Below are 144179 nucleotides of genomic sequence, written 5' to 3'. Positions count from 1 at the left end.
TTATATAAATTTTCTGACGTGACTTTATTTAAAAAAATTAAAATGCTGACATGGCATTTAAATATGCCAAATAATCTTTTTTAATAATATTTAAATAGCCACGTCAGCACCACGTCAGCAAACAGGACATTCCGTTAGCCACGTAGGATTTCTCCGTTTCTAGCCTGACGGAAAGGACCATTTTAAAAACGATTTTCTTTTTTTAGGGATGACATTAGCAAAGAAATCAATTTTGGGACCAAAATGGGAATTGACCCAAAATGTAGGGACCAAAAGTGCATTTTCGCCTTCTAATTATTTTACCCCCACAATTAGAAATGGGGAAATTTAATCCAACACTCTTATCACGTGTGGGTCTTAATTTCTCTTATTAAATGAGACTATATTTGTGGGAAATTTTTAAATGGGAGGTAAGATGAGAAAATTTTTAGGTGCTTTTGGAACACAGACAAACAATACTTCTTCTTCTTACATTCATGGTGGGTCTCATTATGAATTTAATAAATGAATCACACCATGAATGTGAGAGGAAAAAATATCATTTTCCATATTTCAAAAGTATCTAAGAATTATTCGGTAAGATGGAGATAAGGTTTTAACCCAAGATCTCACACTTTAACTTATACTATTATAAACTGCCGTTTGCTTCAAAAACTTAAATTATTAGAAAATTGTGAATTTTTAATCATTTAATATAAATATATAAATAACCTTATAATGTTTTATATGATACAGAAATCATATACTATATAATAAAAGTTGGGCTCAGAAGTCATGGTTGCACCAAGTGGTTTCACCAAATTACAGATTTTTTTTTAGATTTTAATAAATATATATATATAATTTTTATTCTCTTATAATTTCTAAGTTGATAAAAATCTTAATTTGATTACAATCCAAATTCTAGATATAAAAAAAAAAAAATTCCCTCTTTTCATGTGTATATATAAAGTTCATTTTTTATAAGATAACTTTGTAACTATCCTAAAGGACCTAAACTACATTAAAAAAAACCTCTAAAAAACCTACATTAAAAAAAATTTAAAATTAAACGTACAATATAAGAGGGAAGGCATAAGTTTGAATTTAAGTTAAATTCTATCAACTAAAAAATTGCAATAATTCTTTTAAATAGAAACATCACAACCTATTTTTTTTTCCCTCTTTTCACGTGTATATATATAGTTTTTTTTTTTTTATGTGATAGTTTTGTAACTATCCTAAAGGACCTAAACTACATTAAAAGAAACCCCTAAAAAAACTACATAACTTAAATAATAATAAAAAATTAAACGTACAATATGAGAGGGAAGGCATTAGTTTAAGTTTAAGTTAAACTCTATCAACTAAAAAATTCTTGTCATTTTTTTAGATAGAAACAATACAACCTAATTGTTCTTTTTAACTTTCTCAACAAAAAAAGAAGTTATTCTTATCAAATTTTTCTCTATTGTTTTGTTAATTTTTTAGATAAATACAAAAGCTTAATTGTGGATATGAAATTTTCTTAGAAATAATGAAGTAACACTACTACCACAAATATATAACACTACTACCACAAATATAATTTTATTAGGAAAAAAAATGTAATTACATAAATAGTGTTTTATATGTAATAGGTTTTTCTTTATTTTTATCTTCTCCTTCTATAATATATCCTCTTCTTCCATATTCTTGGTGGAATAAAAATCACACCAAATTGTGAATCCTCAAATCCCTAATGAAACATCTCTTCTTCTAGCTGCAAAGGTATGTATTTCTTTTCTTTTCCTTTCCATTTTTTTCACAAAGCTAAATTTTAATTCATGAGTAAGGAGCAATAAATTCAATGATAATAATAAATAGAGTCTTTAGGTAAATTTATAAATGTTATTTTCTACTAGTGTCCGTCTTTGGTATGTGTATGCATATATATTGCATCTTATATTGTTTATAGGACCTTTTGCTTTCTATACTTTGTGTTATCTTACTCTTATTATGAGCTAGAAGCCTAGAACTTGCATTTTATGAATTTGGAATATATATATATATATATATAGAGAGAGAGAGAGAGAGAGAGAGAGAGAGAGAGAGAGAGAGAGAGAGAGAGAGAGAGAGAGAGAGAGATACACACATGTTGTGGTGGTTATCTAATGATGTACAATATATTTTATTCAAACACACTACATATATTATGTAATAGGATAATTAATTTAGAGTTTCAAGTTTGTCACTACTTAATTAGTATAGTATTTCATAAATAAACCCCCTTTTTTACATTCAATTCTAATTAAATAATTTTTTATTTTTTATAATCTATATTTAACATCAAAATATATTTTTTAATTTATATATGATTTTTTATCAAGGCATTTAACTTACATATGATTCGTTTACTAAGCCGTGAATTGCACGGGCATAATACTAATATAACGTAATATAATACTCGATCATTTGACAACAAATTACATGATCGAAGATATATTAAAACAAAAAAATTCTGATAAATAAATATAATAATTTAAAGTAAATAAAGTTTTTTTATGTTAAAGCCTTTTAGTAACAATAGAGTTGTAAATAGAGTAGCTTTTTAAATTTCTTAGAACTTTAACAATCAAGTTTCAAGCAGAGAAAGTTGATATGAGTTAGGGTTGTAAATGAGCCAAGCTTTACCGAGTAGTGTGTGTTTGAGTTTGGCTTGTCAAATAAAAATCAAATGTTCAAGCTTGGCTTGAGCTTGAGACAAACCTAAAAACAATGTTTGAACTCGAGCTTCTAAGAATGCCAAAAAGCTTGAGATTGGCTTGGCTTGGCTTGGCTTGGCTTGATTAATTAATCAAGTCAAACTCGAGCTTAATATCAAGCTCAAACTCGAGTTCAAGTCAAGCTTTTTAGCTTGGGATCCAAAAAAATTGCATCATCGAATGCTTATATCACCAAAAATCAAGTAAACAAATATACATACATACATATATAAATATATATATATATATATATAATATAATATACTCCTTTTATCGTGCTTTTAACGCCCGTGATTAGAATTTGTTCAAACTACAACTTTACAGAATTAAATTCATCCCTCATCATTTATTGTCTATAGCTTGAGTAATTATTCAAAATACAATTTTTACATCTACATTTGTCATTCGTACAACTATAATTTTCACAAATCCAAATAAATTAACATTCCAAAACATATATGAATAAACTAGCTATAAATTAACATTCCAAAACATATGTATAATGTCATAATAATAAGTTTATTTAGTAAACATATATCAAGTTATGAACGAGGTTAAGCTCGGCATGTTTTGTATCAAGCCCTATTGTTTACTAGCTTGTTCACAAACAAATTTTTTTTCCTTGAGCTCAGCTTGTTTATCAAACAAATCTAAAACTAAGGCTCAAGCTTGGCTTATTTGTAAACAAACGAACATGAACAAGCTTTTTATCGAGCCGAGCCAAATTGTTTATGAACGACTTGGTTCGTTTATAGCCCTAATATTAGTCAATTTAATAATTTATAATGAGCCACATGCTGCAGAAACCATACTCTATAATGTATAATGCTCACATTGAATTACATGACTTACGCATATACAAAAATGTAAATTAATAAAAATAAAGAAATTTTTTCCCTAATATCGTCAAAATTGAACAACAAAATCGATAGTTAAAAAAAAAAAATCCGAAAATTACGTGACATAAGCACATGTTATGAAACCAAATTTGTATCAAAACTAAAATTCATAGTAGATTAAGATAATTAAAAAATAATAATGTATTGAGTTACCTGGCATATATATATATATATATAGTGGTAAAATAATAAGATTTTTTTTTTCTTTTGTCTTTTTAGCTGAAGATGATATAAAATAAGATAATATTTATAAGGTTTCTTTTTTTTTTTGGAGTCAATATTTCTAAGTTCAAGACTCCTCATCTTTGGCCCCAATGTATATCGGGATCTGAGTAGCACGACTACTAATTATTGGTTTCGATGTGCTCAACAAATCTCATCCATTTTGAAACTTAGGTTAATTTAATTTATAAAAAAAAAAAAACATCATTTTAAACTTTGAGATAACTGCTGGATTATAAAATTTCTTCTTGGTGTCAATGTGGTTCTTAAATAACGACATATATAAACATATCTTAAACTAATTTAATTAAATATATTAGATACGACTCTGAAAGTGTTTATATTATATGGGGGTGGCTAGTTAGTTACTCAAGAGCTATTATCCTACACGAGATAAAATATCATAGATCCTTTTCCTACTGACCTATATAAATATTGGTTGCAAAATTATTAAATTATTGAAAACATGGTGGCCTTTGTTGGTAATTGAAGTCAATGCATACAAATTTATGATGTCATGGACTTAATTTGATCCATGGTGAGGATTAAGGAGTTGTTAACCCCAAAAATTTTAACCTAAGTTAAAAATTTAATCGAGGCACCTCTTGGGAATTTTCAGATATATTGTAGTTTAGGTGTCTCATATATAAATATGAAGTGATTATTTTGTTTTTTTACTTACTTCCTTGGGGTTAATTTTTTTTTTTCTTAACAAAGTGGTCTTTCTCTAGTCTTCAAGTTGTAATGGTCAATGATAATACATAGAATAACAGTCTTCACCTCTGAGAGAAGACTAGATGACAGAGATGAAGAGGCGTGTCTTTGCACTACTTTCCATTAATTAAAAAAAAAAAATTATAGACCTATTTATAGTTTTAATCTATATATGATCTCATGTTCCAAGACTTCTGCCAAGGCAAGCTTGAACTTACTTCTGGCACTTGCATCATTAAACTCTTAATTAAATGATTAGCACTATAATATTTGGAGAGAGAGAGAGAAAGTTCTGGGACTAAAGGTGGTCCAATTGCATACCATTATGAAATTTTTTTTTTTTTTTTTGAAAAAAACTCTCGCTAGTTGCAACAGGAGACCTTCAAAGCCAAATTGTGGTTATTTTATTGAGTTAAGGTCAATAGACTGGATTAGCCATTGAAAATGGTATTTAAATATTAGACATGGGTTGTATATCCTTGTTTCATTGTCTGAGCAGTTGGACACAATTGAAACTTGCTTTATTTATAATTTAAAAAAAAAAGGGGTTTGAAAAATAAAAAAGAAAGAGGAGGGCTGCTAGGAAATAGACCTAAGTGAATAGTTAATGGTATCAGAGTCTTGGTTCATGTAAGGTTTATATTTAAAATCCCAGCCATTATTTATTCTAGTAAACTTTAGTGGAGACTGGAGACATGGATAATAAGTTGTAAATATCTATTTCTTTAGATTGAAATGACCAGTGGCCTAGTTGCATAGTCGGTCAGTATTTCAAAAATTAATACTATGAATACACACAAGTTTTACATATGATTTTATATCATGCTAAAATAATTTATTATGAGTAGTGAAGAAAAAATGGTGAATCTCATGTAATAAATAGTGGACAGAAAGTATTTACCATTCACAGTCGATTACTTCATAGACTGTCAATATTTCAACAATAGTATGAACACAATATTCTAAGGTTACAATATATTGAAGTGGTCGATTGTGAGTGATTGACAAAAAATGATAGAATCCATATAAAAAGTAGTGGATAGAAAGTGTCAATCATTCACAGTTGGCCACTTTAACTTGTTTGAAATTTAGTACATCCCTAGATTTAGTTTACTGGGTTCATTATAATATAATACATAGAGCTTAATAGTACTCATTAAGGCTTTTTTTACTATGGATATAACCTTTAATGTTAAACTACATTAATTTTTTACATTTTATGTCTTTCTCTTTATGCCTTCTTTATTTGTTCCTCATATTTTCTCACATATATCATAACTATGTCTTACCTTTTCTAACACATTATCAAAGTCATGTTTCATATATATATATATCATAATATGGTATCAAAGTCAGGTTTCTATGGCTTCAATTGATCCGTATAGTTAATCAGTAAATCGAAGTTACTTCTCCCTCCACCGTTGACAATCACTCTCCAAACTCATCCGCGGCGTTGGATATACCTTTTAGTAATATTTCATGTAATCCATGAAATAGTTCAATTTCAAAACGGAGATGACTGTTTTCCAAGCACAAAATGATAAAATGTATTTTTTTTTTCATTTATTATCATTGTTGTCAATGATGTTCATACGAGAAAAGCAGTGCACTTAACACTTATTTGTGCTACCCCTTTCCTAGTTCAATTGATGCCATATCTATCCATAAAATGCACTTACTTTGAGAATTATGTACTAACAAAATAAATAGAGTATTTAAGTGCTTAATCTAGAGTAATTTTTAGGTACTTTTGAAGTATGAATAATGATATTCTCTTATCTCACATTTATAGTAGGGTCCACATGAACGTGAAATGAGGAAACACCATTTTTTCATACTTCGAAAGTACTTAAGAATTTTTCAGTAATTTTTGTGAGTATTGTGCACAGACTTTAATGAGAATCAAATAATCTTGGCAAGAAAACAATTTAAAAAGTTGCCCAGAGCCTTGCACCAAAGTAGCATAGAATAGACTCTTTTATTAAAAGATCTATATTTCGAATCTCCCCTCCCCAAAGCATTAGCTCTCCCTGAAAAGGAGGTGATCCAGCGTTCAGCGTTTTCCTTTCTTCTTCTTCTTCTTTTTTTTTTTTTTTTCAACTGCCCACATTTGTCCTTTAGGAGACAAAAGTCACTGTGCGTGCACAGTGCTCGCACTGTTTACGTACTGTGCGCGCACTGTTCATGTACTTTTTAGCAATTTTTTAATTAAAAGTGGGTCCCACGGTACTATTTACACATTTAAAAATTATTTTGCTACAGTGTTTTTAGTTTTCAGTTTTCAATTTAGATTCATCAAAATTCTTCTTGTTCTTATGAAGATAGGCCGGGCTTTTTTATAGGTATCTTTGATGACTTTGCTAGTTCTTACTCTAATAATATATATAGTAAAATATGCTCATCCTATCACACTAAAAAATCAGCACTTTTTTTATTTTCCATTTCCAATATTTAATCGGCATAAATTGAAAGGGAATTTAAAGAAGCCAAGATATTAAATATTCACTAATTTGTTTATTTACTTGAATTACTTCAACTTTGAAGTCTTATTAAATCTTATCAATCATAATCATTTAATCTCTTTTATAAGGAGAATTAGGGTTTAAATCTCCCTCCTCATGTGTAACTATTGAATTATTTATAAATAATTTTTTTTTTAAAGAAATCACCATCAAATAGCTTGTGTAAAGGCAACAGTGAAAGCCTACCCAGCATTCACTACAAATGTGCTTTAAGTCCTAATGCAAGTCCACAAGACTACAAGCATAATTGAGTCATAATTAGGCTATATAAACGTTTAAGTTTCAGCTAGGTCGATTAATAAAGTATTTTATTCTCAAATAAGGGGTTTGAGTTTGAATACCATCTACAGGATAAATTAATTGGTACATTGACTTAATAATAAAGAGAATTCATAAATATAAATCCTATCATATTTATTAAAACAAAAACAAAAAGGGGGAGGGTTATGAAACATAAATTTGCAATGAAACATGCACATTTAAATATAAATTATTGTATGAATTCATTTAGATAGTCTTTTATTTTGGGGGGTTTGGGGGAGACAATGTAGATTTTCAAAGAACCTGATCATTTATTCCAAAAAAAAAAAACACGATCACTTGAGCAGTGGGCTTCAGCACTTTTGACCCATTAATCATTCATTGGGCCTAGGAAGAGGGGTTCCACTTGGACAGGAAGGAAATAGCGTAAGGGCCTGTGAAGGAGATGTGAATTCTCATGGGCTGGCAACCCTAATAGCTGCATATGTGAGATACCTCGCATTCTTACCATCTTTTATATTCATTCAACCCACAAAACCTTATGAACCCAGCCTACTTGGGTTAGTTTTTCATGAATTGATGGGTTTGGTTGGGTCTTAATTAATATATACTGTATGTATATAGTTTAGGTTCGGTTGGATTCGAGTTGGCAAATTTTTTAACTCAAGTAACCCAACCCAACCCATGCTATGAATATTTTGAAATATGTATATTTGTATTTAAAATTTCATTTAAATATGTTAGTTTGATGTATTTGGGTTTTTTAAGGCATAGTTTTAAAGAAGTTGGAATATTGGGTTCAATCGTATAAATTGTAATCATTTAGTGAATAATAGGTTTCAAAATTTGAATTATAAAAATCCAATATTTTTATTAAGCCTAACGAAAAATTTCAACATAAGGAACAACCCAATCTAGAGGTTGATTTGAGCTACAATGGGCTGGATTGGGAATTTCTCGATTTGGAAATGTTAGGTTGGGTTGAAAACACCCCAAGCCCAACTTATCCTAATTCAAGCACACTCATATAATCTTATTGTATTAAATAAATAAATAAAGTTAAGATCAAATTCTAATTTCTACGTTCACTATAACGTTCACTATATTTGAAGTTTTTTAAGTTAAGATGAGCAATTTCCAAAGTGCTATTGGCCTACCAACTTCCAAACTAATGATTGAAAATATGAGCAGTTTTGACTTGATAGGTATTTTAATTATTCAAGTAAATTGACTTTAACTAATTGAATTAATTGGAATATAATTAATCATTCAAATTTAAGATGTATAAATAAGATTATTATTATTATTTTTCCTCTCTTTTGGTCCACTTAAGACCATTTAAAAAAAAAAATCAATAGTTGGGGGAGAGGGTGATTTGAATCCTGGGTGTCTCTGTTAAAAATATTAAGATGTGTCAACTAGTGAACTTAATTTAAGATAATTATGTCCTAACAAAATAAATAAAGTAACCAATTTATCTATTTTGTGATTGGGTATGGACCTTAACGGCTCAAATAAACTAGCATTAAAAAGGGTTTGAGGAATAATTTCATCCAAGCACACTTGAAAGAAATCAACATTTTTCATTTTCACTTTCATTTTTCAATAATTGATCTTGAGTTCAAAGGGAATTGCTAGAAGCTAAGGTATTACTAAATTTCTTTATTTGGTCTAACTCTAAATTGGGCTTTATAGCCTTTAGGAAACATCAAATTGCAATAAAACATTCAGAGTAAAACAAAAATGACTACTACAAGACTTAATGTTTTTTTTTTCTTGAGAAGAAACTTGAATATTTCATTGAAAAAACTCAACAATAATTAGCTAAAAGTACATTATTTAAGTGTGGAAGAACATCCTTCATCAATATAGATAAACTGCAAACATGTCTCGCATGTTTAGTAAGGTTGTAAGTCACAAAGTTAGGGTATGAGAAAAACTAAAATTAGTAAAGGTTATGATCACTTGAGATTGTACTTTATTATAGATTTTCTAAGAACACTTATTTGAGAAATGGGCTTGAGCACTTTTGACCCATTAATCAAGCACTGAACCTAGGAAGAGGAGTTCCACTTAGAAGGGAACGAAACAATGTAAGGGACTGTGAAGGAGATGTGAATGGAACTTCATGGGCTGCACCCCTAACCGTTTCATATGTGAGAAATGTCACATTCTTCCGATCTTTTAAGCCACCAAATGATTGAGACCATCCACCCACCTGCAATTACATTTCACATTTCATTAAATTTCTGTCATTGATTGAGCAATTACTTCATTCTTTGTGGCCCTGCCAAACAGTGCTTACTTCACCAAAGGCCTCAATTTTGTGATTTTGTTTAAATCTGTTAGTTTGATGTGTTTGAGTATTTTAAGGCTTAGTTTAACAAAGTCGGAATATCTAGTTCAATATTACAAATTGTAGTAGGTTTCAACAGTTGAATGAAATTTCAATATTTTTATTAAGCCTAACAAATGACTTTAACCCAATTAATCAACCCAACACAAGTTGGGTTGGGTTGAATTTTTGAGCTGCAATAGGTTGAATTGAGAATTTCTCGATCTGAAGAAGCTAGGTTGGGTTGAAAATACCCCTAACCCAATTCAAGCACGCACCTACATATAATCTAATTATGTTAATAAAAAATTGTTAAGATCAATCTACCTTCACTATATTTGAAGCTTTTTAAGATAAGAAAGCTAGAGCCATTGTGTTTGTCCAACCTTTTAAAATAAAAGAAAGAGTACTGAGAGAATCACAGAATTATATGTATACCTGCTTCTTGTCATACCAAGTACCATATTTTGTAAAAGGTGGTAGCTTCAAATCCATCGCCAGCTTGTTAGCAATTATTCTTGTTTGAGTGAGAGGAATTTTTGAATCTTGGTCACCATTGTTTGATGTAAATATACTCGTAAAATTTTCAAGAAAATGTCAAGGAGAACTGGAAAACTGCTCAAGTGTTCGACTTCCAATTTTGTAGTTTTGGATGTCAATAAAATGTAAAGAGAAAAATCAATACTTAGAAGTTAATTGTGATGTTTTAGAACCTGTAAAGCATGATCGGAATGCCAGCCCTTATAAGGTCTGAGATAAGGGGTATGAGGTTCCTGTCCAAGTTATCTTCTTGATATTCAAGAGGCCTGCAATTTTTACATGTTTTGATTAACTAATCAATAAATCAACTTGTAAGTAAACTACAAAGTAAACCACTAGAGAGTTTCTTTCAACTCCACACACACACTGAAAGTGAAAAAAATAGACCCTAAACAAAACTCCCAATTGAAGGGCAGGTGCGTTGTGTTGGCATGCATTGCCTTCTGAACTTGAGGGTTGTTTAGATAGGTCAATACCCTGCCAACAAGGCATGGATCCCCTCCGGTCGCCCTGCCAGCAACCTGTCCAGGGCCACAAAGACTCCTCATTATATATGTGTTTGGTTTAGCTTTTATCTAGAGCTTGTTTAGTTTATTTGTTTATACAACATCTTTTTACAGCCTCATTTTTCTTGGTACATTTGTACTTTTACCTACTTTCAGTGAATAAGCCAATCCAAGTATCCAACTATGTGCTTATAATGCACAATTCAAACTCAATGTTATTAAACATCATAAACCATTGTGCATACCATTGCATGAATCTTCCCATGCTTCCCCTTGGGCCAAAATTGCTCAGCTGAGCTTGATGACAAGCAATTTGGCAAGAGGAGGTCATCATAAGCAACACATCTTAAGCTAATTTCATCTGAAGCTCTATTGAACACATCTTTGCATTCTTGAGACAATTTCCAGTGGACGTATTCATGAAGATATTTTGAGTCATTGCAGACAGTCTTCCTCAACATTAGTGTTTCATCAGATATTGCTTCATATGACCACAAGTAATCGCCAGCCAGCACGCTAGTGTCTAGGTCCAAAAGTGGATTTCCAAGCTACAAACAACAATAAGAGTAAACTTATTGTTTTTATCGACAACATTGTAATCCAGAAAGTAACTTTGTGCTCTCACTAATATTGGTCATTACAGCAATGGCTCTCAGCTTGATTGGTTTGATGTTAGGATTCTTGTTGTACTCCATCAACAAGGCTGCAAGCTGTGGGATGTAGTGGCCTGTAACCAAAGATGTCAATATTGAGATAGCTGAGTTTAATGATCATATCTAGAAGTTTTATTGTTTTAATGATTGTTTAGGTGCACAAAATCTTAAGCTTAGAGTTTATACCTATAAAGTTTCATCTACTTTCTTCTTCTTAAAACTAATTAGCAAAAGAAATCCCAAATTCTAAAAATCTTGGAGCTCTTTTACAAGTGTTGACCTTACACGTAGAATTTTAACTGTTTAAACGGGAGATAAAGTGGAGACTGAGTTCAAACTCAGGATTGCTTGCTTTGATATCATGAAAAATTGTCAATTTTCTCAAATGTTTAAGCTCTTAGGAATAGGTCAATTTAATTATTTAACCACTACTCTAACAATTTTCAATAATCATAATCATGAAATTTGAAGGATAGCAAAAACAAATCATATTTACCTGCATAGCTTTCACCAGTTAAAAACAACTCGGAGTCTTTGTAGTTTGGGAATTCTTCCAGCCAGTTTATTAAAAATCTCAAATTAACTTTGGCTGTTAACCAAAAAATAAATGATTATGTATTGAAAAGTTTGAGAAATATTAACAAGTGCAGAACACAGAAGTAAAACTACCAATAGTAAAATTCATATATACCCGTCTGAGTATCATTCCACCTTAAGTAATCCGAGCTTGTGTTTGAATAGGAAAATCCAACCCCAATAGGTGACTCAACATATAGCATGTTAGAAATACTGAATTCAATAGTATTGTATTTCTCACTAAAAAAATATACATGAGTGTCTTTATATATAGGAGGCATATGAGTGCAGTACGAGTAAATATGAGTGTAGTACAAGTAAGAGTGCTATACAAGTAAACTAGTTGGGCCTAAAGCCCACAACATTATACATGTTAACAGCCCCCCTCAAACTCAAGGTGGATGTGAGACCAACTTGAGGTTGTCAACCAAAGTACGAAGGCGTCCCTTAGGATGTAACTTGGTGAAAATATCTGCAAGTTGATCTATAGAGGAGACTGAGATTAGCTTGAGAGCACCATGGACAAGATGATAACGGATAAAATGACAATCGATCTCGATGTGTTTAGTCCATTCATGGAAGACATCATTGTGAGCAATATAAATGGCACTCTTGTTGTCATAATAAAGAGGAGTAGCAGAGGATGTAGACACACCTAAGTTTTTGAGAAGCCATCGTAGCCAAAGAAGCTTAGATGTGGTATCAGCAAGGGCACGATATTCTGCTTCAGTACTAGAACAGGCCACATGAGTTTGTTTCTTGCTTCGCCAAGAAATTAGAGAAGAACCAAGAAGAAAGCAATAACCAGTGGTGGACACAACGATCGGTGGGATCTCTGCCCAATCGACGGCATCGGAAAAATGCACGGAGAACAAGAGGAGGCGAGCGAGTAGAAAAGACCATGGAAGAGTGCCCTTTAGGTACCGAAGAATGCGTAGAACGACGGCATAGTGAGTCGATCGTGGAGCGAGACGGATACTCGGCTCACACAGTGAACAACATAGGAAATGTACGGGCGACTAACGGTAAGATAAACTAGGCTGCCAACTAAGCGTACGTAAAGAGAGGGATTAGACAATGGTTTCCCCTAAGGGAGTCAAATGCGCATTAAGCTCGGCGGAGTGTCAACGGTCTTGCTATCGGTGAGTCCGGCTCTAGACAAGAGTTCGGAGAGGCATACTTGGCTTGAGTAATGTAAAGTCCATCTATAGAATGAGTGATTTCAAGACCCGAAGTAGGCCGAGATGTCCAAGATCTTTCATCTCAAGCTGGCCGGCGAGAAAATCCTTGAGTTCTTGAATGCCACTAAGGTCATCACCAGTTATGATCATATCATCCACATACAAGAGAAGTAAAATAGTGCCTTTGTCAGTGCGACGAAGAAATAAGGCAGAATCATAATGACTGGCCATGTAACCCAAACGAGATATGGTAGAGCTGAATTTGGCAAACCAAGCACGTGGAGCTTGTTTAAGGCCATAAAGTGCACGTCGAAGGTGACAAACCTTGTTTGATTCAACAGAAAGGCCAGGAGGAGGTTACATATAAACTTCTTCACTTAAATCCCCATTAAGGAATGCATTTTTGACATCCATCTGGAAAAGATCCCATTTACTGGCAGTAGCAACAGCTAAGAGGGCACGAACAGAAGAGATACGAGCAACCAGAGCAAAGGTCTCTTCATAATCAATCCCATACTCTTGTGTAAAACCTTTTGCAACAAGACGAGCTTTGTAGCGCTCAATGGACCCATCAGAGGGAGTCTTAATCTTGTAGATCCACTTACAACCAACCACAGATTTCCCAGGGGGGAGAGTGACCAAGTCCCAAGTATGGTTTTTAGATAATGCATCAAGTTCCTCTTTCATTGCAATCTACCATAAAAGGTCAGTGGAAGGCTCACGATAGGTGTGAGGCTCGTGTAGTGTAGCAAGGGCAGTGTAACAATGATAGTCAAGTAAATGTGCAGGAATGGACCTTACCCGAGTTGAGTGACGAGGTGGAATGTCTTGTGCATGATCTTCAGGCGGAGCAGGAGCAGGGGAACCAAGATCAGGGTTGGGTAGCTCGTCTTCGATCTGTTCATCTTCCACCTGTTCATTAAAGGGGGAACTAGGAAAGGGATCAATGATTTCTGGTGGTTGGGCAGAGAAGTCAATAGGAGAATCAGGAGCAACTACAGGAGGATTAGGATCAGCTATATGAGGGTCAGGAGCAGCTACAGAAGGAATATGTGTCTCATCTGGAAATAGATCTAAGACAGAAGAGGAAGATAAAGAAGCACGGAAGTGAGAGAGCTCCACAAAGAGGCGATGTTCCCAAAAGACAACATTGCGGGAGATACGAAGACGATGAGAAATAGGATCATAACACCGATACCCCTTTTGAGTTTCGCCATAGCCAAGAAAATAACAAAGTCTTGACCTAGACTCAAGTTTGTTATGCTCATGTGATTGAAGAAGAATGAAACAAGCAGTGCCGAATGAGCGTAGGTGGTGATAATCTCGAGGTGACCCAAAAAGGCGCTCATATGGAGTTTGATTTTGGATGACAGGACTGGGAATGCGATTAATAGTATGAACAGCATGAAGAGCAGCTTCACCCCAAAAAGGAGCAGGAACTTTGGCAGAGAGAAGAAGAGTACGAACAGTGTCAAGAATGTGACGAAGTTTTCGTTCGGCTCTACCATTTTGCTGAGAGGTACCTAGACAAGTTAGTTAATGAACAGTGCCATAGGAATGCAAAACAGATTGGAAAGCATATTGAGTGTACTCAAGAGCATTATCAGATCGAAAAATTTTGATACGTTTAGAAAATTGAGTTTCAACCATTTTTGCAAAATTAGAATACACTTGCAATAATTCAGAACAATGTTTCATATTAAAGATCCAGCTATAGCGAGAGTAATCATCAACAAAGACAACAAAATATCGAGATCCACCAATACTAGAGATAGAGGAAGGTCCCCAAACATCAGAATGAATAAGGTCAAAGATATCAGTGGATATAGATTCACTAGAATTGAAAGGCAAAGCTGGTTATTTTCCTAACTGACATGAAACACAATCAAAATTTTCGGTAGACATTGAACCTAACAAACCTCTAGAAACCAATTGTTGTACACGGGAAGAAGATGCATGACCAAGTCGAGCATGCCAAAGAGCAAGAGAAGGAATAGAAGAAACTGCAGCAGCTGCGGCAATAGAAACAAGAGCAACAAGTGGAAGACGAAGGTTGTCCACGGGAAACATACGCCCAACTCTGGGACCGGTCCCTAGCTCCTATCCCGTCCTTGGATCCTGCACAATACACCCAGAATAATCAAATATAATTCGATAACCCAACTCAGCTAATTGTCCCACAGAAAACAAATTGTAAGAAAGGTCAAGAACATTAAAGACCCCAGAAACGAAGAGGTTAGAGGTTGAAACGGAACCTATATTATGACCAGACATTGTGGAACCATTTGCTGTGCGAATAGTAAGAGGGTGTGGTGCAGGTTTAAGTTCAGAAAATAAGGACGAGTGAGGTGTCATGTGATTGCAACAAGCAGAATCCATAAGCCAAGAGGAAGGAGACATACCAAATAAAGCTGAGAGAAAAGAGGAATAAGATGCATTACCAACCATACGAATGACATTGGCGATGATGTTTTTAAGGTCACCTGTGGTCATGGTGAAAGTGCGACCTGAAGACTTAGACTGTGCAGAGACGGGAGCCATTGGTTGGACACTCTCAATGTTAGCAATAGTGGCAGCAGAAATTGAAACAGCTGATTTATTGCGCTGAAAGCAAGTCTCAATATTATGGCCAAAACATTTGCAAAAATTGCAAAAATTGTAAAAACGTTTGCTGGATTGTCGGCAACGATTGTTGCAAAAGGAAGAAGACCTATCCTTATACTTCATTTAGAAGCAAAATATGCAAAAATGGATTGCAAAAAAGAAATCTACGCGAAAAACTGAGTAAGGAGAACCTGGACTACAAAAAGTCAACTCCAAAAAAAGTCAACGGTCAACGGTCAAAGACAATGGTCAACAGTGACGTGGCGGGTGACGTCAGCAGCGCGCTGGAGGATGACGTCAGCGATGATGTGGTAGTGATGACGTGGCAGTGATGACATGGCTGGGCTGATGTGGCTAGGGCTGACGTCAGCAGGAGCAGTCTGGCGCGTGGCGGCGCGTGAGCAAGCGGTTCGGCGCGTGGCGGCGCGTAGGCGCGTGATCTTCAGTGCAGAAGCTTTGGGCAGCGCGTAAGGGCGCGTGGAGCCTTCGATGACTGTGAGGTTTTCACGAAAAGGTAGATCGGAGAAAGACGATCTTCGTGGTACCTTCGGAAAATTTTTCGGAGCAATATTCACGGTGGTGCTGAAAAAGGCAATGGTCTTTGCAGTGTTTGAACTCCTCAACAGTGGCTGCTACAGGTCCGGAACCTGAGGACGATGTCTGGAAGACTCGAAGGTTCAACGGCGAAAGGCTGTGGCAGTTGTTGTGACAGCGGAAGCAATATTGAGAATGGAGTTACACCAATAAAGACAAGACTGCTAAGAAAAGGTCAGAGCAGTGGCTCTGATACCATGTTAGAAATACTGAATTCAATAGTATTGTATTTCTCACTAAAAGAATATACATGAGTGCCTTTATATATAGGAGGCATATGAGTGCAATACGAGTAAATATGAGTGTAGTACAAGTAAGAGTACTATACAAGTAAGAGTGCTACACAAGTAAATTAGTTGGGACTAAAGCCCACAACATTATACATGTTAACAAAATAATTATGTATTGAAAAGTTTGAGAAATATTAACAAGTGCAGAACACAGAAGTAAAACTACCAATAGTAAAATTCATATATACCCGTCTGAGTATCATTCCACCTTAAGTAATCCGAGCTTGTGTTTGAATAGGAAAATCCAACCCCAATAAGTGACTCAACATATAGCATGTTTGATTCTATCCAAATATATCATTATGAAGTCAGTATAGCATGGCAAACATTTTTTCATAAAAGAAATATAATAATAATAATAAATAAATAAAACTTGCTAGATAATGAACTGGTATAAACACATTTACCCAAGTTCCATGAATATCCGTTCTTGACAAGAAGTCCATTATCCCCAGGTTGGAAAGGACCATGTTCCATAAATGCACCAGAACCAAGGGAAGAACATCCCGGGCCTAGAATCAAGCATAAAACAACATGAAGTGTCATAACATATGAGCAATGCCAGATATACAAAAATTTCACAAATTTTTGCACAACTTGTTGGGATGGTAAGTTGTGATTGGTTAAGCGATACTTTCACATGGGCTTATCAGTGTTGGGTGCACTGCACCTTGAGGCCAGCCCACTTGTAATAGGCATGCTCATTTAATGAGCTTGTCTTTAATGTTTTTATCTTTTCTTCATCATGTACAAAAGTCAACATGGGTTATTAGAGTTGGTTGGCTTAGGTGTGTTGGACACGTTGAGGAGAAAAAGATGAAAAGAGGGGTTGATGCATTAAATGCCATTCGGCCAAGAGAGCTGAAGAAATAGACTTTTTGATTGAAGCAAAGTCAAGGTAAGTGGCTTGCATTTATTGTGACTAGATGTGAACAGTGTGAAAGAGAGAAAAGAAGGAAAAGATGAAGAAATATAAGGAGAGGCCATTCGGCCATTTGAAGAGGAAAGAAAAGAAGTGAAGTCTCAAAGTGTGAGGACTGGTGTAGTCTTGAAGAACTGTATGAATGAGAGCAAGCAAAAGAGAAGAGAAAAATAGAGAGGATAAGAGAAAATTGTGAAAGATACATAATGAGAAAGAGAGCAGTGAGTAAAAAGAAAAAAAGAATTTTTCTTTGATCAAGTCGTATTTCTAAGTGTTGTAATCTCTATTTAATATAGTGAAATAATTCGAAGTTTGTTCCGTGATTTTTCCCTTCAAAGAGAAAGGGTTTTCACGTAAATCTTTGTGTTGTACTTCTGTTGTACTTGTTGAAATTTATTCACAGTTATATAAAATTTTTCCCAAAAGTGACACCACTTTTATTGTACAATAATCACAAAATCTCACTTCAAAAGTTGTGAAAAAAGTTGCAAAATTTATTGTATGAGTAGAGCTCGGCCATGCTGAGGATTTGTAGTAATGTAACCAGAAAACTGTTTGAAAGAAACATTGGTTGGCTGTCCAGGGAGGCTGTTATCACCTCTGCAAAAGACTTGTAATAGGAAGGGTGTTCTTTTTGGTGAAACTTTAGACTTGAACACTTTGTGCAAATGTTGTTCTAGCCATACAACACTTGTTGGGTTGTTGTATCCTAGGGGAGACAAGTCAAAGACGGTCTGCACCAGTTACAAAGTTTAGTCAACCAAGGGCTTGAATCTCCTTAAAGAGAGCGAGTGTCGCACCTCAATCCAAATAGTGTTGTATAATCCATTTCTTTAAATTAATAAAAATTCAGAAGTATTATTCAGTTTCTCTTTGTGTTATTTCCATTATCACTGTGTTTGCACCAACACAAGTTTTTATGCATAATCTTGTATTTGTTCCCTAGTCCATCCATATAAGATGAAAAGTTCTTCTAATTTAACTTTCTCTGAGCTTTGCCAATTAATATATATATATATATATATATATAAAATATTAAGTTTTTGTGATGGAGAATCATAAGTGAAAGTTAAAAGGTATTAAATATTTCATTTTAATATTTTTCTTTTAAATAAAGTCAACTTGTATACAAATATAAATAAAAATTCAGAATCAACTTGAATTTGTACATGCAGCTTGCAGCATACTCCATGCTCAGTCATAGATTGCTCATAGCTTGCATGCTGTGAGCAACCTATCACGACCCACATCCACGGAATATAAATTTAGATGCATGATTAACTTGTTAATCTTACATAACTCAATAAATATAATAAATTTAAAATTTAAATAAAACTCCAAATAAACAATGCTTTTAATAAACCTCGTACAATATCTAAAACCCACAATTTATAAATAATCTCCAAATACTATAAAATTTAAAGCGGAATAAAAATAACTAAAAATCCTTTAAGGCTTCAAGCATTATTGATGTTGCCTAAAAACTCTCACACTCTACCACGTACCTTACGTAATAATTCAAAAGTTCTGTTTTCCGATTAAACTTTAATCTGAAAATTGTAATTGATGGGGTGAGCCACACATCTAGTAAGCAATTATACACAATACCCAACAGAATGGAGTCAAGCAAAACACGAGTATTTTGATTCCACAAATTCACTCAATGATATCCAATATGGTTTTCCAAAACATATAATGAACCACTTAATACATAAGTAATCAAATCTTAAAATCATTCAAAAACACATACAAATAATTGATTAGGGCACAGTGTCACATATACACATATTACATATTCTCACATACAATCCTGTGAGCGGATACCAACATCTAACCCTTGCTGGTAAGGGATCAACACTTATTCTCACGTACAATCCTGTGAGCGAGCTTACACATATATTTGATCAATTCTATAAACACTTATTTTGAATCACATATCATAAAAGCAAAGTTTATACAAATTAGAATAATTTACTTGATATTAACAATTATTCCAAATATAGAGGCATATTGAAGATCACAATATCAAATTGAACATAAATCATAGGATGCTTGACTCTCCTAGGGAATGAATAAGAACTGAGGAGTTTATATAAATATTTTACAATTCTTGAGTAAGTTTGAAAGCTCAATTTGCTAAAAGTAACATTTTAAATACCATTTGAAAAAATAGGAATATGACTTAGAAATCACTTGGTTTTAAACAAAATTTAATAAACAAGAACTTTTTTAGAAAACTTACTTTGAAACTCAGCTATTTTCTGAAAATAGTTTAGTTTAGCAATCATCTTTTAAATGAGATGCAGACATTCAAAACGTTATTTACAATTTGAAGTTTCTCATTAAAACATTATTTCAAAGTCAAAGTTTCTCTTTCAATGATGTAAAAATGTTTTTCATAAATTTTAAAAAATCTATGCTTAAAAAAACATAACTTTTGAAAAACCTTTGACTTCTAGGAACCTAATAAACAAAATTGTGCATATTATGCATAATTACTTACCTTTCTTACTAATATATCTGAACATAGCCGAGCACTTTTAGTCTTCTATAAGCTCTAAATAGAAAATTACTTTAATCAATAAGCATGAAATTTCATGATCATAAACTACTTCCTAAAAACACTATAATCCTCCACAACCTTTCTTTTTCCTAGAGTCATAATATAAGCAAAACTATTTCCCATACATAGAAACATCAAATCCGAATATACTTATTAGTTATTCTAAAACAATCGATCAATATATCAAACATCAAATTAAACCAACTACAAGACTTCATGTTATTATTGAATGCCACCTTGTGAAGATTCTCTTTAAGGTCAATCCTAAACTAGTAATAATCAAAGTATTCAAAGTCTAGTCTAGTCCTTCAAACTAAAATCCTTCATGCTCCAAAGTCTAATAATCAAAATAAATCATGACAGCAAAACACTTAAACAGATTTTCTGTTAATCTTTAATCACAGGCCAATATTATATGAAAATAGTTCTAATAAAAATAATAGATCTGCCCTTGCCAAGACTAGGGAGTGATTACCTGATGAGAGATCAAGCTTTGAGCGCTAACTATAGTCTATAGATGATGCCTCTAGTCGTCCTTGCACTTTTCTTTTTCTTTTCTTTTTCTTCAACTTTTGGTTAACGCATAAAATGAAGAAACTCTAGAGCCATCCACGATTTCATAGCTTCTAATTAACCTCAATTTAAGGTATTATTAACTACTGACCTACTTAAGTAAGCTGGAACTCCAAGGGATTCCAATAACTCTTAGACTTCTTATCCAAATAGATTTTTTTTTTCTCTCATCCTTTTTCTTAATTGATAAGGAGACTAAATGTTTTAATTCCTTAATCTTTTTGTAACTGAAACAAAACCAAATGAGGACTACAAGTTACCTAATTGTGCAGTCTATTGTTTCATCACTTACTTTGGGTAGTAATCTTTGTTTGGCCACCAAAAAATTACACCTCACATGTAGCATATCCAAAAACGAACTATATAAATAATCCTTTCATAACACTACGTGTTTATCTACATCACCACTCAAAGCTAAAATAATAATATTAATAATGATGATAAAATCAGGGCATTACACTCTTCCCCCCATAAAGAATTCAGTCCCCTGAAGTCAACATACCTTAGTCCTTGAATAGAGAGAGATATTAGTCAACCAAAATAGCATCACTAAAAACTCAGTACTGTCCATAACATGCATGAATGGAAATCTTAAGAATATCTTCCTTCTTAACTTTGAGTCGATGTTAACTTGATTCAAGGACAATTTTTTTTTAAAGGACAATCTTGGGTAATCAATATTTTTTCCTCACAATCATCCTATTCAATGACCTATTGTTAGTGAATAAAATATCTTTTCCACAGGGCAATACATTGTTGAATATAACTCCTATTTAGAACTCAAAAATATCATCATAACTAATCCACATTATATCATATCAAAATCTCGAATCTTAAAGAGAATTAAGTCAAACATTACTTCCTTGTCTACTATCATAACCACACAGTACTTGCATAAACTCAGCAATCATTGTTTCACTTAATAAGAGAAAATAAGGAAATGGTACCTGACTTAGTTTCCTTAGAACTTTGCCCAGTAATGGCAAACACCCGTCCTTAAGGATTTTTGGCCTTTGATTCCCATCATTAGGCTTAACCATCGGCTCACTCTACAAAGCTGGGCAATCTTTGATAGGATGACCCATTTGTCCACACTTAAAACATGCCCCACTTTCATGATTGCAAACACTGTTATGCTTTTTACCACACTTCGAACAATTCTCTATTACCTGTTGCACCACACTAGGCTCTACTTCTATTGTAGTCTTCTTTTTGAAGGGTTTGTCATTTTCATTTTCTTTTTGAGATTCTTTAGGCTTGGATCTCTTTTTATTTTGATCTCAAATTTTCTGATAGTCTTCACATTCCTTCTCAACAACTTTTGCCATCTCCACTACCTTAGAATAAGCCTTCAATCGTAAGGCTGCCATCCTAGTTTTGATACTCAGTCATAGTCCCCTTTGAAATTTCTTAGCCTTCCTAACATCATTAGACACTACATGAGGGGCAAATCGAGCTAACACCGTAAATTTTTTCTTATACTATAACACTGTTTTATTCCCTTGAATGAGCTTCATAAACTCCACTTCTTTCTCATCCTGCACACTTTCTGGAAAATATTTCTCATAAAAAGTATCAAGGAGAATAGTCCAAGTCAATATCTTATCTTCCTCAAGTGGCAAAGTCTTTTTAGTGGATCTCCACCAATGTTCTGCTTCCACTTTTAGCATAAACGAAGCAAAAAAGACTTTGTGCACCTCCATACAACCAACCACATCAAATAGTTTCTCCATTTGCATTATCCAAGTCTTTGCTTTTGTAGGATCAGGGTTTCCCAAAAATTAAGGAGGACCCATTTAGCTGAATTGCTCAATGGTACATCCTTTAATCTCAGCATCTTTGGACTTTACTGTTCCACTAGTACTAACATGTTTTTCCACCACCTCAGCAAGACTTCTAATAGCACTTAAAACACTGTCAAGGTTTTTAGGTTTTGGCTCAGAACTAGAAGGGGTAGAATTGTGGGGTGGCAATTTCCTATAACCAAACAAACAACACTTTAGAGTCGGATAATCTCAAGGAAAAACTGTAGTATACAAGAGATACTAAAGCTTTTACAATTCTTATGATCCTAAGCATATAGGCACACAACTTCTAACAATTATCAAACCCATAAAATACCCATTGAGAATCCAATGATTCAAGTCTATTCTTCCACATCCTATACAAAGCATCAGAAGTCCTAATTGTCTACAAAATCATAACCTAGAGCTCTGATACCAACACTTTACGACCCACATCCATGGAACATAAATTTAGATGCATGACTAACTTTCTGATCTTACATAACTCAATAAATATAATTAATTTAAAATTTAAATAAAACTCCAAATAAACAATACCCTTAATAAACCTCTTACGATATCTAAAATTCACAATTTAGAAATAATCTCCAAATACTATAAAATCTAAAGCGGCATAAAAATAACTAAAAATCCTTTAAGGCTTCAAGCATTATTGACATCGCCTAAAAATTCCCACTCTCTACCTTGCACCTTTCGTAGTAATCCAAAGGTTCTATTTCCCAACTAAACTTTAATATGAAAATTGTAATTGATGGGGTGAACCACACATCTAGTAAGCAATTATACACAATACCCAACAGAATGGAGTCAAACAAAACACGAGTATTTTGATTCCACAAATTCACTCAATGATATCCAATATGGTTTTCCAAAACATATAATGAACCACTTAATACATAAGTAATCAAATCTTAAAATCATTCAAAAACACATACAAATAATTGATCATAGCACAATGTCACATATACACATATCACATATTCTCACATACAATCCTGTTAACGGATACCAACATCTAACCCATGCTGGTAAGGGATCAACACTTATTCTCACATACAACCCTATGAGTAGGCTTACACATATACCTAATCAATTCTAAAAACACTTAGGCTATGTTTGGTAACAATTTTTGTTTTCTATTTTTGAAAACTTGTTTTTGGGAATAAAAAGAAAAAATAATTTTCTTGTATTTTTTAAATTAAAAACATGTTTGGTTAGTTGAAATTAAAAAAAATAATTTTTTGAATAAAAAAAATAAAAAAATACTAAAATATGTTGTTATTAGGATTTGAACTCTAATGCTAACTCATTAAATGAGACAGATATATTAAATCAAATATGTGTTTTTTTTTTACGTTTGAAAACTAGAAACTAAAAATAGCATTTTTTATGTTTTCAATTTCTTTCATAAATTGAGTTTTGAAAACAGTTTCTATTTTCTGTCTATTTTGAGTTGCCAAACAAGTTTTTTAATTTCAAAAATAGAAAATTGTTTTTGAAAACAACAAATAAGGGCGGAAAATAGTTATCAAACACACCCTTATTTTGAGTCACATATCATAAAAGCAAAGTTTATACAAAATAGAATAATTTACTTGATATTAACAATTACTCCAAATACAGAGTCATATCGAAGATCACAATATCGGATTGAACATAAATCAAAGGATGCTTGACACTCTTAGGGAATGAATAAGAACTGAGGAGTTTATAAATATTTTACAATTCTTGAGTAAATCTGAAAGCTCAATTTGCTAACAGAAATGTTTTAAATAAAATTTGGAAAAACATGAATATGACATTGAAATCAATTGGTTTTAAACAAAATTTTATGAACAAGAACCTTTTTAGAAAACTTGCTTTGAACCTCAATTATTTTCTGAAAATAGTTTAGTTTAGAAATCATCTTTTAAGTGAGATCCAGGCATTCAAAACGTTATTTACAATTTGAAGTTTCTCTTTTATTTAAACGTCAAAATTTCTCTTTCAATGATGTAAAAATGATTTTCATAAATTTTAAAAAATGCATCCTAAAAAAAACATAACTTTTGAAAAACCTTTGACTTCTAGGAACCTAATAAATAAAATTGTGCATATTATACATAATTACTTACCTCTCTTGCTAATATATCCGAACACAGCCAAGCACTTTTAGTCTTTCGTAAGCTCTAAACAAAAAATTACTTTAATCAATAAGCATGAAATTTCATGATCATAAACTACTTCCTAAAAACAGTATAATCCTCCACAAGCTTCTCTTTTTCCTAGAGTCATAATATAGGCAGAACTATTTCCTATACATAGAAACATCAAATTGGAATCTACCTATTAGTTATTCTAAAACAATCGACCAATATATCAAATATCAAATTAAAACAACTACAAGACTTCATGTTATTATTGAACACCACCTTGTGAAGATTCTCTTTAGGGTCAATCCTAAACTAGTAATATAATCAAAGTATTCAAAGTCTAGCCTAGTCCTTCAAACCAAATTCTTTCACGCTCCAAAGTCTAATAACCAAATGAAATCATGGTAGCGATACACTTCAACAGAAATTATGTTAATCTTTAATCACAGGTCAATATTATATGACAATAGTTGTAACAAAAATTATAGATCTGCCCTTGCCAAGACTAGGGAGTGATTACCTGATGAGAGATCAAGCTTTGAGCGCTAACTATAGTCTATAGATGATGCATCCAGCTGTCCCTGCACTTTTCTTTTTTCTTTTTTCTTTTTTAATTTCTTCAACTTTTGGTTAACGCGTATAATGAAGAAACCCTAGAGCCTACCAAGATTTTATAGCTTCCAGTTAACCTCATTACCGCGCACCCTTGGTGCGATAGTCACTCCACAAGTATAAGTGCTTGTGGAGTGTAGGGGCAAAGGCCGAGTTTCAAGTCTCTAGGAGGGAGTTTCACACACATATACACTTAGATTAGGCTAGAGTAGAATTCTATCTTGTATCAAAAAAAATTAACCTCGATTTAAGGTATTATTAACTACTAAACTATTTAGGTAAGCTGGAACTCTAAGGGATTCCAATAACTCTTAGACTTCTTATTCAAATTGCTTTTTATTCTCTAATCCTTTTCCTTAACTAATAAGGAGACTAAATGTTTTAATTCCTTAATCTTTCTGTAACTAAAACAAAAATAAATGAGGACTACATGTTACCTAATTTTGTAGTCTATTGTTTCATCTCTTACTTTGGGTAGTAATCTTTGTTTGGCCACAAAATTACACCTCACATATAGCATATCCAAAAACTAACTAAATAATCCTATCATGACAATATGTGTTTATCCACATCATCTCTTAAAGCCAAAATAATAATATTAATAATGATGATAAAATTGGGGTATTACACATAAATGGTGTTATAGATGGTGTAAATAGCATATTTCCTGTGTGTGTGTATTTGTTTGGGAATAACACTGATTTCAACATATTATGCACTTCTATTTTCTTTTCTTGTTTTCCTTTTGGTCAAACAAGTTTTTATGCATATTCTTGTATTTGTTCCCTAGTCCATCCATATAAGATGAAAAGTTCTTCTAATTTAACTAACGCTTTGTTTGTTTCAACATTAATGTTTTCTAGAAAATTGGTCATTTTTCAGAGAACATTTTTCGGAAAACGATCTTATTTTCTGGTGTTTGGTAACGACCTTGAAAATGGACTTGAGAATGTTTTCTAATGTTTGGTATGTACAAACATTTTTTGGAAAACTATCTCATTTTTTTGGAAAACTATCTCATTGCAGCTATACCACTGCAATTTTTGTGGCTCTAGAACTCTAAGCATCAATACCAAGTGAACAAAAATACGCATAGTGGCAAGAAGTGCTTAAGTTTTACCATCCTGAACCTTTGTAGCAAATAGTTTTCTCAGCTTCCTGTCATGATTGAGCATGGCACTTACACTCTCAACCACCAAAATTATGCAATCAATATCCACTAGTAACAATGGCAAACCAATCATTCCATATCTATATATATCTAAAAGCTGAGACGTAGAATTTAATGTTGTTATACTCTTGTTAAGCCACCACATCAGCCACGTCATACTTTTTTTTTTAATTCCTTTATTATTTTTCTATTTTATTTTATATAAAATAATTAAATACAGTTCATGGTTAATACACTCCATTATTATTCAACATTTTACTATTCATTCGTTTTAAATGCTAATATTTGACTATTCAGTTACCCAAATTGATTTTAACTTTTCATTTTCTTCTTTCTAATTTCAAATAATTATTAAAATTTAATAATTCATTATCTTTTTAGTGGATATATGCACATGTTTGACTATTTATTACAAACGTTACTATTCATCTATATTTATATATATCTAAAAGCTGAGACATAGAATTTAATATTGTTATACTCCTGTTGAGCCACCTCATCATCCACGTCATACTTTAGAAAAAAAATTCATTTATTATTTTTCTATTTTATTTTATATAAAATAATTAAATATAGTTTATGGTTAATACACTCCATTATTATTCAACATGTTACTATTCATTTGTTTTAAATGCAAATATTTGACTATTCAGTTACCCAAATTGATTTCAACTTTTTATTTTCTTCTTTCTAATTTCAAGTAATTGCTAAAATAGAATAATTCATTATCTTTTTAGTGGATATATGGACATGTTTGATTATTCATTACAAACGTTACTATTCTTTAGATGCAAATGTTTGATTATATTCATCTATCCAAATTGATTCAACTTTTCATTTTCTTCTTTTAATTTCAAGTAATTTTAAAATTGAATAATTCATTATCTTCTTAGTGGATATTTGCATATGTTTGATTATTCATTACAAACATTACTATTCATTAGATGCAAATGTTTGACTATATTCATCTACCCAAATTGATTTCAACTTTTCTTTTTCTTCTTTCTAATTTCAAGTAATTATTAAAATTGAATATTTAAACTTTTCATCTTCCTATTCTATAAATAAATAAATAAAAACTCTTCTTCTTTTCCTCCAGCTAGGGGTGTCCAACAGCAACCGAGACCCGACCCACCCGACCAACCCATCCCGAGATCCGGCTGACCCAACCCTGGTGACAGTTGGCGGCAAGTCTCTGACTCCAGAACTCGAAAACAGCGGGTCGGTTGGTGGGTTTTCTCCCCAAAACCCGAAGAAACATGACCAAACCAAGATATAGAGCAATTTCCAGCAAATTCTCAGCCATTTCCGGTGAGATCTCAGCTAGATTCATGGAATCTCCACTGGATTTGGTGAGATCTCACTAGATCTGGCGAGATCTTGTTGAATCTGGTGAAATTTCGCCAAATTTGGGTGAAAATATCACCTAAATCTTGCAAATTTCGCTGTAAACTCATCAGATTTTGGCCAATTTTGAGATCTCCAACTCCGACTGAACTGACCGCCATCTGTTGAAGGTCGGATCCGCCCGATCCAATCAACCACTCCGGTCGGCAGCGGGTTAAAATCAAGGTGGTCGATACCGTACCGGTACCGGCTGGTACATACCGTACCGGTCAATGCACCGGTACCGGTACACTTCTATTTTGTACCGGAAAAAATACCGGCCATACCGGCCAATTTCGGGCAATACCGGGCGTATCGGCCGGTACAGGAAATTTTTTTTTTTTTTTTTTGTAATTTTTGAATTTTTGTAAGGGCATAATGGTAACTTATTTACATTAACTTACTAGTATTATTTGTTTTCTTAGTATGCAATGAACAACTAAGCTTTCTATTTTTTATATTGTGTTTTTTTTTTCCTTTTAATTGATACTAAAGTCTAAAACTATGAATAATTTGTTCTGAATTGAGGTAATGTTTTATGATAAAGTTTTATATTTACTATAATAAAAGTGAAATATTATATGCTTATAAACATGGTTCTAGAGATTTTGGTGTGTGTGTGTGTGTGTGTGTGTGTGTGTATATATAAAATAGCGGTAAACCCGAAATGGTACACTAGTATTGACCGGTATCCGAAATATATCGTACCGGTGGCCAAACCGGTACAGCCTCCGGTACGGTATTGACTTTCTTGGTTAAAATTTTGACCATCCAATCTGGTCGGGTTGGGCAGATACCTGACCCGAACCGACCCGTGGACAGGCCTACCTCCAACCTTTCTCCTCCTTCTTTGTCTCCTTATCTCCCTACTACTCTTTGCTTTACTATTAAACTTCCTTCATTATTTCCTCTTTCTTATATTTTTACTCTTCTTCTCCCCATCTTATTTTGTATAAATTTGATATAATTTATTCCATTCCATCCATATTTTTTTCCATACAAATTTGTGAGTACTCTCTCTCTCTTTCTCTCGCTTGATTTTTGTTCTTTCTTATAACTCTAATTTAGGTTATAGTTTTTTTATTTAATTTTTTTGTTGTATTATTAAAATTTTCCCATAACAAATCACTCTTATAGCTTTGGTTGAATTTTAGTTTGGGTTAATACATAGTTTTTTTTTCCTTTTTTTAAATAGAAATTTGAGTTTATATCAAAACAAAATATACATGGCTACGAATTTGAATGCGCCTACCAATGGACTTCCATTGAACGGAGATGTATTTACAATATTTTTAGCATCATATACTTCTTTGGTAATGTGAATTTGAAAAAGAGAAAAGGGTACGCAAAGGATATATGGTCTTTCATAATTCTCTATGTCTTGAAAAAATTGGAGGGCCTATTAGTCTCCCTTCTACTGGAATTTTGTATAGAAAGATTTTTGCTATAAGTTCCTTGACTTTTTGTTATTTTATAATGAAATGGGACTAAAAGTCCCTTGATCATATTAGTGTTAGAAAGCTCAACTTAGGTGTAATATTACACAAATCTCATTGTTGCAATACTAACTACTTAGATTTTCTCATTATTGCATTGTGTTTTTATGCATATCTCACTTTATATAACACCTAACTACAAAATATATTTTGTTACACTACGAAAATCTTCTAATTTAAAACATAATTTCAAATAACACATATTGAACTCTTCACAAAAAAATTACACATGTTGAATTTTTAAAAATATACAATCTAATATATTAATTCAATAATTATCCAATAAAAAATAATCATATCAAATTTTTCCACGCATCGCGTGGGTCTGCGACTAGTTAAAATAATTTTTACCCAACAAAAAGACTAAAAGTTGCAAACCAATGCCCATTAAAATGATCAAGAAACCTACAAACCAAATGCCAAATAGTTTGATAAATACCAAAATGCCAAATTGTCCAGATAGAAACACAAAAATTCAATAAAAATGCACCTAAATAATCAAAATTGGCTTAAATAGTTGTCAATGAAGTTCTACAACCACCGTCTATGGAGCTTGTCATTTTTCAACATAAATGACCTTGCTTGTTTTTCAACCCCATTCAAATAGTCAAATGCAAATGCAAGCATATTTTCTTTAAACCCATCCATTTTCATAACTTCTTCATAAAGACTACCAAAATTTAGTTGATTTTTAGTAATCTTTTCTATTGCAAAAGCAACCTTACCAAGTTGTATAGACAAATCTTGGTAAACAACATCTTCAATCATAGTAGCATGACTTCATTTCCTGTGACACCTTGTTTCATTTGAGGCCACATGTGAGGGATCAACTTGCTTCTTTTTGGATATGTCATCAACATCAGCATCAACAAGCGAAGGCAAGTAATCCAATGCTTCTACACCTATATCACCAACTCCCTTGGAAAAACCTCCTATAGCCATATCCTTACCCACAACCAAAGCCATCTCATAAAAAATCTCAATTTTCTTGTTTAGAAATTGTGCATGATTGGGATGTGCCTGTGTAAAGACAGGAAAAGAAACAAAATTTTTTTTTTAAAGAAAAAGAAAGGAAAAGAGTCAAAAACTAATACGAGAGCAATAAGAATAATGAAAAAAAATTAAACTTTACAATGATAAAAACTAAAACTAAAAAGTTTCTACCTATAAAATAAAAATAATAGAAGTTTCATACCTCGATTTCTTCATCATACACTGTACTATCATAGGTGATCATTTTCAAATCATTATTCCATCCAAACCCACCTTCCTTATTATGAAGTAATGCAATTGTATTCCAACTGGTTTTGAGTGTTTCAAAGCAATGTTCCTCATGCTTCGGAGTACATTCAGTCATAAATTTCTCAATAATTGCTTCAGCTACTTTAGCATATGATGCATGTTTAAATGTATTGGATTTCTAATTTCCATGAAGAGCCTCATCTACAAGTATCTCAAGTACTAAATTCTGCATTGGTTGTGACCACTTGAAGTTGGTCTTGGTGTCCTTGACTTTCTGACTATCCTTTTTATTTCCCATTGCAATTCTATTCCAATGATATTCACAAGAAAAATGAGACAAAATGAAAGAAGAATATAAATAATATTCAATACAAAATATGAATTGGGGGTGTCCATGACAAACAAAAATAATTGTAACACAGAAGTCTTGAAAATATGAAACCAAAAAAATCCATTACACATCCATCTAATATAAAGAGTATGAAATCACTCCATAGCATTATAATTCTCCCACATTTTACAACAAATATCATCCTATTTTGAACCCATTCTCTATTTTCTTCTTGGACTTCCCTTCGTGATTGTTGGACTCTTCTACTTGTACTTTCATTTGCAAGTGGACTACCACGAAGCCCATTGCTCATAATTGAGTCAAATGGGTCAAATCCTATTATATGATTGTGAATTATGCAACAAGCTAAGACTATATCCACTTGTATTGGGACTGACCAAAAAGGTTCTGCATCTAACACACGAAAATGTTTCTTCAAAACCCCAAAACAACACTCAATGCTAGTGCGTAAAGAAGAATGGCGAAGATTGAATAATTCTTTGTCATTTCTTGGCGGGTTATCACTAAACTCTTTCAAATGGTAATGAACACCACAATAAGGGGATATAATTCCTTTCCGAACTCCATAACCAACATCACCAAGATAAAATTCTTTCAAATGGTAACGAACACCACACTAAGGGGAAATAATTCCTTTCCGAACTCTATAACCAACATCACCAAGATAATATTTACCTACAAGTTCATGGTCTAAAGGAAAAGAAATCACTCCAAAAGCTATTATCCATAATAAAATCACTTTCTATCCCTATAATACCTTCAAGAATTTTTAATCCCTTTTGCCTAGAGAGTGCGTCATTTAAGACACGTGAATCATGTGCACTTCCTTCCCAACCATCTAATACATAAGTGAATTTTAAGTCAAAGGTAGCAGTAACGAGGACATTTTGTGTTGTTCCATCATTTCAGCTGTGAAACCTTCCTTGTATTTGAATTGGAATAGATGCATGAACATGAGTTCCATCAATAGCTTCCACACAGTCCTAATTACGACCAATATAAGTTACATTTATCTTATATCCTTATACGTGTAAAGGAAAATGAAAGCCTTTGAAATTTACATTGAAATAGGAGTTAAACTTGCTATTATTTCTTATCTCCAAGGGTGTATCTTTGTTAGGCTTTCTAATCATGAGTTTGTATAATTGCGAAACTGCTCTAAGGACATGCCTAAAGTATCGGTGCACTATCTCAACTAATCTACAAAACCTCCCACCAACATCTTGAAGCCTCACAAGAAGGACAACCAAAAAAAAAAACAAATCTTTAATAATTTTAATTCCCCAGACATTGAGACAAGATTCTAATATTACAAATAGAGCACTACACAATCTGGATAATTCATAGTGAGAAAAAAAAAAAGCAATCTCAAAATAATGCAGTAGTCCAAACAGGAATTCATCAAATCGGGAAGAAATAAAATCAAGTATACTGAAACACACATGAACAAGAACCAGCCATGCAAATCTTAGGAGACTAAATTGTGAATAGAGTAGGCAGAACAACAAATTGTATCATGGAAAACAAAATGCACAACAGAAATTCTTTATAAAATTTTATTACAAATAATAAGCTGTAAACCAATCATGAATTTGGTGTGCAGAAAAAACGTATCTACTTTGAATTGTACCAAGTAAATAACAATAATCACTAGATCAAAGCAAACGTTTTCCCATAAGTGTGTAAGATTGTACGTAAATTCAAACTCAAAATCCGGCACAATCTTCAATAGCAAACTTTCTTCATAATGATAAAAAAATAACTATTGACAATTCTGTATTACTTGGCATCAACAGTGTTGTAGTTTATCAATTAGAATTATGGATGTCTGAACATGCCTACATGCCTAACTGTCGAAATCATCAGACACAAACATCAAAAACCAAATAAAACACCTAAACTGTAGTCTATTTGTTCTCATACAAATTTTCTACTCAAACTACCCCCCGCCCCACAACAAATGCCAAAGGTTATAAAATTTAATATTAAAAAAATTTCAAACATGGGAATGCTGTAATTGAAATCAAGAAACTTATCTTATAAAAACATGAAATTACTATATATATCGTCAGCAACAAAGAAAGCAAACTATAGAATTGGGGTTTTGATAGAAAGGAATGAAATAATTACCGATGCAAGGAAGAGTTGTAGACCATGAGAGACAGACAGAGAGAGATCTGTGAAAAGAGGAGAGACCAAAGGGGGAGAGACAGTGAGAATATGAGAGGAGAGAAAAAGCAAAGGGAAGGGAGAAAACTAAGAGAGCTTATCGTGAGACTATGAGATAGAGTAGGTGCCAAAATAAGTTGTTTCTTGCGGCTATAGAGGATAAAATAAAAGATAATATTTATAGGAGATGTGATGCGTGAGAGAGAGATTGTTTTCCAAAAAAAATAATTTGGAAAACATCCAACAAAAAATAAGCCTTATTTTTATTAGGGTTTTCCATTAACTAAAGATAGTTTTCCATTAACTATATTTTTTTTCTTTTTTTTGTGCTACCAAACATTGGAAAATGTGAAAAACTATCTATGTAGATAGTTTTCCAGTGAAACAAACAAAACTTAAGTGAAAGTTAAGAGGTATTAAATATTTCATTTTATTATTTTTTCTTTTAAATAAAGTCAAACTGTATACAAATATAAATAAAAATTCACAGTCAACTTGAATTTTACATGCAACTTGTGGCATGCTCCTTGCTCAGTCATAGATTGCTCCTAGCTTGCACGCTGCGAGGAACCTGCTTACAATTATTCATCCAAAGTAAAAACAAATAAAAGTTTTTCCATATAAATATAAAGGGTTAAGTTCATCTACAAGTATAGCCTTCGATTTAAGATACAGATTCAACACTAGTAGTAGAGACAACGGAAAGTCGATCCTCTCCATTTCCCTTTGAAATGGACAAAATCTTTTTGAAAAAGTATCAAGGGTCTTAGATGTGCCACCTCAATTAAAATTTAACAACTTAACCCAATAAATTTAACTATGGTTAAACACACGGTTAACCTAGCAAGATCTCTCTCACGAAACCCATCTGAGAATTTCAAAAAACAATCTCCAACGCTTCGCTTTCCTCTCTCAACCTTGCTGTCGTTGCTGCCACCACCACCACCCTCGCACCAAGCCATCATTAGCATGAAGTCCTCACACCAACCCAGCATCACCGGAACAGCCACTGCACAATAAGTCCTCTCTGATTTTTTCAATAAGATCGGTTCAGTTGCTAGAAAAAAAAAATAGAAGGAAACATAGTATGATACAGTTATTTTTTTATGGATTATTTGGTACTAATTTGGTTTTTTTGCTGTGGTTTTTTTTAGTTGTTGGTTTTGAGTTTAGGGTTTAAAATCAACTGGTGGGTGTTTTAACATTGTGGAATATGAGTAGTTTTGATTTGGTAGGTACTTTAATTATTCAAGTAAAATGACTTTTACTAATTGAGTTATTGGATTTTTATTTTTGAGAAACAAGTTAATTGGAATCTAACTAATCATTCAGATTTAAGATATATAAATAAGAATTTTTTTTTCCCTCTCTTTTGGTCCACTTAAGGCCAATTTTGTTTTTACAAATAATTCAATATTTGGGGGAGATGGTAATTTGAATCCTGGATGTCTCTGTTGAAAACACTAAGACGTGCCAACTAGTGAACTTAATTTAAGATAATTATGTCCTAAAAAAATAAACAAAGTAACCAATTTATCTATTTTGTGATTGGGTATAGACCTTAACGGGATCAAATAAACTAACACTTAAAAGGGTTTGAGGAATAATTTCTTCCAAACTGAAAGAAATCGGCACTTTTCATTTTCATTTTTGAATAATTAATCTTAAGTTCAAAGGGAATTGCAATACACCAGGGTATTACTAAATTTCTCTATTTAGTCTAACTCCAAATTGGGTGTAGCCTATAAGAAACATCAAATTACAATAAAATATTAAGAGCGAAACAAAAATTACTACAATAACACTTAATGTAATTTTTTATTTTTTTAGAAGAAACTTGAATATTTCATTGAAAAAAAACACAGTAATAATCAACTAAAAGTACAATATTTAAGTATGGAAAAATATCCTTCATCCACACAGATCAACCACTAACATATCTTAAATGTCTAACAAAATTTTAAGTTACAGACTTAAGTTGTCTACATATATGAGAAAAACTAAAACCGCTAAAGGATATGATCATTTGAGATTGTATTTTGATGTGGATTTTCGAAGAATATGATCATTTGAGCAATGGGCTTCAGCACTTTTGACCCATTAGTGATGGGACTATGAAAAGGAGTTCCACTTAGAAAGGAACAAAATAGTGTAAGGCCTGTGAAGGAGATGTGAATGGAACCTCATGGGCTGCACCCCAAACTAATGCATATGTGAGAAATGTCACATTCTTCCCCTCTTTTAAGCCACCAAATGATTGAGACCATCCACCCACTTGCAATTATAATTCACATTTCATTAAATTTCTGTGACTGAATGAGCAATTACCACATTCTTTGTGGCTCTGCCAAATAGTGTTTAGTCACCAAATGCCTCAGTTTGAGACTTTGTTTAAATCTGTGTAGGTTCTTGTTTTGTACAACACCCAGATCCGAATGATGATAAGGATCCTAGGCCTCCCAAGATAACAATATATTCTGGTTGGGGTACTAAGTTTGGTTCACCGCAGTTGTATTAGGCTGATTACAAACCAATTTGTGCACAAAACATGGGCCCTACAACATATATGCATTCATACATGCAAACATATATATATATATATATATATATATATTGTAAAATAAGTGGCAAAGGAACTGTAAAAGAATTATTAAGAAAATGCAAGCAAGAACGTCAGGGATCCTTAGAAAATAGAGTGATATGTCATCATATTAAGTTTTAAAGTACATTGGACCCTATTTCTCACTAGGATATGCCATGAGGTTCAAATAAGTTCAAAAGTCACAAATTTGGATAGCTCTTTGTAGGCTTCCAAGACTTGTGAGGTTTGAATCCTCTTAAATCCACGTGTATCCTCAAGCACTTATTGCAAGATCCTTCACAATGCCTTTCTTTTCTCTCTATTTTTTTGAAGCCTAGTAAGTCTCTCTAATGCTCTTTATGCTTTGATTAATAGTTGTCAAATGCCCTTTGTTGATGCTTTAATCCTCCTTTTATATTACCATTCTATGGTTTTTGGCATGCCATTGATCCCCTCCTTTTGCTACCCTAGGTACCAGAACCAATGTTGTGTCAGCAACATTGGTGGCTGTTGACACCCCCATTTTCTAACTCGCATTTAACCTCACATGGAGGGTAAAAGGATAATTTCGCCTTGAAAATATGCATCTTGATTCTGGTCATTAGATCCTTAATCTCATTTCACCAAAATGATCTTGATGTTGTAACAATCAAATCAACTAGTCATAAGCCCTAATCGAACCATCAGATTGAAATTGATCATCAAATCAAGTTTTAATAGTCGAGATGCACTATCACAATTGAGTCTGACTATATGTGATTATGAATAATTGATTCCAATTGGTTATAATTATAATTAATTTGAGATTAATGACGTGTCATAATTTGATTGGTTAGGAGTACATTTTACGGTAAGGTTGCACACACCTAATTAATTAGATAATTAAATATTAATTATTCAATGAGTAATTTGTGCAATTATCTTTTAATTAGAGTAAATTTGGAACCAATTAAGGCTGAAATGAGAGTGATTGGAGCCATTTAATGTTAGTTGGGAGCTAATTTGGGACCTATTAATGTTAATTGTGTTGAAACCATTTTCTAACAAATGACCTCTGCTCACCATCTTATCGATATCTCTTAAAATATTTTGAATTCATGAATGAGGTTAATTTTCCCAGAAACTAGACATCTGGGGCTTCAATTTGAGTACAAGAACGAGACAATTACGATCAGAATTGAGGCAAATGTGATTTTTCGAAATTGGCTCTACAGTCTGTTACAGCAGCTACGGGAAAACCGAATTTTGGCTTGCTCCTCACTCCCATCAATCTCTGCATTTAATGTACCAGATTTCCCCAAAAGCTAAAATGAAGCCTAGGTTCATGATTCTTTGTCAACCCTCATTAAATGGTCTTTCATTCATATTTCCTCAACCACTACTATATAAACCCCCCCCCCCCCCTCTCCTCCATTCCAAGACACAGAAAAACCCCTTATCTTTTCCTCTCTTGAGTTCTAGGAAGTTGAGTAGTCTTGTCATATTTTGGCCTTCTTGAGACTCAAGGTATTGAGTGAGACTCAGTCTTCTTCTCCTAACTCTTCTTTTCCTCCATTCTAGGACCTCCCTCAAGAGTCTCCTCATCCACCATATGGATCTTGCATGAAGGTATAATTCATTTCCCTAATTGTTTTTTTTTTTTTTTTTTTTTTTTGTTGCCATGATGAGAGTTTAAGATTAAAACATGATAATAATCATTTAAATTCCTTTGAATATGTTTGAATGTTCTTAATTGTTATTATATGTTCTTCACATGTTCTTGGTTGTTCGTCACATGTTCATGCATAACACTAGTTTCAATCTTAAATCCACATCAAAAACATGAAAAATATGTTTGTTTAATAATTCTTTTAAATTCTTGAATCTAGAATATAACCATCCATACACATTCACTAAAATTTATTTTTCAATCCAAATGAAATGCTTAATAAATTGAATTAGGGTTTATCACATTCACATACTTTAAATTCAACATGCAAATTGATTAATAATATATTGGATGATGTGATATGAATATTGGTCACCATAGTCTAGAAAACCGGTTTTATTGAGCAAGGGGGGTGCCTAACACCTTCCCACCTTGTAACATAGCCTCCAAACTTAGATCAAGGGTTGATAAACCAATGTTTATCCTTGTAATTTTCAATTTTTAGATTGTAACTAGGAAACAAAGCTATGTACTTTATCTTAGATTGTATCTAGGACCAAAGCCATGTAATTTTCCTATGATCAATGTAAATTCAATTGAAAAATAATAAAATGAGGAATTTTTCAATCTTGGTTTTCTTATTTATCCCAATAATTAAATATGTAATGACTCTATTGTAAAGCCCTTAATCTAAAGGGGAAAATATAACTAGTCGAACCTCCATTTTGAGAGGCAATAACACGACTCCACTCATTCACGTGGGTTTGGCCCAACATTCCATAAACAACGGGCCGATGGCGCAATCTCTCACAGTGGCTGGTCATTTTCTTATTCCTTCATTGCATTCTTCTTTTGAGATTTGCCTTCCAAAAGTTCCCCCCCTGACTTTTCTCTTTTGGGAGATCCTAATGAGGCAAGTTCAAATGTCTTTCCTAAGTTAAGGTTTCCAATCCTTTTCCCAAAGCTTCTAAAAGACTTTTCAGAGCCTTTTGGCTGTCTCACCCTCTGTCTCTTTCCTTCAAATAGGCAAATTCCTTCTTGACATGTTGAAAGACTCCCATCCACCTTCCTTCTTAGTTCCCCTTCTTGCTTTTCCAAAGGTACTAGGCTCCATTCATTAGGTACTAGGTCACCATCTGTTTCCAAAGCTTTTCTTCTGAGTTGTGGGCGGCTGATAGAACATGACTTTTTTCGTTCCTTATGCCCATGGCATGCCTTCTTAAGCTGTCCAAATCCCAACTGGTTCTTTCCTGCACTTCCCAATGATCCCCCTTGACTCTGACAGTTCTAAGGTATCCTGGTCTAGTCCTTTCCTTCTCCCTAGATTCCCTAAGGGCCCCTTTTACATAAGGCTGTGCAAAACTTCCTTTGTGTTTCTCTTTCTTCTCCAAGGCCCAAGGGTTACCCATTCTTGAGCTTGGGCTTCTTTTTTGCCTATTCTTAATGAGCCTTGGCTCACGGAATGGGCCTTTCTTATTTTTGAGGGCCCACTTGCTTTGAATCTTGATACTTGTAACATTTTGAACGTCAACAATTTGTTAGTTTGATGTATTTGAGTATTTTAAGGCTTAGTTTTAACACAAAGTTGTAATATCAAGTTCAATATTACAAATTTTAATAGGTCAACAGTTGAATGAAATTCCAATATATTTATTAAACCTAACAAATGACTTTAACCCAATGAATTAATCCAACACAAGTTGGGTTGGGTTGAATTTTTGAGTTGCAATAGGTTGGATTGGGTATTTCTCAATCTAAAGAAGTTAGGTTGGGTTGAAAATACCCCTTACCCAATTCAAGCATGCCCCTGCATATAATGACTATAATCTAATTATGTTAATTGAAAATTGTCAAGATCAATCTACCTTCACTATATTTGAAGCTATTTAAGATAAGAAAGCTAGTGCCATTGTGTTTGTCCACCCTTGTAAAATAAAAGAAAGAAGAACTAAGAGAATTACAGAATTATATGCATACTGCTTCTTGTCATACCAAGTACCATATTTTGTAAAAGGTGATAGCAATTATTCTTGTTTGAGTGAGAGGAATTTTGGAATCTTGGTCACCACTGTTTGATGTAAAACTTTTCAAGAAAATGTCAACGAGAACTGGAAAAATACTCAAGTGTTCAACTTCCAATTTTGTAGTTTTGGATGTCAATAAAATGTAAAGAGACAAGTTATCACTACTTAGAAGTTAATTGTGATGTTTTAGAACCTGTAAAGAACGATAGGAATGCCAGCCTCTATAAGGTCTGAGATGAGGGGTATGAGGTTCATGTCCAAGTTATCTTCTTGATATTCAAGAGGCCTGCAATTTTACACGTTTTGATTAACTAATCTATAAATCAACTTGAAAGTAAACTACATAGTAACCACTAGAGAATTTCTTTTTCCTTCACACACACACTGAAAGAGAAAGAAATAGACCTTATACAGAAGTTCCAATGGGAGGGCAAGTGAGTTATGTTGGCATGCATTGCCTTCTGAACTTGAGGTTTGTTTAGATAGGTGAACACCCTTCCATCAAGGCATGGATCCCCTCTGGTTCCCCTGCTAACAAGCTGTCCAGGGCCATAAAGACTCCTCATTACATATGTGTTTGGTTTAGCTTTTATCTAGAGCTTATTTAGTTTATTTGTTTAGACTACATCTTTTTATAGCCTCATTTTTCTTGGTACATTTGTACTTTTACCTACTTTCAATGAATAAGCCAATCCAAGTATCCAACTATATGCTTATAATGTACAATTCAAACTCAATGTTATTAAACATCATAAACCATTGTGTATACCATTGCATGGATCTTCCCATGCTTCCCCTTGGGCCTAAATTGCTCAGCTAAGCTTGATGACAAGCAATTTGGCAAGAGGAGGTCATCATGAGCAACATCTGCGATAAATTCAGTTGAAGCTCTATTAAACACATCTTTGCATCCTTGAGACAATATCCCATGGATGTCTTCATGAAGATATTCTGAGTCATTGCAAATAGAATTTGTAACATCTCAGCCCAATTGCATTACTAATTTTATAAGTTTATATACTTGGTATTATCTTAATTAATTTAAGTGCATAAGGCGTTAATATTTTGATGTTATAAAACATATTTGCTCTTTTAACGTTATGTAAAGAAGCTTATAAAGGGAAGGGTTTATATGTAAATTTGTTTTATTATTTGGGCCTATCTAGAATATAAGGTTATGGAGGGGTGGTTAGTAAATTTTGAAAAGTGGTAAAGGTGAGTCATCAGCTCACTTTCTCCTTTGCAATACACATGCCCCACCTAAAACTTTCTCCCTAACGTCCTTGTTGCTGCACTGAAGTCATTCTTTTGTTTCTCTATTCTTCTTTCATCTTCCTTTGTTCTTACACGGCAGCACCATCTCACACACTAATAGCCCTCCCTCTCTCACCGAAACCATATATTCTCTCTAAAGAAGAAGTTAAAAGATTAGCCCTAAAGTTTTAGCTTCAAAGTTGGTGGGTAAGTAAATAAAAACCTCATCTTATTTTGGGTATTTTGATGGTGTAATTGTTTTGTTTAATTTCCCTTCTTTATTCTCTAATCTGATTGTTAGAAGCTGAAATTTGAGGTTCTGTGTTAGTATTTTGAAATATTGAAGATATTATGGTCAATTGGATGCCTATTCATGTATTCTAACTTGTATAGTATAGGTATAAAAATACCCAAATGAAATGAAGGCCAATTTCATTTATTTGATGATTTTGGGAGAGGATATGTTAAAGTTGTCATTGTGACAAATTTGATGTTTACAAGAAGAAAAATCTTGATTAAATCATATTCTATGATTTAGGATGCTAGAAGTAGTTCTTATGAATGTTAAGACACATATGGTTGAAATGCATTTGGACTAATATAAAAATAATGGTTTAATTTCTAAGTTGCATGAAATCCTGTCAGGACAAATTTGAGCATGTTGTCTTGTATGATTTTTAATAAATCATGATTTTATGCTTTGACTTTGAAATTGATATGGTATTTACTAGAAATCCAGAAGAGTAGCTTTGTAAAATGTCATGAAAATTGGATGTGTTTGGATAGCCCATTTGTATTTTACAAATGAGGCATATGCTGCTGAAATGAGCAATAACAGCTAAACGATACACCTAACTTTGATGATTTAATTCTAAAGTTAGGGTGAATGTTTTTGAGCTATAAATACTCATCTTTTGGTATGTCTAGATCATAAATAAATTTTTTTATGCCTTGATTTCTCTATGGTTTGGTACATAACGTGCTTGATGAATGTATCTTATATTTGGGGAACCTTTGTGTGATGAGAATTTAGATTTTCTTGAGTTTGAGAGTTAGGTTGTGATTGATATATAAGTTTATATATTTAGGAAGAGTTGTTAGTAATAAGTTTTGGTCTTTCATTTAGGTGAGGAGAACGAGAACGAGAACGTGGACACTTGAGCTCCTCTTATACAAATCTCTCACATCTTCTGTTTTCAAGTAAGGGATATATGACATGTGCGTTTGATAAGTATAAGGATTATTTAGAAATTTTATTATGCATAAAAACCTTTTAATTAGAGATATTACATATAAACATGATTTAAGTAAAATACATGTTCATGAGTTGTTCAATCTTATATACATGATAATTTTAGCATATTGATGCTATTACTTATATCACGAACATAATATTTAAAAATGTAATGAATATGCTACTGTTATGAAATATCCATGCAAAAGCATAGTTATCAGAAAAATTATAGTTTTCGGTTATTCCATTGTTATGATTTGAACTCAGCCAGTAGGGGTTATAGTACTGGTATTTCCATAGAGATTTTAATTGTTCATTATAAGTTGTGAGGACTCTGTTGTACCCGCCCTTGTTGGGAACGGCCAACTTGTGGAGGATGTCAATTGACCCCCATGGTTGATGATATGATCACACTGAAAGGGGTGATACTTTCTGATATGATCCTGGGATTACCTAGCATTGTGGAGAATGCTCGATACCTAGCACATTGTGCTGGAAGCCTCCCAAAGTTGTGACAGACTTACAATTGGACTGACTATTATGTATTATAAATGAGCTATTAAGCTATTTGGAAATTATAAGAAAAGTATGTCGAATGTGTTATAAGTCTGATGGAAAGTTTATGATAAAGTATTTTATAGTCTATTTAAAGATAAGGTTACTGAATTATGTTAAAGTTCCTTATTATGCCTTTTATTATTATATGAAAGAAAAATGATGTATATTCATCTGAAATTCATAAGTTAGTTTAAGAAGGGTATGAGTACTATTGAAGGCTATTTATAAGAACTGACCTATCCATAAAAGATGTGATTACATGCATTCTTATTAAATGCTCATGGAGCCTAAAACCTTACTGGGCTTCACAGCTCACCCTATTATATTTCAGTGCACAAGTTCTTTCCTGGAAGCAGCGAGAGTATTAGAGGTGGCAAGAAATCCGTGATTCTCATTTGTTAGAATGTATATAGTTTTTGTTATATAGTAGTTTAGCTCTTTTGTTGTATAGGAGAAATCAAGATATACTTGATCCTTTTAAGCACAGATGTAATTTAAAACCTTAGTTTGTTTTAAACCCCAATTTTATGTCTTTAGGATTAGGTTTGTAAATAAAAGTTTTGCTAAAAGTTTAGTTATGTAATAATTACTTGAATACTTTAAGATTCAGCCAAGTTGTAATCTTGCAACTTTGAAATGAAATGAAGTTTCAAAGTTTTGACCAATTTGTATATTATGATTTTTATGCAAGAAAATAAACAGGAATACAAAAAACGATTTTTGATAAGCACCTTAAGCTTAAGTTGGTTCGTGTTAGTATTGAGGTAAGCTTGATATTAACATACCAGGCATGCTCTAAATTCTGAAGTAGAGGTTTGGGTCGTGATAGAATTCTTCAACATTAGTGTTTCATTAGATATTGCTTCATGTAACCACAAGTAGTCGCCAGCCTGCACGCTAATGTCTAGGTCCAAAAGTGGATTTCCAAGCTACAAACAACAATGAAAGTAAAGTCATTGTTATTGTTAAGAACATTGTAATCCAGAAAGTAACTTTTTAGCTCTCACTAATATTGATCATTACAACAATGGCTCTCAGCTTGATTGGTTTGATATTTGGATTCTTGTTGTACTCTATCAACAAGCCTGCAAGCTGTGGGATGTAGTGGCCTGCAACCAAAGATGTCAATATTGAGATATCTAAATTTAATGATCATATCCAGAAGTTTTAATGATTGTTTAGGTACACAAAATCTTAAGCTTAGAGCTTATACCTATGAAGTTTCATCTACTTTCCTCTTCTTAAAACTAATTAGCAAAAGAAATCCCAAATCCTAAAAAGTTTGGAGCTTTTTAACAAGTGTGGACTCAACATTTATGATTTTAACTGTTTAAATGGAAGATAAAGTGGAGATAGAGTTCCAATTTAGGATTACTTGCTTTCATATCATGAAATATTGTCACTTTTTTTAGAAGTTTAAGCTCTTAGGAATAGGTGAATTTAATTATTTAACCATTACCCTAACAATTTTCAAAAATCATAATCATGAAATTTGAGGGATAGCAAAAAAAAATCATAATTACCTGCATAGCTTTCACCAGTTAAAAACAAATCGAAGTCTTTGTAGTTTGGGAATTCTTCCAGCCAGTTTATTAAAAATATCAAATTGTATTTGGCTGTTAACCAAAAAAAAAAAGATTATGTATTGAAAAGTTTGAGAAATATTAACAAATGCAGAACACAGAAGTGATACTACCAATAGTAAAACGCATATATACCCATCTGAGTATCATTCCACCTTAAGTAATCTGATCTTGTGTTTGATCAGGAAAATCCAACCCCAATAGGTGACACAACATATAACATGTTTGATTCTATCCAAAATTTCATTATGAAGTCAGTATAGCATGGCATGTTGGTGCTAAAGGCCTTGTAGCTAAATTGACACCTCCTTATACACAAAATGCTTGGGGGTCTAGGGGGAAAAGGTTCGAGTTGCGAGGTTAGTAGCATGTTGTAATTATCTCTAAAAAAAAAGGGTTTGGTTAATGTATGCCCTTAGGGCATACATTAATCATCCATTTTGGAAACGTTTTTATGGAAAATTGAAAAGGTTGTCAAAACAGTAAGTTATTTTTTCATTTTTCCATAAAAAAATTCCTCAAATGGTTTACTAATGCATGCCTTAAGGGCACATGTTTGTAAAGCCTATTAAGGAACTGATATAAACACATTTACCCAAGAACCATGAATATTGATTGTTGACAAGAAGTCCATTATCCCCAAGTTAAATGCACCATAACCAATGGAAGAACATCCAAGGCCTAGAATCAAGCATAAAACAACACTAAGTGTCATAATATATGAGCAAAGCAATGATATACAAAAATTTCACAACATTTTTCATGACTTGTTAAAATGCTAGTTGTGATTGGTTAAGCATTACATTCACAAAAGCTTATCAGTAACACTACTTTTATTATACACGAATCACAAAATGTCACTTCAACAATTGTGAAAAAAAGTTACAAAATTTATTGTATTAGTAGACTTATTGATATATAGTGACCATATAACAAGAAAGATGATTAAATAACTCAGATATCAACCTCCATTGAGCCACAAGGTCAAGGGTCTTGAAAGTGGGCTCGCTGATTTTGCTTCAACAAAGTAATAGAATAGAGTTCTGCCATGCTGAGTATCTGTAGTAATGTAACTAGAAAATTGTTTGAAAGAAACATTGGTTGGCTGTCTAGGGAGGGCTGTTAATATGGTTGTCAAAATCGCGATCTAGGTCGTAGGATCACATAATTTTACGATCTCACCTCACCAAAACGTTTAGGATCCCATTAGGATCGTAAAAATGGTTGGATCGTATATAGGATCATGTAGGATCGTATAGGATCGTATGAGATCCTACCGATTCTATAGATCCTACCAAAACATCAGTTTTTGGTTTTTTTATAAGATAAATTTTTGGTTTTGTTGAAATTTTAAGGGTTTTTATTTTTCTATGTTTTGATGGTATGACTTTTTTTATATATAATTATGTTAACCTAAACAAATGATTTCTAGTTTCTAGTTCACTTGTAATCAAAACGAAGGAATGCTTCATCATTTCTAAATGAAGAATTTATATTGGCTTTGCTACCTTTTTAGCTATAATATTGTTAAATTTGTTTGATCAATATACTAATTTGTGTTCTAATATTACTAAATATTTTTTTATATATATATACTTTTATTAGTATGCTTGTATTTGTATATTGATTGATTGATTTTTTTTTATCATGCTTTGTAATTGTTGCTAAGTGGTATAATTTGAATGGTTAAGTGTGAAGTTGTGTTGAGATTCAAAAATCACAATAGGATTCCAAGGCCCAAAAAACAACTCAAAGGATCGAAATCTACGAAAGTAAAAGAACATTTGGGCTCTCAATAAAGGAAAAGGAGGAGAGGCCTGAACCCGATAAAGGTCCATGGGGAGGAAACCAAACCCATGAATAGGCAAGCTTCGAACTTCATGAAAACAAAAAGAAAAAGCCCAGCCCAGCCTTCAAATGTCAGAAAATCACTGGGGAGCCCAGGAAAAGAACTGGACCAGGATACCTGCAAGAGCCTGGGATCCTCGGGACATGCAGCAAAGCCAAGGTGGGATTTAGACAGGTCAAGAGGGGCATGCCAAGAAACACAAAGAAAAAGAACAGTTGTGTCCTTATCAGCCACCCAAGGGTGCAGAAAAGGGATCAATTGGGAACCAACAACCCATGAGCAAGGGCCTAGTACCTTGGGGAACCTAGGAAGAAGAACCATGAAGGAAGGTGGCTAAGGATCTTTTAGTCTGGCAGGAAGGAATCAGCTCACTTGGGAAAAATGACAAAGGGGAAGGCAGCTAAAAGATGGGTATGAAAAGTGAAGTCTAGAAACCTTGGAAAAAGAAAAACCAAAGGTTAGCACTTTAGGACCCCCCAGAATGGGAAAGTCAGCTGGGGTCTTTTAAAAAGAGAACCTCAGGAAGAGTAAATAATGAAGAATGAGGAAGGAACCAGCTACCAATGTTGCTGACACAACATTGGTTCTAGTACCCAGAGGAACAAATAGAGGGAATCAATGGTACCCCAAAAACCCTAGTATGGCACTATAAAAAGGAGAAGTAGCAAACAATGAAGGGCATTCAGCCACAGTGAATTGGACTAAAAAGATACTTGAGAAAACTTTGTGAGAATTCAAAAAGAGAGAAAATGGAGGGAAAACATCATCCAGGATCCTCAAAATAGCCACTAGAGAACCCAGACTTGGATTCAAAGGGATTCAAATTTTGCAAATCTAAGAGGCCTGAAGAGCCATCTAAGTCTGTGATTTTTAAGCTTATTTGGACCTTGTAACATGTCCTAGTGAGCATAATGTATTACATAATTAAGAAAATAATGAAGCATTTTACTTTATTTTAATGATCCCTAACATCCTATTTTATTTCCTTTCCCTTATTATTTTTTTCCTTGCTGTTCCCTGCTATTCAATACATATATTCTCTGTATGTTAGTATGTATGTGTTATAGGATTCATGCCATGTGCACCACTTGGTTCGAAATCAGCCTCATTTAGCTGTAGTGAACCAAGCCCAGTCCCTTAAAGTATAAAGTATCAGGCCGAGGATCATCGCTGTCTTACTTGGGCTTGTGTGCTACTTTCTTAAAAAAAAAGAACCCACACAAGTTGTATCTTGATCTCTTTTGCAACTCTACTATACAAATATACAATGTCTATATAGATGATGAAATGGATGATGATGATTTGGATGGTGGTTATAAGAACCCTAAAATGGGAATAATTAAATGTTTACTTCACATTAATATTCATTTTGCTTTTGAATTTCATATTTTAGTTAGCTTATTTTCATTTGATAACTTATTTTGGATTTTAAACTTGGAACTTAGAACTTAGAACATGGAAAATATTTTCATATGTATTGATAAATATTTTTTTTATTTGGTTGTTAATTAAACATATATTGAATTTTTTAGATACATTGTGTCAAAACTTAATATATTTATTTCGTTAATATAGACGTAACGATGTATGACATGCAAATTGCATCATATGATGCAAATCTTTGTTTTTTATGGATAAATTCACAATTTACGTGATTATTCAACATACAAAGTTATTATCAATATGTTTTTTGCTTTAAATCTAAAAATATGTAAAATCTTACGATCCACGATCTGATCCTATGATTCACAATCCCACCTACCTCTTACGATCCTACATAGGATCCCGATTTTGACAACCTTACCTGTTATCACCTCTGCAAAAGACTTGGAATAGAAGGAAAAGATCAACACAAAGAACCAAAAAGCCATATTTTTTAAATCAAGTCAAATTATATACAAATATATATATATATATATATATTAATAGACAAAATTGGGAGAAAATTCAATTAGATTTCAATTGAATTTTAATTATTATCTAATTTTGCACCATATGTCTCCTTTAAGTTTATTAATATATTTGTCAATTGAGTTATTAAGTTCAAAAGTCGAGGAGTTTATCACGCAAATTTATGACATTGTTTGGCTAAAAAGATATTTGTAGTTTCCCTATACATGTACGTAAGCTAAAAATACAATTAGTCGCCTTGATTAATGATTGATTTTTGACCAACTGCTTGAATAACCCTCTTTCTAGAGCAAGTTCAAAGCCCTGAACAGTCGTCCTAGATGAAAGGCATGCATACTACTATAATGTCTGTGTAGGCATTATGGAGAGGCTTCGATGTTAACTTTGATATGAGATTGCTCTATTGTAAATGAGTGCTTAAAGTTGATGTAGAACGCTATAGGGATCTTTGATTTGGTATAAAATTTATCCTTTTTCTCTCTATCTCTCTCTGTTTATTATATTTTTTAAATTATCATTCTCTTTGTTCACTTCTAAATCTTGATCTATGGTTTATTCCTATGCAAATGTGAATGATTTATTATTCATTTGCATTGTTTTAGGACCCAGGAAATATATCAAGCCTACAATCAAATACTACCAAATACAAGAACAAGAGCTCCAGGAGATTGCAAAGATTTCACTTCCTTATCCTTTCTCATAAACATCGCTAAGCCAAAGCCAAAACTGAGCGACGATTTAGCCTCACCAACTAGGGATGGCAATGGGGCGGGACGGGGCTGAAAAATGGGGTTTTCGTTCCCACCACGCATGGTTTTGTCTTGCCCCATCCCCGCCCCGCTCCGCATGACGGGAAAAACTTTCTAACCCCATCCCTGCCCCTTGGGGCCCCGCCCTACCCCGTAAAACTCTACTTTTTGTTAATTTGCCCTACAACTAGTACAATTTTTTTAATGAAACCTATTTCATTAAGAAAAATATACTTGAAATTACAACTAAATTTATCCCATCAAATCAAATCAATTTTTAGAAAAAAAAAATTGAATAATATATCCAAGCGTTTAACAAGATAATTACAACAACAAAAAAAAATCTCATAATATAACACATAACAAAATAAAGGCAAAGAAACACATTGGGTAGAATAAAATAAGTTAATATTGATATGTTTGTTTAAATAGTAAGGTTTTAGGGTATGAAAAATTTACAATTATAACTTTTAGCAACGTAGGGTAGGGCGAGTCTAAAAAGTCTAAACCCATCCTCACTACCTTTGCGGGGCAGGGAAAACCCGCGTGGGACGAAGTGGGGAGGGGCGGGTTAAGCGAGGCGGGGCAAAATTGCCATCCCTACCACCAACTTCTTCGTTTCTTATGGTGTATGGGAAAATTATTGAATATTTCGAGAGTACCATAAATACATACTCTCCCCTTTCACATGAATTGTGGATCCCATCATAAATTTAATTAGTGGAACTCACAGTTATGTGAGAGGGGGGAGTACGCATTTATGATACTCCGGGAGTACCTAATAATTACCCTGGTGTATGTTGTTTTCGTATTCTATTACCTTATTTATTTATTTATTTATTTATTTATTATTATCAATATATTATATCCTATGTTTTTCAGTGTTTGGCTCAATTAGTTTGATTTCAATATTGAAATTGGTTATCTTAGTAGGAGATAGAAGAATATGCAAACATCTTTATATTTATACTAATTGCTTCCACTTTCCTAGGAAGATCGATAATTCTGATTCCTTTTAAGGGTTTTCAATTTTGGAAAATTATATTATTTGGTTTCCTAACCCTAAAAAATTGGTTTTTTTTTTTTTTTGGCTTCTCAATTTGTGTTCGAGAAAATGCTTGAATGTGGTGGAACCCAAATACCCAATTATTTATTATAAGCTTGGTTGTCTATTGATTACTTTATTTTGTTGAATTATTTGGGTTGTGCTTGATTTCATCTTTTTTTTTAGAAGGAATCCTTATGATTTTATTAACTTAAGTCAACTACATCCGATTGTAACATAGAAACAATATGTGATGGGACATCTTCCATCCATACTTGAAAATCTGGTATGTGTATAGCATGTTTCGCCAGACGATAAGCTACACCATTGTCATTTCTCTTGGTATGAGAATACAATAATCATACAAAAAATTTTGCAAACACCTTCACATCCTCTACCAGTAGTCCCACTGGGGACAGAGAATGCTCCTCTGACTTCAATACTTGAATCAGACCAAGAGAGTCACCTTTGAGAATAACGCTTCAAAAACCAAGTTCATGCGCAAACGATAGAGCTTTTAGTGCTGCCAAAGCTTCTATCTCTTCGGCTTTGTATGCTTTGTTTATTTTTCCTGAACCTTCCACAGTTATATTTATGGACGCTCTCCAATAGAGAACTAATCCACCACTCCTTCCCACTCTTGGCACGACCCAACGATGATCAAAACCAATACTCCTTTGAACAAAATCTAGCCTTGCATCATCTGTAAGTGTCTCAGCTAAAAACACCACAGTGAGATCTTTTGCCTGTATGATATCTACGAGCTCTCTACCTATACGTAGGTTCCCAAGCTTACGACAGTTCCATGCTAAACAACTCATTGCTGTTGGCAAGGCTGAACACCAGCTCCCACCACTACAAAAGGTGTTTTTCCTTCACTGAGAGAGGCCTGAAACCGTTTTTCCAGTACTTTGCTGTGGTCTACCTCTACACCTAAAATTCTTTTTTTTCCTGAAATTTGAGAACTTCCATCGTTTTGTCCCTAGACTTATTTCTCTCTCTACGGATCCAGTTTGGAGATGCACAAATAGTTTTTTTTCTGTGAACCCTAGCTTCATGAGGAGCACGTGACTTATTAAGTTATGGCTTCTCACTTAAGCAGTCACGTGCTCTAGTGTTTTTGAGAGTACTCTTACCCAAACCCAATAACCTAGCCGCACCAAACTCCTCTGCCAAGCTTATCTCCTCATTATTTGCTTTCAAACTTGTTTCAGTTTCAGTAAGAGTCTTTATTTCCTCAATGATTATCCCATCAGTTTGGTTTTGGAAAACCGTATCCTCCCTAATAACTGCGCCCACATCAGTACGCATTGATGAGGAAAAAATTTCGGCTTCAATGCTATCATCACTACTAGCCGTTACACTTTGAGATTGCTCTGATGCTTTTCCTTTTCCGAAAACATCTTTCCGGCATGGCTCATGATGAACCGGTGTACTTGAGCTCATCTTCTTCTTTGCGGCATAGAATCCAGGGACCTTGATTACACTCTTTCTTATAGCAACAAAAGGAGGTGCTCTAAGATTTGGTCCAAACTCACGCTGTTCTGGTGTGAGTGTGCCTTCACTGTCAATCCACAGCTTACAGTAGCATAAATTAGGCAATCTCTCGTACTTAAAGGAATTCCACACCTGCTTTCCTTCACCCACCGATATTAGTCTTCCACAACACAGAGGCAAGGACAGGTCGATGGATACCTGAACCCGTATGAAGTGACCCCCATCATATAGTTTTGGATCCATCGGAGTGAAGACCTCCCCCAATACACTACAAATTTTCTTCGTCGCCTCAATTGTCATATATTTAATCGGAATTCCATGAACCTGAACCCATAGCTTTGTCTTATCAAATTTTATATCTTGGAGCAAGAAGTCATTCTCATATCGACTCATTACCACCAGATGTTTGTCAAAACTCCATGGTTTGCCTTCTAAATTCCTATCCACATCCTCCCTATTGTCGAAGGTGAAAAGGATTTTATGGTCTCCGAAATGTTGAATCTTGAAACCGTTTCTGGCTCTCCATAGCGGGGGTAAAGGTCTTGGTTTTTCTATTAAATAAGCAATGTCACACTCAAAAGTTGTTAGTTTGTAAGTGAAGCGTTAATTTGAGGGCCAATTTTAATATTTTGCATATCAAGTTTTTTTTTGTATTATGTGCTAATGTAGGTTTTTTATTTTGTGTAGGGTGCATATAATTTGTAGGAATTTTAATGGTTTTTGGTGTTTTAGCTGCTCTTAGGAGGACTAATTTTGATATTGTCAAGTCACTGTGGCATTATTTATGTTGTTGTATCATGACACTGTAGCAATTTCTTAATTAATGGTTTTTGCCTTTTCGAGGTTTTTTTTTTTTTTTTTGGAGTTTAAAGAAATTAAGACATCATTATTGAACTGGAAAGAATTAATCAATTTCTATTTTCCTTTTAGCTACCTTTTTATAAAAATAAAAATAAAAATTTATTGCTACTTGATTAGAAAGATACCCTGTTCGAATTTCACCTTATTATGACTTATGAGTAAATGAGGTGTCTACAAAGGTGCCTCAATTTTATGACTTATCCAACTTTTCTTCAATGTTCACAATGTGCATTTTACATTTTGTAACTCCCTTAATTTTATACAAGCTTGTATATATAATTTGACATGATTGTAAAGCATGCCTAATATGTGTGTAATTCTTTAAGTGAGTGAAAATTAATCTCCCTTCCCTGGTTTTCATGGGCTATCTCATTTTAAATGAATCAACACAAAATTATGGGCCCTCAAAGTTATGTTCCCCCATAGTGCTTCTTCCCTAGAACTTGGTTGCAACATTAAGGGCATGTTCGGTCGACTATAATAAACATTGTAATGTAATAGTTATTTCTATGTTTTAGCTATTCTTTAGTTTGGTTATATTTTTATTACAAAGAATAGTCATTTCTTATGAATAGCTATTCTTCAAAATGAGGAATAATTATTCCTCTTTGAAATTGTTGTATTAGCTATTTTTTAGTATGTGCAATAATTTCAAAAGTTAATACATTTCCAAATAAACAAACTTTCCATATACATCTAACAATTATATGATGTCAAAAGAAAAACATTAATAAAAATAAATTTAAAAAAATCATAAAAAATAACACATATCTCCCTTAAGTTTAAAAAATAACAATTTTTAAAGAGATATAATTGTATGAGTGAGATATTTCTTAAAATAAATCTTAAGTTTTATTCTAATTTTATAACTTACAAGCAAACTTATTAATATGTTTAGTTATTACATTACAACACATTTTATTCCTAATAATAAAGATTATAATTCCTATCGTAATCCTCATTCAGTGTACCAAACATACCCTAAAACCACACCTTTTAATTATATTTTGATTTGAGAGATGCTACGTCCACGACATTTTTACAATATATTCATAACAAATCATAAGTGGTTAGTTATTATTGGTTCAAATTTGAATCTAACATGAAGATTACTTTTTTGCCCCAACAATAACAACCAGTAACAATCTGCTACTTAGGATTTGTTGTAAAAATATTGTGAAAATGTTGTAGACATATCATTTCTCTATTTAAAATCCAAGTCCATTTCATTATTTTCTTCTATGCTTGCAGGTATTAATGAAATTTGACAAGTTTTAAGAAATCCACTGCAACGAGTTCGTACGATTTAATGGAAACAATTGCTTATCTAGCACACATTGTGAGTTGTCCTATTATTGCTCTATTAAGTTTCATATACTACTATTAAAGAACAATAAGGATTCTACTTACAGAACACAATTTGATTTTCAATTCCATGTCCTTTACTTTAGTTTTTCTAATTACACAAATTTTGGCTTCATTTTTGCAACGTTATTGCACAATATATTACTAGATATAATAGTCAAACAAAAATGGAATTGTAATAAACTTAATTATGATTGAAGATTAAAAAATGTGGCTGGAAACACGTAAAGTAGAACAAAGTGTGAGTTTATAAATTTGTCTTTAGGTATGTGAGTTTTGTGAGATGCAAACTTACATTTAAAAAAAATACTTGGATAGTATCTTCAAGAATTCTTTTCTACTTATTGTACTTTTTTGAAGGTTTTTCATATATCCCTAATAATTTTTATTTTCCATTCCAGAGAAACCATGTTTGACCCATGATTGTCATTACTTTGCTCTTCAAGAATTCTTTTCTACTTATTGTACTTTTTTGAAGGTTTTTCATATATCCCTAATAATTTTTATTTTCCATTCCAGAGAAACCATGTTTGACCCATGATCGTCATTACTTTGCTCTTTAGAATCAAAACTAAGAGAAAATTCAATTAGATTTGAAATTAGATGTCTAATTTTGTGTCATATGTCCTATCTAAGTTTTCAATTTTTGTGTTAAGTTATTGAAGGTAAGATACAAGGGAATTGAATTTTTTTTTTTTTAATTTCACTAAAAGAATTTTATACACGTTACGCAAAAGCCGAGGGTGAATGAGAAAAAAAAAATCTGCATAATTTGAATGGACCACATTTGTAATGCTCAATGTGAAAACCGAGTCGACCATCTTATCATTATTACTATTAAATGTTTTCGTGCCGTTCATAAGCATGAGTTACATGCTAATATAAATAAAATAAATAAAAATTCACAGTCAGCTAGAATTTGTACGTGCAGCTTGCAGCTTGCTCTGCTCTGTCATAGATTGCTCCTAGCCTGCACGGTGTGAGCATCCTGGTCACAGTTATTCATCCAACGTAAAAACAAATAAAAGTTTTTCCTTGTTCATATTGAGGGTTAAGTTCATCTACACACAACCTTCTATTTAAGCATTAAGGTAAAGATTCAGCACCAGTAGACACAACGGACAGTCGCACTAATTCTATGCACAAGCGTAGAAATATACAAGGTTTTTTTTTTTTTAATGAACGCAATAAACAAGGTTTATACTTTATAGTACCATCAGTCACCCTATAAAACATTAATGCACAGTACATTTCTGCTACTGCCCCACCAAAATCTTATCTGACAACAGACTCCAGAATATTTTTATATCCAATAACTGTGGTAATTGCTGCTGCCTGCAGAATCAACCCCTAGTTTAACTTATGTTTAACTTCTGTATGGCACTGCCAACTTTTTTCCAGACAATCACTACAGTGTAAATTTCGCTAACTCGTCAACTTGCATGGGAAAGTCCTATCTGATGGAAATGAAGTCAAAAGAAAGCTGCACCACACACCATTTCATTTCAAGCCGTCTCCAGGGAATCAAACATTCCATCATGGGGAAGAGAGAGACACCCCCCCCCCCCCCTAGCCCCATCAGTTCACTATCAAGTATCAAAGAACAGAACAGAACGGATATTAAGAAACCTTGGTCTCCTAAGAGAAGCCCTTTTATAGTTTTGTCTCTCCTGGAGGTACCAAACAAGTAATCAAACTATTTGTGGACCTATACACCTCCCTAGCTAGGTACCATAGCTATAGCTCTAATTATACATAAATCTTTTTTGCTCTCAATGGAAGCAACAGGTACACATTGCTTATCATGTAAAAGAAGGGAAGGAAGAAAAATTTTGGTGCCACGAAACTAGTGCACAATTTTGTGCACAACTCCGAGTCGGTAGAGGGGGTGACCCATCATCACTTTTCCACCAAACACAACTTGCACCGTGCACAAGTTTGTAGCACCCGATGAACTCGGAAAGCAATAGTCTCAGACACCCAGTAGAATAGAGATGATGCTGACAATTAACTCAATTCACTTTCATGCTCAATTTTCCAGTGAACTTCTCTATGTTTCTTTCTTTTTTTTTCTTTTTTTTCTTTTTTTGTTCAGAGTATGTACATAAACTGTAGAGAGAAAAAAAGGATCTAGTCCATCATGTCCCACAGGAAAAAAGTTTTTTAAGGGGAAAAAAAAGGATGAAGGAAAAGAACGGCAAGAACAAGATACAAAATGAAACAAAAGTTTGGGTGCTGCAAGACTGGACATCATCAGCCAGTGTCAACATAGGTGAGATCATTGATCCACAATTTTTGGGCCTTTGTAAGGTGCTCCATCTACAGTCAAGTCCTCAGGTTTCTCCCTCTCTTGAAGCCATGCATAACCTTCCCTCTCCTCTTCAGGCACTGAGACCCCATCAACTGAAATTTCAAAGAGAAAAAAGTAATTAAGATTTTGTATAAGTAAAAGGCATTCCCCCCCACCATTTGAGTAACAAAGAGAGTTAATAGTAAAATGAAGAGGCAATGTGCTACCTGCAAAATTGGTGAATGGAAATTCAAGGTAGTATGTGCAATGCCGGCCATCAGGATCAGAATATGGAGGGCCAAGCACATCCAGCACTGCACACGCTGTCACTGCTGTGAAGCAATGCATATTGCCTCCATCAGCTGGGTAAAGGATGGAGGTGTCACAAGGAGCAGTAATGTCTGAGTCGACCTTAACCTTAGCCAAACGAGCAGCAGGTGCAGTGACTGCATCAACAAAAGCATGTCAAATAATGTCAAAGAAGGAAAAGCATTGAAAGTAAAATTTGTGACCGAAAGGTGAAAACTTGGATCAAACTGCTAGCCATTATCTGATCCATCAAACTTCTTTGACTAAAAAAAAAAAATAAAAAATAAAAAAAAAAGATGGATTTCTACAACATCAGCAAGGACATAAAGTATAGCCCCTACAAAACAGCAATAAGAAAAAAGGATGCGTTTGCCATACCAGAACATTTCTTGAACCATCAAGATGTAAGGTGCCATAGACACATAAATGGATAAAGTTTTCCTTTAACCCATTATGACAATTTTCCTCCAACCCATTATCTTGGGATTCATAAGACCATATACGTATATTAAATCACATGATTTAATGATTTAATAAATCATTTATACGAGTCACATGACTATTAATTAAGTAGTGGTGAAAATTTTTTTTAAGTTGAAATGTTGAGGATTGGAGGAACTTTCCCCCCAAACTGATCCGGAGGAAAATTCTATCTCATACAAAAATATCATATTTTCTTTAATCTCCCACTAGACACCTTCATAAGGCCCTTTCTTATATCATTATTCCTTCCCTCGTTCTTTAAGGAGCCTAATTTTTGCAACGTATGTTAACACCAAATGGAAAAGCAAAAGTTACACTAAATGCTTTGGCATCTGCAAGCGTATAGTGGTAATTGAAACTGTGCTTGACATCTACAGAAACATATAAACGATGCCATCTGTGTATATGAAAAACTGTGGGATGGTAAAACCTTAAAGGAAAGACCTACTTTCTGACAGATCCACATCAGCAGATGCGTTGCTAGGGGCATCGGGGGCATCGGCCACCCAATCATATGATTTGATGTGCATTGTCCCAAAGAGCAGTTTACTGAAAACTGTCATTCCGGGGTGATTGTGAAGTGGAAGAACGCCTGATGGTGGCAAGCAAAAGATCCCCATCTGCAATGATTGAAAAGATTTGAGAACCACATCTATCATAAGGTACTAATTTTGTCTCATCACTGCGTGACAGCACCTCAGAGAAGCCTACATACCGAGAATTTGTCACTCTCATAGAGGTGCAAGTATGTAATTTTCGGGGTTCTCCGAGCCGACTGTGTTCCGAAATACAGCATCTCAGGAGTGAGGCCAACATCCTTCGGCTTCAATTCATCTGCAAGCATGAAGTTGGGCTTGTAAGCATCAAGGACAAACAGGCAAAGGTTCATGTCAGTAATGAACAATTACAGGTCCTATGCTATTACAATTTAAGACATACGTTTCGAATTTCCCAAATATCGTTAATCACAAAAGACAAAAATGGAATCTTGTCTACAGCAGCAAAGACATTCAAGGGAAGCGTGGGTGGCCCCTTGTATAAGCCAATGTCACATTTGAGACCAAGACAAAAAGAAAACATTATTTTCCTGAAATCCTGTGCTGGCCTTAAAAATAAAGCCAAGTAGTCCCACTCCCTATGCTACTAGAAAAATGGAGAACTTAAAAGCAGTGTAAAAGGAAACAAACCAGAGTGGTCTGATACCCAGATGCTCCCACCAGATTGTGCTAATAGAAACTACCAATTGAAGACAATTCAATTCAATTGTGGATCTTTATTGCATAACCATTTTGCACAAACTTTTCATTTTCTCAAGTTCCAACATCCCCCAATCTAGAGACACAAACCTCGCACAGTATAGAAATACATGCTTACTGGATGCATTTTTTTAATGCTCGTAGCATATAATGCGCATCTATATATCCTCAAAAAACAGAAATAAATGTAGAGAATCCTTGCACCACACAAATTCATAAGATAAGGAAAAGCATAAGAAATCCCTATTGAAGCTTGGTGTAAAAAAAATTACAGCCAAAAACAAACTCAACACGCAAGTTGAGAATTGACACTATTGTAAGAGCAATGGTATCAGTTATATAGATCCTACTTAAATGATATTGCATTCTAAGTCGAAATTCATAAACTAAACATCTCCAAAAACAGCAAATAGCCCTCAAACATTCACATATTCAGATAATATTATCATTAAAGTGAAATTATAAACCTCAACCACTTAAAAACCCGAATATTATCAAAATTTCAAAGAAAAACATATACCAGTTAATGTAAAACCCATCAGAAAGCTTGAATTCGACCAAATTTTAATACCCTTAAGCACAACCATATGAATATCTCACATTTGACCATGAAATTCAATTCAAAAACAATTAAGGAAAAAAAAAAGCATACCCAAAACAGCTCTTAGCCGTTCGATATCTTCAGAACAAGGCACAATCCCAGTCCCACCATTGGCGAACACTTCCTTACAAATCTCAAATAGCTTCTGAACCGGCAACATCTTCTTCTGACCTGGCAAGATCTTCTTTGGGCGTCGCCGGCTCCTCTTAGGCCTGGAATTCGGACTCGTGTTCGTGTCCGTAGGCAATTCACGAAATTCCTTACCTTTACGATCAGCCCGAGTCGTCTCAATCCCCATTCAACCTCAAAATTCTCACCCACCACATAAAAAATGCAAAATTGCGATCTGGGTATTGACCCAAACACGAATTGAAGAACTGGGTATTGCTCAAAACACCAAAAAACTATCTGGGTATCGACCAAAGTTCCAAACTTTCAAAGAAATGGCTAGAAACCAGAGAAAACAGAGTACGGAAAACAGAGCAATATATTTTATACCTATTACTAATGATGTTTCTACAACAGTAGTATTGTTGTACGGAGAAGTTAAGGGTAAAAAGAGTTGAGAGATGTGAGAATTGGCATCATCTTCTCTGTAGTTGTTGTTGTAGAAGGAGATGGTTGGTGAAGATCGAAGAGAGAATATAAAGGGGGAAAAGAAGAGGAAGGCTTTTAGGGTTAGATGAAAGGGAGAGAAACAGTCGGTTTTTGAAGAAGAGAAAAAACCAGGGGCCATGGTTTGGCTTTCCAGTGGGCTATTCCAACAGCGGATTTTTATCTATATACCTCTCTCTCTCTCTCTCTCTCTCTCTCTCTTTTTTCCTTTCCTGAATTTTAGTCCTTTTCTTTTTTCTTTTTTTTTGTCCTTCTTATATTCATTTTTCACAGTCTACTTCTCACTTTAAACGAGGAAATATTCCAATATTAAAATGTTTTGGATAAAATAAGGAAAGCCCTTTTTCTTTTTTTATTTAATATTTTTTAAACATCGTCAGTATATGAGTATCTTCTTGTAATTTCATACCCGACCATACGTACTTGGGAAAATTCAAAATCTGGCTATGTTTTTTTAATATGTTACATAAAGTTATTAGAGGTAAAAATCTTGTTACACATTCATTCAATGTTAGACACACATTCCGTACACATCATATCTTGAATTGCGTACGTAATATCCACAATAAAACATGAACTATGATGATACGTATGAATGATATACACTAATAAGTATATAATAATCACTACTTTTCTTAAAATACCATCTACTAATTTAGTATTTATTTATTTTGTTGATGTCATGGTAAGATCCAACCACTCATTTCAAAATGAATGGATGTGATTTTTAGAACTCCACGATAGAGTTGTCCTAACAATTCTAAATAATCTTCTTCTTCTTTACCTAAATGACTTGTTTCTCAAAACAAAAACCAAAAACAAAAAAAAGTCCTTAATTTAAACTTTCTTCCCTTGCCAAAAATCTTGTGGGTTCAATTTTAGTGTTTCCACATATAGTTTACAAATGCCACTTCTCTTATTGTAACTATCATATTATTAAAATATATATATATATATATATATATATATATATATATATATATTCCCTTAGTATCTTCTCTCTTTTTTTGGCAAATTACTTTTTTTTTAACTTGAAAATGACATATTAGAACATATATTTATGGATGGTTTCAAATTAAACCCTAATGTTTTAAAATTTTCAAATTAAAATATGAAGTTTAAGATTATTACCTTCTCAAAAGAAAAAAGATTAAGATTATTACAAATTAAACCTTATAATTTCATTAAATAAAAATCAAACCCTAATCCTTTCATATATAATAAAGTTTACCTTGTAACAGTCTTAAATTATAAGGTATACTTTGAATTTTTTTAAAACTTTATGATTTAATTTGAAACTACCCCTACAATATGGGTTTAAAATATAATTTCTTTATCTTTTTAATCTTAGGCCACACCATTTTAAGGAAGGGAACTATCACTAAACTATAGAGCTAATAGCTACTAAAATGGATCTAATCTCTACTAATAACTAAATCTTTATACTAAATTAAGCTGCAAGTGGATGCATGAATAGTACTTTTATGATGATTACAATTATAAACAGATCACAAATATGATATACCTATACATCGATCATACACGCTTTTAAATAATCTTACTTTATTTTTTCTATTTTCAAACCATCAACGGAAATAGTGAAAGAATCTTGTTCCCCACTTACAGTTGTAACTTGTAAGTGAGGATTGATATTTCTTATAGTGGAGGGTTCTCTTATGACAACTAATCTTGTTTGTTACTATTTCACTATTTGTTTTGATTTTTCTCAAATTGGATGGTTAGGTTAGAAAGTAGAAATTACAAGATAATTCGCTTATTAATTGTTGCGCAATTTCTTAGAAGGTGATAGATAAGTTGACATTTTCTTTTTCTTTTTCTTTTTTTAACCTCAAACTCAATGACACATTACAAATTCACTTAACAAGCCATAGTATTACTACTTGAATTACTTCAATTCTAGAACCTTATTTATCGTATTTTTAGAGAGCATTGACCCTATACCGACGGGAGTACCTTGGTGTTAGATTTATTGGTTCGGGGACGTAAACTTAAATGTCCAAGGTCAATTTATCATACTATCAGTTCATTGGAATTTTACTTTTTGCGATGTCTTCTCAAACTATACTATACCTTATCTATATAAAAAAGAACATATCATTAACCTCCATCTATATAAATAACCATAATAATTCTCAAAATAATAATAATATTAACTTGTAAGCTTGGCCCATACTAAACTAAATAGTATGTAATCAAAATTTACCTTACATGGTTAGTTCCAGTTAGCTCAACTGGTAAAGTTTCTGATGGTTGAATAAGAGAACTGGAGTTCAATCCCGGCCTATACCAAAATTCAATTGGTGTCTTAGTTTGATAATAAAGAGTTATTATTAGGAGCGGACGCCATAAATTGAAACTCTCTAAAAAAAATTTACCTTATATATGGGTTCCAGTTAACGACGTCATAGGTTGAAACTCTCTAAAAAAATTACCTTATATTTGTAAAAGAAGAATTACTATATATAATTGCATATACTTTATATCTACTAAATGCATGTAGTAAATAAAGAAACGTATAAAAAAAAAAAAGAGACATGCACAACTCACCAAACTACTACCACGTATAGATCATGCAGGTAGATGGTAGAGTGGTTTCCTTATATAGTGAATTAAAAATCTGGTTCGTGCTCATCTATAATTCCAGATCACAAATATCAAATTAAGAAGCTAATTGCCAAATTTGGATATTATTGAAACAAAAATACTGCATTCTATATATACTTTACATTTACAAACATAGACCGACTCTCTTTGACTCTTTCTACTATATTCTATATATTTTTATTTTTGCACCCTCATAATAAATTTTTTTTGATACATATTATCTTTATTGTGTCATCATTTTCATCTAGACACGCTTCCCAATATGACACATTAAGCATGATTTGATATTTTGAATAGTAGGTTCTTTGGCCTAAATTCCAAACTTTAATCATACTAAACTTGATTAATTTCCTTAATCATGTTGAATAATTCTATCACGTGTAAATCCTTCAATAAAACCCTCTTAATCTCTCACTTTCAACTTTGAAAACATGTAAGCAGCTATCAAACATGGGCACAATATGCTTCCATATATATATATATATATATATATATATATCCCTTCTAGCATGAAATTAATAGATGAAATTCATCATACATTAGCATACAGTTTGATGTGAAATTATGATTCTATAATTACACTTACAAACATATATGGACAAAAGTAGTACAATAAAAATGTCCTTCTGTAAATAATTCTTTGTTTTATAGACAAAAAAAAAAAAAAGATCTAAGATGAAAAGCAAACTAAAAAGAAATATATTGGAGTTTTAATCTAAAAATAAAGGGTAATAATCATAACACAGATCCCATAATTTCAAATCTTATCATATTAATTTATTAAAAAGAAAAAAAACAACAACAACAACAAGGTGGCTAGCTTTGCTAATTAGGTTATTTAAGAATTAAGATACAACTATTATTTATAGCAGTTCTCGTTGAATGACCCTCCTCTTCTATTGGTCTTTCTTTGTTTTTTATGGGTCCTCTTCTATTGGTCTGATAGGTGATGCTAACAACCCATTAATTACGAAAGCAAATATGATAATAGCAAACTGACTAGATATGTAAACAATTGTGACAACTAGTCTATATACTATACTCTTCAATATTGTCTGCCTATCGAATACGCATGATGATTGACTAAATATTGCCAATTAACGATATTATATGTTTACTTAAGTCGATAAAATGGTTAAACTAATCAAATCATGTTGAAAGGAAAAATAGAGAAAAAAAAAGTAAAAAGATAGTGGATATAAAATTATAAATGAGTTATGAAGGGCCTACTTATAAGCTCAAATGATTTTTGTTTTTTTTTTTTGAACCTGCTCAAATGATTTAAAGCAAAAGGAATAAATAATATATATACACTATGTTACATATAGTTTGAGAAAAATCTTAGGGCATATAAATAATGCATCTACCATTAAAACATTCTTTATGTGCAAAAGACAGGTTGCTCAAGCATTGGATTTCATGATCAATATAAGACAATTAGGTTGATTTTTAGCATGTAAAAAAGAAAAGAAATGGACTGAACAGACTCACCAACTACCTGAAGTGACCCATGAATTATTGTTAGAGGGGTTTTTAGCCTTGAAAGTTAAAAAGTGCTTGAAGAAATTTCTTCCTTTTTCATTCTACCATTGGATGCTTCTCCGAAAATGTAGAATGTGTCAATCTTTTTCTTTGACGTTAGCAGGGGGTAAGAAAACGAATATATTTAGCTCCTTACAATGCATATTATTATTCCCACCTCAATCGAGTGACTTTTTAAACTGCAGTTGTTTAAATTAGTATTAATATCAAGAACTATACAATCAAAGTTTAATTTCATTTTGATAGGAATCAAAGTTGAAATTGATTGCCAAACTACTTGCATTCTTACTTAAAATTGAGAACTATATCTATATATATAAGCAATATACATGAATAAAAATATGTTTCACCTTTGAATAACTCTAAACATTCACTTACCTTGCTTAGTAGACAATTTGAAAGCATTTTGATTCATAAAAACAGCTTATGGATCTTTTAGGGAAAAAAAAAAATGGTAAACACAGATGATGGATCGAAAACTGATATATTCCATCCTCACTTCATAGATGATTGATCCCTGCAATAAAATGCTATGAGAATTCTTCTATTTAAAGATCTCATCCTTTAGCATTATCGGTTACAAGGTGAGGCAACAATGAACGTTAAGATTCGATTTAGAAATACGAAACGAAAGAATGGAAATTTAAATATATATAAATAATAAAAAAAGGTAACTAGATAACATATCGACACGTGGTAATCATGCTTGAATTGGAACAAAAATTGTTGCACTGGACAGTTTTTAGCATTAATAGAATGATTCACATGTTCTCACACATGCTACTTCATTATATGTCTCAATTTATTCATGTATTTTTGGAGAGATAATTGAAATAAAAGCACAAATAAATCTATTCTAATACTTGTATCCATACTTGGTTTAATTTTCCATTTTCTAGTTGTAGTTCATGCTTTTCCAAGTGAATCTTTCATAAAATTAAGTACAATTCAAAGCTACAATTAAAAGAAATACCAATAATGTAAGTGATGTACCAGCATTCCTTTTAGAACTCAAATGTACGAGTGCATTTTCTTTCTTTGCTTGAAACAAGTATGATGGTATGAGATTTTTAGTGCTTCCCTTTGATATATAATAAAAATTTTGTGAAGAAGAATGCACATAAACTTCTTTCAATTTGTTTTAGATTTAACATTTGGGAAATCTTACACACTTAGGTACTTAATTTATGTTACTTATCCCCAAGTTGCAAGTAATCTATTTCATAATAAGAGAATCATTTAGGTGTTTTATTTTTTCCAACAAATAATGGGAAATAATTTAAACTCAAGTTCTCTTTCATAGGAAAATTGAATAATTAATGTCATTGAGTTTGAATAATTCATGTCATTGAGTTACAAGGCTTTTGAAAATAGCCATTTAAGTTTAGGTTCCTTCAATGTGCCCCTTTGTAAAGTCTCAATCACTTCGTGCCTCATCCATCCAACCTATAACCAATCCCAATCCCTTTAGGGAACTATGCATGTAACAAAATAATTAAAATTCAAAATTTTCATATAATATATCACATCTATACTATTGTTTAGTATAGGCTAATGATGGAGTAAAATCAAATTTTATGATAAAATAATGACACCTCACCCCCTCCATCTCTCTCTAATGAATGGGGGAAAATGGCCGGTGGAAAAAAAAATAGAGCTTCACGCATTGAGTATTGTGGTTTGATTGTTTATTCCAAAATTAAGTACTCTTGACAAAGAAGGTAAATAGCCCAAGAAAAAGTAAAACAGAGAAGGAATGTTAAGAACCATATATATATATATATTCTAGGTTGAGTGGTTTAGACTCATTTTTGTTCTTTTTTTCCCCGTTGAGTACAGGAGGAAATTTCAATACTAAAGTAGAACATGGCCTCTCAGTTATCCATCTATTATAATATTTCCACTAGCTATACCAGCTTAATTAGTTGTTCATTGAAAAGTTCTATCAGTTGCGTTCATTGTATATATAATTTGCAAAAATATATATATAAATGTTTTTCTAAGATTTTTTTGGATAATATTTTAATAGAATAATGGGTCAATCACCTAATTGTTCATATTTGAGTAGGGGGATACAAAATAATTACAACTTTCTTGGTCTGGTCATCAATGTGCAAAATAACAAAAAGGACAAGGTGTATATATGCAAATAGCCAAATAATATAAACATATTTCACGACTATAAGAAAATATCTGATCACGTACAAACAAACAATGACAAAATAAATCTCATAATTAATTTTATTTTATGAGAAATTAGGTTAAATATATCAAGGACAAAACAGGAAGACCAAAGTTCTTCAAGTTCGAAATTACCAGCTGGATTTTTTCTTTGCTTGTTTTTCTTTTTGTATGATGAAGGTTAGTCCAGTATGACAAATTCTATATCCAAGTGTTCAATAAGAGTACGGTTTTACTTGCAGTTAGGTCAACATATAGTATAAAATTGTTTGGCCAAGTAACGTAAGCTTTGTAAAAAGAGGATGGGTTGGTGGGGTTGAATTGTTTTTGTCGTAAAAGAAAAGAAGTATGCCACAGAAAAAAAAAAAAAAAAAAAAGAAGAAGATTAAAAATGGTTAAAAAAACACACACTGTTTTGGTTTCAAATCCACCAACTTAACCTTCATCTATGGTAGGGTAGCTGTGGGGAGTAAGAGGGCCCAAATGGGCATATGGGCCTTTGGGCTGTAACATGGAGGGCCGACCTGCTCCAGAATTAAACTCTATGAGTCGGTCCATACGCTGAGGGTCCGAGGATACAGCCGATGACTAGTTTCTCCTCGGAAAAGGCCCTAGAGAATTCAAAATTTCATTATGAAGGTCAAAACACAACTCTGGAGAGACCAGTGGTTAAAATGGGACATCCTGAATCTTCTAGATGCACCAGTATTAAAGAAAATATCAAGAATAAAGGCTGCCACCTCCGCATTAAAGGCTCTGCACCTACCTCCCTAGCCGCATTAATGGGGAGGTGACCCCTGAACAGTGAGGTGGAAACTTCTAGTCACTGTTTAAAAAGTATTAGGGAAGGAAGTATAAAAGGGGGGTAAAGGCCAAAGAAAATGGGGATCGGGAAACTAAGAAAGAAATTAAGAACTTGTAATTTTGAAGGAAGAAAGAGAAATAATAAAGAAATAGTCCTCGGCTCGAGTCCGAGGAGATCCATTTGTCATTATCGTTCTTTATTTACTTGTGTTTGCTTATAAAAGCCTGTTATCAAGCTCCCAACATTTCTAACCTAGGTTTAAAGCACACACTCTACAAATCTTATTGTTTAAGGCTCATTGGGCCTGAGCCCGTGATTGTCTTTGGGTCCAGGTGCAATTGTGCCCTTACAGTAGCTAACTTGAACGCGTACCCTTCTGAGCTTGCAAGGTGGTGGCCCTCGTGTAAGACTTTTCCCGGGTATTAATTGATTCTGCAGAACCAATTTGGCATTAGGTTACATCTAATGAGAAACGCAAATTAAATGTCTTGTAATTCAATGGTATTATCTAGTTCTCGTGTAGACAAAAATACAGATTTAATTAGATCTCCTAAACAAGACCCAAAAAAAAAATTTTGAGAAAGGCAAGCATAGTAAATATAAGACTTTTCCTCTGAAAGACTATCCATGCTGTGTGATATGAATTATATTAAATCAGGCCTTGATTAGCCAGACTAATTGGTTTATTAGATTAGCGGTTTTAGTGGTTGAGTCATTGGTTTGGTCAAATCCTAAGGTACACACTTAAACGAGTTAAGGTGTAAGTATTTTCTTATGCAAAAGAAAAACCAGACCGAGGGAGAGTGAGAGAGGTCAATAAGTGTATTATATATGATGACGATATTCATCGAAAAAATTAAATTGTATGATGATGGTTTAAAATGCTATTTTTCACATGAACCTCAATATATCATCAGTAGGGTAAATTTTAATCTGGCGGAGCTAAGAATTTATTTTTGGAACGCCATATATATATATTTTTTTTTTATGAAATCTAAAATAATAATGTACAATACAGTTAATACTTCATAACTTAATATGTATTATAAACAACAACTAAATACATGTTAATTTTTTTTGAAGTGTTAAATATATGTTAATATAATAGCATATACTGTATATTTTAATCAAATTAATCAAGTATATTTATAAATTATAATGTCATACGGCATATAATATATTGATTATTATAATAACAAATAATATATTATAAGGAAAATAAAAAAGAAAACAAATGAAAAGTAAAGTAAAGAAAGCAAATAAAAAGTAAAGTAACACAGGAGCACTGTACAAGGTTGAGAGGCCTACGGAAACTTCAAGCTTGTCTTTTACTCTTTCTTGTCTAGTTTAGTCATACAGAACTTCTATTTTTATATTGTAAATACAAAACTATGGCAGCAGTGGGAAAATGAAAGAACTAAAAAGAAAAAAGAAGGCAAATGCCAACACAGAGAGAGAGAGAGAGAGAGAGAGAGAGAGAGAGAGAGAGAGAGAGAGAGAGAGAGAGAGAGAGAGAGAGAGAGAGAGAGAGAGAGAGAGAGAGAGAGAGAGAGAGAGAGAGAGTCAGTTTTTAGAGCACTATGAGCAAAATTTTCTGCAATTGTGTGGGGGTCTTGGTGGTGCGGTGAATCAACAAAACTGCTAAACTTTCGATTTTTTTATTCCTACGGTACAAGTAAGCATTAGATGTATTGGGATGAAAATTAGAATTTTTTTCTTTTATTTGTTAAGGGAATTGTTAAAATACCTGTGTTCCTTTAAAAGATGCTAAATGTTTAATTATTGTAAATTTTTTGACATATATATTTATGGATTGTATTCTATTTTACAATATTTTTACAAAATATTAATGTGGCCAATCTCTTATTAGTTTTCATCTAAATCCACCATTAATATCACTTTTTCATTTACCAATAATCATTCACCACATCAACAATTTGTAATATTTTTGTAAAATGATTTGTATCTCTAGCATTATTCTTATATTTAAATGAAAAATATGTTTATTTTTAGAATTTCTTGAATATATATGTATATTATCGGGTATGGGAGGCCAAAAAATTTGGGGGGTGGGGGGTGGGGGAGGGAAGGCTCCAAGGTTGATGGTCCGCTTATCCTGGTTAATTATGGATAAAAAAAATGACCATGACCATGGCAACATGCATGCTTTAGTTATTGTCACTTTCTTTTGAAGGAGAAAGGATTAATTTTTGAGAAAATTTTCTATAAGCCCTTCACAACCTAGTGTAGTGCATGTGTGTACTTTTGTAAAAGGTTTATAGCTCGCCTAATATGACAAAGTATAGAACATACTTTCAGGACATGAAGTGAAAGTAGAGAAGCACAAATTTTGATAGGCTCTTCATAGCCTCTACTCTTATGCTCGTCTAGATTCACTTCACGTCTTGAAAGTGCGCTATAAATTTTCCTTAACTTATTGTGCGAGCATAAACATTTTTGTTTGCATAATTCATTTTCATGATTCCCCAAAATACTCTCTCTCTCTCTCTCTCTCTCTCTCTCTCTCTCTCTCTCTCTCCTTTAGGAAGATCATTTTGATAAGGGGTAAAATCTTTAACCACCCCCCAATTGATAAATCAATCATATGAAAATACGAAGAAATTTCTCTTTGGGTTCTCTGTCTGGTTATAGAAAAGGACTACCTTCCATGCATCCTGAAAAAAACAAAGAAACTGTCACACGTAGTCCTTAGACTTGACTAAAAAGAAACAGCCTTTCCTAAATAACCAACATTTACTAATTGATTAATTATCACCAAATGTGGGCTTGAGTACTATTAGGTTTGTTAACAAAGAAAGCATATTATATATATATATATAGCCGCTCTGGGTACAGCAAAAGCAAGATTAGTTGGATAAAGCTTTTTTGACAATCACGAATTCAGAAATCACAAAGATTACTAAAGCTTATCATATACGAGAATAAAGCTACAGGTTAATTAGGAGCCTCACATGGCAACACATTTGGGGTGTTTTCCTTTTTATTCTTTTTGTTTTTTTTGGGTTTTTTATTTATTTATGAATAAGTTAGAATTCATTGGGTGAATTTATACATTACTTTTGTTTTGTATTTGGTGGGGGGTACAAAAGTGTTTGAAACAACAATTTGAGTTTGAAAAAAATGTTCTATGTCCACCTATTAAGTAAGAAATAGTACGTATTATAAAGACTTTAAGTTCCACTTGTTGAGTAGGTAGCGTCAATATGGGGTTGGGCTCTCACTTAAGTGGTTTGAAAAACTCAAAAGATAATGATAGCAACAACTAACTAAAAGCATAAAACCAAGCAAGTCATTTCCTATTGATGGAAGTTCTTTTCAGGTTTATATGGTTCTCTTGTCATGAAGTTCAAAATTTCAAATATCGACCCTAAGCAAGTCATTTACTTCTTCAGGTATTCAAGAAATTCATGTCACATTAATTCTTTTTGCAATTCCTTATTTAACGTAAGAAATCATCTAAATCTCGAGTGTAGCAGATTTGACACATCATGTAATGGAGGTAATTTGGCTTAACTCTCCCTCCTCTATGAGAGTGGATGTGAGAGAATAAAAAAACCTTTTATTTTTTGCTAGGTGAAGAGAATTGGGATTTGAAACAAGATTGTATTGGTTACATGAGATGGAATTGTCACTTAACCCAAACGTTAATGATAAATATTTGATTTGTTTTTTTTAGAAAGAAATATTTGATTGGTTTAGATATAAAGTACATTTTTTTTATTATATGAATATAATATGATTTGAAATCGTGGTGTCCACTTTATAATAATGCAGAAGTTATTCACTCTTATAAGATGAATCCTCTCTTCTCTCGCAATAGGTATAGACTCCGATGTGGGGTCTATACCTTATGTGAGAGGAAGGAAGACTCCTTCTATACGAATAAATAATTTCACTTCATAGTTGTTTTTTACATTAAGGTTGCATTTGGCATTGACTTAAAAAACCAGCTTATTTTACTATTTAGCTTATTTTTGTTACTATTTATGGGTTCTACTATACTAGTTGAGTTAACTTTTACTTTTATTTATAGTATTTTTAACAAATAGTTTTCAATTTCAGCTAAATAAACTGTTCCCAAACGAACACTAAATCAAGATATTAATAAAGTTATTTTTGGTAGATTTTGATCACAAATTGCTTATATGATAACAACCCTTAATCCCAAATTTCTAAAATTATTATTAGAACCTACAATTCTATTTTCCCATAACAACAAACCTGATTTATGTAAAATTTAAAAGTGGGAAAGATTCTGATTGCTATACACAAATTCCTTATTAAAAAAGAAAAGAAACAAGTTATATGTCAAATATCACACAATCGTTTGGTCCAATCGAAACTTTCAATGTAGCTTTCATTACTTTATAGAATTCGCCACTTGATTTAAACAGGGGATTCAGATTTCAAAGCCCTGATTCTTGAACCCACATATAAAAAAAGAACATGGTGGTAATTAAGTTGGTAACATTGGGCCAAAGCCTAGTGGCTCTAATATTATTTATTTTATATTTCACTTCTTCTTGAACTCAATTCCACTTCCTATTATTACCCATTAATTAATCAATCAAACTGCACATCCTACGAAACCAAGAAACACCGGTCAAACCACAATAAAAGTACCCCTCATGTGGCACCAACAATTGATTGGAAGTCGTGCAATATTCACATCAACATCATTGTGCTATAACATCAATTTTCTTTTTCTTTTTAATTTAGTCTTATATATATATAATAGAAAAATACTAACTAATGCCATAAAGTCATTAGTTAATAATTTATTTGAAAAGAAATTTTATAGAAAAATAAAATAAAACAATTAATATTTTGACAATTTTTTTCATTTATATAAAAGTGGTATTAAAACTTTTCTAAAATAGATTGTTAATCAATGCTCTAAGGTCATTCGTTAGCATTACCCTATATAATAATTTACATTGCAATGAATATATGTGACCTATTCAGCAAAAAAAAAAGAAAAAAAAAAAAATATATATATATATATATATATATATATATATGTGACCTCACAAACCATGCAAAACCTACGCGTGTTCAATTACCTACACCCACATATGTGACCGTTACGTTGTTGTGTCTGATTGGCGGTTAGGAAAATTGTGTACGCATATTAGAGAGAGAGACGTTTGAAAATGAAGGCAGCCCATTTTGCTCTAGAAGCTGTCTGAATCTCTGTGCTCTCCTTTTCTTACTGATTCTTGAAAAATACGAAGTGAACCAGGTACGTACATATATAAATATATACTAATATTTAATGTATTGTGCTTCTAGACCTTTCATGATATATATATATATATATATATATATAGAGAGAGAGAGAGAGAGAGAGAGAGAGAGAATGAGAGAGAGCCACTCACTATTTTGGATGGGGTTGTGTTAAGTTTGGGTGTGGTTATGTGTGTGATCACTGTGTCTGTGCGTGTATGCATGCATGTCACCTCTGCAAAACAGTACTGTGGTTCTTCTGAGCGTCATTCTAAGATATATGCTAAAACAGCTGCTGCAGTAATGGCCTCACCCATCACGTGGGTCGCCATTTTTGGACATCAATATGGACTTTTATGACTGGATAATAATCATATAAAGTTTTTCATTCTTTCACGTACGTGACGTGGCGAATATGTAAACTTTTTGGTTTTCAATTTTTTTTTTTTGCCCCCAAAAGACTTTTGTTTTTTCTTTTCCTTTCTTTGGATAATTGTGTTGGCAATGTTTCACATGATATACTGCAATTAAATGAAACATTAAGAGCCTTCTAATCTAAAGGGTCGATTTTTATTAGTTTAATTAGCAAATGACAATTGATGATATAATCCCATGAATTTGTGGCCGGCAACTTAATTTTGGATTAGAAAGTGGACACCATTGGTTGTAAATTAAGTAATATTAGAGATATTGCAAATTTTATTACATAAATCTAATAAACTATTTTCTCCAATCACATTAAGGTAATTCAAATAGGAAAAATGTTAAAACTACTACAAATTTTAGTACAAAATATTTACAAACTAATGTGATAATGAATTTGATATATTTGTGGACTTTAACAACTTAATTACTAAATGTTTGAATTAATTTTTTATAATTTGTGACACATCAACTTATAAGCCTTATATGGTAAAATTGCAATAACCCAATAAGCACCATTCCACACATGAGGACTCCCCCACCGATTACCACTATATATAGCGGTATAGCCCCATGTTTGCTAGCCTTAGTCACAAGAGTTACAGCAGCTCAATTTGCATTGAAAATTTGAAATTATTCACTTCTAGAGTCCTCCATACATCCTCTCACAACAAGTGGACCCAACAATGGTCTCACACAGGAGCCCATGCTTGTTGTGTGAGGAGGAAGGACTATTTTGTAAGAGTAAATACTTTCTCCTCAAATGCATTGCTTTGAAACACTTAAAGCACTTATCTCAATGCAAGAGCATTAGATTATTTTATATATGAAAATTGTGTGGTTAGTGGGTTAGAGAAAATTTCAAACCAACATCAACTCACTATCCTCTATAATCGGCAAGTTAGTTGAAAAATATAGGTAATTTCGATTCAGCAAATTATGCGGGTTGACTAGATACATTTGCTTACATATTGAAACATCTTCATTTATTCCATAAAATAGAACTTTTTAGTAGATCTTTTCAATGCGCATTTTTTAAAATAGTTATTTATTTTATTATAAATAAATAAAAGAAAAAAAAAATGAGAAAAGAATTTGACACCTAAGCCTTTTAATATTAGTTATATATATAATTTCTATGTCTATATATACAACTAGATATAGGTGGGCTAAGATGGTTTTTGATAAGTTCAAAAAAATCAACCTGCTTGTCAAACTAATCAACATTTTTAATGAGTAAAACTACACAATCCTGCCACCTTCCACTTTTAACCCATGTGACTGACAGGTCAATCGTGTTTGCAGGTTGAATGAGTTTTTCATAAAATCCTATATATTATAATAATTAAATTATTTTAAAAACTCTATTTGATTTTATTATATATTTTGATTTTAACGAATCAGTGGGTTCCAGTTAACTCAATTGGTAAATAAATAAATAAATAAATAAAAGAAAAAAATTATGAGAAAATAATTTGACACCTAAGCCTTTTAATATTAGTCATATATATAATTTCTATGTCTATATATACAACTAGATATAGGTGGGCTAAGATGGTTTTTGATAATTTCAAAAAAATCAACCTGCTTGTCAAACTAATCAACATTTTTAATGAGTAAAACTACACAACCCCGCCACCTTCTACTTTTAACCCACGTGAGTGATAAGTCAATCGTGTTTGCAGGTTGAATGAGTTTTTCACAAAATCCTATATATTATAATAATTAAATTATTTTAAAAACTCTATTTGATTTATTATATATTTTAATTTTAACGAATCAGTGGGTTCAAGTTAACTCAATTGGTATATAAATAAATAAATAAATTATGATAAAAGAATTTGACACCTAAGCCTTTAATATTAGTCATATATATAATTTCTATGTCTATATATACAACTAGATATAGGTGGGCTAAGATGGTTTTTGATAAGTTTAAAAAAATCAACGCTTGTCAAACTAATCAACATTTTTAATGAGCAAAACTACACAACCCTGCCACCTTCCACTTTTAACCCACATGAGTGACAGGTCAGTCATGTTTGCAGGTTGAATGAGTTTTTCACAAAATCCTATATATTATAATAATTAAATTATTTTAAAAACTCTATTTGATTTATTATATTTTTTAATTTTAACGAATCAGTGTGTTCTAGTTAACTCAATTGGTAAATAAATAAATAAATAAAAGAAAAAATTATGAGAAAATAATTTGACAACTAAGCCGTTAATATTAGTCATATATATAATTTCTATGTCTATATATACAACCAGATATAGGTGGGCTAAGATGGTTTTTGATAAGTTCAAAAAAATCAACATGCTTGTCAAACTAATCAACATTTTTAATGAGTAAAACTACACAACCCCGCCACCTTCCACTTTTAACCCACGTGAGTGATAGGTCAGTCATGTTTGCAGGTTGAATGAGTTTTTCACAAAATCCTATATATTGTAATAATTAAATTATTAAAAAATGTATTTGATTTATTATATATTTTAATTTTAACGAATCAATAGGTTCCAGTTAACTCAATTGGTAAATAAATAAATAAAATATGTGAAAAGAATTTGACGCCTAAGCCTTTTAATATTAGTCATATATATAATTTCTATGTCTATATATACAACTAGATATAGGTGGGCTAAGATGGTTTTTGACAAGTTCAAAAAAATCAACCTGCTTGTCAAACTAATCAACATTTTTAATGAGTAAAACTACACAACACTGCCACTTTCCACTTTTAACCTACGTGAGTGACAGGTTAATCGTGTTTGCAGGTTGAGTGAGTTTTTCACAAAATCCTATATATTGTAATAATTAAATTATTAAAAAATGTATTTGATTTATTATATATTTTAATTTTAACGAATCAGTGAATTACAGTTAACTCAATTGATAAAGTTTCTGATAGTTAAATAAGAGAGTTAGAATTCAATCCCTGCTTACATCAAAAACTAATTGATGTATTATCTCAAAATAAAATAATAATAATAATATAAGGACTATTCTTTTTGCATCCATTGTGATTGTGTGTAACATTTCACAATATTTTGACTCCAAAATGTGGGAAAAGTTCAAACTTCAAAAGAGCACAAACATTTTTGTGAAATTTGCTTTATTTTGAGCTTCCTTTTTGCAGTCCTTTTTAATGCTATTTCAAATCAAGTGTACCTCGTTCCTTTATAAGATGACTTGAATGCAAAAAGTCGTGAAAACCATGACATTCACTTTTCTTTAATTTCTTTGTTTGGTTGGTATATGTTAGGAAGATCGGCTTCGCTGAGTCAGCCTTGGTGTGGAACTCACAAAACCTACATTTGTTGGAAAAAGAAAATATAAATAAAAAGAGATAGATATTAGTAAATATATTAATTATTGGGTATTAGGTATACATAGAGAAAAGTCTTACATGAAAAACAAAAATAATGAATTTTAGTTTTTTTTTTAGTAATTAATATAAAATTCTTTGGTCCAATTCGAAGACTTGAACTTTAGAAAAACGTGATATCCTTATAAATATGTTATATTATGTTACAATTAAGATAATTTGTCATATTAAGAATTTAAGACCTCTCAATTGAAGTGTTTTTTCTAAAGTGGTGGTGTGTGTGACTAGGAGGGCGTTTGGATAGCACAAACGTGTGTCCACGTCCAAGTTTTCTTCTTCTTCTTCTTTCTTTTTTTTTTTTACGCGTGTTTGTTACTGTTCATTGGCCATGAACAGTGATTTTTAGGCCAATGAACAGTAAATTTTGGCATAAATAGTGTTTTTTACCCATTTAAAAGTTATTTTGCTACAGTATTTTCAATTTTCAGCAATAAGTTCTATCTAAACAGACCCTAGGTTATCAATTTTTCTTTTGCAATTGGAATTAGAACATTGATTAAAGGTGGTTTAATTATCAAAGTCTCCCGTAAATGCAATTGGAATTTGGATTAGAGACAAAGTATATACTCATATAAGTGTGTATCAGTCAGTATCACACAAAGCAATGTCACAAAGTCCATACATATGATCTTGGAAAAGGGTTTATGCGTTACAGTGTAATGCAATAATATTTTTAATTATTTAGAGATTGTAGTTTGGTCTAGTGTAAAAGCATAATCGATTTTTTTTTTTTTTTTTTAAGTGTAAACCCATATTCTTTAAATTCAATAAATTTTATATGAAATTATGAATGCAAGTTTGGCTGGAAACTATCAAAAACACAGGAGACAAAATATTTAATTATATGAAATTGGAAGATGCATATTGCATAGCTTTTTTTTTTTTTTAATGGAAGGTCCTTTTTAGTTTCCAACTAAGTGAATCTCTTTTTTTCTTTTTTTTGGATACAACTAAGTGAATTTCTTACTCATTCAGAAAAAAATAAATAAAACTGAATATTTTTTTTTTTGGATACAAGATAATTTCTACTCTAGCATAATCTAAGTGTATATGTGTGTAAAGCTCCTTCCTGGAGACTTAAACTCCGGTCCTTACCCCCCACACCCCACAAGCACTTATACTTGTACAGTGACCAACGCACCAAGGGTGTTCGGTGGTATAAAACTGAATTTCTTACTTATAATGAATTGGCATATTTTACTAGGCATGAGGCCACGAAACTCCACGCCAAGCAAAGTCGCATCAGATTAAAATAAATGCCGCATATAACATATTTCATTATGACCATAATAATATAATATTATTAGTAATCACATGCCTTGACAACGTTCCTTCTTCTTTTTTGAGGGATGGGCGGAGGGTGGGGATTTAAAGTTTAAAGGTTGAGATTAAACCTACCATATTTTATATTAATCAATTTTAAACAAAAAAGGAGTAAACGACATTCAGTAAATATATTAATCTTAAATCTTCTTTTATTTTATAAAATTATTCTAATTTTCTAGATTATGCAGGATAGTAATTTGGGTTATATTAAGCATAACTCTATAGATTTTTTTTTTCTTTCTCAAATTAGACTATAAATGTGTATATCCAAATTAAATCCAATAGTATAGTTTATGGCAGGTCCCATGATAACCCATATTTTTTTAGGCCAGATAAGATTAAGTTTTGCTAAGGTATATTACTCTATATTTTGATCCCTAAACATTACCAATTTTTTTTTTCATTTATAAACTTATAAAGTTTGTTTTTCGTTTCTAAACTATTGAAAAGTTCGTTTTTCATCCCTAAACTATTGAAAATGTTTTACTTTATGTCCTTAAACTTTATTAAAAGGTTTTATTTTCTTCCTTAAATTATTAAAAATTGTTCTTTTTTCATTCCTATTTTTGTCTCTAAACTATTTAAAAAAAACTCTTTATAGAGTTTAAAGATGCCAAAAAAAAAAAAAACTCTTTAAAGTTGAGGAATAAAAAACAAAATTTTGATAAAATTTAAAAATAAAAACAGTACTTTACCCATTTTGCTAAATAAGTTGATCTTATTCAACTGGGAGAAATTACAAGGCATGCAGCACGAGAATATTGGGGCTAGACTCCAAAGTCCAAAGAATCCATTGTATAGTAACCTTCAATAATATTGGAAATAAACATTGAAGAACCCCAAAAAGTAGTTTAAGTATTCAATTCAATAAAGCATCATGCACTTGAATTTAAAAACCAATATCCTGGAGATCCTTTGCAAATGTTTTATAAGTGGACAGAAACTGTCCCCCTTCCTATAATTTTTTGTTCCAATTCAAAGCGTAAGATAATAATAAATTAGTGGAATACTTTGCAAGAATCGCATATTAATTTAATCATAATTAACAAGCTAGGTCACTGTTGGAATGCAGTTAGGTTAGTTTGATGGCATTGTTTTGATCACGTACAGGAAGCATTAATCCTTAAGCCAAGATATATATACCGTACCATAAGCTTTCGTTAGCACTAAGCATCTCCCATGTGAGACATTTAGGATTCGATCCTCGACAATAGGAAGCTTAAACGTGGCAAATATTAATTTTACTAAAGGTTAGTGACTATTTCTTTATATATATATATATATATATAAAAGAAATATAAATAATGTTCATTAACAGGTTGGCTACGGTAACAGACACACAAAAACATTATCTTTAAGGTCAAAGAATCAAATTTAACCATAATTAAGTTACAAGATTGGGTTGATAACTGTAGATACTAGATGTATATTTATTTATGTTTTTAATATGTGTTTTATATAACAGATATATGTATATAATATGCTGTTAAATTTTTTTTTTTTTTGAGAACGTAATATGCTGTTAATTTGATGGGAAAAAGAGAAAAAAATAATAATGATATGTGCTAAACATTAACATCAAATCAAGAAAAAAGATAATTTTTCTCAAAAAAAGAAAAAAGAAAAGAGATAATTAAGAGTAATGGTTGTGTACTGGACAGAGGAATTTGAATGACGTCAAAAATTTATACCATCCCTCAATGAATTTATTTTAAGGTTAAGATTTTACGTTATTTTTACCTAGCAACTCAGATTGAAAGTAGATGAATAATATCGTCTGGGAATGTGTTAACCAACTTGCCTATCCTTTGTAGTTCCTTGGAGGCTTTTCTGGCCAGGTTATATATGGGCTGCTGAGTTTTCTCTTATCGTTGGATATGGGAGAATTTGTGCCATTGTAAAATTTGAGCTAATTGTGGCATCTTCTATCACATTACCATGCAAAGCTAGGTCTGTATCAGAGTTGGCCAAAGCTGCTATAATGGAGGAGTTGTCTTCTTCAAATTTGGCATGGTCCAAGCCATTCTCAAAGGCAAATTGGACTGCCCACTTGGGCGTCACCATTTATATAAAGGCGTATCTAGTTATATATCAATTAAAACTTTAAATGACGGAGTAACATGTACTTTGTTAAATACAAAAATATAAAATTCAAACCATAAAAAGAGAGTTCATTTAACTTAAAATAGAGAGGATCTTTATCCACGTGGAATACAATCGAAGAAAACGATCAATAATGATTAGTGATATTTTGTATAATTTTTGGACGTTATTTGATTTTTTATTTTATCTTGTTATCATTTTGGTGAATTAAAGCACAAAAGCCTTTGAAATCAATTACCTTTCTCAATGCCAGTGACCCTTTGCCTGTCTTTGAACCAAATAACGGAGGAAAAACAAAAGTGTTACAAAATGGATGGCTTGTTTTTTCCCTGATCGACAATTAGCTAGGATAAGTTTGATATACAATAATAAATTCTGTACTATAATAGTTATCTTTTTAGGCATAATTATTTTGTTGTTTAACTGTTATTTCGTTATGGGAAACAGTTATTCCTGTGTGCTTTAAATTGAGGAACAATCATATACACAATAATAGAAGTCATGCATCATATGTATATATATAGGGCTTAGTCAAAAAGTTTTGTTTAAGAGCCAATTTATAATACTAATTTATTAACCTATACTAACTTCCATATACATGCGTAAACTCAAACATCTATCTACGCACATAACTTAGTATCCTCCATAGTGAATCCTTAAAATTTTCGTTTTTAATATAAGTTACCAAATTTTCTACCAAAGTGAGTAAAAAATTTTCAATTGAACTAATGAAGTATTAAAAAACATGAATGATCTAAAATTTTAATAGAAACAAGAACACATTTTACAATAAAAAATAAATGTGAGAAAAAAAAATATTTTTTATAATTACTAGACCAATATTAACAATTTTTTTAAGAATATCGTTGGACTAACTCAAATATTTAGAAGGGCCAAGTCCCATTTTTGTTGGCTAATTATTAAAATGTTAAATATTTATATATAGTATACAAATATTTTTAAAAAAATTTTGAGGGGCCATAGCCCCCTCCCACCCAATGAAGCATGTAGCTCCGTCCCTGCTCACTCTTACAACTACACTATATGAGAAGGAGGATACATATATCCAATTCATGAGATAATTATTACTTTATAACTTAAATATTTATCAAACAACCAAAAACTAAGTGAAGTATTTTACCTATGGATGGCAATGGGCAGGGCTGGAGGGAAGGGGGAGGGGAAATGCCCCCTTAACTAGGGGTGTCAATTCGGGTTAGTGTGTCAGGTTCATGTCGTGTCGAGGTAGAGGTATTTGATTAAATGACTTAATCCTAACCCGATTTATTTAATAATCGTGTCATGATCCTTCAACCCTAACCCGACCTGTTAATAAGGCAGGTTGACCTAACCTAACCTAACTCATTTGACAAGCTTAATAAACGAGTCGTGTTAGGTTGACACAAATGTAACACAATCCATTTCAACCAGCATAATATTAAATATAACATCCATTTAGAAATAATTTTTTTTATATCCCAAAAAGCAGTGCATACACTCTAAGTTTTCAACCTACATTCAAAATAATATAATTCAGCAAAAATATAACATTCATCTAGAAATAAGTTTTTTACACTCCAAAAGAAATGCATACACTTCAACCCAAATTCAAAATAACAAAGTTTAACAAAAATAAAATAACATAGTTCGACAAAAATATAATCTCCTTGGAATTCGCCAAATGCTAATTATCAATATTGAAAGAATTTGAGCAAGCAGTAGACTAATCCTGACTATGACCATGATTATCATCCCTAGATTCTTTGTTAATGTCCAAATTCATAACATCTTCCACAAGCTCATCCAATTTCATTGGTGCAAGTTCTATGCCAAATATATAATTGGAAATTGAAACTTTACAGACCCTAGAACTACTAATAAATAAATATATATATATATATATATATATATATATATTTATTAGTAGTTCTAGGGTCTGTAAAGTTTCAATTTCCAATTATATATGTGCGTGCCCGGATACGTCTGTTGGGCCTGAGGGGTATTTGGGCTCATAATCTATTTGTATGGTGGGCTTTTGGATTCTCTACCACGGGTAATGTTATGCTCGGCATACACGGCACCCCCTGCTTCCCTTGTTATCCCAATCGCTCTCCCTCTTCTCCCAGGATGATCTCTTACTCCAATCTCCCCTCTTCCAATTGTCCAACCCCCTTCACTGGAGCTTCCCTGCCTATTTATAGCCAAAGTTAGTGAGATGGTCACGATCATTCTCCTGGTGGGTGGAAGGAGAGGCCCAATATTGTGTCTCCTAAGTGGAGTCTCAATTATGAGTGACAGGCAGTGGCATTGGAACTAGTTCCACCGCTGAACCTGACGTTCGGCAGGGGCACTCCCCAGGCAACGGAGTGAAGGTCCAATACCATATTATTTAAGTGGATATTTGGTGATGGGTGGGAGAAGGTGGTGGTGGCCTCAGAACCCGCTTTGCCAGTAGACTCTACGCTCGGCAGGGTATCCCCTAAGTGATGTCGCGCATTCCGAGCTCAACTTGCTCGGATGGCGTATTTGCCGGAGGGGGCGCGTCTTTGTGCCGGCCGGTCACCCCGTAAATGTCTTTAAACATGATCGGTGAGAGCCTCTCAGACGTGTTATCACAACCCTAGGCCTCTAAGTGGGCTTGGAGAGAGACTCCTGTACAATATCCCTTGTAAATTTTTGTAATTACTCACTTTTCTTTTTAAATTTAAAATATATGTTGAATATAAAAGTAATTTGACAAATCTAAAATAAAATAAATATTTATTTGTTATACGGGTCAAATGGGTTGTGTTAAGTGGGTCATATCGGGTTAATACAAATAAATTAGCGTGTCAAACATATCTATTGCCGGTTACGCAGGTGACCCGCTTATGACACGTTTTTTATCGTGTCACTTTTGGGTTAACCCGTTTATGACCCAAACCCATTAAGGCCTAACTCTAATCTGAAAAAATTCTATCGAATTCATGTCATGTTCGCGGGTTGGGTCGTACATTGACACCCCTAGACGCCCAGAAAATCTCAAGTACTGGTATTATATATAGTGCTAGTAATAATTATTTGCATACACAAGGACAATTAGCATTTTTACATACATATAGTACTGTGTGTTAGTTCATCACAGGAAAACCCCATTTCACATTCCGACAGGCCACTGCAACTATTTTAATAGAATAATAGGTCCCACTTTATAAATAATATTATAATAAAATAAAACCACTTATACAGCCTAATTCTCCACTACTATTTTACCGAATAGAATTATGAAAAAAAAAAATTTATTTCACTCACTAGTCACTAAAGCACCTCGAAAAAGTCGAGGAACATAAAAATTTTTGCAACTTTTTGTCACAATTGTTACATGGCACAGTGTGACTATTGAAGAAAAAATGGTGGGTTTATGTGTTGGTATTGGTTAACCACTCATAGCCTCTCATGTTAGGATTTTGACAAAAAAATTGTGAAATAATTTGTGATCTAGAATTACTCATAACACCTTTGTTTCGTATAACAAATTTTTCTTTCCTTACCAACATTTTTTAGTCTCAAACCCAAGTTTTTTTACAAAACCAAATTTTAATTGTGGACGACAATTATATTTGCATATAGTTGTTCATTTATTTTGTGATTAATATCAATTAATACATTTTCAATTTAATTTTACTCTTAATCTTGACTTTTGATCTTGCCCTCCCAAACCTAAAATCCTAGCTCCGCCACTGGCAATGGGTGAGAATGGGTTGGATCAAGGGTGACCCATCCCCTTCCCGTCATCACTTCGAGGCAAGGAAAACCAATGTGAGACAAGAGCAGGGTAATACGGATTCAGGGCATTTGGCCATTCTTAATAAGGCAACTTTGAGATTAATGATTTAGAGATGAATGATAAAGAGAATAGGCAATGCTAAGAGAGAGAATTTTTTTTTTTAAGGGACAATAAATAGAATATGTGAAAAAAATACATATAAATAATATGAGCAAAGCCCGTTCTTACTCCATCACCTTTTTAAGACAAGGAAAATCTGCATGGGATAGAATGAGATAGGGCGAGAAATTTTTGTCATCTCTATTTTTACATGATGATAAAAAGAAATTATCATAAGGTGAATGTCAATCTGATTGTATTAAAAAAAAATAAATAAATAAAAACCCACCAATCTTCTCCATTTGGGGCTTGCTTGAACCCTAATAGCAAATTTTATAATCTAGCCCAATGGTATTGGTACAGCCCATCTCAACAACAGAATCCAAGTTCGACCCACTCATCCCCATCCTCAGAAAACTTGGCAGTCATTAACGTAAAACCGGAGGGCAATATAGTAATTTCACACCCGCATCATGGTGATCCAGATCGACTCTCCTTCCTCGTGTCCTCGATCTGATATTCTGAATGCAGCAAAAATCCAAAACCAAACAAAAACACAAACCCCTCCTCATTCAGAGAAACTTCGCATTTCTCTAATTCAGATCTCTCTCTATCTCTGTCTCTGTGATCGATCGCCAAGAAAGAAGAAGAAGAAGAGAAAATGTACGGATTCGAAGCCTTAACGTTCAACGTAGATGGAGGGTACTTGGAAGCGATCGTGAGGGGACACAGAGCTGGGCTTCTCACCGCCTCTGATTACAACAACTTGTGCCAGTGCGAAAACCTCGATGACATCAAGATGCACCTCTCCGCCACCGAGTACGGCCCTTACCTCCAAAACGGTGCGTTTTTCAACAATTTCGCTCTTTCTTTCTTTTTTTTTTTTTTTTTTTGAGAAAATTTACGCTTCTGATTATTAATGTCTCTGATTTGAATTTAGCATTGTAATATAGTATGTGTTTGTTTGATTAATGTTAAATACTACTTTAGTTGAACTTGAAAAAGTCACTTATTGTTTATTTGATGTTGATTTATTAGGGTATGAACATTAGATAGTTAATGATTAGAGATCAAGATGGGAATTTTTTGCGTAGATTATTTAATTATTAATTACAATATGTACCGTAAGCTTAACTTGATAGGAAATTGTGAATTTAATCATTTAACTATTTTTCTAGCACTATCCTGAGACCCAACATGTGGAATTTTTTTTTTTTTTTTTTAAATTTTAAATGAGAGGTAAAAGTGGAGATTATAGACAAATGTTCAAACTTAGGACCGCTTACTCTGATACTGTGATAAATTACCATTTGTTCCAAAAGTTTAAGCCGATTGAAAGAGTGAGTTTAATCTTTTTTTTTTTTTTTGGTTGATCAATTTGATAGTTAGTAGGGGGGATTTAAACCCTTGAAGTTTCCGTTAGAAACATCCGGAGGTGCTATTTGAGCTACAAGGTTCTTGGCACTTGTCCACTTGAGGCCCAGCATGTGGAATTTTAAATTTTAAGGGGAGGTATAATGGAGACGGGTGTTCAAACTTAGGATACTTAGGGCTACTTGGCCCTATACCATGATAAACTATCACACCAGTCCTAAAAGTTGTAGCTGATAGAAAGTGGTGAATCTTATCATTTAACTATTATTCTAACCGTTAAAGAGCGTGTGTGATCATGTTTTTATAATATTGGGACATGGTTTTGGTGGAATGTTCTGGATAATTATGGAGCGATTGTTTGTATTCAGTATGAATATGATGCAGTTCGAAGAAGATGATATAGGTAGAGTTGGACATGACGTGATTGAGGCTGTAGTTTGTCTAACACGAGAGAGAAGATTATGGAAAATTGTTTGAAAGTGAATTTGTAGTTTATCTTGTATGTGTATTTGGTGTATGATTTGTGAAATTATTAAGCTTGCTATCTATTCAAAGTTAATTATATAAAATTGGATGACTTTTGAGTATGGTAGGAAGTAGAATTTTGTATGTCGAGTATGAAAGATACTAGGGCTTGGTTATATCTTTCTTATCTTGCAAGGTCTAGAAATGGGGAAAATAGGAGGCTGTGAGGGAATAGGGAATGAGATAATAGTAGCAAAGATGAATTGATGAAGTATCTACTATTATGGACTTCGAATACCGTGGGAGCATACTGTCAAGTTTCCTTCTTTGTCCGATTTTATAGAATTAATTGATAGACTGAATATTAGATATTAAATTTTGTTTTTGTTTTTTTTTGGCCACATACTTTGCACACTTCCAGTGTACTAGGGTTACCCCTTTTTGCGTTTTACAAATGAAATGATTAAAAAATTTCTGACACCTTTTGTCATGCATTGCCTAGTAAAGCATTTAACAGAATAAGATTAAATTAATATGACTGAAAGAAAAAAGGATTCAATATAATATGGTGCAGATAATGGTGATAAGTTTGTTGGATCATTCAACTGCTGGATCTGGTAGTCCCATTTGTCTATTCCCATGAACTTGAGTGTTATATTTTCTGTTGTCTGCTGTTAAATCTATCTGCTTTCTTTATGAGTGGATAAATTGGATTTGCTGTTTTTAAGCACATACATAAGCTGTACCTTTTTTAAAAAAAAATGTTTTTTATTTGACTAAAAGTCACTAATTGTTGATTTTCATAACTTTCTTGCAGAACCTTCCCCATTGCATACAACTACAGTTGTTGAGAAATGCACTCTTAAATTGGTTGATGAGTATAAGCACATGTTATGCCAAGCAACAGAGCCCTTGTCAACCTTCTTAGAGTACATTACGTATGTGAACTTCATCAACTTGATAACATTAGTTTTGTTTTCAAATTTGTTTAAACTAATTGACCATCCAACTACTTGTGGGAAAACTGTTCTAGGCAATTTGGAGATGAACTATGAAATCACTACCTTATTTATTTAAACAATGACTAACAAAAGAGAAATTGAACCTATTATGATTACAACTACTAAAGGAATTAGAAATTGTACTTGTTCAAATTTTTTCATATTATATCTCCTGCTTCTTACAGATATGGTCACATGATAGACAATGTTGTCCTGATTGTTACTGGAACCTTGCATGAGAGAGATGTTCATGAACTATTGGAAAAATGCCACCCATTGGGCATGTTTGATAGGTAATTTCAATGCTAAATACTGCTTTCTGTTAGTTTTTTTGACAGCTTATAAAATATTTTTTTAATTTTATATTTTCTCCACAGCATTGCTACCCTGGCAGTTGCTCAGAATATGCGGGAGCTTTATAGGCTGGTTCTTGTCGATACACCACTTGCTCCATACTTCTCGGAGTGTATTACATCAGAGGTGCGGACCAGTAAAACCTGCTTTGCTCACCTCTTACATTCTTTTTTCTTAAATTTCTATGGGCATTTTCTGGTCATTCTTTTGCATTGGCTATCTTCATCTTTGTGGGGCTGCACAGTCTATTAAATTAATCACTAGTTCCATTTTCTTTAAACAGTCCTAATTTTGTCGAACACACATTTGATATTGCAGTAGTTAAAGGAGGGTGTGATACTACTTAAAAAAAGAAAGAAAAAAAAAAAAAAAAGAGATTAAACACGTGTGGGTGAAAAGTATTTTTTGGAAATAATTAATCACTAGTTCCATTTTCTTTAAACAGTCCTAATTTTGCCGAACACACATTTGATATTGCAGTAGTTAAAGGAGGGTGTGATACTACTTAAAAAAAGAAAGAAAAAAAAAAGAGAGAGAGACTAAACACGTGTGGGTGAAAAGTATTTTTTGAAAATACGTGTGGGTGAAAAGTATGTTGAAATACGTGTAATGTTGTTTAAAAACTGAAAACATGTGTTTAAACACATGTACCAAACGGGCCCAAGTGTCATACAAGGGCAATGAACTAGAGATGATAACCATTGACATTGTAGCGGAGACATGAAGGTCACATCTTTTTAAGTTTTCAGAAGAATTGCAGAAAATCTTTTATTGTCTTTATTGCATTAATCTTAGTAAATGAGTTAGTTTTGGCAGCAAAAGCATTAGCATCACTATATTATAGAATGATCAATTTGTTTGGCTATTTTGCATGTGATTCTGGTAGGAAACTCTTGATTATGTTCCCTTTTGATTCCCTATCCTGTAGGACTTGGATGACATGAACATTGAAATAATGAGGAACACTCTTTACAAGGCATACCTTGAGGATTTTTACAGGTTCTGCCAGGTGAGCATCAATTGATAAATATATATTTGTAAAAATATATATTACAGATTTTGGAAACTTTTTTAGCATATTCTATGTCTTTGAAATTTAATCTGATATTCTGGACAGAAACTTGGGGGTGCCACAGCAGAGATCATGTCTGACCTCCTTTCCTTTGAGGCTGACAGAAGAGCTGTCAATATTACCATAAATAGGTGCTGTTGATGTCAACAAGCTTTCTTCTTTGCTTTTTATTGTTATTCTTGTGAATCTTTCCAATTTTTCAATTAAATGTGCTTCTTTTTTAAGCATTTGATTTGGTTCACTTCATGCAGCATTGGAACTGAGCTTACCCGAGATGATCGTCGGAAGTTGTACTCTAACTTTGGTTTACTGTAAGCTCTTTTCTCAATCTTGATTTGCTTTTATCAGTGAACATTCAGTTGGATCTGACATGGGCTGCTTGTGTTCAACAGTTACCCATATGGCCATGAGGAACTCGCTGTATGTGAAGACATTGACCAGGTATGTATTTTCATAGCTCTTGGAGTAGGTGTGCTATGAGTCTCATTCAGGAGATTTGGAAATGAGTTTTAGTATTGGATTTAGAAAATGTTGGGGGGCCCTTATTTTGTTGATAGAGATCTGCCTAATAATTAAATGATTACAGACATGCAAGATCTATTTACTTCTGGGTTGTTAGGTTGTTAGGTTGTGGTTTTAGTATCAAAAGATCTTTAAGTTGGTCAATAGGGAAGTTTAGCCTTTTTGTGTCTAGAATGATTATTATAATCCATTACCGTGTTAATGCTTATATCTGGTCTACTGGTTTCTTGAATTTTGGTATCTTCTAAGAAGATACCTATGTGATGGTCGGGAATGCTTGTGAGTTTTTGTCTTTCATCTCCCTTGGAATCAGACTCCACTTTTTTAAGGAAAAGATTAAAAGAGTTAGTAGCTTTGAACTTTCGTCTAGTTGTCATGTTCTGTATTTGGGTGGGATTTTTCTAAACCTAGAGTACGAGACTGCATATTTTTTGGGGTCCTGTACTCATTTGTGCTTCAGATTCTTAATTGTAACTGAGTTTGTGACCTTAGTCCTCTGTTTGGCTGTCATTGTAGGTCCGTGGTGTTATGGAAAAATATCCTCCTTATCAGTCTATCTTTGCTAAAATGTCCTATGGAGAAAGCCAGATGCTAGACAAGGCATTCTATGAAGAGGAGGTGAAAAGGCTTTGCTTAGCATTTGAACAACAGGTTTGTGTTTCAGTAATTGAGCAGGCCTTATCCCCATTACTTGTTCCATTAGTAGTAGTTAATTATGGGATTTAGAAGATAAGCATTCTTGACTACTATATATATCTACGTTCCCTTGTTGTTACAAACACCTGCTGTCTTCAAATTCTCGTACTATTCATAGCCATTGCTCATTTACTCACGATGTTATATTGTCCTGCTTTCTGATCTGCAGTTCCATTATGCTGTTTTCTTTGCGTACATGAGGTTGAGGGAGCAGGAGATAAGGAACCTGATGTGGATTTCTGAATGTGTAGCTCAGAACCAGAAATCCCGAGTCCATGACAGTGTTGTCTTCATATTTTAGTCGAATTTCAACATCTAGAAATAATTATTTGTGATTTGTTTAAGCATAATCTTCTGTAAATCTCCTCCCCGTGTCATCCTCCAATGAGTAGCAGAGAGAAGCCTCCTGCACCGTTTTCGAGATTGTGTGTTGAAAATAATAGCTTTTGTATTTGTTATGTAGAGGGAAAGTCATTGTATCAAATTGGTCAAATATATTTTGGATGTGAGGAGAAATCGGATTTTTTATATTTTTTTCATTATAATAAAAATAATAGGTTGGTGGTTACATAAAGTTATGGCTTTTCATTGAATTTATTAGAATTTTACCTTTAACTAATTACATCGTTTAATTGTCCCAATAAAGCATAAATGATTTTTACCCCCACTTAAAAGCAATTATCAAAGTAAAGAATTGTACCTAGGTTTTGTCTAATAAATGGTCTTCTACACACACACACACACACACACACACACACACACACACACACACATATATATATATATATTTTATACCAACAAGGGTATTTAGACTATTTACTTGAGTGTATGTAGATCTACTTTACTGTCTCACAGTTCCTAAAATACACACTTTAAGTTATTACAAAGAAGAATCTCTTGGTGGTAACCTCAAGATGGGGCAAGAAGTTTCAATCTTGGTATCTCATGAATATCATAAGGTCTTAGGAATTATTAAGTCAATTACTTGAAGTTTATATCTTTATTTATTAAACAAACAAATTTTGTTATTGACGGTTGTTGATGCCCAATTTTTTTTTTTTTTTATTCGTACTCAAAAGCCCATACGGAAGAAAACTCAATGAAAAGCAAAGTCCAAAGGCCATCCAAGAAGACTAAAGAGCAAGGGAGGTCCAAAAAAAGAAATGTAAAGGAAAGCAATCTGCAGCAGAATACAGCTTTGCCGCAAAATACAGTTCTTTGGCAGAATGACTTCGGCAGATAAAGAAAAATTAAGTCCAAGACCTTTTGATCCAGTCAACATTATCTGACCCATAAAGGCCCAAATCCTTTTGTATAAAGGGATAGGTGTGAAAAACTAATATGAAGAAGCACGATGAAAAGAAACGAGGAACAGCAAGAAATGTCAGCCGTAGGAATCACATGAACGAAAAAAAAAAAAAAAACCAAATGAAGTGACAAACGCAGCAAGAAACGTATGAAGAAATAAGACAAAGACACACAGTATAACGAAACAAAACTAATCTGCTATGGCAGAAATGGCGTGGGAACGAAATGAGACAAAAACAGAAGACAGTGGAGTAAGCACAGAAGGGCCGGAGCACTTCCAACCTATACCCAGCCAATACAAGGGAGGTGGGCCCACGGTCAAAGGGATTCAAAGGATGTGGTTTGGTGGTGGGGGAAAAAGAGGGTCTATATTTGGTTTCCAGCCATGACTTCTTTTAGGAATATACCTTCCTGGGATGATATCTTACCCAAAAGAAGTAATAGATAGTTGGGACCATCTGATGCATGCCATAGAACTAGGTAGTGAGGTAGCTCAATCCTTATCCATTTGAACATAGAGGTAGAGGTATACAGCAAAAACAAACAAAAGAGAATTTGTCGTGAAATGAGTAGTGGTGCAGCAAACATGTACTGAGTAATGGAAGTGGTCGGGGTAATCAATGGGTTGGTGGGTAGTCCTAAAAGGATGCTCACAACAAATCAAAAACAGTTGATGAAGCTTTAGGGGTAAAAGGGAGAAATTTCATTGAAGTAGCTCACTATAAAAGGAGGAGGTAGCCATGGATGAAAAGAGGGGGGGGACTCAAGAGAGACTCGATGGGGAAGAAGCACCAAAGGGGGGAACCCATGGTAAGAAAGCAGTAAACACCTAAGAGAGGCACTTAGAGAGAGAGAGAGAGAGAGAGAGACCCAAAAAAATGAAAGACCAAAGGGGGAACAACTCACAGCAAGAGAGCAGTAAGAAACTAAAAGTAAAAAAGGAACAAAGAGAAAGAAAGAAGGTGGTAAAAAGAAGAGAGAAAATACGACAGGAATAGGGAGCATGCATCAATAAACCATCTTTTCCCTCCCTCTTAGCAAACCCACTCTTTGAAGTCTCCAAAAGTAATAGCTAGTAGCCATTTAGGCCTATTTTCCAAAATGCACAACTTTGATGACAGAAGCCTATTATTGTTAGGTTTAGTGCCCTTAAATCCTATTGTATAATGTTATGTATGATATTATGTATGACATTATGTATGACTTAATATTGTGATTAATAAAATTGTTTTATTATTATCTAAAATAATGGAAACATGAATATTAGGACATTGTCATATAGTCCATGGGATGCATAGTATGTGATTTATATGATTTAGTCACAGAAGATATAAGTCACAAGTTCTTTGTAAAATCAGAATTTATAGTACGTAGTCAGTGATGAAATTGGGCATTTCATCTGCGAAGACTATAGCGTATCAACTAAAATGATTTGTCTTGATCATGGAAGTAAAGACTTCTAATTGATATGTTTTAAGAGTTAAGACATATTGAACTGGACCACTGTGAGATTTGTTATTCTCCTAACGACTGTCAAATGAATAATAAATCTCACAACTTCTATTTACATGAACTCTTAATCCTGAGAGGATAATAGACCTGATCATGAAGTGTAGATTGCTTTGATATATCAAGAGTGAGATCTAAAGTAACGATCAAAATCTCAGTATGTTTGGCAGCCACATTTAGTGTTGATGGAACATATATTCTCAAGATGAAATTCATAATTTCTTAACGGAGATATAAAATATTCTCTTGAGATAAGTTTAATGGGTTTGGTTATTCAGAGTGTTAGGCCTAACCACTTTAGTAAAGACTTACTAAAGTATATATTTATGAAATTGGATTTCATAAATATATGATGAATAACTTAAAAGATTAAACTGGGTACTCAAGGATTAAGATGTAATAATTTTCAAAGTGGCAGTCTATATTTATGACTTTGTATTACTACGAATATTTTATGAATGGGTTGCATGTATAATAAAATTTTGGGATATAATTTATTAATAAGGCCTAGAGTGCAATTATATTTATATAGTGGTATTAAATATAATTAAAAGTAACTTTGGACTTGTCAAGAGTTGACGGAAAAACTCAAAACCCATTGGAGCTAGTGTCTTATTGGTTCCTTTTGGTCTCATTTCAAACCACACACTAAAGCCCAATTGGAAAGGCCCAATAGGCTAGTCTAATTAGATAATCAGTTAGTTATAAAGGAAGAAATATACAGAATTTTTATTAGTGATATAAGAAATGATGTGTATGTGAGAGTGAGACACACTTTTTTTTTCCCTTTGAAAACTGATTGAGAGACCACACATTTTGGGCATAAAGTGGAATTAGAGTGAAGATTAAAAATATTCCCGAGTACTTCAATCTTTAGTTTTGAATTTCACCACATTAAGGTACGCTATCTTATTCTTAAATTCTGAAATTTACATAGTGCGCGTTATCAATCATGAATGAAATAGATCCTTAGTTGTTGCTTCAGTTGTGTGTTTTGTATGAGATACAAAACCAGTTTTTTTTTTCAACAATTACAAGGTTGGTCAAGTTGGAGTTTGGGTTCCTTCTTAGTTTACTTATTTTATGGAAAGATTCAATACTTAATTTCTATTGCAAATACATTTGATTTCTCTCATTATAAGTTATAATTGTTGTATTCAGTCATTCTGCTGTAATACGTTTTTATCACGTTTGCTGCATCAGTTGTCCTGCTGTGGTATCTTTACTTGTTGTATTAGTCATTCTGCTGTAGCACATTTTTATTATATTTACCGTGTTAGCTATTACACTAGCTAAACATCTTCTACTGAAACTTTCTTATTTCTTTGTTATTACGTGTTTTACTTTTAACATAAACTAATCATCATTCTGCCATAAGTATATATATACATATATCTTGTTTCTCATGTTCTGCAAAATATATTATATAAATGTATTGTGAATATGTACAAGTATATTTATGAATATATGTATGTATATTTTTGAGAATATGTCAACCCATGTAAACTAACATTTGTTTGATGGGTAATTTCTTTGGGTTTTAGATTTGTTTATGTGCAGGAAGTAAAAAAAACATTTCTGCAGTAAAAAATGAAGAGTAGTCATTCACATTGCGGAAGGCTTTATTGCACAGCAGAAGACTTTAATGCACAACAGAAAGCTTTATTGCACAACATAAGGCTTTACTGCATAGCAGACGGTTTTACTGCACAGCAGAAAATTTTGCTGCATAGCAGAAAAGTTAGACCTATGGTAGAAACTGGAGAAAAGTTCTTTTTGCGGCAAAAATAGAGGATAAGCCCAATTTGTAGCGTCTTTCCTTAGACTTTGGACTCACAGTTTGTGCACAAACTGGCAGCGGCAGAATGGTACTTTGGAGCTCATTCCGCGAAGCGCCAGACTTAACTTCCCTCTTAGAAAAAGTTTAGACTAAGCGTTGTCCAATAACATCAAGACGCGTGTTTAAGGTACAAGAAACGTAAAAAAAAACCCTCGACAAGTGTGAAATTTGGGTATTATCTTTTATTTTGGAAGAAGTTAGAGATTATATAAATTTTATTATACAAGATAACTAATGCGATAATGAATATGATTGGTGAATATTAACAACATTTTGTTGTTGCAATATCCATAGCATCATTCCTTTATATTTCTTAATTTTCATGGGAAAAAAGCAAAGAGAAATTAATAACTTCATTAGTAAGTGAGAGGGTAAATAAACCATTTTATGAACAACTCAAGTTTAACTTCAGGAAAAAACTTATTTTATTTTTTTAACAAATGAGTCAACCTCGAGCCCAAATTTAGCCTCAACAAAAAAGAGTCAATATCTCAAATATAGTAACGTATTTGTGAACAAACTTGTGAGTATGAGGTTAACTTTAAGTATATATAATATTATATATTTATAAGTACACATGTATGAAAATATACTTCATACTTAAATTATTCTTTTCCCATACAAAATAAATAACACAATTAATTTTTTATATTGGATTGAGTCTATTTGTGAATAAATTTACAGGCTATCAAATTATTATTTGTAATTGTTGTAAAATAAATTTATTATTTGTAATCTATTAATGCTATAAAATATAAATAATCCATCTTGTGATAAAAATTATGTATAAGATTTAATAATATAAGGTTGGTAACTTAAAATTTTGATAAGCTTAGAAACAAAAACCATTACATTTAATTATAACTGAAACAATATAATTTATTTATTAGTAATTATTACAATGGTGACTCCAGGAATTTTGTTCAGGGTGTTCCTATTCCACTTTGAAAAAATATTTCGGGTGTTTCGGGACATTTCGGTAAATACTGGCCGTAATTCAAAATTTGGCAAGCATGAAGTTTGTACTTAAAAAAAAAAAAATTTCTTAAAACCAAAATAAATTTGCATTATGCACACCGAAAAACCTCAAAAGAAAAAAAAAATTAATGAACAAAGGCACCGGTACAACAAACTATAAGTTCATTTGAAATATTAATAAAATTATTAATTATTGTTGTTTAGTTGTTTCATAAATTTGTTTGTCTTTTATAAACTATAATTTGTTGTATTGTTGTTTCATTAATTATTAAATTATAAAATTATTAATTTTTGTTTAGCTTAACATAATTTAATTTGTTTGTCTTTTATAATGTATTAGTTAATTAAATTATTAATTATTGATGTTTAGATGTTTCATTCATTTTTTTTACTAACTATTAGGAGTCTAGCACACACCCCACTATGCGTAAGCACACATCTCATGTGTACACACACCCCTACCTCTGCATGCCTTTTAGTTCAAAATTTGTTTGGCATAAAAATTTTGAGGGTGTTCCTGATATTGCTTGAGGGTGTTCCTTTTTTTCTTTTAGGGGTAAACAAATAAAAAAAATTAAATTATTATATAAAAAAAAAAAAAAATATTCAAGCCATTGAATTATTAGCATACATGTGTAAAGAGTAAAAATATTTAATTGTGTTGTTTATTATATATGTGAAAAGAATAATTAAAATGAAGTAGATCGTAAGTAAACTCAAACTTATTTAAAAAAAAAAAAAATTAAGCTTTTGAAAAATTCAAGCTCAACTTCTCTCAACAAATGATATATATTTGATTTTTAAATACCACGCATTCACATTTTAAAAGGAGGTAATTGAAAAAAGAAAATGAATCAATTAATCAATTTTGAACTGGTTGTACGGCCTTAACTCGTCTGTCACTCAAAAAACAAAACTCGTACCCGCGTGAATTTTCGCGCCTTAAATATTCACACAATATTTATAGAAACAAACACATCAATCACTCACAAATCTCTCTCTATTTCTCCAGATTCCCGTGTAATTGCAATTTCTAGGGTTTATTCGAACATGGCGGACTCATCGCCACCACGATCACGACGAACACGAACACGATCGCAATCGACGATGACGAAGATAACGGAGTTGGACGTGGACTCGTTGGCTCACTGTGCAAACTACCTCGACAACCTCCAAGACCTCTCCAACTTAGCCATGTCCTGCAAATACCTCAAACGCGTCGCCTATTCCAACTCCATTTGGCTCCGCTGGTTCAGGTTCTTTGTTACTGTTTTCTTTTTTAAGCCAAATTCCATATTACACCATTTTTAGTTTGGATAATTTGTTGTCTTCGTTCCTAAATACACTGTTGATTCTGACGCTTTGTTTGAGATTTCATAAAGGAATGAAGTAAAGAAATGAAACGCTTTGTTCTGACAATCAGTTGCTCGCCTCCTTTGTCGGCACCTTTATTTGATTGGTTTTCTCTCGCTATTTGTAGATTCGCTTTTTTCTTGTATATAGTTTTTGTTTCTTTTGTGTGTGTGTATATATATATTTGCATAAAGGAGTCTTTTTTTAATAATATTTTTTCTTACCTGTCAAAAAATCAAAAAGCACCTTTAGAATGAGCAGTACAAAATTATTTAAGGGCTTTGTTAACAAGCACCGGTTCGGTGCTTGTTAAGGTGAAAAAGGACCCAACAAATGTCAGAAAAAGTTAAAAAAAAAAACCCATATAATACTTAAAAAGTTAAAAATTTAACTTAAAGATGAATAAAAACAAAAATTTTATCAGAAAAAAATATAAAAATATTGCTGTTAATAGGTATCTTGCGATGTCCGTTAACACAACCCATTATTTAATAACAATGTTACTAGTATATTGCTAGTTTTAAATAAATGGCTGAATGTATAGTGCTATTTTAGGATTTATCGTGAAAATTTCATTAAACCTTGTTTCATTTCCTCTTATCTTTCCTGTCCATTCTATTCCCTCGCTCTTAAACTCTGAAACAAATAAATGATTTTTCCATTTATTCTATTCAAACACCCAAACAATGAAATGGAAGAAATATTCAAAAATAATTATTTTCATTCATTTCCCTCCTCCCAAAAGAAGGGTATGACTCTGTTTGGTTGGATTGATGGAAAAATGTTGGGAGGATAGAAACTATGTGTTGTCCACTGAGTCTGCTTGGTGGAGAGGATGGAAGAGTGAAATGATAGATAGTACTATTATGCTCTTATTGTTATATTATTATTTAACATGGAAACCTCACCAAATTTGGACCCACCCATGGGGGGTAAACCACAGATACATGACCCTACCTGTCAGAACTATGTATCAAGTTATCTAGGGGACTCCTAGTGGGGATGGAACCCAAGATGCTTGGGTCTATAGCTCATCTTAAGCCTCCAACAACTAGGCTGCACCTTTGATGGTTACTGTTATGATGTTATTATTAAAAGTAGAAAGATGGAAAAGTGGGGCTAATTTGTAGTTTCCTTCTCAATACCATTTTCTTTCATCTTTTCTTCCTAATTTGGAAGGAATAAAAATGGTTGTCCGAATGGAAAAACTCCATCCCACCAATTTTCATTTCTCTCCCTCTTCACTCCAATCAAAAAATGAAAAATCACAATTTTCTCTCCATTTTCCATAATTTTTGTTTTCACCTCAACCAAACATAGCATAAGTTATTTAGGCATTTAAAACAATTACAGGAGTAAAATCACTTATGAAATGAAGTTTAGGTTTTTTATTTTTGTTAAAGGAAATGTATACCAATTATAGTTATGGATATTGAGAAAATATCTAATGTCATTTCCTGGATAAGTAATTTGGATTGTGGATTTTGTTGTAAATGGTTTCTATTATCGAGTTGTTATTGTGTGAGTAATTCTTGTGAGGCTCACTGTAATTAGTGAGTGTTTTTGTCACTGAGCTCAACATAGTGAAAAAGAATGAAAAGTCGCCTATGTGGAAGTGAAGCATATTGATATTTGTAATGCAGTTGGTCTTCTGCATTCAAGTCTTTTATAGTTTCTCACCAACATAGGGAGAGTTGGTGGGTTGAACCTGAGAGGCACCACTAAAGCATGAGGCCTTTGGCATGGTTGAGACGATTCTTAATCTTTGATAAGCTTGATATTTGGTGAGCGTGGTGACTATAGGAAAAACAAATAAATTGAAAGGTGGGTTTGTGAAATATTTATCTAATGAGAAGATAATAAGTGGTGTAATATTGGTCGAAAGTTGCAATAGGTGTAACTTGAATTTAACTATATCATATACCATATAATTAAAGTTGGGTCCTAGAAAGCTGTGGTTGCACAAAGTGATTATCTTTTCTCCATGACAATTGGTTACACTTTCCTTTGTCAAGTGACTACTCTTTATTAAAGACATGAATAAATTTATAATTTTCATATAGCTTGGGGTGGTTCCAAATTAAACCCTAAATTTAAAATCATGATTTTTTAATTGTTTCAATTCACGTCTCCAATGAGTCACTATAACAAAAAAATAACAGAAAATTCACTTAAGTTGTGACTAAAACCTATTTAACAGAATTTTCATGTGTAATTAGAAGACCTCTAGTATGTTTATATATATTTAAAGGCTTTTCCTCTCTCTCTCTCTCTCTTATTTATAAAAGTTTTAACCAAAGGGTCTGGCACATTTGACATTCAATTGGATAGGGAACATTAACTTGAATAAATCATATAATTTCCATATGGTTTGGGGTGGTTTTAAATTAAATTCTATATCTAAAATTAAGATTTTTTTTAATTGTTTCAATTCATGTCTCCAATGAGTTACAATTAACTAATCTAACAAATATTCACATAACTACAACTTTTGTTGTATATTTGGCTTTCAATTGGATAGGGAACATTGGCCACAACAAGTACCTTCTAACTCCTCACAACCGTTAGAAGTGAGGGAAGCATATTTGGCGAGGCGCACGGCATTGCAGAAGTTCAAGTTCTTTGATCCTTTTGTTGGTGACATGTTAGCACTTCATAAACCTTGCAACAATATATTATTGGAGAAAAATACTTTTACCTTTTCGCAGGTATTGAAATGAGTACTCTATTTGTTATGTTTTCTTTCCATGATGCATTGGATTTAATAAAACTTCTATGAAATCTTTGTGCACAAGTCTCATGATTATTTTGAGGTTATTTTTTTTTTGGTGATAGGATTTATAACAATTTGACACTTTTTATAAGTATTGCTTGAGGGGAAAAGGAAAGAAAAAGAGGGTGAAGAATTTAGTATTTTTGAACTTTCTTTCGCATTCATTGATGTGGCAGCACAACCAAGATCATGTTAGAATTTTTATTTCAGATTTTCGTTGGATTATTTTAGATTTTAAGATTTTACTTGTTTATTTTAAATTCTTGATTAGTTATAGTTTTTAGATAGGATTATCTTTTATTTCTGGAAGCTCTATAAAAAGGCTTTATGTGGTTTTTATTTTAGTGGGAGATGTTTGATGAATAAATTTTTAGGTTGGAGATTTTCCAAATTGTTGGATGCTGATTCCTAATAGTTTAGGTGTTGGTTCTTAAGTTTCTTGCTCGGTGCTGACTCTAGGCAACCCCTAAGTGCTGATTCTTTGGGTTATCTTAAATTTATTTTTTGTTCTTTTATTTCCTATTGATATTGTCTTACATTAACTTGGTATCAAAGCAAACTGATCCATCCGTTTAAAATAAAAAACCTCAAATCAGCCGTTTGAATGCCACAAAAATATCCCTCATCACTGGTAACACAACCTTCAAGCCATACATAAAGCACCGGCAACCCTTAATCCCAGCTGCTGTTGACTCTCAGTCACCCCAGGACCTCAGATCACAACCCGGCCAAGCAAACCCCAGACCCAGTGAAATTGAGATGCAAACCACCTCGTCGCTGCCAACTTCTGTTGCTGAGATGAACTGCTAAGGCCAGTCATGTTCCAACTTCTGTTGCCGAGATGCACTGCTAAGGCCAGTCATGTTCACTGCTGAAACTTCCAGACCTCTTTGCACGGGACTGCTGTCAGCCTCACTGATGCCATTCTCCTTTTTTTCTCCAAGTACCTGTGAAGGTCATAAACTTGACCACAACTTGGAATTTCTTAAAACAAAGTCTGACCCGATCCAGTTTTGAAAGACTAGGACCCAGCTTGTAAAAGCACAGTAACTATTAGCAGGCTGTAGGACCCAACCCATGACTTTCATACAATCATCAGTTTAGAGCACATCAACCGGACAACAACTCAGGTTTTTGTTCCACTTATTTTCTGATACTTTGTTTTTTTCAAGCATCATGGTATCTCCAAACCACCTATGGATTTCAACAATTGGTTTTGAAAATTGGTTATTCAAGACCGACCAATTTTTTGTAAATTTTTTTTTTTTTTTGACAAGTAATAAGTTTTATTGATATAAAAAAAGGAACACCTTAGTACACAGAGAGTGTACAAGGGGTCAACAATTCAAGTACAAAAATTACAAGAATCAAGGAAATCAAGAAAAGAAAAGAATGATTGGTTTTGCATAGCAGGCAACCAATCCAATAAAGTTCTAAAGAAAAATAACTGAAGGTCTGGTATGGATATCTCATTATCTTCAAAACACCTACTATTTATTTCCCTTTAAAGACACCACATTAAGCAATGGGAAACAATTAACCAAATATGATCATTTTGATGACGACGAAACCTGCTTGGCCAACAAACTAGAAGCCCCACAATAGATTGCTGCATAGCCTAGCTTACTCCAAATAAACCCAACAACATAGACCATAGATCCATAGCAACCAGACAGTGCAGAAAGAGATGGTCAACCGATTCACCGTTACACTTGCACATGTAGCACCAATCCAATATCCAAACTTTCTTTTTTGGTAAATTATCAACCGTCAAGCATTTCCCTAAAGCGGCAGTCCAAACAAAGAAAGCTACTCGAGAAGGAATCTTCTGGTATCAAATACTTTTCCAAGGAAAACAGTAGTTATTAGAGCCCACTAAAATACTATAATAATCCTTAACCATGAACGCCTTGTCTATTTCATGTTTCTAGCACATCTTAACCTTACCAAACCACCTTACTGAAGAACCGTAAATGGTATTCATGAAACCCAACATAGCCTCTAATTCTTGAGTATGTAGACCCCTAAAGAAACTTACATCCCAAAAGAGAACTCCATTAGTGGACTTCATAAGCTCAGCCACACCAATTCTTTGTAAAAATGGGTTTATCATATGTGAAAGAAAGGTTTGGTATGCCAAAACGAGAGTTTTTTGTAGAGCTTTGGAGTATTGGAACCATTATAAGAACCTTAACTTTAGATGCCACTAGTCTCAGATTACTTGGGAAAGAATGAAAGATCTTTGTATAACCAATGACTTTCATACAATTATCAGTTTAGAGCACATCAACCAAACAACAACTCAGGTTTTTGTTCCACTTATTTTCTGAGACTTTATTTTTTTCAAGCATCATGGTATCTCCAAACCACCTATGGAATTCAACAATTGGTTTTGAAAATTGGTTATTCAAGATAGACCAACTCTTTGTAAAACTGGGTTTATCATATGTGAAAGAAAGGTTTGGAATGCCAAAACGATTTTTTTTTTTGGTAGAGCTTTGGAGTATTGGAGCCATTATAAGAACCTTCACTTTAGATGCCACTAGTCTCGAATTACTTGGGAAAGAATGAAAGATCTTTGTATTGTATATTTCCAACAATAGTTTTATGAGAATCTACCCCGATCTTCTCATAACAGTTTTCAAGATTGAAGAGACACTATACCTATAAAAACAAAAGATTGTAGAGATAATATGAGGCAATGGAATTGACAACCAATTGCACTCAAAATAAGATGAATGCTCTTACATTTTCTTGTACTCCACTTGCTCATGAACTATATCTTCCATGCATCAAGACTTAGAATATCTAAAGAAAGCTGTTCAAGACTTGACTGTTTAGACGAAGCAAATGAAGACCCAACTTAATTAAATTGGAGTCCCAAGGATGGTAAATCACAATGAGCTTACTGCTACCCGCATAGAAGATGAGATTGATAATGAGATATTGGTAATAGAGGAGATTGGTCTTGACAAGGAAGTACAAATGTCAATTTTAAGTTGTTTCAATGTTCATGCAACCTGAAGAGTCTGCTATAGAGCCTAAACAGCAAGAACCCTCTATGCTTGAAGAATCCAACATGATGCATGAAGATCTCCACTTGATGATGTCAAAAAGGTTTATATGTCAATTCCACACGTTGATTTTATGATTCCATAAGAGTATGAAGTGGCAGAATGTAAGGTTTTTCTATTCTTAGTGCTCCCCAAGGTGATTTCTGATTTGAAGCAAGCATTACGTGCCAAAGTCCTAATTCTTCAACAAAAACTGGAGGTTGAGTTTTCTCCAACCAGGGGAGTATGATCCGGGAGCACAACCAAGATTAGTTAAGAATTTTTCTTTCAGATTTTCATAAGATGTTCATAAAATTATTTCGGATTTTAAGATTTTACTTGTTCATTTTATTTTGAGTTCAGGTAGAGATTATCTTTTAGATTGGGATTAGTTTCTAGATTAGTTTTAGTTTTTAGATAGGACTATTTTTTTATTCCTGGAAGCTCTATAAAAAGGTTTCAGGTGGGGTTTTATTGTAACAGGAGACATTTGATGAATAAAATTTCAGATTGGAGATTTTCCAAATTGGTGGGTGCTAATTCCTAACAGCTTAGGTGTTGATTCCTAAGTTTCTTTCTTGGTGCAATTCGAGGCAACCCCTAAGTGTTGATTCTTAGGCTTATATATTTTTTGTTCTTTTATTATCATTTGATATTGTCCTGCATCATTCATTCTGATTTTGACTTTACTGTACACATTAACTAGGGCCCAGTGATTGAAATGAGAAAGATCGACAACTTTTTAAGAAGAATGAGTTATGATCTCCTTATACTAAGTGAGGGTACCGCCAGCATAACTTGTATGAGGTGAGAATCTTACATGCCTTTTCTCTTGTTCTGTAGTTGATGTTACATGCAGTGATATTGTAATTTCTTAACCATTATTGAGGGCCACTTGCATGTGTTCATCACTGCAATTATTAGTTAAGAGGTTATCTACATTTCACTGTCGAACTTGTAATCAAACTGGACTGGGAGGGTACAAATTACTTATTAATAATTTCCTAGGATAATGTGGGACATGGATTCCTACTTTTTATAGAAACAAGAAAATGAACTAAATTGGCTTGTATCTGAGAGCTATTACAGGAAAGGTTATAAGAGGCATCATTTTAGCAATCTATTTTTTCAGCAGTGGCTCACTTTTGCATGAGTATTTTCTTCCCATGTATTGCTTTATAAAAAGATAACTAGTTGTGAGTCTGATAGACTATGCTCAATAGACATTGGGCTCCTTGTCTTTTACTAAAGGTTGCACCCTTGGACTTCCATTTTACATATTTCAAACTGGTTGCTTATAAATTTCTTTCTAAAATGTGCAAAATTTAGAAATTGATTTAGTTCATAGATAAAGAGTTGTCATCTCATATAATGTCTGATGTGCCATTTCTTTGTTATACGTCACATCCTAACATGAGCCTTAGATCTATTTAACGTATTATATGAAAATTATTTGCACAGTTCCAATTTCCACATGCGAAGGGTTATCCAATTGAAAAAAAAAAAAAAAAAAAAACTGTCTTACCTTTTGCTTATAATCGTTCAATTTGCAGGTCATTTCCCCTTAATGAAACTTCTTTATTTCAAAGTGAAACACAAAGTGAAGAAAATGTGTTGGTTACCTCAAGCTGCGACCGCTCCATTCGTATATGGTGGGAGGTATTTCATGAAATAATGTTGGTTTGAAACCCTTTAGCAAAAAATAAGTGAAATTTGTGGATATTTGTGATCTGTGTTCTTGATCTTCTATGCTTGCATTCACTGTGACAAATTGGAGGAACAAATATTATTTCTGGTTTCTATTTAATACTTGGTCTCATGGTGATTGTTGCTATTATCAGTGGCCGGATGATATTGTTTATCAGCTTTCTGAGTTCGTGTTTCTACCTTTTCTAGACCCTAGATATCTATTAGTCTCTTGGTTTCATTGTAGGGTTCTTGCCACCGACGTTTTAGGGGTCACGATGGGCCAGTCTTTACCTTGTCAGATAAATTGTTAGGTCATGGCAATAGCAAAGTATTGGCAAGTGGAGGGGAAGATGGTACTGTTCGCCTTTGGTCCCTTAAATCTGTTGGCAAGCGTGGCCAGAGTGCTTTAAAGGCTACTCTATATGGGCACGAGTCATCTGTAAAGTTGATGTCTGTTGCAGGGTGAGTTTTTCATTCACTTAGACTAAGATAAAACAATTTTATTAATGGACACTAATTATCTTTGAGGATTTAAAAGTTTGCTCTTATATTATGCTTGTTGTTATGTTTCTCTCCTTTTCTATCTCTCTCTTTTAATTTTATTTTTCTTTGTAAGTTATACACACATTGAGTGAGTCTTAAAGACTCAAATCCATGATATTACCATCCATCTCATTATTATGAGGGAAGGAAGCCATTTGTCTTAAAGTTCATCGGGACTAGTTGCTTAGTTTTGTGCTTAAAGAATTGGGAATCCAGTTGTAGATAGAAGAATCATCACCTCTTATTGTCATTGTTGCAGCCGGCTTGTGTGATATAATTATTTGACCAATGAGTAATATCTGTTTTTTTTTAATTGGTAAGTAACACGTCCATTTAATGGGTTTTGGAACCCTCAAGCGCACCACCCATTCTGTACTTATGGGAGATAGGTGTCATTTGATTTAGATTTCATTGACACGAATAACGTATAGAGCCAATGGGTTTTATTTTAAAATTTTAATGAATCACAGAATCAGCTGTATCTCATAAAGAACTTTTAAAAAATGTTTGGAATGTTTAAATTGTTTGTTATCATTATCTTTGTTATTATGCCACAGGTGGCTATTTCTTCTAACTGAACTGACCAATGCTTGCTTCCACCTTTCTTCCAGGCATAATACTTCTCTTTTGGTGACCCTTTCAAGAGATTCCAAGGTACCCTTAACTATAGGTTTTATGTAACCTTTTTCTTTTTCCCTCCAGTTTTTATACTTAAGTTTCCAATATTGATTCAGTTTTGGAGTAGTGAGCCAACCTCTTTTTTGGGTGAGAAATTGCACTTTTCCACACTAAACTTTTACTGCATTTACAATGTCCCTTAAACTTTCAATTGTTTGAATGTGCCCCCTATTGTCTAAATTGGATGTTAAATGGGACGGAAATTGGGTGTAATTATGAACTTGCCCTCATTGATCACATTGAAAAACCACAATTTCCATTTAATAAAACTCTCAATTTTTGATGGTAGGGGGTGTATTGTTACAATTCTCTCAAATTGTCGTGTCAATCAAGCAAATTGATAGTTACAATTACTATTCATACTTGAACATTTTATTATTATTTGTACTTCTTGCACATGTTGAAAATCATTTAGGGCCTTTTTGGTTCACCATTTTTAAAATATGTTTCAAAATGGGCAAAAAAAAAAAAAAACAGGTTTTGAAAATATTTTCCCAAACATTTTTTGTATAGGTTTTAAATGTGAAAGAAAAAAAACTTTGGTTGGAAAATTTATCTCTATTAAAATTTTTTTTCCCTCAATCCTTCTCTTCCATGAAAAAAGGAAAAAAAAAAATAATCATAACCACCACCACCACCACCAGTTCAGAACCTCAATCACAACAGCAAAATCCAACACCTCAAGAAATTTTATTTATTTGTTTTATTTATGTGTGTGTGTGTGTATATATATATATATATATATTTTTTTTTTTAATCCAGAAAGAAAAATTGCAACAGCAAACGTCCAAAACTCCAACAGTCTCAAATCAGCAAACCCCCAACAATTGCAAAAAAATCCCACCACTAGATGTCACCCTGTAAATGCAGCCTCCACAGAAGATCAAGGAGGGAGTGGAAAGAAAAATTGTGATTGATTGGGGGCAAGACAGACTGAGAGCATGACTGCGATAGGTTATTGCACAGTAGCAATAAAGAAGATGGTGGCAAGGATAGCTTGGAGGAGTATGAAAATGACAAAGAAGAAGGCAGACGACAACATAGGTGGAGGAAGTCCTGCAGCCTCCTCTGTAAGAATGCTTCCACTGAACCCATCATCGCCTTCCTCCATCAATCCAAGTACTCTGACCTCTCCCTCCACCCTTTTGATCTCCCTAACCCACCCCATTGTTGTTACCCACCCTCGGTGGATGACGTAGAGGGAGAGAGAGGAATGACTGAATGAAAAAAAAATATATATTTATGGCATGTATAACAATTTGAGAACAGAAAACAAGGAGAGAAAACACCCAAAAGATATTAAAATTTTTTGGTGTTTGCACAGTGAAAATGAGTAACCATTTTTAAGTTATGCCTTTTTGAAATAACTGGCCAAACAAGTTTCTATAATGAGGCGACCACATTTTGTCTTTAAATCATGAAACCTATTTCTAAAACAGGCAATTAAACATGCTCTTAGTTTTTTAGTTTGATTTGGACCATTTTTTAACCTTAAAGGAATGCTATCCATGAGGAAATGGGAGAGGAACCTAGTGTGCATTTTTAGGTTTTCTTATGTGCCAATTACCTTGTATACTCCTGCACATGTTTTTATTATTTATCATTGGTAAATTATGTATGCACCAAATGGTCTTGAATCCACAACCTCAACCTCCATCATATTCTTATAGGAGGAGATGCCATTTGAGTTGGGGCTTATTGGCATTTATTATTCGTGCATATGTTCCATGCTTTGAAGCCTAATATAGAATTTTATGGACAAGTGATCATAATTTTTGGCTCAATTATGATTCTTGTGAAACAAAGTAGTGCTGTAGTTTTCTGTCCTGATTTGTATGAGTTGTTGTTATACTTGAGTAGATGGTTGATCAGTGCCAGGGATATATATGCAGCCAAACATAACTGGGTATTAAGCTTTGTTTTCTTTTTGGAAATGAGTGAGGAAAAAAAATAATGAGCAATTGTTCTGGCTACTGCTGACCAAAATTGTGAATCAAGAACTTCATCTCATTTTTTCAATTGGATTTTCTAATACAAATCTGTTTTTTTTTTTTTGAAACTTGTAATCTTGAGATTGGTTTTTCATTTAACAATTGTGGAGTTTTTGATAGGTGAGGGTTTGGGATACAACTAAATCATCTTCTGTTGATTCATCATGCTGTGTGGGAAAGGCCTCTCTTTCTGGGTCACCTGTAAATGTGAAGTGCCATGAGTCTCTGCTCTATGTGGCTGCTGGTTCCTCTGTTATTGCATTCGATTTAAGGATAATGCGAAAAGTTCTTACTGCTGCAAATCATCAACCAAAGTTGCACTCGTTCGAGATGTTGCCTTCAAAATCCTTGATCTGCACTGGTGTTGGTGGGAGGTAAGATGAAACCCGAATTCATAGTTTGAATGAATTTTTGGTGGTTCCCAACTCACTCAGTTATACAAGGGGACCATCTAAGAAAATGCTGGGACAGTAGTCTCATTGTCATTGGGTTTTTTTTTTTAATTTTTTTTTTTTTATATAATTTAAAATTTTCTTCCTCTTTTTGATCCCTGGAATATTGCAAGTTACTTGATCCCTGGATTATTTCAAGTTATTCTGCTATATATGCTAAATTTTATATTTAACATTATTTGGCTAAATTTGTGTTTAATGCTGCAGAGCACTGCTTTGGGATATTAGAAGAAACCAGGAGACGAAACCAGAACCAATAGTTGAGTTGGGTGGACACACAGGCTTGGTGTCATTCTTGCACATGGATCCATACAAAATAGTTACAGGAGGCCGTAAGGATTTTAACATTAATGTTTGGGAGACTGACACTGGTACACAAACAAATTCATTGAGTTGCCGTTCTGATGATTTACCAACTACTGGCACTGGGTGTACTGCCCTTGCAGTAAATGGGTGTCGTATTGTTACTGCTTGTGGTGGTGAGGGAATTGGCATCGTCCGCTTTAGGGACTTTAAAAATGCTACTTGTCCTGTTGTGAAATTTGAAAGTGAGCATGCTTCGAGGTTTTGGGATCCACAATCTTATGGTGATACTGATGGCTCGGATGACTATACTGATAGCTCAGATGACTATTCTGATTACTGATGACTCAAATTGCTGAGCAGATTTCCTTGTTTAATGCATAATTAATAGCCCGTAGTCATGTGGGGGGTTTTTGTTTTGGGGTATAGGCATAGTGGACAGACACCAGATTAGTGTAATTGTTTTTCCTCTTTATAAAAAGGTGTACAAATGAAAGGAAAAACATATTGAGATACGTTTTTTTTTATTCTGTTCGCAAGGTTTTCAAAATGCTGCAAATGGACAAATTGCTAATTTGCAAGACAATGCTATTTCTCTGTTCTGTTGTGTACTCCATGGCAAGCTTGCGGGTATATTCCATGCAGACCAATGTTGCTGGATAGACCATAACACCATGGCCATTTTGAAATTCTTTGTACTGATAACTGGAACCCTTATTGCTATTGGCACCTTATATGTAGATTTTCATATGCGCTTTGTAAATTAGAATGGGAATGAAAAGTTGTGGGCTGTGCCTGATATGGTATAGTCAAGAATGATTGGATGATTTCAGTGCTGAGACTAGTCGAATTAGACGGTAGACCGTAGACTACGCCAGAGGAAGGTTTTATTTATATCCAATAATCAAGTATTTTGTATCTTTTTTACCTGTAAAAAAAATTTCTCTATCTCAATTCTCACCTCAATACCCTCACAACCTCCACCTCACTCCACTCCATGCATCGTTTCTTGTTTATTCGAAAGCGAAAGCATTCCGTCCATCTTTAACTCCTCCACGTTAAGGTTTGATTTTATTTTAATATTGGTTTTGCAGTTCATTTTCATTCGAAATATGCATTTTTAGTGTATATTTAATTATTTCATAAAATACTAACTCTAAGATACTATTGAATACACGAATTTTATTGTTGTAAAAAGAAAAAAAAAATTATAGAATATCATATTACTAATGTAAATAGACAGCATGGTATATAAAAACCAAATCAAACATTTATGGTTATAATGAAAATTTTAATATATAGAAGGTGTAGGGATAGGTGAGCCAAGCAGGAGTATTAGGCCGTGGGCCATGCCCGAGGACATCTCGGAACCTGAGGAGAGTCAGGTGGTGAAATGAGTATGGGGGTCAATGAACGAGGATGAGAACAAATAATAACGAACATATGGTATCTCCCGAGGAGCCAAACCTCCTTGTGAAAGTGTTGTGGGAGGTTGGCACCTAGTTGCCTAGAGAATACTGTGCAAAAGGCAACCATACTTCTAAGGATAAGCTTTAGGGAAATGAGTTAACAATAATCTAAGAAATATTTGAGAAGAAGGTTACTATCATCACATTAAATGTTTTGCACCTAACCAATTGACCGCATTTATGTGGAAATGACCTTTGAGCAAAGTTATCTCAGTTCACAGCTACTCACAAAGCTTCCAGGAGGTTTTTGATGGGACAAGCATCCAAAAAATCACATACATAACCAACAAATGGAAGGTTAGGATTGAAAAGAATAAGACTATATAAGGGAAAGGCTCCTGTGAAACATGGGGCATGTAATCGGAGGGAGAAGAAATAAGAAAGAAAGAAAGAACACCTTGTATTGAAATAACTTGAGTAAATATAAGAACACTTCATCCTCGGACACGACTGAGGAAGACTTTCTTTAATATTGTGCTTGTTTTCTTGGCTTGAATCCGAGTAATCAAGGCCCATACTTGATTTATTGAGCCACGCTCTTACCAAACCCACTTTCTTATAAATATATTATGTTGGGTCATCATTCATTGTTAGTGGATAGGAGCTGAAATTCTAGTCCTTACAGAAGGCTAAAATAAAAACAACTTCAAACTTGTAAGGGTCAAAATTAGGGTTGTAAATAAATTTATGAACAGAGCTTGACTCGGGGAAAATGTTTTTTTTGCAAAGAAGTCAAGCTTAAGCTCAAGTTTAGACTTGACTATTAAACAAGCTAAGCTCAATTATAATAATGTGTTCGAGAATAACCTCGTGAACAAGAGACTCGATTTAATTTATAAATGAATTCACATGATATTAAATTGTTATTTATAATTTATGATAACATATATTGCTCATTCTTGTTTAAAATCATAAATTTTAAAAGAGTACAAAATTTTAGTCATGATTTTATTATATATATAAAAAAAAGAATAAGATAGTTAAGTAGCTTGTAAGTTCCTGTTTGGTACATGTATTTGAACACATGTTTCTAGTTTTTAAATAACATTACACACATTTTTATATACTTTTTTACTCACATGTATTTTAAAAAAAATTGAAAACTGTTATTTAAACACACATACCAAATGAACCCTAAATAAGTTTGACAATAAATTTTGAAGGAGTACAAAATTTTAGTTGTGATTTTATTATATATATATATATAAAGAATAAGATAGTCAAGTAGCTTGTAAACAACTTTAACAATAAATTGAACAAAACTATCACCGTGCATCCTTGGTGCGGTGGTCACTCTATAAGTATAAGTGCTTGTGGGGTGTGGGGGTAAGGGCTGAAATTTAAGTTTCTAGAAGGGAGCTTCACATACATATACACTTAGATTAGATTAGAGTAGAAATTCTATCTTGTATAAAAAAAAAATTGAACAAAACTTTGTAATGACATGAGCTTGTTAAAAATTGATTTAAATAAATAAGTTTTGAAATTTTAATACTAAAGGTTCGATTGGTTTGCGGATTGTGCGTCTTCGTTTCTAGCCACTTTTTATTTTTATTTTTAAGTCCAACACCTGTTGCATTGTTTATGAGACATGAACAATGAAATCAGGTCAATAAACAGTAAATTCATTACTTCCTCCAAAAAAAAAAGAAAAACAGTAAATTCATTAATGAATAGTAACTAAAAAATATATATTTTTATTTTTAATTTTTAGTTTTTAATTTTTAACAAAATATGTGGTATCTAAACGCACATTGAACCCTCGCCTTGTCTTGTTTGCAACCTACTTAAAATTATAGTCTAGTCCAAAACTTTCCTTTTGTTTTGTTTTATTAAACAAAAGGGTGTATGAAATTTGAGTCAAGATTATTTTTAATTTTCTAATTTTTACCTTCCAAAAAAAAAAAAATCCCTAATTTTCAGGGGAAACAAGCAAAGAGAGGTCGTGTGATATCACCAGCAATCAATCCACAAAAACCCGTGGCATGATTTACTTATACAAACACATAACACATGCTCAGTCACAAATCTTTCTCTTCCTATTATAGTTGCAATTTTCAAGGGTTTCAGAATATATACATTTCCAACGAATTCAATTTCTGTATATTGCGAAATTCAACATGGCGGACTCATCGCCATCACAATCACGATCACAATCGCAATCGCAATCGCAATCGCAATCGCAATCGACGACGAATACGAAGATAACTGATGTGGACGAGGACTCGTTGGCTCACTGTGCAAACTACCTCGACAATATCCAAGACCTCTCAAACTTAGCCATGTCCTGCAAATACTTCAAACGCGTCGCTTATTCCGACTCCATTTGGCTCCGCTGGTTCAGGTCCTCCTTTTTCCTTCTCTTCTCTTTACACTATTTCTAATTTACTTTTTTAGCGTGTGTTTGACAAAAATTAAAAGGCCAGATTATATTACTATCCAGCTAACTTTTACATCTATTTATGTACTTTTAGCAAAAAGTTATTAGTTTCAGCAATATAAGCCGATTTCAATTCTCAGTTTTAGCAAATAAGCGGATTTTAAACATACCCTTAGTTTATGAGTAGGGATAGTTACACATGGTGTGTAAGAAATGCATTGCGCCACGTCAGTTGAAACTGCATTTTGAAAACAAGTAATGTACTTTTAGTTTAAGGGTAGTGATAGTTACACAGACAGCATTGTGCCACATTGCACCATGTCAGTTGAAATTGGGGTTTGAAAACAGGATTTTACAATTAAAAACTCAAATCATGTTTTCAAAATGCTATTTCATAGGCTGTGTATGGCTGTATGCAACGATAATTAACCTTAGTTTAAATACATTGTTGGTCCTTAAAGTTTATTTTTTATTGACATGTCATCACTTCATAGGGACCAAAGGCGATCAGTTTTAAGTTTGTTTGTTAGTCTAATAGTGTGTTTGGAAAAAAGAGTAGGGTAGAAGGTAAAGGTGGGGAGGGGAGTATTCCCTCTTTTTTGGATGTGTTAAAAATAGGTAAATTACACTTTCCCCCACCCTTCTAGCTATTGGGTTATTCACAATTTCCCTAAACTATAAAATCGACCAATCTTCCCCCATAAGGGCCATAACTAGTGAAAATAAGCAAATACCTCCTATTGTTTGCTTTGCTGTTAACACATAGCAGAATCTTTTGATTCCTTTATTCTTCCATACCAAAGTTACCAAAGTTACCAAAATACCATTGACCTGATAGACTATAGCTTGGGGGGGGGGGGAGTGTTGCGGATGAGAATGTTACTGTCCGTCTTGGGTTCCTTTGAAAAAAGCATTCACGGATTAAAATTTTAGAAGGTTTTTCAGCTGTGATAAATACAAGCAAAATGCATCTTATGTGTTCTTTGGGTGGAATGATTCAGAATTGTTAGGTCATTTGCAATTCCTCCCTTAACTATTGGGTCATTTTCAATTCTCCTCAAGGGTATTTTAGTCATTTCGGTATGGAATATAAAAGAATTCAAAAGATTCAGTTGGGTCTTAACAGCAAAGTGGATGCCAAGGCCTATTTGCTTATTTTAAATAGTTAAGGGGGGATATTAGTCGATTTTATAGTTTAAGGGGAAATTGTGAATGACTCAATAGATAGAGGGGGAAAGTGTAGTTAAGCCTTTAAAAATTAAGTAAATGGAAGAGAGAGGAGGGGAGGGGAACGGTCATATAAATTGACAATTATGATTCTCATTTACTAATTTTAAGGTAATATATATATAAATTGACATTGTAAGGGCAAAATTGACAATTTAATTTTTTTAATATAGGTGTGTAACCCCTCCCCATCCCTCCTTAAAATACTTCAAATCAAGGTTCATTAAACCTTACCGCTCTCCTTTCCCTCCATCAAAACAAGCCTTAAAGTCAATCACTTTAAGTTTTTTAGGGATTAAAAGTGATCACTTTAAGTTTGTTAGGACCATTAGTGTATTGTGACCTTTTTTTTTTATTTATTTTTATTTTAAAAAAAGGGAAATGTGTGCCAATTTTAGTTTTAGATACTTGAGAAAAATTTTAATGGCATTTCTCGGATTACTAATTTAGGTTGTGGATTTTGTTGTAAATGGTTTGTGTTTTCATCAAATTGTTCTTGTGTGAGTAACTCTTGTGACCCACTGCAATTAGTGAGTGTTTCTTGCTTCAAGCTGGACATAGTGAAAAAGACAAATATTTGCCTGTTTAAGAGTGAAATATATTGATCTTTGTAATGCAAACAGTTTTCTGCATTCAAGTTTGTTATAGTTGCTCACCCCATAGAGGGAGTTGGTGGGTTGAATCAGAGCTTGAGCTCACCCTATTAGGGGAGAGCCGGAGGGGCCATCAGGCCAAGAGGCCTTTGGCATAGATGAGATGATTCTTAATCTTTGATAGGCTTGATATTTGGTGAGCATGGTGGTTATGGGAAAAACAAATAAATTGAAAGGGGATTAGATGACATATTTCTCCAATTAGAAGATAATAGGTGGTGTAATGTTAACCGAAAAACACACCAAATGAAACTTGAATTTAAGCATATAATATACTATATAAGAAAAGTTGGGCGTTACTCTCTAGGAGTGGGTCCAAAGGGCCCTGCCTTGATGAGGATCCACTTCATCAAAAAATAATAATAAAAGTTGGGTCTTAGAAACCGTGGTTGCACCAAGTGACTACCTTCTCTCTATGGCTATGGCAAGTGGTTACAGTTTCCTTGCATTAACTGACTGCCCTTTATTAAAGACTTGAACATATTATATTGTTTTGATTTTTTTTTTCTTGTGGGGGGGGGAGTGTGTTCACATTAAACCCTATATTTAAAAGGTGTTACTATTAACTAAAAATAACAAACGTTAACATAAGCTTTGACTAAAATCTGTCTTAAAAAAATTCATGTCAAATTATAAGGCTTCTAGTATGTAATATATTTGTTTTGTTTTTTAAAGGTTTTTCCTTGCCCTTTCTTTTAAGTTTTAACTGAAGGGTCTGTTGTATATCTGGCATTCAATTGGATAGGGAGCATTGGCCACAACAAGCACCTTCGAGCTTCCCACAAACATTAGATGTGAGGGAAGCATATTTGGCAAGGCGTACAGCATTGCAGCAGTTCAAGTTTATTGATCCCTTAGTTGCTGACATTTATACATTTCCAAAACCTTACAACCAAATATTATTGGAGAAAAATGATTTTGTCTTTTCACAGGTATTGAAATGAGTACTCCCTTTATTATGCTTTCTTTCCATGATGCATGGGGTTTAATACGACTTCTATGATATCTTTGTGCACAAGTCTCATGATATATATTTTGAGGTTTTGTTTGTCGTTGATAGGATTTTATAATGTTGTGACTCTTTTTATAACTATTGCTTGAAGAGGGGTAAAAAGAAAGGAAAAGGGGGGGGGGGGGTGGGTGGGGATAATTTAGTATTTCTGAACTTTCAAATTCATTCTGACATTGACTTTGCTGTGTGCATTAACTAGGGCTCATTGATTGAAATGAGAAAGATCGATTGCTTTTTATGTGAGAATAGTTCTCTCCTCACGCTAAGTGATCATTCCGCAAGAATAACTTGTATGAGGTAAGAATCCTACATGCCTTTTCTCTTGTTCTGAAGTTGATGTTACATGCAGTGATATAATAATTTCTCAAGCATTAGTGAGGGTCACTTACATGTATTTACACTGCCATTATTAGTTACAAGGTCATTTACATTTCACTGTAAAACTTGTAATCAAGTTGTGTTATTAGTAGTATGTTAGGCTGAAAACTGGACTGGGTGGGTACAAATATCTTCTTTATAATTTTTTAGGATAATGTAGGACATGGATTCCTATGTGTATAGAAACAAACAGATGGACTTAACTGGGATGTTTGAAGAACTATAACGGGAAAGGTTATAAGTGGCATCGTATTAGCAATTTATATTTTCACAAGTGGCTCCTTTTTGCAAGAGTATTTTCTTCCCATGAATTCTATTAAAAAATAACTAGTCGTGAGGTTGATATACTATGCTAAATAGCCATTTGGCTCCATGTCTTTTATTGCAGGTTGCACCCTTGGACTTCCATTTTACATATTTTCAAACAAGAATTCTCTGCTTGTAAATTTCTTTTGGAAATGTGTAAAATTTAGTAATGGATTTAGTTTATAGATAGATGTGGTCTCAAATAATTCTTTTCTTTGTTATACCGCACATCAGAACATGAGCCTTAGATCAATTTAACATATCATGTGAAGCTTATTAGCATAGTTCCAATTTCCATCTGTAAACGGTTATCCATTGTTATAAAATAAAAAGAATTGTTGCTTAATCTTTTATTTATAATCATTTAATTGCAGGTTGTTTCCCCTTAATGAAACTTCTCTATTTCGAAGTGAAGCACAAAGTGAAGAAAATGTGTTGGTTACCTCAAGCTGTGACCACACCATTCGTCTATGGTGGAAGGTAATTCATAAATTAATGTTGGTTTGAAACCCTGTAGCAAAGAATTAGTGAGATTTGTGATCTCTGTTCTTGATCTTCAATGCTTGCATTCACTGCAGTGAACCAATTGGAGGAACAAATATTAGTTCTGATTTCTATTTCATTACTTGGTCTTATGGTGATTGTTGTTATTATCGGTGGCAGGAGGATATTGTTTATCTTCTGGGATCTTGTTTCTACCTATTTTTGTTCCTCGATATCTATTAGTCTCTTGGTTTCATTATAGGGTTCTTGCCAACGATGTTTTAGGGGTCACAATGGGCCAGTCACTACCTTGTCAGATAAATTGTTAGGTGATGGTATTGGCAAAGTACTGGCAAGTGGAGGGGAAGATGGTACAGTTCGCCTTTGGTCCCTTAACTCCAGTGGCAAGCGTGGCAAGAGTGCTTTAAAGGCTACATTGTATGGGCATGAGAAACCTGTAAAGTTGATGTCAGTTGCAGGGTATGATAATTCTTTAATCACTATGACTAGACAAAAACAACTTTTTTACTGGACACTAGTTATCTTTCATGTTTTAAAAGATTGCACTAATATTAAGCTAGTTGGTCAACTTCTCACTCTCTATTTAAATTTTATTTTTATTTGTAAGTTATACATGCATCTAGTGAGTCGTAAACTCATGATCTTATCCTCCATCAATTATGAGGGGAGGAAGTGCCATTTGACCTAGAGTTCATCAGCACTAGTTGCTTAGTTTAATGTTTAAAGAATTGGTAATCCGGTTGTGAATAGAAGACTCATCAACTCTTGTTGTTCTTTTTGCAACTGGCTTGGGTACTGTTGTAAGAATTTGACCAATGAGTAATATCTGATCGTTTTTAATTGTAAGTGACACGTTCATCCACTGAGTTTTGGAACCACAAGCATACTGTCCATTCAGTTAGAAGTTAGAACTAATCGACATCAGCGATGTATAGTCAGTTGACAGCTGTTATTTTTAAATATTAAAGAATCACTGAATCAGCTGTATCTCATATAGACTTTTCAAAATTTTTTGGAACATTTAAGTTGTTTGTTATCATTATCTTTGTTATTATCCCATGGGTGGCTATTTCTAACTGAACTGACCAATGCTTGTTTCCACCTCTCTTCCAGGCATAAAACTTCTCTTTTGGTGACTCTTTCGAGAGATTCCAAGGTATTCCATGCAACTCTCTGTTTGTTTCCAGTTATTGTACTAGAGTGTAAAACAATAATTAACATTCACCCCATTTACAATGTCCCCCCCCCCCACAACAAAAGAAAAAAAAAAGAACTATCAATTTTTTCTATTGACACCCCAATTTGAAAGAATTGTTTCAATGTGCCACCTTCTTGAAAATATTTAGGTCTTGACTTTCATGTGGAACAGTTCTGTTGTACCTTAGGACAGCATCCAAATGGAAACTGAAAGAGGAACCTGAACATGCATTTTAGGTTTATTAATTGACAATTACTATCCATGCTTCTTGAACATGTTATTTTTATTCATAGTTGGTAACCTGTGCAATGCACGGAAAAGTAGCATAATATGATTAAAAAAAAAAATGTAGTTTGATAATTATGATAATTATTAATAGGTATTTGTTATTATTTTGTATAAATTTGTAATTCGATAATTATGATAATTATAAATAGGTATTTATTATTATTTTGTTTAAATATGGAACCTTATATTTTAGCATTACACATTTATTATGATCGTGTTTGTATATGAAACTATATATTCTAACATTTAAAGAAAATATGATATGTCAATATTTGAATGAAAAGTTAAATATAGGATAGAATTTAAATTAATTAAATATACATATTAAATGAATGATGTGTAAAATTGTGATACCTCAAAAGCTTATATGCCAGTTACTATTTATACTTCTGCACATTTTATTTATTGGTAAATTATGTATGCACCAAATGGTCTCAAATTCACAACCTCACCCTTCACCATGTTCTTATAGGAGAAGGAGATGCCATTTGAGTTAGGGCTTATTGACATTTATTATTCATGCAGAATGTTCCTTGCTTTAAAGCATAATATAGGATTTTATGGACAAGTGATCTTAATTCCGGGCTTAATTACGATTACTGTGAAAAAAATAGCACATGTAGTTTTCTCAGTCCTGATTTGTATGAATCCATTTTATACTTGAGTAGAAGGTTCATCAGTGCCTGGGATATAATTATAAATGCAGCCACAAGTAACTTGGTATAGAAGTTAATTAAGCTTTGCTTTCCTTTTGCGAATGAGTAACTACAAAACTTAACAATTGTTCAAGCTACAGAGGACCAACGAACTTCATCTCATTTTTTTAATTGGATTGTCTTTTTTATTTTTTTTGACATGTGTGAAATTTTGAGATTGGTTTTTCATCTAACAATTGTGGAGTTTGACAGGTGAGGGTTTGGGATACAACTGCATCATCTTCTGTTCGTTCATCATGCTGTGTGGGTATGGCATCTCTTCCTGGCTCACCAGTAAATATGAAGTGCCATGAATCTCTGCTTTATGTGGCTACTGGTTCCTCTGTCATTGCAATCGATTTACGGACAATGCGAAAAGTTCTTACTGCTGCAAATTATCAGCCAAAGTTGCACTCGTTTGAGATGTTGCCTTCAAAATCCTTAATCTGTACTGGTGTTAGTGGAAGGTAAGATGAAACTAGAATTCATAGTTTGAATTGATTTTTTAGCAATCTGCAACTCACTAGGTTATACAAGTGGACTGTCTAAGGAAACCTTGGGACAGTATTCTCTTTGGATTTTATTATTAATATTATTATTATTTTATAGTTTTTCTTCCTCTCTTTGATCCCTGGATTATTTTGAGTTACTCAAGCTGTTTATGCTAAATTGTGTATTTTAACAATGCTTGACAAATATATACGTAAAATGCCGCAGAGCACTGCTTTGGGATATTAGAAGAAACCAGGAGATGAATCCTGGACCTATGGCTGAGTTGGATGGACACACAGGATCAGTGGCATTTGTGCACATGGATCCATACAAAATAGTTACGGGAGGCCCCGATGATTTTTTCATTAATGTATGGGAGACTGACACTGGTACACAAATAAATTCGTTAAGTTGCTCTTCTGATGAGGAGCGAAGCTCTGGTTGTACTGCCCTGGCTGTAAATGGATGTCGTATTGTTACTGGTAGTTGTGGTGAGGGACTTAGCTGTCTCCGCTTTAGGGATTTCAACAATGCTACTTGTCCTGTTGTCAAATCTGAAGATGAGCATGCTTCAAAGTTTTGGGATCCACAATCTTATAGTGATACTGATGGCTCAGATCCTGAACAGGATAATTGGTATCTTGCATAACAAGTCCTCACTACAGGATAATTTGTAATCTTGTGGTTGTTTTAAATACTACTTACTACTTGCGGTTGTTTGATGGTGATGGTTGTTTTTTGGTATAGAAGATTGATCAGACCAGTGTAATTGTTTTCCTTTTTTTGAAAGGTGTACAAATGGAAAGAAAAATATATATAGATGTCTTGTTTAATATATTTGCAAGGTTTTCAAAATGCTGAAAATAGACAAATGCTAATTTGCAAGACTGACAGAGTTTGACTACAAATTTGGTTGTAGCCTCAACAATATAAAATAATGGTATACAATCACTTTTTAAGTTTTGAGAATATACAAACGTAGCCTGATTTCTTTGCTAAGTGTGATTTATCTGCAAGCAAATCTGGAAATTATGTTCGGGAAGCGTGGCAAGAACTTCAAGTCATATCAACTAGTGGACAGGAGTCCTTTCATTTCTTATAAATTTCACAGTTAAGATCTTATTTTCTGAATTTAACAATATATATAATGCTACGTTATATTAAATTTTTTAAAAATAGATAGTCTGTACATCTTTAGATTTATAATATTTAATCTAAACAATGAAATGATTCCATTTCAAATGGAAATGATCATTTTTCCAAGGGCGATGATGATAAAGAATCTAGGGCAACTATGTCAGTTTAGTATTTTTCCTTGAAAAAGGGAACTTAGACATTATATTATATTGGCCATTAACTATAGCCTGAAATATTGGCTCAATGCATTATAAATTGGAGATAGAACTATCTAACAAAAAGGTTTAACGTTAGACATGTGTTTTGTTCTGAACTTTGAAAATATTCAGTGTTGAACAACTCTTAGTCAGCTAATTAATCTGGTTACATCTATTCTGCTTACGTTCAATCAATGGAAAATTGGTGATTTTCCTAATTATGAACTCTTTATTTAATATTTTCAGAAAAAGAAAGAAAGAAATGATTGGTTACTGATTGTTGATACTCAGAGATATCCAACACACATTTATACCCTTATGAGGTGTGCTTTTACGGTGAAATTGAAAATACCATTGAGGTATGAGATTGTAATTTGCAAGTAGCTCGGTGCTGAGCAATAGAATGCTTTGATTTTTATTTGTTTTAGGAATTATAGAATCCTTTGGTAGTCCTTTTGGTTTTGCTATGAATCTTGAGTGAGAAAGTGAATTAATTCATTGATCTTAATTACAAGAGTACATTATATATGTCCCCAGAACTGGGGACTAACTAACTCTAAGCTAGTTACTAATCTACCAATGAGAAACTGACACATGGACTAATAGCTGTGATTACCAGCTGTCAACAACAAACTAAACTATCTGTTAGACTAACTGTACAATCAGTGTTACACGACATGTAGTTTTTCAGTCACTTGTGCTAAACGACTGTAGCTTCTGCCTTTCTATTCTTTAGCTTTCTCCTGTACCCTGCAGTTTAGCTTTCTTTCCTTTCTCTTCTTCTATTTATTTTTCAGCTTCTTCTTCTTAACACTACTTCTGTCATCTTTATCTTTAAGCTTCTTCTCAGAACCTCTACATTTGCTTTACCTGTTTATCTCTTCTGGGTCAGTCTCTAATGTTTGTCTTTTATTTATTTTTTATTTTTGCTGAATCTCTATTGTTTTTTTTGGGGGTAAACTGAATCTCTCTAATGTTTGTCTCTGTTGTTTGTTATTTTTGACCGTGTATTGAAAAAATTAAAAAAAAAAAAGTTTAGTGTAGCATGGTGCCTATGCTTATACGAGAGACGGCTATCCTGCAGGACCTGGACAACATAATAAAAAAAGAAAAAAGAAAAAGAAAAGAAATATATATATACACACACACACAAGGATAAAAATTAAAAAACAAAACAAATCAAAAAAATACTTGACCAAAAATAAACTCCATGCTACATTATCAGTTCTACTGTGTTAGATTGTATCAAAACTAATAATGTAGAAGTGAAAATAAAAATGGGTTTCACTACACTTAATTTGTTAAATTTTTTAACATCGAATAAGAGTTTTAAGTTCGAACCTTGCTTACACAAAGATTTTTTTTTTCCCCCTAGGATAGCCGTTACGAAGATTTTTTTTTTCTATTTACCTTTATTTGTCAGAAAAATCATAAAAAAAGGAGAATGAATTTCCAGTCCAAGGGGTTGGTTTACTTTTGGCCATGCTTCATTTGCTCTACTCTTCTTCTTCGGACATATTTGGTATGGCGCTAGAACCTTGTTCTGAGATGTTTTTGCCGGTATAGAACTTTTCAACGAGATAGTACTTTTTCAACTCTCTCAAAATGGAATCTATTCCAAACATATATACCATGGTTCCTTACTTTGACAGGGTGCAAATATCTAAATGAATGACCTATTTTTCCTCAATCTTTTCGACCTTGGTTCCGTAAGAGCAAGTTAGAAAGATTGAGAACTGCATTGCTGATATTGACCCCAAAAAAGAAATACAAAATCTAGTAGTCTAATAGTTTATTATACAAGTTAAAAATATACTAAATATTAACGTTGCCAAACCATTATCAGTTAAAATATTCTTTTAAAAAAGAAACTAATAGTCTATATATATTTTAATAAAAAAAAGCACTTATAAAAACTCAGGAGTTGGGCAAAAGCCAAATGGCAAGACGGGTTTGTAATGTCACAATTTGCACCCAAACCTAAAAGTAAGAATGAGATAGGCTCAAAAAGCCCAATACAATGAAATTTGTAGAGAGTGGACTTGAAATTTAGGTTTTAATGATGTTAAATAGCAAAAATGATGAGCTAGATTGCAAGATCATACACATTGGATTGTTTATGTAACAGAAATTGTCCTCGGACTCAAGCCGATGATGATGGATATTATATTTCACTCTTTCAAAGACAGATTACAATTATAGATGCTAATGTGTACAGTATTTTCTCCGATCCCCTTTCCTGAATGTCCCCTTCTCATTTTATATCATCCTCCCTCTTCTTTCCATCTTCCACGTATGGATCAGATTACTAGTTTAGATACTTGTTCCATCAACCCATCTCTAAAATCTTTAGAGGCAGCTGTAAGGCTGAACCCTGATACTCAGGTATCACTTCCCCATTAATGCGGTCAGAGAGATAGCTACAGAGCATTCAATGCAGTAGTAATAGCTTTATCTTAGACATTTCATAGCACTTCTTTTTATCTTGTACATCCACCATGCCTACCCTTTCTTATATGATTTCCTATAATATTGCCTTTGGACTCCAGATAGCCCTTTCCTACCTCGACTTTACATAGCCAATGACATACTCTTCCTCGGACCACCTTCTTGGATAACCTTGATCAGACATCATTTCTTTATCCATCAGTACTGCCTCTTGGGTTGATATTCCCATATCCTTGGACCATTCAGTGTCCTCGGATTGGGCCTCTAGCCCAACACGTATTCCTGAGCTCATTGACCCCACAGGGTTAAAATTAAAAAATAAAAAAACAAAAAACAAAAAACATAAAGGGATGGATGAGAGATAAAGTAGTCAAAACTAAGAATATTGATATGCGAGTAATTAAGAGAGAGAGAGAGAGAGAGAGAGAGAGAGAGAGAGAGAGAGAGAGAGAGAGAGAGAGAGAGAGAGAGAGAGAGAGAGAGAGAGAGAGAGAGATGATACGCATGTTGTGGTTGCGAGTTGAGTTGTTGAGAAGAACGCATGGCTATAATATCTCTCTCAATACCTTTTTTAGGAAAAATAAATTAGAAACTATTTTATGAATGGGTTGAACAAGTTACAAATAAAAAATGTTTAGGGGTTTTTGTTTTTTGTTTTTTAATAAGTTTTTTGTTGAATATTTTGTTTATTCATTGTTGTTTGAACTAGTGTTGGACTAATTTTTATTGTTGCTATTTGGGCCCTTATTTTATTTTATATTTAAAATGTTAAGAAATATGTTTGGGGTCAAAATTATTTTTGTTGAACCCAAATTTTTTGTTTATGCTAATTTTAATGTTTTTATTTGGGATTTTTTAATGGATTATGTTTAGGAGGACCAAAATTGTTTTTATTGAATCCAAATTTTTGGAATTGAGTAAACTTACACACATAAAAATAGTAATAGTAGTGCTTTAAATTGAGTTTATAATATATTACATACTTAAAGTACAACATTTTTGTAGTTGTAAACTAGAGTTATAAATAACGGACACTAGATATACACATGTGGGATAAACATTCCAATTTTTTTTGAGTAATTAATAATACTTGTTAGAATTCTTAAGTCAAGGTGTTCTTTTTTTTTTTTTTAATTTATATATATATATATATATATATTTTGGAAAAAATAGTTATGTATATAATTTTTTTCTAAGTCTAGGTGTTCATCTATATAAATAGCCTGACATCAATGTAAAGCCACCATTAGTCCACTACCAGCCAAAAAAAAAGTGAAAATAAAATGAAAAACATAATAGTGAGATCTGAAGCCGTTTCACACAGTATTTGAGAATTAACCCCAAAAATGTTGTGCATATATGTGTGAGACGGTGAGTGTGACCATTAAGTAATTTTTTATGGATAAAGTTTAGTTACAAAATTGGTTGTAAACTAAGACCACAATTTTACTCAATAAAAAAAAATGTTATTACATATTTTGAAAATTTAATTGTTGAATTGCATGTTCTTTATACTCTTAACATACATGTCAAATTTTGTGCCAATTGAATATAATTTATTATATGATTCATAAGCTTATATTTGATGTATAATTTTAAATTACAAAAACTTGCAATTTGAAAAATTTATTGATGACATAGCTATTGATATTGAATTTTCTAAAAATTTTGTAAGTATGAAGAATATAAAAAGAATATGTCATCCAATGGTGGATTTGTCAAAATTCACTTCCAATAAAAAGATAGAGGAAATTATATTTTTCCCACCTGTGGTTTGCCCAAAAAACACTTTGCCTACTTGTAGTTTACAAATTGACATTTTATCCACCTGAGGTTACCCTTTTATGTCTCTCTCCTCTCAAAACATAAAAAAACAAAAAAAATCAAGGGAAAAAAAGATGTAAAAACTAGGTTTTGTAAAATTTAAAACCAAACTTTTACATCTTCTTTGCATAGATTAACTTTTAGATCTTCTATTTTAATATTATTTCTTATGAATGATGAGTGTTTTGTGGTGGTGGCGCCGGTGATGATGGAAATGAAGGAACGCTTGATGGGGTGGTGGTAAAACCTGGTTGTGGGGAAGGAGATAGATCATATGGAAAGAAAGTTTCAATGTGTTGTGGAGAACCGTATTGGCAATGAGAGAAAGGAATGAAAAAAACACAAAGAAGAAAACTAGGATTGAGAATGGCTGAAGAAAAATCACAGCCATGAAGTTAATTGATAGAATTGTAAGAGATTCATGGAACTAAAAGTCGTTCTATTTTTCTGTATTTGGAGCTTTATCATTTGTCATGTACAATATAACCATCGTATTATATTATAATAGAAGATGTAATAGTGAATGCATGATGAAAAGAAGATATCAAAGTCAAGTTATAATTGACCCAGGGGGTTGGCTGAGTTGGTTGGGCTCTCAGTCTTAAGGTGCTTGTACTGGGCTCGACTGGGTGTGCTCCTTAGTTCGAGTACTGCTACCTGCACTTTGAAAAAAATTTCCTGGGCCAGTGCTTTACCCCTCCGTGGGCCCACCCGGCACGAACAGTGATTAGTTTCTGGTTGAAAACTTTGAGGAAACACTGTGGGAAACCAAAAAAAAAAAAAGTTAAGTTTTAATTTTTACAAAACTTAGGGCATGTTTGGTACATGTGTTTAAATACACGTTTTCAGTTTTTAAATAACATTATATGTATTTCTACAAATTTTTTCACTCATACGTATTTCCAAAAAAACTGAAAACTGTTTTTTAAACACACATACCAAACAGACCCTTAGCTTTTAAATCTTTTTTTTTCCTTGATTTTTTAGTTTTTTATGTTTTAAGAGGAGAGAGACATAAAAGAGTAACAAAAATATAAATTTATCCCTGTTTTTAACAGAGATGGGTAACAGGATACAAACAAAACTAACCTCAGATGGGTAAAGTGCCAATTTTTAAACCTCAGGTAGGCAAAATGTTTTTTGGGCAAATCACAGGTGTGTAAAGTGTAATTTCTCTAAAAAGATATTGATTAAGGTTTTGTAACTTAAGGTTACAACTAATTTTGTAGCTAAGTTTTGTTTATTATTTATTACGAGAAATACAATGTTCATAACATTTTCATAACAAATTCTAGATAATAAATTGTTATTGATTACAATTTGAATACGTCACTTAAATTACTTTTTTGCCAACCAAGAACAACTTGCCATTTAAAATTTATTCTGAAAATTTTGTAAAAATATTGTGGACAAATCATTTTTTATTTTATATTTTATTAGGTAATTTTCCTTTCTCCACGTGAAAGAGGGAGAGAAGAACCTCCAAATGAGGTCCTGCTGCTTGTGGATAGAATGTTGCTTTTGTAGGTGAACTAGTCAAGAGGGAGGGATCGCTGAAATTACATAAATTTATTCTAGTCGACTAGAGGTTTATAATTTATAAATCATTAACATTGAGTTAAGCTTGTCATTAATTTCTTCCCCCTTTGGTTGTCCTCTCGGCCTTTCTTCTAACAACATTGTGTTTGTGTGTTACAGACAATCAATGGGTATAAGCAGCAGCTGGGCCGCTTGTGGTTTTCTTCTTTAACTTGCTCTTTTACAAACACCTTTTCCCATCTTATTGGTCACAGCCCAGCCTCGCAGTTATCTAACTGCAAACTCTTCTACTTCATGGACCAACAGTCCTTCTGCTCCCAATTCTGTGAAATTTGAAGATGGATCATTTGTGAGAATCATACTTTCCAGTCAACCCTCCAATATATACCAGGACCAGGTATATGCCTGTGCTTGTGGCTTCTTCTGTAATCGAACATGCAATAACAGTACACACTTTGCCATTTTCAGTCTTTATTATTTATCCGCAAACACCATTCTGAGTGATCATACTCCACATGTTTTATGGTCTGCTAACCCAAAGAATCCAGTTAGCTACGGTGCGACTTTGCATCTCTCCTCAGATAGAGGTTTGGTGTTACAAAACGTTGATGGAACCATAGTGTGGTCGACAAACATCAACAGCTACAAATATGGATGAAAACAATGCAACAATTTGGCAATCTTTTGATCATCCAACTGACACGCTTGTTATTGGGCAAAATTTGGTGCTAGGGCAGCAACTTACTAGTGAAGGAGGATTGTTTTCGCTCTCTCTCACCACTTATGGGTTGTTTGCTTATTTCAATTCTTATCCTCCTCAACCCTAGTATTCTTATACATTTAGTAATTCTTATAAAATTAGTTATGCTCAATTTCAAATTGAATCCTTTGATTTCATCGAAGGAAACCGTTCATTTTCCAAAATAATTATTAGTTGAAGTCAATACCAAATTTGCTATATGGGATTTGGGCTTGACGGACGCTTGAGAGTGTATGATATTTTTTGGAAGGAAGTGGATGATCTTTTAACAAGTGATATTGGTTTCTGTGGTTACCCTACAGTTTATGGCAATTATTCTATTTGTACTACAAACGACCAGTGTAGTTGTCCTGGACTCCGAAATGGGACAAGCTATTTTCAGCAAATCCAAGAAAGGCGGCCTGACCTTGGATGCTCTCTGGTTACTCAATTGTCTTGTGAAGCTTCCAAATATCACAATCTTGTAGAGCTCCAGAACGTCACATACTTTCCCTTTAGAAAACAGTCATACTTTCAAGATATAAATCCAGACCACCGAGATATAAATCTAGAGAGTAGTAAACAGGCATGCTTAAAAAATTGTTCTTGCAAAGCTGCTATTTATTATTCGATCTCCCTTGTCGAGAATTGCTATTTACAATCCCAAATTTTTTCACTGAGGTTCATTCTTGAAAACGAAGAAGAAACTTACTTTGAAGTGTACATCAAGGTGCAGAATAATGTTCCTCCTCAGCAGCAAAAATCCAGCGTCAAATAATATTGGGATCCACTCTTGCATCTTTCTTTGCTTTGCTTCTTTTCATTGGAATCCTTGTTTTTCTATTTTGGAAAAAGGAAAATGCTGATGAAGCAGAGTATTCTTTAGATCTTGTACCAGGAATGCCCACAAGGTATTCTTATGCTGATTTGCAAGCAATAACAAAGCAATTCAATAAGGAGCTTGGTCATGGAGGATTTGGCACAGTTTTCAAAGGGCCTCTATTTGACGGCACGACAGTTGCAGTGAAGCGTCTTGATGGTTTTAGTCAAATCAAGAAATCGTTTTTGGCTGAAGTTAAGACAATTGGCAGCGTTCATCATTTCAACTTGGTGAGACTAGTTGGATTTTGTGCTGAAAAATATCATAGGCTTTTGGTTTATGAGTACATATCCAATGGATCTTTAGATAAATGGGTATTTCATAAAACTCTTTCTATGTTGCTTGATTGGCAACATAGAAAGAAAATCATCCTTGACATAGCAAGTGGACTAACTTATTTACATGAAGATTGTAGACAAAAGATAGTTCACTTAAATATATAACCCCATAACATCCTCTTAGATGAAAATTTCAATGCAAAAATCTCTGATTTTAGGTTGTCTAAACTAGTTGACCGTGATCAGAGTCAAGTTGTTACAACCATGAGAGGGAATCCAGGTTATATGACTCCATAATGGTTAAGTTCAGTAATAATAGAAAAAGTGGATGTGTATAGTTTCAAAATTGTGCTCTTGGAGATATTGTGTGGAAGGAAAAATTTTGATCGCTCTTAGCCAGAGGAAGCAATGCATCTACTTCATCTTTTCACGAAAAAGATCGTGGAGGACCAATTGTTGGATTTGATTGATATGTATGATGAAGATATGCAATTACATGGAGCTAAAGTTGTGAATATGATGAGGGTTGCAGCATGGTGTTTGCAACATGAATTCACAAAGAGACCTTCCAAGTCGATGGTAGTTAAAGTTTTGGAGGGTGATGTGAATGTTGAATCTGACCTAGATTATTATTTTTTGAATCCAACTTTACCAAGTATGAGAACTAGAGTTGATAACCAGGAAGAGAATCTTGTTGTTGTTACTCCATTATTGCCTTCAGTTTTATTAGGACCGCGGTGACTTTTTATTGTACCATCTTCATTGCTTGACCAATGAGGTAATTTTCCCTACTTGTAATAAATTATGTCTTCCAATTTTATATCAATTAGATATAATTTACTATTTGATGAATAAACTTATTGTATTGTCGTGTTCCTCCTATATAAGAACCCGCGCATAATATATAGTATTGTTTTCCTAAGTTAGTACAATAGTTGCTGCATAATTATGATTATAATTATAATTATGTATGTGTATACAACTACATATCTCTCTCTCTCTCTCTCTCTCGCAAATTTGCAATATCCTTTGTTTGCTTCTCAATGAATAGAGTAAAAAAGAACCTCTCACCGGTTCTTTATAATGTCATTCTCCACGTACCATCATTGGTGTTTCTTTTAACAAATATTTAATTGCAGACATAGTTTTGTTTTGGTGATAGACATAATTGATTGGTTGGTGGATTTTTGTAAGCAATGAGCCACTAAAAGAAATAAAATGGTTGTGTATTTTGAAAACCTAAACGGTATATTGCATCTTTGTTTATGTTTTTAACATATATGTCAAATTGCGTTTAAATTGAATGTTATTAACTATTCGATCCATAAACTTATTTTTAATGCATTATTATTATTATTATTATTATGATAAATCAATAGTTACAACCGAAGTGAGATTTGAACAGTGGATGTCATGAACAAATCAAGATGTACCAATCAATTGAGTTTCAAGACTTTTGACTTTTCTGTATACTTTAAGATTATAAAAAATTGAAATTTAAACATTTTATTGATGACATAGCTATTGATATTTAATTTTCTTAAAATTTTGCAAAAATGATGTATATAACCAATTGAGTGCGCTAATGGTGAATTTATTAAAATTCACATATAATAAAAATATATAAGGAGAGTTTGTAACTATTACTTACAAAAGGAAAACTTTGTCGTTATATGATATATTATTTTGGACAAAATTTCTCTATAAATTTGTTGTAACCTAGGGTTACAATTTAACTAAAAAAATTAACATGACTGAATATTTTAAAAATTTAACTCTTGAATTGCAATTCTTAACACACATGTCAAATTTTATGAAAATCGGATGTTATTTACTATTTGATCAGTAAATTTATTTTTTATGCATAATTTTATACCAAAAAAACTTGAAATTTAAACATTTGATTAATGATATAGTTATTGATCTTTAATCTCTTAGAATTTTTATAAATATGAAAGATATAAGAATGAAATTCAATTAAATAGTGAATTTATCAAAATTCACATTTAATAAAAAATGTAGAATAAAATTACAACCTTATGCTACAACTAAATTTATTTTCAAACTTTATTGCCAAATTTTTTCTTATTATTTATGGACATATCTAATGGTTAAAGAAGCCCAACAAGTCAGCGGTGTTGTTCATTTCATAGATTGCCGTTGGAAACCCATGCAATAAAATGAGTTCCATTTGATCCAAAACCATCTACTAAAAGCTCACACTGATCCAATCTTGGTGGGCTTGAATTCTCATCAAAGTCTGTGGACTAATTGTAGTGGAAAGAAATTGCTGTTGACTTCAAATTGCCTCCTTGGGACAACAATGCTACTAGACTATAGTTAGTCACTCATCAACATCAAAACCCAACTCATTCCCCTTTTTCAACTCCCTAGAAGAAACACTCTCAAAAAATGATCTAAACCAAGCTCCATATCCCCCCCAACTTCTCAAATTCTCACCTCACTCTCTCAAACCCAAAAATGCCCACCACCACCACCACCCTCCTCCTCCTCCTCCTCCTCCCCCTCTTCACCACCACCACCTCATCCTCCCCAATCCTAGGCCTAGACTCCTACCTAGCCCAACAATCCCGCCAAGACCCACAAGCCACAAACGACACCTTCCTCACCCTCCCAACCTCCCTAAAAAAATCCCTCTCCTCCCCATTCCCTCTCCCCTCCATCCCTTCCCTCACCTCCTCCCTCCTCGCCTTCTCCGTCCCTCTCTCCCTCCACATTCGCCTAGTCGGCACTTTCCCCCCTAACTCCCCTTCCCTCCTCTCCTCCTTCCTCTCCTCCGCCTCCCAACCCCTCCACCACTTCCACGTCATCTCCCCTTTCCATCCCCCTTTCCATTCCCTCTCCATCCAACACACTCCCCACTTCGACATCTCCTTCTCCCCTCCTTCCCTCACTTCCACCCTCTCCGAATCCCTTTCCTCCCAAATCTCCAAGTCCCCTTCCTCCCTCCGCTCTTCCCTCCTCTCCATTCCCTTCTCCTCCATCGATTCCATCGTCTCTTCCGATTTCCGCAGCGAAAACCAACACGAAAACCGCGACGGAATCTTCATCTACCTCATAAACCTCGGCCCTCAATCAAAACCTTACGCTTACACCTACTCCGACTCCGATTCCTCCGCCGGCTTCACCGATTGCCTCGGAACGATCCACGCATCCAAGAATCGGTACTTATGGATCGATTTGGCCGCCGGACCTGTCGATTACGGCCCGGCTTTGTCCGGCGACGGCGTGCTCCCGCGCGGCGAATTCCACCCCCTCGCCGCCTTCCACAGCCGCCAGAAGTCCCAGAAATCGCTCCTCGCCGACGTGTCTTCCCTGATTTGGAGTGCTTATCAGGTGCTCCTCGTTCCTTCTTTGAGAATTCCTGTTCCTTTTGAGAATTCGTTGCTGGTTCAGTTCATACATGTTCGTAGTGGTAGCGCTAGGGATTCGAGTTCGGATGCTTTGGATTGGAAGAAGATTGAGAGGACTTTGAGTGAGGATGGTGGATTGTTGTTACGTGATCAAACCTTGAGGTTTAAGAATTATGAGGTGAGTTTCGATAAGTGTCCGATTTGCTCGTTCGCAGTTTCTAGGTCGATTAATTCATACACCTCCAGGTTTCTTTTCGATAATTATACTTTGATTGTGAATGAGTATTTGGATTCAAAGCGTTTGCATCAGATATTGTCGGATTCGGGTCAGGTGTTTAGGAGTGAGGCTGAAATGCCAGTGGATAATGATTTCGGTAGGGTTCTTCCGGTTTATGTGTTTGATTTGGATTACAATAATCATTTGTTGCTCGATCGGTATCACCAGTCTGTTGCTTTTAAAGACATGGTTATCGCGGTGAGGACTAGGAACACGCAGACTGTGAGTGATTATACTTGTAATGGTCGTCACATGTTTACTCAGACGAGGAGTCTTGAGAGGCCGCTTATTGGTTCGATTCTGCAGAGCATGTGGGGCGTTTCGCCTACCCACTTGTTGTGGAGCCCTAGACATAATAGTACTTTGGTGGATTATACGTGGAGCGTAGGGCAGACCCCGTTTGGACCATTTTCGGAGAGTTTGTCATTGTCTTTCGTGCAGAAGGATGCAGCTAAGAGGAGTGTTCTTTTGACGATGATGAATTACAGTATAACGAGTGCCATTGATTTTCTTGAAGCCATTGCTGAACATGGTGGTGATAGGAAGCTACTTAAACAGAACCAACATCTTTTGTTCGAACAAAGGTGGACTTTGTTCAAGTACAAGCTTGACAAAGCAGTTTCTGCTTTGTCGCATTTGGATTTTGAGATGGCTTTGTACTATTTGAAGTCTTCTGACCATGATCTGTATGCCATCCACTCTCTTGTCTATACTGCTTCCTATGAACTGGAGGCATCACTGGTATGCTTTAAGGACCCCCCATTCCCATGGACTTTGGTTTCTTTCTCTGCAGGAGGTTTGCTAGCTCTCTTCTATGTTTATTCAAAAAGAGACAAACTGTTCAGAAGTAAAAGAAAGCAATTTTGATGCTCTTCAGAGGAACCTCAAGTTTGTATCATTTGAATGCAATACTACACATGTATGTTGAAAGAGAGGTTAGTCAGAGGTCAGAAACTAGTAACTCATCAAAAAGAGGTCAGAAACTAGTATTCAGTTCACAGAAAACATTTTGTACTGCAGTTTGAGCTTGCACTTTGCCATGTTCTTAAACTGTTCTCTTAGTTCTTAATACTTTTCAGTTACATGCTTTAATTTCATAATTTTCAGATGAATGTTAGCAGTATGCACTTTGATGGAGTTTTGGTGGTGATTGTTATACATTTTTGCTGTTATTGTCTTTTATTCCTAAACCTTTTTACTGACTGCCACTGGAATCATTAACATACACATACTCTAGATGAACGGTTATATTTTTTCTCTTTTGCAATGGGAAATTTTGCCTTGTAGCTAACTTCACTCTAACTTGTAATTCTATTGTTTGTGTAACCAATTGCATATGATGAATCACACAACTACTACTGTTGATACATGATACCATCTTTTGTTATCAATATCATCAATGTTATTCCCACCTGGCTTCAATCTATAAATATCAGATAAATGAATCTGGATGTCTAACATAGGAAATAAATAAGATGTCTAGGTAGATTTGTCACATAGATTTTGGGCCCTCCCTGTTCAAATAATTGAATTAAGTTTTCAGCTTAGGATGAAGATTAAATGTCCGATTAGTTTTGAAGGTCAATGCATCTGCACTTTTGGACCTCCCGTTTAGGATCATTGATGATTCTACTGTTATGTAGAATCATAATATGGTTGGAGCTATAGTTCATTACTTAAAAAAATAACAATAACAAAAAAGAAAAATCTATGAACTTATTAAAAAAAGTAATGAAATCGTTTTCAATAATCTGCTATCCTTGTTTTGTTGGGATACAGCTTATTTGTGTGCTAAACATTCTATTTTGGATCAATTGATACCAAAATTTTTAGTATTTGAAGCACTAACACAGATTTATCTTATAAGCAAGATAAATTGGAGTTTGAGAACATCGTATCTCAGTTTGCTCCAAACATTTGCTGCTGTTCAAGAAGTTATTTTGGCCTGTTGCTTATATATATATATATATATATATATATATTTGTAGATTGCTTGTATTATGGGTTTTATGCTTTATTTTCATGACTTTCCCGAGGAATCTTAGCAGTCATAGAAGTTTGGTGAAAATTGAATGGATCTTGTACCCCCTTTTTTCTTGGCTATACCAATATATTCATTCCTCTAAGACCAGTTTACCAATGTAATTCAGCATTTTTGGCCTTGTTTACTTTTGCTTGCAGCTGGCATAATTGTGAAGAGAAACCAATTATCATTATGATTATTTTGATAAGTTTGTGCCTCAAAGAAACCAATTATTGTGTTCTTAGATAATACTAAATATGTCTCACATCTACTATTAATGTATTCATGATACAATCATATAATTTCAACATTAGTTTCCATCTTGCTGCTCTGTGCTTATACCAATCGATTGAATTTAGATTGTTAATGTAGAAGCCAGCTGATGCTTCAATTTACTTCTGTAGATCCTGTGTGATGATGGTGATGAACTGATGATGATAAACATGTAATACCTGGATATGTACTTGTGTAGACGCTATATAGAAAGATTATTCTAGATAGGTACTTGTGGTCCTTTTTGTGTTGCTCTTTCTTTGCATTGTAGATAACCACGTTTTAAAATCCAGAATTTTTTGGAAATACCATTCAGATATTGTATGTAGATTGTAAAGAATCTTATGGGAATGTAGTTCTGCATCAAGAATTTGGTTTTATCTGGGTTTATATGTAGAACTGAGGCCAGTAAGTTGTGTATATATTATGATTCCAGTGTCTATTGGTACCAAGTATGGACAGATTTATTTATTTATTTTGGCTCTCTCTATTCCATTCTATTGCTTACTAAAAAAATGGTAGGTTCATAAGAGAGTGATTTTCCACCACTCATAGTTGACCACTCAAGAAAATTGCAGTAAGAGTTGTGATCGTAGAAGAACCAGTGTTCCAATTATATATATGCATCTTCCCTTGTAACTTCTCTCAATTACTCTAGTGTCATATTTGTACTTCGATTGAATTTCATTAAGAAGCACGTTTGAACATACCAAAGCATCATGTTAGAGCATTCAACCAAAATCTTAAGTGGTTATTGTTCATACTTAAGTTATTTGGACCCTTTAAAAAAGAGCACGTTTCTTTCTTTTTCAAACCCTTCATTGGTTTGAGGAACCACCACCTACGTTTGACTGTGTTGTGTGCATGCACCCTTCCACTCTAGTTCACATACAATGGTTTTTTTAAACAAAGTCTTGGACACACCTAATTTTACCCAATTAATGTGTCAACTTCTGATTGGTGCATATTAAGTTGAGTGTCAATAGTGGACCCATCCGAAAATAATGTTGCTCATCCCATTGTCAACTCAACAGGATGTGAAAATTGGGTGCCTAAGTGTCCATAGGATTTTTTTTTTAAGAGAAAAAGGGAAACCGTTCTATTATGTCTTGAGGACTTTCTTGCATCTCACACACACACACACAGATCAAGCTGGGTCAGGAATAGACATTATCTCACCTATTGATACATTTAATTTTAATTTTTACTTGAAACTGTTTTGCTCTCTCTCACACACATGGATATTTACTTTTATAGATACTCTGTGTGATCATAGTGATGAACTGATGATGATAAACACGTAAATATCTGGATATGTAATTGTGTAGATGATCTGTGTATGAAGATAATACAATATAAGTGCCTGTGTTTCTTATGTCATTCTCTTTCTTTGATTGTAGACAACTGCTTTTTAAAATTCATAATTTTTGGAAAAATTGTTAAGATATTGTGCTTGTATGTAAATTGTGAAGAATCTTATGGAATTGTATTAGTTAGCATCAAGAATTTGGTTTTATCTGGGTGTATATGTAGAACTGAGGCCAGTTACCAGTGCATATATTATGTTTCCTGTGTCTAACTTGTACCAAGTATGTAAAAAATTCATAGAATGACCCCAATATCATTGTTTATGGACAGAAATTGAACTATTAATTTTTTTCCCTATTCTATTCCTTACTGAACACTTGAAATTCAACAGATGCCCTTTTCCATTGATTGATTAAACTCCTTTGGATTTTTTATTCACTAAGCTCTTTTTTTTTTATAAAAAAAATCCAAATGGGATAAGGAAGCAACCAAAAAAAAAGACGCTGCCAACTGAAAATTAAATTATGATAATTATGTTGCAGTGTGGTTAAACAATCTGCCAAACTGTATGACCACTTGTCAACTTTAATTTTTGAATGAGGTCTTGAGATTTTTAGATCTCTATAGTGAGTAGATTATGGGGATGATCCAGCAGGTCTGGATGTTTTGTCGCTAGAGGTCATCTTCTTTCTCAGTTTGAATGGTGAGTATTTAGCACAGAACCATCAGAGTCCCTAGTCATTGGGTGTACGTTCTAGTCTATTTTCTATTTTTAAGCATGCCTTTGCCTCTTGAAAAACACAAGAAATAACGGGCACAGTTACAACTTACAAGTATTTCTATAAGTTAAGCATGAAGCATATGGAGGATCCTTTGCGACATCCACGATTGCTTATGAGGATTCTAGATGTTTGTCATTAGAAAAGTGTTAGAGTAATATTATATTTCAATTTGCAAGATTCAGATTGATAACGAATTAAGTTTCGTGTTGCAAAATAAAGTTTACAAAACATTAAGAAAAAAACAATACAATGCATTGAAATTTTTTAAAGATATGTTGTTGTAATACACAACATTTTTTTTAAAATTTCCATAGAAGTTCAAACAATGAGGTTCTCAATCGAACAACAAGCACTCTCTCCAACTGCATAAGTTTCTTGGTTCCTCAATTGCCATAGGGAAATAGCATGTAAGGGTTTCATTTTTGGTTTCTTATGGGAAAGAAATTCTTGAGACACCCATTTCATTGTTGGTCGAAACTTTGGTTTAGCATGTAAGCATGCAAATGCAATTGTAGCAATGAAGACAACATCCTGGGCAACTAGACAGTTTGGAGGTGGAAGACGTTGGTCTAATATTTCTTTTAGCATCATATTTTGGGGTGATTGTGATGATAATGAAGTCAAGAGTTCACTTGGATGTATTCCCGTTAATATTTCTAGTGCTAGCACACCAAAGCTATAAACATCACATTTTTCTGTCACTATCATAGTATATGTCAGTTCTTCAAAGAACGAAAGAAGCAATAAAATGTATTAAAAAATAGTAATGCCTTCATTTTTCCTTGATTTTTTTTTGAATTTTAACCCTTTTTTTAATATTATTTTATTATTTTTTATGAAAAGGTTGGTTTTTATATAAAATTTCATTGTGAAAGTGATTATTTGCTACCATGCATGTGTGGTTTGGTTTCATATAACAAACAATAAAGTAAGCTAAGTAGCATGATTATCAAGAAAACCCTACATGGGAAATAAGGTATAGTTGGAAAAGAAAAATTCACCTGGAGCAATATAACCATAAGTCCTAGCAAGTAAAGTTTGATTGGAGGAATTTGGATCAAGAAGTCTAGCCGTGCCAAAATCAGAGACAAAAGCCTCCAACTTAGAGTTCAATAGTATATTGTTGCCACTTAATCTCGATGAACAATAACTTGGACACATTCATGATGCAAATAAGATAAGGCGTGTGTTATACTTTTGATGATAGTCATCCTTTTCATCCAATCCAATTCCACAGCCTCAACATCATTGCTTAGGACAAAAAACAAGCTTCCCATTTCCATGTGCTCAACTGCTCATACATAAAAAACATGCATCTATTATGCAAACAGTAGCCATGGAGTTTAACAATATTTCTATGCCGAAGTTTTGTTAACATTTTGATCTCGTTTTTGAAACTCTTGTCAAAAGTAGGGTCCTCAGCTTCTAAGCGATGAAGTTTCTTTAAGGCAACCACTTTACCATTGGGCAACTGTGCTTTGTAAACACTACCATAACCGCCTGTTCCAATACAATATCTAATGTCAAAGTCCTCTGTTGCTTTAATGATGTCTTCATATGCAATTTTTCCATCATAATTCCATATTGAGAACAAGTCCCCATTCTTTGTTTCCATTGGATCAGATTTAGTTTTCTTGACCCTGCTTCTAAAGAGGAAAACACACCCAAGAATTACAAGCACAGGCAAAACGCCGAGAACTAAAAATTTTATTTGGTGGACAATTGATCTATTATTGTGTGGGCCTTGTGGGGACAATGGAAGGCAAGGAGGGAAGCCTTCCATATAACCACATAAATCTTTGTTGCCAATAAATGTGTAAGGTGAAAGTTTTAAGTAGCTAATTGGGATCATACCATGCAAAGAATTGTAGGAAAGGTTTATGACTGTTATGGAAATTAAAAAATTGGGAATTTTTCCGATAAAATTATTGTAGCTAAGATCCAAGAGCTCTAAATGCTGTGTAGACCCAAGTCTAGATGGAATCTCTCCGGTGATATTGTTATGACTTAGGTCAATAGTATTTAAGAGATTAAAGGAACCAATCTTAGAAGGAACACTTCCATTGAAAATAATTGTGGCTCAATGACAAGTATTTCATTCTCCTACCAATTATTTCTTCAATGATGGAGCCACTAATTTGATTCCAACTCAGAGAAAGAGATTCCAAATAATTCAAATGACCAATACTTTGAGGAATGAAACCATTGAGGTTATTTTTGCTAAGATTAGTATTGGCTTATTCCATAACAAAAAGTGTTGTAATTGCATAAATTTATTTCCTTGTATTTTTGTGGGATTTATTTGTAATGGGTTTAGTATTTAGTGGTGGAGATTTGATCAAGACAGCAAAAAGTCACATGAGCACATGCCAGAAGCTGGAGAGTCAAGTGCTAGCTGTGGAAGTTGAAGAGTCATGTGCTAGTTGTGCCAGCTGTTTTCACGACTTAGTCAACCCGCAAGTGACCCATGAAAAACACTGGTTTGAGGAGTTTTGAGTGTGACCTATTTGCCCATCACCTATACTATATATATACCCTTATTATTTACAGAAATGGTAAGGAGCCTATTTGAGAAAAAAACCCTAAGAGAGGTTTTTACAACACTCCCACCCTATTAGAGAGAGAGCCACTCATTTTTAGAAAAAAATCATTGTAGTCTCTTCTTATTCCCTCTCCCATTGATACATCCATTGAGAGAAGATTTGTACCCAAACACTACCCACACCCATTCAAAGTGTTGAGAGTATTTTTGGAGCTTGGGAAGCATTGGAAGATGCCAAGGATGGCGGATGCAATGGGCTTATTGCGAGATCGGGGAAGCTAAAGAAGACACGGTTAGGCTTAACCCTATTGGAGTAAGAAGCTTGGAGGGCTTAAGTGCATTAGGTAGATTAGGCTTGGAGGGTCTATTACTATTCATGTATCCCAACTTTATTCTTTAGTGGATCATTTGACCGCTTGGAGGGCGGTGATGAGGTTTTTCGCAAAGTTCTTCAGTTTCCTCCTTGATAACATGTGCCGGTGTTATCTTTGTGTTTACATATCTCTAACCCTTATTCTTACCTTTTAATTTTTGTTGTGTTGTGATTAATTATGGTGTAGAGTTGTTTATTTGTTTGGGTTTTTGCTTGTACCTATTATTCCGCACATATATTGTTTGGGTATAAACTTGTGTTGGTTTAAATTTGAAATTGGGAGTATAAACATTCATTAGTGTTTTATATGCTAATTGAACGTTCATAATTATATCATCATGGAAATTAATTTATCTTCGAATCTTCCTCGTAATGCAATTGAAGCCAACGTTTCCACATTCCACTGTCGTTAGTTTGACTATTTAGTCAAGATTCTATCTAGAGGACTTGCGGCGTAGCTTGCAATTTGAGTTAGGACTTAACTAGGACGCAGTTGTGAAGAACCTCAGTAGTTCAATCAGTATTCTTTGTAGTGTGCGTTTGGCGTGGATTATTTTTGTCAACTTATTTTAATATTCAGCTTATTTTTTGTACTATTTATAAGTCCCACCGCACTTTTTTTGGTACAATTTATGGGTCTCACTGTACTATTTAAGCTAACTTTTACCTTTACCTATAGTATTTTCAGTAAAAAGTTTTTAGTTTCAATAAAATAAGCGTATTCCAAACAGACACTCTAGTATTTGGTAATAAAAATTATAAAACGATAAGAAAGTAAAAGCTCAGAGATATAAAAAATAAAAATAAAAATAAAAAGCGCAATTTCATAGACCATATACTCAGTTAGTCAGGGAGGTGAGCTAGTGCAAAAATTATTAACTATTTTAGCATTAGAACCAAATTTTCCTATTTTATACCTATTTTTCAAGACACCACACACTATATTATTAAATTTAAGCTACATTTCATTAAAATATCAAATTTTCTTGATTTTTTAAAATTGTTTCTCTTTCTTCACACAATTACTACTATTTACTCTCTTCCTTCATCCTTGAGATACATAAAAAAAAAAGAATAAAATACTAAATGCCAAATGAATATTGCTAATGTAAATTTATATGATTATTGTAGCAACCATATATTTTACACAACTTTTTATGACCTGATGTGAGTGAATTTTGGGATTAATTGACTAAAATGTAGTACTTTTTCTATTATATAAGCATTGATGCAAATGCTCTTGGGAGTTTATATCCTTTATTCCAAAGGTGCCAGTGGCCTACCATACACATTGATATTTGAGAGTATTTACATTCGGTTTTGTAAATTTTAAAGTACAAAAAAAAAGAAGGCGTAAATGCACTTTTGATCCTATATTTTGGCTTTTTTCTATTTTGGTCCTTACATTTTCATTTTACCACTTTTAGTCCCTAAACCAATTAACACATGACATTTAATTCCTTACCATCACCCAATTAACTGAAAAAGCTGACGTGACAAACAGAGTTTACTGTTGGTACACTAAAGGTTGACATGCACAATAGAATAATATTAAAAAATGTCACGTTAGCATAAAATAGTAATTAAAAAAGACACATTAGCATCCACACAACCTTTGATTTTTTAAAATTAATTTATCAAATTAAACAAAATGAAAAATGAAAAAAAAAATTAGAACCCAAAATACACATGAATTTAGATCTAGTTTCATCTTAAACATGAACAAAAAAGAATACAAACCCAAAAATTCAATCACAATAACACAAATCCAGGAAAAAAAAAAAATTTACCGACAAGAAACTTTTCTTACATTTTCTTATACTTAGAACCAAACATAAATTACCAACAAAAACATCCAACCAAACACCACCAAAACTAGCAAAAACATCCCCAATAACTCCACTAAAAAATGGGGAAAAAAAAACTCTAGGTCCTTAAGATTTCCCCTCTCACGTCTCTACCCTCTCCATAGAAAAACACTCAAATTCCCAGCCAAATACTCATGAAAAATCTACAGAAAAGCCATAAAAGTGGATTTGTAGAGAAATTTTGGGAAACAAACACGATAACTAACCCAATCTCTAGCAAACCCATAAACCCATAAATTTTCTTGGCAAACAAACACACAAAAAACCCATAAAATAAAAAAACTCCACATCTTCTCGAAAAAACAAAAACAAAAAAACTCAGAACAAGAGGAACAAAGTTTTGCAATATGAGAAAGGAGAGGAAAATTGGACCACAGGCGAAGCCGTAGGCGGAGGAGATAAGGTTTGGGGTGGCTCGTCCATGGCAGATCGGGAATAGGTGTGCCGCCATGGCCAAATCTCCATAGCTTTCTTGTTCTTCTTCCCTAAGATCCATGGCTAAAAACCCATCTTCCCCACCGTCCCATGGCTGAAGAGTGAAGACCTATGGCCACACCCCACCGATCTGAGCCCAGATTAAACCCACAACCACCGATCTCCACCTCAACAACCACCACCACCAATTTAAGAGAGAGCTTTAGAGACTTTGTTTGGGTAAGCAAAACACTAGTCCGTTGAGCTCTAGAACTTTAGAGATTTTGTTCTGGGTTTTTTTTGTTTTTGTTTTTTCGAGAGGATGTGGAGTTTTTTGATTTTATGGGTTTTTTGTGTGTTTGTTTCCCAAGAAAATTTCAAGGTTTATGGGTTTGCTAGAGATTGGGTTAGTTACTGTGTTTATGAGTTTGTTTATGGGTTTAGGCTGTGCTTGCTGTTCTATTGTTGCTGGATTTGCAGAGAAATTTTGGGAATATTTTGTTGAGGTTTTGGGTTTGATTTTTTTGGGTTATTTGATGAGTTTATAGAGATATTTTTGAAGATTTGTCTAGAATTTTCTTCTGGTTTTTTCAGTGGGTTTATTTTTTTCTGGGTTTGTGTTATTGTGATTGAATTTTCTGGGTTTGTATTCTTTCTTGTTCATGTTTAAGATGAAACTAGATCTGAATTCATGTGTATTTTGGGTTCTAATTTTGTTTTGTTTTGTTTTTTTTTTTTTCATTTTGTTTAAATTGATAAATTAATTTAAAAAAATCAAAGGTTGTGTGGATGCTGATGTGTCTTTTTTAATTACTATTTTATGCTGACGTGGCATTTTTAAATATTATTTTATTGGCCATGTCAACCTTAGTGTATGCCACGTCAATTTTTTCAGTTAGTTGGATGACGTTAAAGACTTAAATGTCATGCGTTAATTGGTTTAAGAACTAAAAATGGTAAAATGAAAAGTAGAGACTTAAAAAATGGAAAGTAAAGACATCCAAAAGTGTTCATTCTTCTGGATTGAACCTTCCTCATCTTCCTCTTTGATAAATTTTTTTTCCACGACATCTACATGGGGAAACTTTTTCTTGTTTTAGAAAAGGAAAATGGGTTTGATATCATCCGTCTCTTTGCAATTTTTGTTTTGATAAAGTCCGTCTCATGCAAAATGATCTGAATCTCTACTCCCCTTTTCATGCCATGTGGCAAACTTTAAGCAAATCATGATTAATTCTTGTAAGGTGTAGCAAAGGTTGTGGCCGTAAAAGAATTGGTGTCCCAATTATATATATACATGTACATACTCCCTCGTACCTTCGAACTGATGTTCCAAATCAAACTCAACTTCTTGTTCCCTGTTATTGAATTTGTTAAGTGATAGGCTCGACAATATCCTCATTCAGAGGAAGAGGCAGTGGACAAGGGTAGCCTCAGTCTTCGTCCAATATAGCATCCGTCTGATGAGGAAAAGACCATTCATCCACAATTAATAGCTAAGCATTACACAACAATAATTATTTGCATGGGGTGCCTTCCAACATCCATCACGGTCTTACCAACGTGCCTCGAATTATTTGAGAGAGTTTGTTGATGCACAGGACCATTTGAGTGTACCTGTTTCCGTCCACGTCCCAGCAAGTCAAGTGTTGCAGCCACCGCAAGGAGAGTTCTTTAAGCTGAATTTTGATGGAGCTTGTTTAATAATGGTGCGTGTGAGGACCTGAGGACCTAAGAACCCGAGGACCCGAAGAAAGAAAGGCCAACATTTAGAATGAAAGATGAGGTCTCTCCGGGTGTGCCCGAAGATGAGGTGGCGTGGACGATAACTACATAAGGGACATGTTACAAATATCTGGATGTATTAGGCTGATTTGGAAGGTTGCATTAAATGCTTGGCAACAACCATTCTGGCTGCATTAATTAGCGAGCATCACCTTTATCCGTCGCATTAATGTGGACATGACCTGAACAGTGCGGGATGCAAAGTGGAATCTTGTTCCATTGCCGACGGACAAGTGTCACGGGAAATGGACCGCAGATTGCAAGGTGTAAGGCTACGATGAAAACAGAGAATAGTATAAATAGGAATCAAGAGACTACGAATAAGGGCTTTTTGTTGTTGAACCCTCTCTACCAAATGTATTGTATGAGGACTCTTAAATGAATAAAGCAGCAGTAACGTTTGGAAGTTGATTTTATGAGTTTTTCGTCCTCACAATTGGCGCCGTCTGTGGGAACAACAACAGCATAGCATATTCCATTTAGAAGTGTATGGCGGAGGTGTATTTAGAAGGGGAAGAATCAGTAAGTTCACGACGCAGACGTAGGCCGTAAGTCTCCGCCGTGACAAAGGGGAAAGGACATGCTTCTGTGGGTGGTGAAGGAATATGATGGCGGTCGGAGGGATGAGCAACGATCGTTAATCGAGGGGCACATGTCTCGCGACGATGTATTGCGACATGCAATCCGAGATAGCGTACTTACGCAAGCGCGTGGATAGTAAGAAGCGGAGACGTAAGGGTAATGCTAGCTCTTCCAAGGATAGTTCGGAAGCAAACCCGAGAGGAAGTCATCCCCCAATGATCGAGCCTACTCGAAGTATGACCCGTGTTAAGTGTGTCTTCGGCGTTAGGGCAAAGCAACAAAGTGACGAGGATGCCCGATACTGAGGGAATATATCACGAGGACGGGAGTGATGCAATGGGTAAAGCCCTGAGACAAATTGCCAAATCCCCTTTTGTGGCAAGGATAAACAGGGCCAAGCTACCTCGTAGGTTTTCCCAACCCATCTTTACTGTGCATAAACTAAGGATGACCCCGTAGAGCACGTTAGTCATTTTAGTCGAAGATGGCCGTTTATTCGAATAATGAGGCATTGATGTGTAGAGTTTTTCCCGCCAGTTTGGGGCCCGTGGCTATGAGGTGGTTTGATGCTTTGACAGAAGGTTCCCTGAGGTCTTTTGAGGAATTGACTAGGGCATTTGGAGCAAGGTTCATAACTTGTACAAGGATTCCAAAACCTTTGGATGCTCTACTGTCTATGTCTATGAGGGAAGGTGAAACACTCAAAACCTATTCGACCGATACCGGGGAAACGTATAATGAAATTGATGGGGATGTGGAGAGTGTAGCCGTGAGAACTTTCAAGGTGGGTCTTCCCACGGAGCATGGCTTAAGGAAGTCTTTGACAATGAAGGCCGCGAATAGACATGCGTCCAACTTATGGACCGGATAGATAAATATAAGCGCGTAGAAGAGGATCAGATGCAAAGCAAAGGCAAAATGAAAGGGTATCTAGAGAGGAAGGATCTTCGGGTAGGGGGGTTTCAAGGTATTCGGCCCAAGCGAGACTTTACAAGCCATCCGAGGATCGCCGAGTCTCCTCTAGTTAACTCACTATTTAAGGAACCTGTACATCACATACTGGAGAAAATTCGGCATGAGCCATATTTTAGGCCACCAAACAAAATGAGTGGAGATGCATCCATGAGGAACCAAAACCTCCACTGCCATTACCACCAGGATAAGGGACATACCATGGAGAAGTGCCGGACGTTGCGTGATCATTTAAATCAATTGATTAGGGACGGGAAGATCAATCATTTATTGGCGAAGCCGAATGGGAATCAGGAACAACTTAGTACTCGAAAATTTTGGGGTCAGACCTCTCAACCATCTTTAGGCACTATTAACGTCATCTTGACCCAACCGAGAGGAGACTTTGGGAAATCCTCTCGGGTCATGACCGTTCAAAACAAGTGTGGGAATGAGGACGTGGAAGAGAATCATCAAACAAATAAAAGACTCAGATCCTCGGAGACGCTTACTTTGGGTTTTTCTGATAAGGATAAAGAAGGAACGTTTCAACCCCACGATGATGCATTGGTCGTCACAGTTCGTATCGGGGGATATGATGTGAAGCGAGTCTTGGTGGAGGATGGAAGTGGTGCCGAGATTATGTATCCGGACCTATTCAATGGGTTAAAGTTGAAAGAGGAGGACTTGGAAAAATACGACCATCCCTTGGTCGGTTTTGATGGAAACCAGGTGATCCCACGAGGAATGATTAGGCTGCCCGTGCATGTGGAGGGTTCCGAAGTACAGGTAAACTTCATAGTAGTTATGGCATATTCTCCATACACGGCCATTTTGGCTAGACCGTGGTTGCATGCAATGGAGGCAGTTTCGTCAACTTTACACATGATGGTGAAGTACCCTACTGGGGGAAGCGTGGGAGTGTTACATGGCAGTCAAACGGTGGCTAGGCAATGTCTAATGTCTGCCACTATTCGCACAGGCCGAGGTTCGTTGGAAGGGGAAGTTCCTGAGACATCATAGCAATTAAAGGAGGCTGCTCGGGAAGTCGGCCTAGTTGAGGATGAAGGATCTGCCGAGAAGCTAACCAAGGTAATTATTGGGGAAGATAAAGAGAAGTATTTTCAAGTCGGATCCAAGCTACCGACAAAGGAAGGAGAAGAGTTGATTCGATTCTTGCGAGATAATATTGATGTTTTTGCATGGACGACTTATGATGTACCAGGAATTAATCCAGAAGTTATCTGCCACCATTTGAATATTAACCCTCATGCGACGCCTAGACAGCAGCCTCCTCGGCGAGCATCTCAAGAGCACGCCGAGGCAGTTAAAGAGGAGGTTGGTAAGCTAAAGCAAGCCGGTGCGATCAAGGAGATCTTCTATCCTGAATGGTTGGCCAATACTGTCATAGTAAAAAAGAAGAATGGGAAGTGGAGAGTCTGTATTGACTTCACAGATCTGAATAAGGCATGTCCCAATGATCCTTTCCCTGTTCCTAGAATTGACCAATTGGTGGATGCAATCGGGGGCACCCCGAATGAGCTTCTTGGATGCGTTCCAAGTGGTATCATCAAATCCCGTTGTCACCGAATGATCGTAGAGAAGACGGCTTTTCGTGCCCCGAATGGTAACTACCATTACCGAGTAATGCCCTTTGGTCTAAAGAATGCGGGGTCCACTTATCAACGAATGGTGACCAGAATGTTTGATGCGCAGTTGGGACGTAACATGGAAGCTTATATCGATGATATGGTAATCAAAAGT

The 144179-nt window shown here is 33.6% G+C and overlaps 6 protein-coding genes and 2 pseudogenes across 6 annotated transcripts; 5 read left to right on the top strand and 3 right to left on the bottom strand.

Moving 5' to 3' along the window:
• Nucleotides 1-9189: 9189 nt before the first annotated feature.
• On the bottom strand, nucleotides 9190-27704 carry LOC142633692 (serine carboxypeptidase-like 45). Its single transcript, XM_075807936.1, has 11 exons — nucleotides 27534-27704; nucleotides 18050-18276; nucleotides 17028-17197; nucleotides 16809-16904; nucleotides 11872-11964; nucleotides 11364-11449; nucleotides 10968-11270; nucleotides 10604-10737; nucleotides 10390-10482; nucleotides 10115-10250; nucleotides 9190-9559 (listed from the first exon to the last, which is right to left on the bottom strand). Exons 1-11 carry the CDS (start codon nucleotides 27702-27704, stop codon nucleotides 9383-9385), a joined length of 1686 nt encoding a protein of 561 aa, XP_075664051.1. The 3' UTR covers nucleotides 9190-9382.
• A 27531-nt stretch (nucleotides 27705-55235) lies between these two features.
• LOC142613152 (plant cysteine oxidase 2) lies at nucleotides 55236-58893 on the bottom strand. The gene is made up of 5 exons (XM_075785372.1): nucleotides 58193-58893; nucleotides 57000-57118; nucleotides 56733-56904; nucleotides 55720-55938; nucleotides 55236-55605 (listed from the first exon to the last, which is right to left on the bottom strand). Exons 1-5 carry the CDS (start codon nucleotides 58437-58439, stop codon nucleotides 55481-55483), a joined length of 882 nt encoding a protein of 293 aa, XP_075641487.1. The 5' UTR covers nucleotides 58440-58893; the 3' UTR covers nucleotides 55236-55480.
• A 23802-nt stretch (nucleotides 58894-82695) lies between these two features.
• On the top strand, nucleotides 82696-88323 carry LOC142615701 (V-type proton ATPase subunit d2). The gene is made up of 10 exons (XM_075788466.1): nucleotides 82696-83107; nucleotides 84922-85042; nucleotides 85291-85398; nucleotides 85483-85585; nucleotides 86388-86468; nucleotides 86577-86662; nucleotides 86783-86842; nucleotides 86924-86972; nucleotides 87570-87704; nucleotides 87919-88323. Exons 1-10 carry the CDS (start codon nucleotides 82927-82929, stop codon nucleotides 88048-88050), a joined length of 1056 nt encoding a protein of 351 aa, XP_075644581.1. The 5' UTR covers nucleotides 82696-82926; the 3' UTR covers nucleotides 88051-88323.
• A 6056-nt stretch (nucleotides 88324-94379) lies between these two features.
• LOC142609643 (uncharacterized) lies at nucleotides 94380-106899 on the top strand. The gene is made up of 8 exons (XM_075781284.1): nucleotides 94380-94640; nucleotides 97259-97445; nucleotides 101270-101370; nucleotides 102117-102222; nucleotides 102497-102714; nucleotides 103407-103449; nucleotides 105585-105838; nucleotides 106124-106899. The coding sequence occupies exons 1-8, from the start codon at nucleotides 94435-94437 to the stop codon at nucleotides 106560-106562; spliced, it is 1554 nt and encodes a 517-aa protein (XP_075637399.1). The 5' UTR covers nucleotides 94380-94434; the 3' UTR covers nucleotides 106563-106899.
• A 2646-nt stretch (nucleotides 106900-109545) lies between these two features.
• LOC142640252 (uncharacterized) lies at nucleotides 109546-117676 on the top strand. The gene is made up of 8 exons (XM_075814326.1): nucleotides 109546-110032; nucleotides 112694-112880; nucleotides 113160-113257; nucleotides 114019-114124; nucleotides 114390-114607; nucleotides 115262-115304; nucleotides 116543-116796; nucleotides 117047-117676. The coding sequence occupies exons 1-8, from the start codon at nucleotides 109809-109811 to the stop codon at nucleotides 117468-117470; spliced, it is 1554 nt and encodes a 517-aa protein (XP_075670441.1). The 5' UTR covers nucleotides 109546-109808; the 3' UTR covers nucleotides 117471-117676.
• Nucleotides 117677-124132: 6456 nt separating this feature from the next.
• LOC142640347 (G-type lectin S-receptor-like serine/threonine-protein kinase SD2-5) lies at nucleotides 124133-126604 on the top strand (annotated as a pseudogene).
• A 1623-nt stretch (nucleotides 126605-128227) lies between these two features.
• LOC142622290 (uncharacterized) lies at nucleotides 128228-130655 on the top strand. The gene has a single exon (XM_075795737.1). It carries the CDS (start codon nucleotides 128345-128347, stop codon nucleotides 130379-130381), a length of 2037 nt encoding a protein of 678 aa, XP_075651852.1. The 5' UTR covers nucleotides 128228-128344; the 3' UTR covers nucleotides 130382-130655.
• Nucleotides 130656-134218: 3563 nt separating this feature from the next.
• Nucleotides 134219-136316, bottom strand: LOC142633683 (MDIS1-interacting receptor like kinase 2-like; annotated as a pseudogene).
• Nucleotides 136317-144179: the final 7863 nt, after the last annotated feature.

Source organism: Castanea sativa, chromosome 1, assembly GCF_040712315.1.
Source record: "Castanea sativa cultivar Marrone di Chiusa Pesio chromosome 1, ASM4071231v1".
In the NCBI taxonomy this organism is placed as follows: Eukaryota; Viridiplantae; Streptophyta; class Magnoliopsida; order Fagales; family Fagaceae; genus Castanea; species Castanea sativa.
Note: the sequence above shows the minus strand (reverse complement) of the source record. Positions and strands in the feature narration are given on the sequence as shown.

Bases quoted from the DNA above. Each gene is read 5' to 3' on its own strand.
- LOC142633692 (XM_075807936.1), bottom strand. From the start codon at position 27,704: ATGGCTGAGAATTTGCTGGAAATTGCTCTATATCTTGGTTTGGTCATG. The intron at 17,198-18,049 runs ACTCATACAATA...AAAATTTGTGAA, and splicing joins CCTCAGCATGGCCGAGCTCT to ATTTTTGTATATCTGGCATT. The intron at 10,251-10,389 runs GTTCTAAAACAT...AAATTTTACGAG, and splicing joins ATTCCGATCATGCTTTACAG to TATATTTACATCAAACAATG.
- LOC142613152 (XM_075785372.1), bottom strand. From the start codon at position 58,439: ATGGGGATTGAGACGACTCGGGCTGATCGTAAAGGTAAGGAATTTCGT. The intron at 57,119-58,192 runs GTATGCTTTTTT...TCATGCTTGCAG, and splicing joins ACGGCTAAGAGCTGTTTTGG to ATGAATTGAAGCCGAAGGAT. The intron at 56,905-56,999 runs GTATGTAGGCTT...CAATCATTGCAG, and splicing joins ATGAGAGTGACAAATTCTCG to ATGGGGATCTTTTGCTTGCC.
- LOC142615701 (XM_075788466.1), top strand. From the start codon at position 82,927: ATGTACGGATTCGAAGCCTTAACGTTCAACGTAGATGGAGGGTACTTG. The intron at 85,399-85,482 runs GTAATTTCAATG...TTTTCTCCACAG, and splicing joins CCATTGGGCATGTTTGATAG to CATTGCTACCCTGGCAGTTG. The intron at 86,973-87,569 runs GTATGTATTTTC...CTGTCATTGTAG, and splicing joins TATGTGAAGACATTGACCAG to GTCCGTGGTGTTATGGAAAA.
- LOC142609643 (XM_075781284.1), top strand. From the start codon at position 94,435: ATGGCGGACTCATCGCCACCACGATCACGACGAACACGAACACGATCG. The intron at 94,641-97,258 runs GTTCTTTGTTAC...TCAATTGGATAG, and splicing joins ATTTGGCTCCGCTGGTTCAG to GGAACATTGGCCACAACAAG. The intron at 102,223-102,496 runs GTATTTCATGAA...GTTTCATTGTAG, and splicing joins CCATTCGTATATGGTGGGAG to GGTTCTTGCCACCGACGTTT.
- LOC142640252 (XM_075814326.1), top strand. From the start codon at position 109,809: ATGGCGGACTCATCGCCATCACAATCACGATCACAATCGCAATCGCAA. The intron at 114,608-115,261 runs GTATGATAATTC...CCTCTCTTCCAG, and splicing joins AAGTTGATGTCAGTTGCAGG to GCATAAAACTTCTCTTTTGG. The intron at 115,305-116,542 runs GTATTCCATGCA...GGAGTTTGACAG, and splicing joins CTCTTTCGAGAGATTCCAAG to GTGAGGGTTTGGGATACAAC.
- LOC142622290 (XM_075795737.1), top strand. From the start codon at position 128,345: ATGCCCACCACCACCACCACCCTCCTCCTCCTCCTCCTCCTCCCCCTC.